General features: G+C 39.9%; 1 long non-coding RNA gene across 1 annotated transcript; it reads right to left on the bottom strand.

The window, feature by feature from the left end:
- Nucleotides 1-80,260: 80,260 nt before the first annotated feature.
- LOC137146235 (uncharacterized) lies at nucleotides 80,261-142,850 on the bottom strand. Its single transcript, XR_010917855.1, has 3 exons — nucleotides 142,727-142,850; nucleotides 102,699-102,787; nucleotides 80,261-80,805 (listed from the first exon to the last, which is right to left on the bottom strand). It is a non-coding gene; the product is annotated as an uncharacterized lncRNA (long non-coding RNA).
- Nucleotides 142,851-144,179: the final 1,329 nt, after the last annotated feature.

The raw sequence follows: 144,179 nt of genomic DNA, 5'->3' as shown, positions 1-144,179 counted from the left end.
AGCAAAGCTTCTGATACAGTTCTCCCACAGTATTATCAGCAACTTAAAGACATGTGGGTTGGATGAATGGACTATAAAATGGATAGAAAGCTGGCTAGATAATCATGCTCAATGGGTAATGATTAAAACCGCAATGTCTAGTTGGCAGCTGGTAACAAGCGGAATGCCCCAGGGATCGGTGCTGGGATGGGTTTTATTCAATATCTTCATTAATGCTCTGGAGGATGGGGTAGATTGCACCCGCAGCAAGTTTGCCAATGGCACTAAGCTGGGGCAAGTGGTAAATATCCTGGAGGATAGGGATAGGATACAGAGTGACCTGGACAAATTGGAGGATTGGGCCAAAAAGATCTGATGAGATTCAACAAGGACAAGTGCAGCATCCTGCACTTAGGACAGAAGTATCCCATGCATAGCTACAGACTGGGGACCGACTGTCTAGGCAGCAGTTCAGCAGAAAAGGACCTGCAGGTTACAGTGGACAAGAAGCTGGATATGACTCAATAGTGTGCCCTTACTGCCAAGAAGGCTAACGGCATATTGGACTGCATTAGTAGGAGCATCGCCAGCAGATCAAGGGAAGTGATTGTTCCCCTCTATTCGGCATTGGTGAGGGCACATTTGGAGTACTGTGTCCAGTTTTGGCCCCCCCCCCCACTACAGAAAGGATGTGGACAAATTGGAGAGAGTCCAGAGGAGGACAACAAAAATGATTAGGGGGCTGGAGCACATGACTTATGAGGAGAGGCTGAGGGAGGATTTGATAGCAGCCTTTAACTACATGAAAGGGGGTTCCAGGGAGGATGGAGTTAGGCTTTTCTCAGTGATAGTAGATTACAGAACTAGGAGCAATGCTCTCAAATTGCAGTGGGAGAGGTCTAGGTTGGATATTAGGAAAAACGTTTTCACTGAGAGGATGCTGAAGCATTGGAATGGGTTACCTAGGGAGCTGGTGGAATCTCCATCCTTAGAGGTTTTTAAAGTGTGACTTGACAAAGACTTGGCTGGGATGATTTAGTTGGGATTGGTCCTGCTTTGAGCAGGGGGTTGGACTTGATGACTTCCTGAGGTCCCTTCCAATCCTAATATTCTATGATTCTATGATTATATACATTAAGGTGATATTCAAAAAATGACACACAAACTGACCATCTTTCAGGGAACAAAGAATATCTATAGCAATACTGGTGACAAATGGAGGGGAGTCAGAGACTAAGATATTAGCAGGTCAATGGTGTTGTCATGCAGTTTTTAATATGTCTTCTCTGTAATGCTTTTTACTTTAAAAATATAGTAGGCTTGCTCAGAAAGAAAAGTGTGGTAACATTTTTAGCAATCACTGTATCAGTCTCTGACAAGAAAGTAAGCAGGTCTGTTTAGACAGACTGTATTCATTGGGAGTAACATAGTGAAGGTAGGGAACTGTTCAGTCTGGACTCATCCTGATCAGAAGGGAGTGAGGTACAGGTCTCTGCCCAGGACAGGCAACATGTGGGGAGTGGGGAGATTTGGGTGCCCTTGTTGGACCACTGAGAGGAAATGTGGGTGCAATTTCCCAGCACTGTGACACATCCCTATTCAGAAAAGTACTTAAGCATGTGTTGCAAATCCACTGGTTTCTACTAATTTTGGATGCCCTTCAAGACAAGGTTCTCTTTTTGGAAAACATAAGTAGACTTTCATTTGTAGTCTGGGTACTGTACTTTTAATTCTCAAAGCCCCTGAAATACTGCTAAACGAAATGGACGGCAAGTTTCTCATCAGCACTTTGCTATGGACAGCAGAATTGGGTGACCAGATAGCAAGTGTGAAAAATTGGGATGGTGTGCTTGTGTGTCTGTGGGGTAACTACATAAGAAAAAGCCCCAAATATTGGGCCTGTCCCTAGAAAATATGGACATCTGGTCACCCTAACAATGTTGCAGTTGCCTATTAATTTTAATGAAACATTCTACACATGAAACATAACTCTTTCTCTCAGGATACTTAAAAATATTGATTGCTTTTATGAGTGTCAATAAGCCAGCACAAGATTTCTCTCTCTCTCTGGTTGGACAACAATAACTATCTCCATTAATATTACTTTGCCACAGAAGATGATGATACTGTTTCAGGGACTCTGCGACCCTGCTGTTTCCCTTTTGGTATGTAGCTTAATCCATGTCGTGCTTAACTTAGATAGCACAGAGGTGGTGGTCATTCAAAATTGTCTCAATTTTATCAACTCCCACAGGAGCTCAGTGTGAACTTTATTCACAATTAGCAAATATACCATTAGTTTCAAAGATCATCTTCTTTAACTCTGTCCTTGAATATGTATTACAAATGAGTAGTATAAATGCAATGTACATACAAATGAACGTAGTACCAATTATTTAGATTGTAAGCACCATAAGTTAAAAGTTGGCTTTTAATATGTATTTGAACAACCCCTAGTTCAATGATGCTCTGATCTCCACGGGAGTCTCTAGGCACTACAGATTACTATCTAAATAATAAAATAACAAATAAATAAAAAATAATTAATAATAAATGCCACTAGTGCCCAATTTCATTTCCAAATTTAAAAAATGTGTAACCTAATGGAAAAAAAATGTAGGGCAAGTTCATGTTTCCATACGATTCTCTTCTTTTTACCTCAACAGATACCCTTTACTTCTGGTTGTGCTAAGACTTTTTCCCCCTCCCCTGGTTTATACTGTCTTTTTTTCCCCAGTTAATTTACAGTTGAAACAGAGGGGCACAGACAAAGAAATGAAACAATCAGTCTGTCTCGCCTCGCTTGTTTTGTGCCTAATATATATATTTTTATCTGACACTTATATCTGCTAACCAAGCATACTAGTTGACATGAAATTTCAAGAGCAAGTGTAAATCTTGTGGGATATGACATTAAATGTATTACAGTATGTCAGTTATTATATTAAATATAAATAATCTTTATCTTATTAGTGAGTTTCTAACAGCATTTTGTCAGTCCTGCCAAATGACAAACCATAATCTTTGTTTTAGGAAAAAATAAATGAATTGCAGCATCATAAATAGGGCTGTGAGTTATTTATTACAAATATTGTTCTAGAATAAATATCCTTTAAACCTGGAAAAAGTGAAAGAAAAAGTAAATGATCATACTTAAAAATAATCATGCTAGTTTAGTAAATGTTACAAAAATAGGATAAAATAAGCCCTACAAGTGCTTTCTGAAATTCTGCACAGAGCAGTATTTTGACTGTATTTCATTTACAAGCACATACAGTCATGAAGTGTCCCATTTTGCATGTCAACTCTGCTGATTTTCTACCCACACTTCATTACTTTCACCATATAATGTCACTTTTATGATTTTTCTTAAAGTAATAGCTATGGTCTGATGATAACAGAAAATGGTGGTTTCTACCTCTGCTAATTATACTTTTGGCTTTGAAAACAGACAGTGATCTTTTACTCTAGTGTTTAGTTCAATATTTTTATATAAAATATCTAAGTCACACACATTTAGAGATATATATGCAGCATATGCACAATATTTATTTATATACCTAACTTCTTTTTAAACCAAGGAAGATGATCATTTTCAAACTACATTAGTCTCATTTATCTCCATGATATCTTTAATGTTATAAGATGTTGTAGCAACATTACTGTCTCCTGCAGGCCTGTATCAGCCTTTAGCTACTCAGGCGCATTATTAGATTGTCAACATAATTCAGACATCTCATATAAAGAGAACCAAACCACTGGCTCCAGACCTTTGTAAATGTATTTGCTTGTTGTAATAGCTTTAAATTTATTGAGTGTTCTGAGGTTTATTCTATATACATAAGCTGCTTGGAAAATCATGTTTGTGACTACTACAAATAATAATAAAAAAGCACTTAACCCTAATGCTTGTTATAGGTGCATGTTATATTCTTTTGTGTATAATGTAATAGTAAGTGAAGGAGGAAAAAGAGGATAAAATATTCTGCACAACTGTTTGATTAAGAAATGTTCCCACTGATCAAAAGATGATAGTGAACATAAGCCTAATCTTCAACTGGTATAGAGCAGAATAGCGTAATTTGATTTTAGTTGACCTACTCCTATTTGCCCTACCTGTAACTGTATATATTTTTTCAAATTTTAACTAAATGTATCTTACTATTGTACACAGCTAAGAAAAAGATGTATTTTAGATATTCCTGGTGAAAACCTGGCCCCACTGAATTCCATGGGCATTCTGACATTGGTTTCAGTGGGGTGAGGATTTCAATTCTCATTTTTTTCTGAGATGTGCAACCCGATTAAGTGTAAAAACAAAACATTAAAAAAAATCAAGCCGGATTTTGGCTTTGAATGAAGTTAAAGAAGGCAGTGTTTTAGCAAATTCAGAATTGGTAGATAAGATCCCATGGAAAGCAAGTCTAAGGGAAAAAAGTTCAGGAGAGTTGGCACTTTTTTTTAAAGACACACATTGTTAAAGGTACAAGAGCAAAGTATCCTAATATATAGAAAAGATAGGAAGTATAGTAAGAGACCACCCTGGTTTAACCAGGAGCTCTTCAATGATCTGAAACTCAAAAGAAAGCCATACAAAAAAGTGGAAACTAGGTCAAATATGAAAGATGAATATATAAAAAAACCCAAAACACATGCATGTAGTGACAAAACTGAAAGGCAAAGGAACAGAACAAGAATAAACTAGCTAGGGACATAAAAGGTCCCTAGAAAGAAAACATTTTAAAAATACATTAGAAGCAAGAAGATCAAGGAAAATTCAATGAGGAAGGAAAGACGATAATAGAAAACACAGCAGTGGCCGAAGCGTTAAATATCTCTTTTGTTTCAGTTTTCTCCTAAAAGATAGCGGTGGTCAGATGACTAACATAGGGAACATTATTGTAATTGGGATAGGACCTTAGGCTAAAATAGAAAAAGAGCACGATAAGAATTACTTAGACGAGTTAGATGTCTTCAAGTTGGCAGAGCCTGATGAAATACATCCTAGAATACCTAAGGATCTGGTTGAAGATATCTCTGAGCCATTAGCGATTATCTTTGAGAACTTATGGAAGATGAAAGAGATTTGAGAGGAATGGAAAGGGGCAAATATCCTGCCTGGCTATAAAAAAGGAAATAAGAACAATTCAGGGGATTATACACCAGTCACTTTAACTTTGGTACGCAGAAAGATAATGGAGCAAATAATCAAACAAGCAATTTGTAAGCACCTGGAAGATAATAAGATGATAAGTAGCAGTCAATATGGATTTGTCAAGAACAAGTCATGTCAAACCAGCCCAATAGCCTTCTTTGACAGGGTGACAAGCTTTGTGGATAGAGGTTGGGGGAGGCAGTAGATGTGATATCTCAACTTTAGTGAGGCTTTTATACTGTTTCACATACCCTTCCCATAAGCAAACTAGGAAAATATAGTCTATTAAAAGATGGTTGTGCACCTGGTTGGAAAACCATACTCAGAGTAGTTTTAAGTGGTTCACAGTCAAGTTGGAAGGACATAGTGAGTGGGATCTGCCCTGGGTCTGCTTCTATTCAATACCTTCATAAATGCTTTGAATAATGCCACAGAGAGTACACTTATAAACTGTGTGGGTCATACCAATCTGGGAGAGGTTGCAAGAGCTTTGGAGGACAGGATTAGAATTCAAGTGATCTTCAATAAATGGTCTGAAATTCGATGAAATTCAATGAGAACAAATGCAGAGTACTAAACTTAGGAAAGAATAATTAATTGCACAAATACAAAATGGGAACTGACTGCCTAGGAAGGAGTAGTGAAGAAGAGGATCTGGGAGTTATAGTGGATCACAAACAAAATATAAATTAATAATGTAATGCTGTTGCAAAAAAATAAAAACAAAACCAAAACATCATTCTGGAATGTATTAGCATGAGTGTTGTAAGCAAAGCAAGATATAAGATGTAATTCTTCCACTCTACTCAGCACTGATAAGGCCTCAAATGGAGTGCTGTATCCAGTTCTGGGCACTGCACTTCGGGAAATGTTTTGAGAAATTGGAAAAAACCCAGAGGAGAGCAACAAAAATGATGAAAGGTCTAGAAAACATGACCTATGATGAAAGAGTGAAAAAATGGGGTTGTTCAGTCCGGAGACAAGGAGGCTCTTGGGGGACAAAATAAATCTTCAGGGTCTTCAACGTTAAAAGTTGTTCTGAAGAACAGAGTGATAAGTTGTTCTCCTTAACTACAGAGGACAGGACAAGAAGTAATGGGCTTAAATTTCAGCAAGGGAGATTTAAGTTAGACATTAGGAAAAACTTCCTAACTGTATGGGTAGTTAAGCACTGGAATAAATTATGTAGAGAGGCTGTGGAATCTTTGTCAGTGGAGGTTTTTAAGAACAGGTTATACAATGTTAGGGATGAGCTGGATAACCCTTAGCCCTGTTTCAATGCAGGGGACTGGACTAGATGACCTACTGAGGTCCCTTCCAGTCCTACTTTTCTATGATTCTATGCAGGTGGCTCATCTTGAACTTTTTTTCTGGTAAACCTGCAAAGCTATGAAATAGGTTGATTTGGCCTATTGTACTCAGAAATAGGTATAACAATTCAGACTTATCTGCATTTGCAGAGGATGTCGGGTACATGTAGCTACATGCTGCAGTGAAAGGCAGGCTGTGACCACACTGCGGTGTGAACCTACATACAGTAGTAAAAGGGTCTGGCAGCTCTTCTTTGCCAGAACCTTTTCCTGCTGTCTACTTATTGCCAGACCTTTCACCACTGCAGCAGGGAAAAGTTCTGGTGGTGAGACACTACACTACAAAAAATAGCAGTATGGTTGTGGGTGGCACTGCCTGGGTGTGTAGAGAGCCATGTAGAGTATCTAATCCTAAGATTCTAGCATGTCTGTACTCTATTCATCTAAGCAGTGCTTTACTGTTTACACTGCTATTTATACCCATGCTAGCGGGGTGTACAGTGTATGTGCTTTACAGACTGTCATAAGTATAGACAGATCTCAAGTTGTACTCTCATCAATTCCCTCTATGTAACAAAGGTAAAGAAAGAATTCACCAAAAGCCAAAGGCAACAGATATATATAGGATATATATAAATGTAAGACTTAAAAATCAGACCTTCCTCAGGATTTACCAGACCACATTATAGGTCTCATCCAAGTTCTGATAAATAGGGCTACCTCCTACAATATGTTTGGAATATTATATTGTATTAAGTGTATGAATGGTTTACATATCATTGTGTACCAGGGATTGCATGCACTCCATGAGGGGAGGGTTACCACAGTTCCTTCAGGAAGTGAAAACAGTAGGAGATGATTAAGGCAAATCACTCAGGTTATAACACCTCCAGAGAGGATCTACCTCATAGGGAGGTTTTCATATCTGATTCAAACTGGATTCTACAGAGGCCAATAGAAAAAGAAAAACTTTGGGATAAATATCCTGAGCTTAAACTGACTCAGGACCTTCCTTCTGGTTCCTCATATAAAGACTGAAAAGAACTTGGAAAAATTCATTTGTGGCATCTGAGGGACTGACACCTACCAGAGCTCTGTCTTGGGTTAGTTTCAACAGAAGATGAATGTGCACAGAATATTAAAAATAGCAAGCAGGAGCTAAGTATAACTGGCTAGACCAAAGCAGAATCCCATTTCAAGAGCTGGAGTCTTTTTTTTCTGAACATTAATATGTTTCCCTGGATCTTCCAAACACTGTCTTGGAATCCAGAGCTTCTGACTCCTGCTACAACAGTGGAACTGTCAAGTTGCTTTAGCAATGGGTGGTGAATACATCAAGAGGTTTATCTGAATATTCCCCCTCCTCCAAAAAAAAAAAAAAAAGGGGAGAATTGAATTTTTTACCTGTGTTTGTGTCCCTTTGGTTCACTTTTGTATGTATTCTAGCAAACAGGTTCACTGGAAAGAAGAAACGTTCTTGGGAAAAGTTAATTTTAAATGAACATTAGATAATCATTCATCCGGCATGACCTAAGCCATTTGGTTGTGGCTTTATCCCTCATGAACGATGCTGCCATCCTAAAAGCATGATGAGGAAACTTTCACACATAATCATGCTCTTTCCCTCTCTCAGACAGTGACAAGTGTGTATGTTTACCTCAGCTGTCAGAGAAATAGAAACATCTGGTGTAATTATTAGTTAAATAAGGCCTTGATTCAGCAAAGTACTTAATCACATCAGTAGTCCGATTGACTTGATGGGACTACTCATATGCTTAAAGTTGGACAAAAGCTTAAGTATTTGGCTGAATCAGGGCCTATCTGAGAAGATTCTATTGACCTGCTCCTTAGTTCACCAAGTAGAAGTCTATATTCTCAGAGCTGAACAACATGAGTTTTCTTTCTGATGTAGCATATATACATTTAGCTGGCTTGTGTGATGTCTATGTAGCCTATTTATCATATGTACCCTAGCATAAGGCATTGTATGTGTGTGTGTGTGTGTGTGTGTGTGTGTGTGTGTTTTAAATGAATATATTAAGAAGTCCTCTGGATTTTTAAGCAATGAAGCCTTCTGGAGGGCCACATCCCCAGCTTTTGGAAATTGACATAGCTTCACTGAAGTCCATGTTGCTATGCTGATTTACAACAGCTGTTGTGAATTCCTTCAGTATATTAATTATTCAAGTTTTTCAGTTAGCATTGTTTTACTTACATAGTTGTCTTTCGCTGGACTAACAGCAAGAAAATAGATTGATCATTTCGACCATTTTAGGTACCAAACCTGCAATTAGATCTAAGCAGATGACGTTGCTTTACAGCATGCGACTTTTTGGGGGCAGAGACCATTTCTTTTAAATTTATGTAAAGTATCATGCATATTTATGATGCTATGATAAATAACTATGACTTATTGGAGAGGCAACATGGATAAGGTAATATCTTTTAATAGACCCACAGAGAAGTTGGTGCATTAAAAGATACTTGCTTTCCCAACTTGTCTTTCTCATATCCTGCAACCAACATGGCTACAACAACACTGCAAACAAATAGACATTTACTTTTCTCTGTAAAGCTTGTTCGTGCTGCTATAGTGGATTATCATCCTATCAAGTCTATGAGGAACAATGATTCTGCATATAGCAACTCACTTCGTTGCTTTTGGTTCTGTAAACTCTTGTCTGACATTTAACCTGAGCCACCAAATTCACTGCTAATGTAAGTAGGTAAAAGTTCCATTGAGATCAATGAAACTTTTGCATCTGCCTGAATCCATGGTGAATTTGGCTGAAAGTATTTTAGCAAAAAGCATGTGTTCTGAGGACAGTTATAATTCATATATTTTCCATTATCTCTAAAATAAGAAACACCATCACTTTTAAGAATAATAAGCTTCTTTCCAGGGCCAATAACATCAGAACAACTTGAACATCTCTTCCCCTCACTGGCTCGTGTCTCAGCCAGAAGTCTTATTTATTTGGGAATAGCATGAACCAAGAAAATAATTCTAGGGAAAAAAGACAAAAACTATTAGGGAACTGATTTTATTTTTTATTTCAGCTAAAACAAATAATATGTTCATAGGATGTTAATTTAAACTTGAATTTTACAACATTAAATACAATTGTCCAGATTCAATAGTGTGACTGAGAGAAAAAACTGTCCCAGTGTCATTTTTCCATAAGAGTGAGATGGGTCTGAATTTGACAAAATTTGGATCTGTGGTGCAACACAGTAAACTACTATGTATCCTCAAAAAAACCCTGGATTTTGTCTCATATGCCAGGGGGTACTACAAGGAATATCCACAAAGTAATATAAAGTAAGGGAAAGGCAAATTGCAGTGCTGCTCAGCATTGGCCATTTCTGACACCCTCAGAAGAACATGTCTGTCAAGTCTCTGTCTTTGGTTGCTTAGAGTTTAAGTGATGCAGTTTTACCAGAGGGGGCACATCCCTCAAACAAAAGTAGAAGGTCCCTACTCTTTACGAAATTGCATTGATGTAGTGCCAATAATTTCAAGCCATAATTATTTTCATGTCACTGCTGCAATTAAGATGAGTGTCCTGACTTCCAGCTAGAAAAATTGCTCCTTTAGCAGTAGCAAATAGGAGAGCTACTGGGAAAACAGTGGGTAAAAAAAAAATGAAAAGGATTAAAATACTCTATTCATTGCATAGAATCATGTTTTACCATTTAGGACATAAAGGCAGAGATGGAGTGCAGTCTTATGAGAGACTAGATGGGAGCAATACAGACAATAACCTCATATCAGAGATGGAAGTCTGTTTGATTAAAGATTTTTCCGTAGATAATGCAGACTTATTGCAAGAAGAGGTCCCATGTGACAGGGCATAAGATGTTGCTAGTTGCTGAGAGTTTTAAAATATCATCTATAAATAAAAGTTTGACCTTCACATTTCGGCTATATGAATCAAACTTCAAAGTGCATACCACTTCACAGAAAGACGACTCCTGCAGGAGATGTGAGAGCCTTCTCATGGAGTCTTTAAATCTTTCCATGAGAAAAAGGCACACATTCTTAACAGTGAGGATTACTGGACACTGAAACAAGCCACCCAGGGAGGTAGTGGATTCTCTGTTTCTGGGAGTCTTCACATCAAGACTAGATGGAAGGTATGCTTTAGTCAAACATGAGTTATAGGGGACAACGTAGGACTAAATGGGTGACATTCTTCTGGCTCTGCCTGTTTTATACAGGCAGTCAAACTAAGGCCTGGTCTACACTGGCAATGGAGGTTGATGTAACTCCACTGGCATGTAAATTCCGTGGATTTAAAGCACGGTAAAAGTCAACCTAATAAAACCACCTCTGCAAGTGGGGTAGTACTGAATTTGAATTTGTGTCAGTGTAGGCAGAGTGCAATGTAAATTGACACCATTGGCCTCAGGGAGGTAACCTAAATGCCCAATTGTGACCTCTCTGGACATTCACGCTCTGCTATAATGTGGCCACGTAAATAGGAAATGGCTCCTCCCTTCAAGCCCTGGGAAATTTTGAATTTCCATTTCTGGTTTAGACAGCGTGGAGAGAGCTTTGTAGCTGAACTGCTTCTGGCGACTCCATGGCCCAAATGCACTCCAGCTTAGAGTCAACCAGAGGTCTTGCATCTAATTGGTCTGTGGGGCAAAGAGTCTGTTCTGGCTCAGCTCCGAGCCAGCAAAAGAAATTTAGATGTATACGAGAAGATATCTCCCAGGATGTTGGAAAAGGGGCACAACAGGGACGTGCAACAGTGCCACATTAAGATCAAAGAGCTGAGACAGGCTTATCAGAAAACTAGGGAAGCTAACAGCTATTCTGGCTCCTCACCCAAAACATGCCACTTTTATAGAATCATAGAATATTAGAGTTGGAAGGGACCTCAAGAGGTCATCTAGTCCAACCCCCTGCTCAAAGCAGGACTAACCTCAGCTATATCATCCCAGCCAGGGCTTTGTCAACCCTCAGCTTAAAAACCTCTAAGGTTGGAGATTCCACCACCTCCCTAGGTAACCCATTCCAGTGCTTCACCACCCTCCTAGTGAAAAACGTTTTTCCTAATGTCCAACCTAGACCTCCCGCCCTGCAACTTGAGACCGTTGCTTCTTGTTCTGTCATCTGACACCACCGAGAACAGCCTAGCCCCATCCTCCCTGGAACCCCCTTTCAGGTAGTTAAAGGCTGCTGTCAAATCCCCCCTCATTCTTCTCTTTTGCAGACTAAACAAGCCCAGTTCCCTCAGCCTCTCCTCATAAGTCCTGTGCTCCAGCCCCCTAATCATTTTTGTTGCCCTCCGCTGGACTCTCTCCAACTTGTCCACATCCTTTTTGTAGTGGGGGGCCCAAAACTGGACACAATATTCTAAATGCGGCCTCACCAATGCTGAATAGAGGGGAATAATCACTTCCCGTGACCTGCTGGCAATGCCCCTCCTAATGCAGCCCAATATGCCATTAGCCTTCTTGACAACCAGGGCACACTGCTGACTCATATCCAGCTTTTTATCCACTGTAACCCCCAGGTCCTTTTCTGCAGAACTGCTGCCTAGCTCGTCGGTCCCCAGTCTATAGCTGTGCATGGGATTCTTCCTTCCTAAGTGGAGGACTCTACACTTTTCTTTATTGAACCTCATTAGATTTCTTTTGGCCCAATCCTCCAGTTTGTTTAGGTCCTTCTGTATCCTATCCCTACCTTCCAGGGTATCTACCACTCCCCCCAGCTTAGTGTCGTCCACAAACTTGTTGAGGGTGCAATCTATCCCATCCTCCAGATCATTAATAAAGATGTTGAACAAAACCGGCCCCAGGACCGACCCCTGGGGAACTCCTCTTGTGAGGAACTGCATGCAATTCTTGGCGGTGACCCCCCCACTGTGCCACCACGCAGCATCGATACCTTGAAAGAATCCCAGTCCAGAACGAATGAGGAGGACTCTGTGGATGAGGATGAGGAGAGCAGGGTGCAAGAGAGAGAGGGGTATCCATTCTCCCTGAGAGCCAGGACCTGTTCGTTACCCCAGAACAGTCCAGCCACACACAAGACAGCAGGACTGATCAAGATGCAGGGGAAGGCACATCTGGTGAGTGCGTGTGGCATATCTTTTTTTGCGGTTATGTCCCCAGTCCAGCTTCTTAAAAGGAGTTTGTGTTTTTGAGGGGAGGGTCTTACTGGGTGGTGGCAAACTTCAATGGAGGGTTACTCCCGGAACAGACTACTTATGTGCAGAGGTATACTCTGAGAATCCTCTGTGGATATCTCAGGAAACTTTCATGTAGGTAATCTGTTAACCTTTTGCAGAAGGTTTCTGGGGAGGGCAGCCTTATTTCTTCTGCCATGGTAGGATACTTTTCCCTGCCACTCTGCTATTAAATGAGCAGGCATCATCACGGAACATAGCATAGCAGCATAAGGGTCAGGTCTGTACACCGATGCTTGCAGCAAACCTTCCCTTTCCGCCTGTGTTACCCCCAGGAGACTGACATCACACATGGTCACCTAGGAAAGATGGCACATGTTTAAAGTATCCGACCAATACAGTCACTCCGTTTTATTCCTCTGCCATGGATAGGGTCCCTGGGTGCCTCACCAAGACTATTCCTAGTCCTAGTACTGTTACAATGGGCATTATGGCTCGGGACACTGGTTTCCCTATGTTTTCTGCCGCTACAATTCACCCGCAGTGTCCTCTAATCTGTTCTGCCCACCTGCTTCCAAACCGGTCCTCTGCATGTTACAGGGAAGCCCAGTGATCCCTTTCCTTGCTCAAGTGTGGATTGTGGATTTCAGTGCTAATGAAGTCTCTCTATAACAGATGCAAGGGCTCCTTGCTTACCATGTCTGTAACGCCAGTCCAACCCTTCTGAGATGTACAGAATGGAATGTGGGTATGGCTTAGCCTTGTGAACATGAAGGGGAGTACACTTTTTACATTGTAACATTTCCTTTACTACTTTGGGTCAGCTAACAATGGCAACTTTGTGCTTTGCTTATCTTATAGTAGACACCTTGGCCTTCAGCCCCCCCTTGTTGAACTTCAGCTGAAATACTTTCCCAGATTAGGAAACAGGAAAAAAAAATGTGGGATGACATATTCAGTGAACTAATAAACGCCTCGTGACTGCTGACACAGAGCTCAGAGCCTGGAGGATGCCCTTGTCTGAAAAACTAGACATGGACATGGAACACAAAAGATCTGCACAGGAGCAGGAGCGTGAGACGCAACAGGAGATGTTGCATATTCTGAGGGATCAGTCCGACATGTTGAGGCATCTGGTACAGCTCCAGGAACAGCAGTGGCAGGACAGACTCCCTCTGCAGCCCCACCAACACGCTCCACCACCTACTGCTCTGTTATTAGTCCCCACCACAAGCAGTCTAGGAGGAGACTGAGCAGGGTGCAGTACGTGCTGCACTCCACACTGGTGGAGGCGAGCAAAAGGACGCGATGGCTCCTTTAAGAACTGAACGCAACCACTGTTGCTTGCACAATGATACTTTACAATGTTAAGTTATTCATTCATAACTGGGGTGGGGAGAGACGGGGAGGGGGCCACTGAAGCGAGGGTGGGGGATGGGAAATTAAGGCACAGCATAGCCCTATTTTACTGTAGTTCATTGCAAAACCGGTTTTTCAATGCTTCCTGAAGTCGAAGTGCTCCGCAGTTGGCTCTGAGCATAGTGCTGGAATATGGCTGCTCAAAATTTGCAGCCAGCCTATCAGCATCCTCGGACCAATCCTGAAGGAACTGTTCTCCCTTCGTTTCACAAATTATGGAGTACACAGCACGCAGATATAATTGATGGGATGTTCTTTTCACTGATGTCAAGCCTTGTAAGCAGACATCTCCAGCTGGCTTTTACAGAGCCAAATGCACGTTGCACCATCATTCTGCACTTGCTGAGCCTGTTATTGAAATAGTCCTTCTTGCTATCCAGGTGCCCGGGGTAGGGCTTTATTAGCCAAGGGAGCAAGGGGTAGGCAGGATCCACCAGGATCACTATTGGCAATTCCACATCCCCAATGTTAATTTTTTGGTCAGGGAAGAAAGTGCCTGCCTGCATCTTATTGAACAGACCCAAGTTCCTAAAAATGCGCGTCATTCACCATTCCAGACCACCCCACATTGATGTCGATGAAATGTCCCCTGTGATCCACAAGGGCCTGCAACACCATTGAGAAGTATCCCTTCCGGTTTATGTACTCTGTGGAAAGGCGGTCAGGTGCTAGGATAGGGATATGCATGCCATCTACTGTGCTACCACAGTTTGAGAACCCCATTGCAGCAAACCCATGTCCTGCATGTTTCCCAAAGTCACTATCCTTTTCAGCAGAAGCTTATTGATAGCCCTGCACACTTGCATCACAGCAACTCCAACGGTGGATTTACCGACTCCAAATTGATTACCAACTGACCGGTAGCAGTCTGGGGTTGCCAGCTTCCACAGAGTGAAGGCCACTCGCTACTCCACTGTCAGAGCTGGTCTCAAGCAAGTATTCACACAATTCAGAGCTGGGGACAGCTCTGCGCAAAGTTCAGAGAAAGTCGCCTTTCACATACGAAAGCTCTGCAGCCACTGCTAGTCATCCCACATCTTCATAACGATGAGATCCCACCAATCTGTGCTTGTTTTCCGGGACCAGAACCTGCACTCCATGGACCGAAGATGATGCGTGACAGCCTGCAGCAAACGGGAATTGTTCCACTCTATGGCTTGTAGCAGGGCGGCTTCAGTAACATCGCTATTTCCCATGCTTCGGCTCCACTCTTGCCTTTGAAAATACTGCAGGATAAGCCGTGTGGTATTTCTGATGCTCACAATGATAGCACAGAACTGAACGGGCTCCATGCCTCTCCAGCAATGGTGTGCATGCGGCATAGAAAAACTGCATGAAAAAGCATTTGAAGTTTGTTTGGGACAAGAAGAGAGAGAGAGGAAGCACATTTCATCATGGGAGGACATCAAGTTTCCCCAAAGCCTCTGTGGCTAGTTGCACTGTGGGATAGCTACCCAGGTGCACTGCTTTGAATGTCGAACCAAGCCTGGTAAGTGAGGGTGCAAGAGCCCGGCACAAAGAGCATGGTGTGATCACACTCTAGTGACTTCTAAAAATGGGTGGGTGAAAGTCAATTTAAAGTAAATTGACTTCAGTTTGCAGTGTAGACATAACTCTAAATGGTCTAATGGTCCCTATTGAACTTAAACTCTGAATTTATGAAAGAGAAAATTAACAATGGTTTTTAAAAATTCAGATTGGATCTTAAATAACAAAATGGATGACTACACACAGATGAACAAGTATGTTACTGTGCTGTCCTAAAGAACCAGCTGTGATTATATGATCGCTCCCTAAAATAGGTAGGATAGAGAGGTGGTAATAGCTGCAATACTGAAACTTTTCATTATTAGTTAGCCTACAAAGCAACCAGGAATATTCTTTCTTACATAAAAATAATTTGATTGTATACCATATGATTCATAAATGACTATCCTATTTTAACTTGGAAAATAAAGTGGGCATGATAAAATTGCTTGATTAGTTTCCCTTCTCCATATAAATTCTGCATGGCTGTTATGATGCTGTATGATTGAATTATGACCAGGTACATCATTGTTGCTGCCACTGTTATATATAGCAACAAATCTTATACAAAATTTGTCATGTAAGATACCAATGGAAAAGTCACAATCTATCAGCTATGATTATCCTGTTCATATGCATGTGTGCATCTGAAGTTATAAATATTGACTATGTACTGGCATCCTACGTACGTGCTGTATTCCTGGATAACACCCGCCAGTTAAAATCCACATTGAAGCCAAACAGCTTTGTGTTGATGGTCCATCAAAGACAGTTGACTCTTACAATGGGCCATAGAAGAAACTCATTCTACCCAGATGGCTTTTCCTGCAGACGCTTTAGCCTCCAAGTGGCCCAATGGCTTGCTCCTGTTAATCAGCAAGTCATGTAAGGACGTATGACTTGATCATGTGACCCTGGACTCCATCTTGTACCTGTAATTTTCCACAAACTGAGACTGAGAGCTTTGTTTGGGACATTAAAATGCCCTCCACATGGGAGAGGATATAAAAGATGATGGAAACATCCCCATTTTGTCCTCTTTCCTGCTCTGATTTCTGAGCTATGGACATATACTAAAAGGAGCATTCTAATCACTAGAGTCAATAATCAATTCTAACCTTCCAATCTTTACCAGATATTTTACAAGCCAGCAGTTTATTCCATTACCACTACAAACCTGATATAAGAACTTTGCAATGATTGTATGTATGTGATTTATTAACCATTATTAACCATTTTAACCTTTAACCAAATAAACCTTTAGATTTTACTAAAGGATTGGCAACAGTGTGATTATTGGGTAAAATCTGAATTATATATTGACCTGGCTGTGTGGCTGATCTTTTGAGATGAGAAGAACCCTTTATTTGATCAAATTGGTTTTCAAAAACCACTCATCATAAAGTCTAGTTTCTGGGTGATGAAGTAAGTGCTGGAATACCTAAGAAGATTGTATTTTTATCTTCTTGTTAACCAGTGTGGTGAGACAGAAGTTTACTTTTATTACTGGCTGGGTATATTTATTGGTAGAATAACCACCCATTTGGGGCAAGTCTGCCCTGTTTCTCAGCAGTTTGTCCTGAATCCAACATCCTCAGTTGTGACCTACCGAGGGACGCTGACAGCTGTATATAGATAATTATTAATAACTCAGCACATTGTAAAGTGCCCAGCATTTCAGTTAACATACAAATTCCAGCAAGGTTACTTCATCAGCTTCATCTATTGTAATAATAGCACAGTTTATAGTGATGCAGTGCTTTTTGAAAAGGTTTTTTATCTCAAGTCCTTCCACAGATTTAAAGGTCATATTTACAGTAGGATTTACTGAGCATCTTCAACATGTACATTATTAGAAATTAAAATTTGTACAGAAATATATTTTTTATTTTTTTACAAAAAGCTGTATTCCAGGATAATTCTAAAGGATACTTTTCATAGTTCAGGAAAACTGCACAGGTTGGGCAGTTGAGGTGCTTTCCGAGGGTACCCACAGTTGTAAAGCCCTTAGCATGAGGAATCCTTGTCTGTGACAGCTGGCATCAGACCCGGGCAACACTCTCCTTTCAGCCTGTGCGTACTTTGCTGTCCCTCTGCAGGTAAATACTAGGCACACTCCAACTTCAAGAGTCCTCCCTTTGAGCATCCACTGGACAGTTACAGAATTCACAGATCTATTATTCCGAAAGACAAAGTACACCGCAGCTTACCAGTTACACTTCAGGATCACCGCTCTGCTCAATTCACAGCACTTAAATAGCTTTATAATAAAACCAAGAAAATTTATTTAACAAAGAAGAGAGCTGCAAGAAGAAATAAGTAGAATTAACAGAGGCAAATGTCTACATATAAAATAAAATCATAATACACTTTCTAGAGCCTAAATTTAACTAACAAGACATCTGCCTCAAAGATTAGTTCACCCAAAAATCTTTCTCCAAGCATTAAACACCCAGATGGTCCGCAATCCTGCATTCATAAAATAAGCCTGTTTGCAGTGTGTCACCTAGGTGAAGGTTGCCTAAGTGCAACTCAGTATCCCCAAAAGTAGTTCCAATAATCCATTGTCTTCACTAGTAAACAGGATAACCCTCTGCTGCTTGTTTTTTCCTGCAGAGAATTTCCCCTGGAGACTTTGCAATCACTTGATTAGCATTTTGCTCAGACTGTAAATAGGCATGGACTGTGAAATTTATAATACTCAATTTACAAATAGCCAGACAGGTAGGTAAGAATCTCTCATCTGAAAGAAATTTATCATCTCTTGGTGACCAACCCCAACTCACAGACTGAAGACCAGTGTATATATAAATAACTCCTTATCTATCCATATATTTCATAATGATGATGATGATCAGCATGAGATAGGCTTCCAGTAGATATCTTACCTGAATTATTATGAAGAGACCAGACCCAGGCGATCCTGGTAACCTTATGCAACCCTGTGTCCACTGCCAACTGGCACCAAGAGTTCTCTGGGTCACACCTTCCCCCTTACATTAATGAAGTAGGGTCAGACACTGGTTGATCTGTAGGTGTTGTCTCAGGGCCCCCTTGTCTGGACGGGGCATCTGCCACTACTTTTTATTTGCCTTTATTATGTACCATTTCCATATCATAGTCTTGGAACACTATATTGAAGCATAGCAGTCTGGAGTTGGTACCTTTGGGTCTGTGTAGGAATACCAATGGAGATTAGTGTGTCTGGACTTTGAACCTCCTGTTAACCTCTATGAGCCAGTGGTCTTCAGCTATGCCTGAGTCTTTTACTGCAGTGTAGACATTACCTTACTGTTGACTGTTACTGCTTGTGGAGCTTAAACCTATTGCTAGCAGCCATTTTCAGTCTGCTGGGATGTGTGTGCAAAAGAAGCACTATGTGTACAGCGTAGAAAACCTGGCTATTTTTTTTAAACCAGTTAGCAGTCTGGGATTTCCTTCCTGAGAAAATGCAGCTATAAAAAGAGGTTTTTAGCTTAAAACAAAAATGGAACCACAAGATCATGTCTACGCTGTAGTATATTTTTAAGGCTGGACTGTATTGTGTGGTATCCATTCACTGATTCCCACATAACTGGATTAATATCTCAGTGTTGATAAGCCAAACCACTTTGTTCAGTCCTCTTATGTTGTTGCTCAGTTCTGCAATTTGAAATCATGCTATTTCCTAATAGACTCAGCCTATATGGTTGAATCCCTATATGAGAATTGTGAAAGTGTGACTGTAAGTGTCCTGACCTAGTCAGAGCCTTAGCTGCTAAAGGAACAGATTTTGTTTAAATAAATATAGGGTTACTGTTCAGTTTAATTTTACAGGGCATCATCACAACTACACATGGGTGCTTAGGTATTTCAGTGATACACACTTAACAAATACCACACTTAGATTCGATATCTGGAGTACTTAGGCAAATCTACTTATTTTAATTGTAGAAACATTACGTGTGAGGGGAAGAGAGAGAGGCTCTTAGGAAATCAAAATGAGCGCCACTGCTAGGCAAGTTTTCACATCACAGAAACACCAGAACAATTTGACTCTTTTATTGGCAGCTCCTGTAGAGAAGCCCGAGAAAGAACAGCCAAAGATCAAGTTACTCTCTCATCCTGTCCAAAAACGTGTTCCTCTAGATCAGGGTGAGACAGGTTGTAAGTCAGCATGGGGATAGTCTTATGTTCTGGAATATGCTGTGAGAACCACTTTCAAGTCCCTTTCAATGTGTCACCAACACTGTGAGATAGCTAGATTTAGACTTCAGCTGGAGCTTTAAGGACAGGGTACAACTGCATTTTCACCAAGAGAAGGTTAAAGAGTTACAGTTCTTTCCCTGCCTCCATCCCCTACCACATTTGCTCCAAGGGAAAGCCATCTGCTATAGCTTTTTACTAGATGCAGATTGTTTCCCACCTCATGCTGGCTCTCCTCTTTTGGGTGGGTGGAGCCATGGCCCTGCCTATTCCTCATTGTCCTCTGACCCTGTCCACCCACCTGCTTACCCTGGGAGTGAGGGGAAAGAAGTAACAGATAAGTAATTCCTGCTCTTCTTCAATACCTGAACCCAAGGTCCAAAAGGCCACCGAGGGGAGATGTTGGGGGGTTTCCTTCTCCTTATGCCCTTCATGGCTACATTAGGTCAATCCTGAGTTAGCCAGAAATTCACTAAAAATATTAACAAAAATTAAATGAAAATATCCATTTAAAGCATATTGACATTTCACGTGAAGGAAAGAACAATTATTTTGGACCATTTGTCCCCTATTAATCCAGCGAAAATTCTTTTGGTGAGATGATCGAGTGTTTAAGAAAGATATCAGATGGTGTCAATAGTGAGAGTGTTAATCCTATTCCAATTCTAATAGTAAAAGAATTCAAGCTAAAGCAAAAGTTGCTTCTCATTTATGTGAGTGTATAAGCACTTTGAAATACACACAATTTCATCTGGATGGACAGGATTTGGTATACTTTGAAGATATTTTTCAGCATTCTTTCCAAATTCTATGTCAGGTGGAGCTACAGTAAAATGTAAGTTGTGCTATTCTAAGATGTAGAAATTGCCTTGGTTGGCTGAGCTGGGTAAAGAAAGAACTAGGCCAAAACTCAAAAACAAGTTAATGGCCAGATGCCATTTGGCCAATTTAAATGAGATTTGGCCAATTTAAATGAGCTATGGATCTGGGCCTGTAGCTGGGAAACCACCTCCCAAGCACCCTCATGACCTAAGATGGCTCTGCAAAAGCCCTACCTCAGTTTCCCCTCTTCAGAGCTCCTCAAATAAACTCCAGACAGTCCAAAGATATAAGACAAAGTGCCACTTCTGGGGCTCTATTTTATTTGGGGGTTTTCTTCCAAAATAAACTCAAAATAAAGTTCACTCAGTCCCCAGCTGGATCCAGTTCCTCCTACCTTTCTAGTTCTCTGTCACCTTCTCTTCCTCAGAGAGGAGTCCCTCAGTTCTTCTTTTCAGATCTGTTTTAATCCTAATCAGTTGCAGCCTTCCATTAGCTTCCCTCAACTAACCACCTTCACCTTTGTCTTATTCCTCCCCAGATTAGGAAGGCAGCCATCATTACCCTCTTGGTGTCTCTTTCACTCCTGATTTAGTGTTCCCTTCAGGAGCATTATCACTCCAGGTCTTTTTCTTACCTACCTTATGCCTGACCGGGTAACCTGATCCTCCTCTTTTTCCCCAAGTGGGGAGGAGAGCTGGCCATATCACAGGTGGGTTAAGAGTCAGAGACCCATCTCCCTTTAAAGGGCCATCCACCTAGTGACAGGGCCCAAATTTCTTTTGAAGTTTAAACAAGCATTTGGTTAACTTAGCTTTTCATATATCTGAAACTGGGAACTAGTAATGAAAATATTGTGGACCCATTTAAATGTTGTAAATGGCATGGATTCTTTTTAAAATATCCCCACTGTACTGAAATAATGTGAGAAAACCCATTGTATTTCACTTCTGACCTACAGTCAAGGTGCTCTGGACATCTTTTCTGAAAATAGTGACAAAATAGGTACTTTTCCAAAGCATATCCAGACATTTCTGAATCAAAGTATTTGTTTGAACCAAACGAATCTTTCAACGATTTTATTATGAATTGTTGTTATTAATTATAACCAAAAGACCCACACCAGCACTGCAATCCCATTGTGTTAGACACTGAACAAATTGCCCCGAAGATCTCAATAGTTAAGACAGATTTGGGATGGAACATACAAACAGAGCAATCAGGAGGATGGATGGCAAATGTTATAGTAAATGTTCCTTTTAAAATACACATATATACACATATATATGTCTCTCTCTCACACACAGGAAAGCAGGGAGGAGTGGGAACAGGAAGAGAAATACTAAAGGTTGAAGCAGGGCACAGAGAGTGAGGTTGCTGCAGGAGCAATGGGGAGAGCAAAAGGGAATTGAAGAGAACCACAATACAAGCCAGGAGAGAAAAAATGTCCAAAAATTAAACATGAAAAAATGGACTGTAGCACGACGTTCCAAAAATTGTTTCTTTGGTTCCTAGTTCCTTCTCTTTTAAGCTTTGTCCATTACTAGGTTGTTCCAATAAAAGGTTGTAGAAATGAACACAAAATGTAGATACCAAACATCTATAATAAAATGTGTGATAAAACTAAATAGCTACATGGGCAGAGTTTATCTCTGAGATTATATTGGCAAATCCTGGGCCATTGACATCAGTGAGAGTTTTGCTGTGGATCAAGGGAAGTAATACATCCCATTGTATCAGACTGATAGAAGAAGCAGCCAAAATGCTATTTAACCACAGGAGGTTATGCTTGTTATCTGAGAAGAAGCAACAATGCAGGAAATGAGAGATACACAGGCACTGTATTTGTAAAATAAAAATGTTTACATTTAACACTTTATCAGTCATTTTAAAAATGCAATGAAAACTAGTTTCTACTGAGTTTATTTGGAAAAATGTGATTATGTAAATATTTATTTAAAGCACCCTGGAGGAGGCATGGGGGAAGGAATACCTCACTATGTTTTCTATCCCAGATAGCCAAAGCAGTTAAAGGGAGGCATAATTTAATCTAATGGAAATAGAAGAAATTCTTTGGCACTACTTTGATATGAACAATGAGATAACACATTACAAATATGGAACCAAGTGTTTTAATATCATAACTGGCTAGAAATCGCAAATGATATAATATGCAAAAAAATTAGAAGTTGATCTGAGATCTATCTTGTTTGAATTAAGGAATGAATAAATTAAATGTTGTGCTTACACAGATATACAGTAGAACCTCAAAAATACCAACACCAGAGTTACAACCAAACACCGTGTGGAACCGGAAGTAAGCAATCAGGTAGCAGAGGGGGGGGGGGGAAAGAGAAAGCAAATACTGTGTCTGTATTGCAAGGTTGGCAGTCCAGGGTCTGCGCTGTTCCTATAAGCCAAAAGCGCTGTTTCACCCCCTTCCACCCCACCCCACTCCACTAGGAGAAGGAAACTGTTTTCACCACCACCACCACCCACGTACCCCTCTCCCTTCTGGAGCCCGGGAAAGAATGCTCCTTGCTGTTACAAGGAACTGAAGGTTGCAGCCAAAGCCTGGCCTGGAGCTGGTGTGGGAGTCAGCTGCTCTCTGGAGGAGTTTTAAAGGGTCACAGCCTGTGCACCGATGAGGCCCAAGCTTTGCCCATGGCTGCACTCCTGGATCCTGACAGCACCTCTGGGAGTGCAAGGGTCAGAGGAGGTTAACCAACCCCCTGCCACGTGGTGCCTCTGGAAGCATGGCAAGCAGGGCACTGAGCAGGGCGAGTCATGGGGAGAAGTGGCTGAGGGCTGAGACATATTATTATCAAGCGTGCGCGGCAGGCCCCCCCAGTTCAGCCCAAAGGCAAGAAACAGGAATAGCGCAGTGCTTCCAGGTGCCACCTTTGCAGAGATCTCTCCCAGCCTCAGCTGGAAGACACTGACTACAGGGTACTGTACCATAATGTTTTGTTCAGAGTTACCTCCATTCCCGAGGTGTTCATATCTTTGAGGTTCTACTGTATTCCCCTATGTAAAAACTGCTTGGTAATGTTACAATCTACCTTGAGTAAGGAGCAGCACATAGCTGCACTGTCCCAGCACAGACTCAGGAATGAATTGTGTCTCTCTGTGGCCTTGTGTACACTAGGATTTATGCCAGCAAAACTTTTGTCACTCAGGGGTGTGAAAAAAACACACGCCTGTGCGACATAAGATTTGCCACCATAAGCGCTTGTGTGGACAGCGCTATGTCTGCAGGACATGTTCTCCTGCCAACATAGCTACCGCTGCTCATTTTGGTGGGTTTAGTTCTTTCCCACCGACATAACGTGGCTACACACGTGCTCTTATAGCGGCACAGCTGTACCGATCCAGCTCACTACTCTGCAAAGGGAAGTGGGAAAGAAGTTACATTATTATTATTCCCAAAACAATTTATCCCCCTATAGCCAGGAATTTTCTTTCCTACCCCTTTGCTATACATTTCCTCACAGGGCTGATTATCAGGTGAGCAGCTGTCCGCCTTGTGGCTGGAGTTGCAATCTCAACAAGGCCAAGATCTCGGTGGTGATGACAGGGCAGGAGGCATGCCCAGGGAAGCTGTAGAATGTATGACTTCACAATTAAAAGCCAGTGACTCACAGATGAAGTGTCAGAGTATCTCACACAGACCACTGGTGGAAAATGGTAGAATAGCCTTTGTGTTGAATAAATCATTTTGCTCTGGAAATAAAGCAATTGTTAATAGCTTTCCCCCCTTTCTATCCTGCTCACCTCCTTCCTATTGCCCTTTTCTCTTTCCAGTTTATTTCTCTACATAACAGACTCTGTCAAGAGAGGCAATCCTCTCAATGAAACACCAGTGTAGCTTCTCTGAGTGTGTAATGTTTATGATGATTAATGTCTATATTTGTGAGAAGGAACCAGCTGAATTTGTTGTCTACACTGTATACTGTGCCATCATAAACCCAGCCCAAGCTGCCAAATGATTGAAAATCTATCTTCTTAAGTGAGTAATGTGAGTATTGATGGACTCATAAGAGCCTGGGAGAGACCAAATAACTCTTAACCAAAGTACATCAAAAAACAAGCACATCCTGTCCGTTTCCATTGGTTTCCTTACTATACTTTCCTAGGCCTACATTAACCAATTATGGCTAGAAAACAACTTTTTTTATCAGCAAAACCCAGCTGAATCTGCAAACAACCAACAACCTCCCATGCTGAGAACCTCCTCAGCTTCAGTTGCAGGGGAAAATGAAAAGCGACAGGGAACTATAACTGAAAAGCAATTCGGAAGCCTGGCCTAACTGAAAAACTGGGAGGAAAATACTATAAGTGTAAAATGATAAAGACTGGAAATCCTGTATCACCTGGCAATGTATGACAGCGGGGTGTTTTCAATAGGAGTTCTGATTAATGAAAAACAACTCCACTTATATATAAAATTGTAAGCATACAAGGGCATACACAAGCACACTGTACTTTGCCTCTGGATTCTTAGATTCAAATTCTGCTTAAGCCACAAATAGAATTTAGTATTCTTAGACTAAGAGACATGTGTAAACAGTTTAAAAATGCTGTTCTCTGGCAGAGTTACTTTTCAGACTCCTTTTGCCCTTCAGATTCTCCTCCCCTCTCCCCAACACCTCAACCACAGAGTCTGGCCACAAACCCATATGGTATGATGATGTCTTCCCAGTATTATCCATTCTACATAGTTCTTCCTGGAGGACACTTTGCTATAAATCTATAGGTTCAAGAAAAGAGATATATGGAACACATTTTGAAGTTATCATCACCAGAATTTCCTCTTTGTCAAGCTGAAGTCAATATATAACAATGACAAATTCACCCTTCATATAGGGTTCAGCACATCTCTTTCTTGCACTCTTAACAAGGGCTGGTCCAGGGACTGAAAATAAAAGCTAAAAACCACAGAAACCAACTTAGATCTTCTTCACGGACGTTAACAGCACTACCTCTAGATGGGTTCCCAATCCTAATTCAAAGCTATTCTGGGGGGGGGACACGACACATAGAAATTCCCTTGGTACCTCTAGTTATTCGCTCCAGGAATCTTTTCTTGCCAGTTCAGTTATTCAGCAAGAATCTAAAATAAGCCAGATACAAGCTTTGACATTTCTATTCAGTTGAAACAACTGTGAACAGCCCAATAACATAAAAACATGCTCAGTCCTACACTTATTGCTTTTACCATGCCTGGAAGTGCAAGCTGGTGGGCGCTTGGCCACTGTTTTACCAGCTGCAGAAACAGCAGTCTCAGTGGCAATAGCAGTAATCAGATAAGGAACAGAAGGCAAAGAGTTTACACTTTCACCTGTTTTTGGCCGTCAACTTGAAATATCAGTGTTTTCTGGTGACTGTGTTGTCAACATAGCACTAAGCATGCAATTTTAGGGACACAATGTACTGTATTTTGAAACAAATGTTAAATACCTGAAATTCAACCATCAATATTTTTTCCTATAGCAATTTCACCAAAAACGTCCCTTCACATGCATTGGCTTTCAGATGATGTCATATGTGACCTGAGCAGAGCCTCATCCCCGCCACCAGTTACAGAGTAACCAAAAAAATTAATATCAGCAGGGACAATTATTTTTTGGAAACCAAATCTTTTGCTGCTTTCACAAAAAGCAAGATACATTAACATCCCCATTCTCTTTATTTTCCTTGAGTGAGTACAGATAAGGTGCTTCCACAGGGCATTTTTTTTTCTTATTTCCCTTTTGACAGTTGTTTGGTGGCAACAATGTGTAGATTATATCCTGTGTTTATATCAGTGTAGATTATATCAATGTGTTATTTTATTTTGTAAAAAGTACAGCTTCCACACTTGCAACTTCACTAAGTGAAAACTGGGAACTTTGTGCAACACATGGCCAGTCTCTCAATAAAACCCTGCTTTGGTACAGCACATCCATAATAACTTAGGGAAGCTGAACACGGAACCTCAGTGACTATAGAAATATAATAGCCATTTAAAATATTCTCTGGCTAAACAACTTGTCAGCACAGAAAACTATAAAGTATTCATATGTTTTATCATGTAATTATTTATTTATTTATTGTGGTAGCTCAAAGCAAGGCATGCTAGGCATGATACAGACATATAACAAAAAGACGGTTCCTGCTCCAAAGGGCTAACTGTGGGCTGGTCTACACTTACCGCACAATTCGGCGGCAGTCGATGGGAGTTACGCAAACTACGCAGAGTAGTTTGCGTAACTCACGTCGACTGCTCTGCTTCCCTTCTGCACGCTGTCTACACTGTGCTGCACTTCTTGACGGGGTGGATTTACTCAGTTGATTGCCTGATCGATTGAGCGGGTCTATACTGACTGCTCAATTGATCCAGAAAGATCGATCTGGCGGTGGCGAATTTGCCGCCGTCAGTATAGACATGGCCTGTAAGGGTATGTCTATATTACAGTGCCTATACCAGCATAGCTATGTCAGCATAGCCTCATAGTGTATAGACACAGCCTATAAAAGGAGAAGGGTTTTTTCTTTCAGTGTAGGATCACCATTCCCTGAACACAGCTATGTCGACATAGTTGTGCCAATATAACTTTTCAGAATAGACCAGCCCTAAATTATATCTAAATCCATGCATTTCATTGAGATTAAAATCCGGCCTCCTTCACAGATCTCCTACATTTCTCCCTTTGTGTCCCCCCCCCCTCCCCCCCCCCCACTGCTCATCTATAGTTATTATTTTAGTGTCCAGAGGCCCCAGTCAGAACTAACTTCTATTCTCTTTTGTTGTATAATATATCTCCTTGTGGTGTGAGAGACTTCTCCTTTTTTCAGGTCTAACATTGTACAACCAACTTTTTGCTTTTTTTTTTAAACTTCCTTATCTCTTCGTCTCATTTCACCTGCATGCCCAATGCTTAGATATTGTCTTCTCCGAACCCACACGTGCATTATTATTTTAGCCCCTGCAACTCACAGCCTGACAAGACTGTGGTAGGCCTGAAAGCTCCATGCCATAATAGGACATATGTAGCATTTAGCCTTGAATGGCTCCCCTACAGTCCCTTAATGCTAACAAGTATCATTTCCCAAAAGTCCCTATATGTTTTGTAGTCTAAAGTTTAGAAGTGACATCCTAGCCCCATTGAAGTCAATGGCAAAAATCTCATTCATTTCAGTGACATGAGAATTTCACCATAGTTGTATTACAATTTCTTATTCCAGGTGTACTTAACAGTATTATAGTTAACCCTCTTCTTACTGAATCCTCCTATAAATCATGATACATCGTGAACCATGAAATGTTCATGAAAGGCCTCTGAGACAGCTATTATAAGTAATCCTTTCTCAGGCAACCCAGTTTTACAGATTGCCAACTCTTCCTTGGTTCACAAAAGAAACACATTTACATAACTCTTGTTTTAACAGAAGTAAAATAATAGATACACAGAATAGGATTTTAAAAGCACCATCATTTACCTTATTCTTGTCTTGTTGAAGTCAGTGAGAGTTTTATCATTGACTTTAATGAAGGCAGAGCTATGCCAAGGTCAAGTGCTTTAGAAAAATGCCACCCATGCTGTTTAGTATGCAGAGAGATATGATAGCAGTGGAACTACAGTGCATTCAATATTGAGTGTAATAAGTATTTAATACAATTCAAATGCAAGTCTTCAAAAGCAGTTCGCATTTGTGCCCGTAGGGACCAATTGTGCATCTCCTCTGAATGAGGGCAATGGGAATTCTACATACAAAGCACCTATAAAAGTGGGTCCTTGATCCAGAGTATGGTCAGAACACTTCTCATCCATGTGGCCCTGAAAGATGGAACATACACTTAGTGTTAAAAAGCCTTGTTCAAATGGGCTAATGTCTATGACTCATGAGGGATAATTGAGCCATTTTCTTTATGAAAAGAATTCTAATTTCTTGTAGTCACAGAGAAGCAGATACAGTGTTTTGAGATCACATGCGTAGCTGGTCACTTATATCAGACTGATCTGAAACATACAGAATCCAGTGGCAATGTTGGCATTCAGTTCAGTCAGTTATCAAGGTCACTAGTTCCTTTTATAGTTCCGCACTGAACATGATCTATGCAGATGGCGAAGAAAGGGCAAACATTTAAATACTCAGATCCATTCAAATCTGTCCAATAAATAACCATAATTATAAAAATCAAAGGACAAAGGGGCCTAGATCAAAAGACCATTGAAGTCAATAGATGTCCTTCCATTAACTTCAGTTGGCTTTGGACCAGCCCCAAAGAGAGTAGTGGTTGTGCTTGTTCTTAGAACTGGGGCAGGGAGAGCATTTGGAGTGCAACATATAGAAAAATGGGATAAAAGATTTTGATGGATGTAAAAGTCTGTAAATTCGAGATCTAGCCCAGTCAAAAAGATTAGGCCTAATCAGCAAAGCAAACTTGAACACAATTGCAACTGTGCCAAAGTTTTAACTGTTTTATAAGCAATTTTAATTTGTTCTGCAAAAGCTCCTTCATTCTTTCATCAGTAGGCCAGCCATGTGAAGAGCATGCAACATTAGTCATGTAAACTGGGATAAAGGAGCTGTAATGAAAGCATTCCTGGAAGAATTACTCCTGGCTCAATTTTAATTTAAGCAAATATTACTGGAGCACTATTTCAAACTACCCACAGTTAAAGCTCAGTAGGAAGCAGAGCACAGGCAGATTAACATCATATCTTTGTATATTGTGCTATACACAATAATCCAGTGAAAATGGACCCTGAAAATACCCCTACATATTATTCTCCCTTCATTGCCTGCTCACTAACATCCAGAGTTGATACTAAATCCTCCTCAGGATTTGTGAGAATGAGGATTGTTGCAGGCAGTAGTTTTCTGTAAACAGATTTTTCTGAAGATGTAAAGGTACCATAATGCCTTATGCTTGTATCTCAAGGCATTTCCAGTGCATTATGGGCTTTCTTTGTCAGCCATCTAAACCTGTGAGCACAGTTCAAGAGCAGGGAGCTGACTGTTTCGCAGACTTCAGGAAAAGTCTCTACTTTCCCCTGTGGTAGGATAAACAGATGGCAGGAGTGGGATCTCTTGGCTAGGTATGTTGCTCTGTTTCCTTCTTTGGGCGGAGGGGAATCCAATTCCCTTCCAGTGATATCATCAGGTTCAAAAGAAAAACTGCTTTTCCTGTTGTCCAGGGGAAGGAGACTACCATATCACAGTAGAAGTGATTTTTTTATTTGTGGTTTTACACCCAGCCACAAAGGGTGAGAATGTGGTGATGTATTCTGAATTAGAAACAAATTCAGTGGGTAGTGTGTAGGCAGGGCCAGCCTTAGGGAAAATGGTGCCTTGAGTGAACTTGTATTTTGGTGTCCCTGCCCCCATGGGCACGGCGCCCCCCAGTGCTCCTGGCCCCTGTGGGTGCCCCTTCCATTGGCCCTGCCCCTCACGGGCTCCTCCTCTCCCATCACCCCTGGTCCCCATAGGCTCCACACTTCACCTGGACCCCGCTGCCTGACCCCATTGCTTAATTTGTATTAAAAGAGGTGCCAGAGCTCAGCCCCAGCAAGCCTCGGTACAAATTGAGCACTAGCTGGGCAGCTGCAGAGTGGCTGCTGGCTGAGTGCCCAGCTCTGAAGGCAATGCTGTCCCAGGAGCAGCAGTGCAGTAATAAAGGAGGCTTGGTATATGGTGTATTGCCACCCTTGCTTTGGTTTCTGCATGCTCCCAAGAATAGAGTAAGGGAAGGAGAGAACCCAGGCAGACAGAGAGGCAGATGGATCCGTCCTGTGCTAGTGCAGAGAAGCTGAGAGATAGAATCATAGGGCTGGAAAGGACCTCGAGAGGTCATCTAGTCCAGTCCCCTGCACTCATGGCAGGACTAAGTAATATCTAGACCATCTCTGACAGATGTTTGTCTAACCTGCTCTTAAAAATCTCCAATGATGGAGATTCCACAACCTCCTTAGGCAATTTATTCCAGTGCTTTTCCTAACTCTCAGGGTAGTTGTTTTTCCTAATGTCCAGCCTAAACCTCCCTTGCTGCAGTTTAAGCCCATTGTTTTTTGTCCTGTCCTCAGAGGTTAAGAAGAACAATTTTTCTCCCTCTTCCTTTTAACAACCTTTTATGTACTTGAAAGCTGTTATCATATCCCCTCTTAGTCTTCTCTTCTCCAGGCTAAACATGTCCAGTTCTTTCAGTCTTGCCTCATAAGTCATGTTTTCTAGACCTTTAATCATTTTTGTTGCTCTTCTCTGTACTTTCTCCAATTTGTCCACATCTTTCCTGAAATGTGGCGCCCAGAACTGGACACAATACTCCAGCTGAGGCCTAATCAGCGCCAAGTAGAGTGGAAGAATTACGACTTGTATCTTACTTACAACACTCCAGCTAATACATCCCAGAATCATGTTAGCTTTTTTTACAACAGCATTACACAGTTGACTCATATTTAGCTTGTGGTCCACTATGACCCCCAGCTCCCTTTCTGCAGTACTCCTTCCTAGGCAGTCATTTCCCATTTTGTATGTGTGCAACTGATTGATCCTTCCTAAGTGAAGTACTTTGCATTTGTCCTTATTGAATTTCATCCTATTTACCTCAGACCAATTCTCCAGTTTGTACAGATCATTCTGAATTAGAATCCTATCCTCCAAAGCACTTGCAACATCTCCCAGCTTGGTATCATCCACAAACTTAATTTAAGTGTACTCTCTATGCCATTATCTAAAACATTGATGAAAATATTGAACAGAACTGGACCCAGAACTGATCCCTGCAGAATTCCACTTGTTTTGCCCTTCCAGCATGACTGTGAACCATTGATAACTACTTTCTGGGAATGGTTTTCCAACCAGTTTTGCACCCACTTTATAGTATCTCCATCTAGGTTGTATTTCCCTAGTTTGTTTAAAAGAAGGTCATGCGGGATAGTATCAAAAGCCTTACTAAAGTCAAGATATACCACATCTACTACCTCCCCCCTATCCACAAGACTTGTTACCATGTCAAAGAAAGCTATCAGGTTGGTTTGACATGATTTGTTCTTGACAAATCCATGCTAACTGTTACTCATTACCTTATTATCTTCTAGATGTTTGCAAATTGATTGCTTAATTATTTGCTCCATTATCTTTCTGAATACAGAAGTTAAGCTGATTGGTCTGTAATTCCCCGGGCTGTCCTTATTTCCCTTTTTGTAAATGGGCACTATATTTGCCCTTTTCCAGTCTTCTGGAATCTCTCCTATCTTCCAAGACTTTTCAAATATAATCGCTAATGGCTCAGATATCTCCTCAGTCAGCTCCTTGAGTATTCTAGGATGCATTTCATCAGGCCCTGGTGACTCGAAGACACCTAACTTGTCTAAGTCATTTCTAACTTTTTCTTTCCCTATTTTAGCTTCTGATCCTGCCTCATTTTCACTGTCATTCACTATGTCAGACGTCCAATTGCCCCCAACCTTATTGGTGAAAACCGAAACAAAGAAGGTATTTAGCACCCCTGCCATTTCCTCATTTTCTGTTATTGTTTTCCTTTCCTCGTTGAGTAATGGGCCTACCCTGTTCTTGGTCTTCCTCTTGCTTCTAATGTATTTGTAGAATGTTTTCTTGCTACCCTTTATGTCTCTAGGTAGCTAGATGGTCGTCACTGATAAAACCGAGCGGCATCTAATCTGAGCTGTAAATCTGAATTTTTTGTAAAATACACAATAACAATAATAATGAATAACCCCTTTTCCTCAAACTCTTTTTGCTGCCCCTTCTTCCCTAACCCATTTTAGTACTACAGATACTCAAGAGATACAGAGTTTCTTTGGGATATATGGAAAAATAGATATAGGGCCAGTAACTAATATTGCTAACAAGAATTAGATATTATCATTATATTGAGCTTTGTCCTTGTTATACTGACCTTGTACTGTTGGCATATATGGAAACTATTCCTTTCTGGCCAAGACCAAAGTTTGGAACTGTCTGTGAAATGACATGAGAAAAGTTGCTGAAGGGAACAGGATGGCGCAAGGGGAGGAAGCAGATTCTGCCTGTGGGTAGGCTCGCTTAAGGGAAGAATTATTTTTTTCACTCACCCCAGTGATCAGAGAATTCTCTACAGAGCAGAGTACTGCTCTTAATTTTACAGATCAGCCCAAACCAAAAATTCTAACTAGAGATGGACACCCCAAATCTTTGTGAGGGATTCAGAATCTGGATCTGAATTTTTCTTCTTAGATTTCTACTTATTTACTAGCAGCATAAGCACAAATATTCGATCTACGCTATGGTCAACAATTTACAATCTCCTGGTAATAATGCTTTACCTTCTACCTAGTATCACCACATACATGAATGGTGGAAGCAATTAAATTTAGTAAGGAAGATGAAGGAATTTGGTGGGAAAGCTATGGACACAAGGCACTGGGAAGTAAATGCACATCAACAAGAGTCTCTGAGATAGAGTTAGGCTTGATATACTGTCAGTCACCAGTGAATGTCCCTCCCAACCAGTCTTGCATTGTCCTCTACTATTGAACAGTGACAGAATTATTTAATGCATGCTTTTAAGGAATAAAGCTGAGCTTTTAAATATGTTGCACAGTGTCCAGAGCACCTTAGTAAGAAGAGAGAAGGCTTGTTTTTAAAAGTAAAACTAACTATTAATTATTACTAATTGTCATTGCTCTAATCCCAGGATATTATTAGACATTATAAGATGTCTCTGTCTTATTCTCAGTTTTGACAAAATACACAGTAGAGAATGACGGAAAACTATTAGTTTGATAAACTTATGAAAGATGATGGGTCCTTCTTCACGATGCACATAATCTGAAGCTTATTGAAGTCACTGGAAAGACTGTCAGTGACTATAGTGGGGTTTTGGCTCAAACTCCATGAAAAATACCAGGTCCTGTCTACTTCTTTCAGATAGTGGAGGAAATGATGAGGACCAAAGCCATCGCTCATGCTCCTGATCCTTCGAACTGAACAACTGAATATACATTTACTTTCATCCAACTATTTGAGGAAGGAATTTGAATATTTACTGCCGCCCTCAGCTATTCTTACAAGCTTATTGAGAACACCAGGGAAGCCATTCCAATATGTTCTCACATTTCATTGCCACTCTGAACTTTTATCATCTGGGTTCCTCATTACTGGTTCAATTGCCAAGTTTTGCATCTTACTTTTAAAAACCTCCCACTCATTGTCCTCATTCCACTGTAATGGGGTGTTAATTTTTCAAATGCAGCTTCCTGATGTCATACTCACTGGGTATAAGTTGCTCCAGGGATTCCTTGGATGTGTATTCCTTTATCCTGTTAATGTCACCATTAGTTCTGATTGCCTCCTTAAGTGCCTTCTTGTGTTCTGCTGTGGGTGTTACAGATTCTCATTGTTGTCTTCTTTTGGGCAATTTTACTTTAATGCTTTGTTTGTTTGCAATATTTCCCTGATTTGTACAGGAGGTTTTGCTCAATTTTCCTTCAAAGTGGATTCCAGTTGTGCTACCGAGTGGTGTTCAAAGTGGTTTCCATCATTTTGGACAGTTTTATACTTGCTTAATGAAGTCAGAATTTCTGTTTTGGGTATGTTGCTTGACTTACTTAGTCATACACACAATAAATGACTTTTGTCTGCTGAATCAATTTTCAATTTCCTTCTGTGTATTTTATGTTTCATGTAATATTATTCAGAATTCTGGCTGAGGACAGCAGATAATTCTCTTATCAATAATTTTTTGGAAATCCACTGAGCTTCTTTTACTTTTTTTTCTTATTAGTTAACAGGGTTCACTAAATCCCCAGTAATCAACTTCACTTTAATAGATCTTACCTGTGCCATTAAATGGTAACCGTATGTAGGATTAGGAATTCTGAATTTTTTCTATCCATTTAATTGCCTAGTTAGAAATTATTTTATACATTTTAGTAAACTTATAATAAACTATCATCCATTTTGTACTATCCAACATTTTAGATCACTGGATTTGCCCATCCTTGAAGAACAACATGAGTTGAAACATAACACTCTGTCCTCTGAAAAGGAAAATAAAACAATTTCAATATCCTGAAACAAGGGCCGTCTTGACCACCCAGGGAACCGGTCTGTTTTTGTTGTTAGAAAAAGGGAAAATAGAATGTTTGAAATAAAATGTTTCAGGTATTTTGTATGTGTATTCATTTTTCACTAACCTCAAAATATTCTGGACCTCCTAGAATATTGAATATTGTCAGCCATGCCCCTGCAGGTATAAAGGAACTAAAGGACTATAGTTAGCATTCTAAAACTGTCACCTGCTGTAACACTATTTGATACAGGTCCACCTACTGTTGGTCCACACTTCTATTTCTTGATGTTAGTACATTTAAGTTATTCTTAAAATTAAAAAGTTTCTATAAGCTTAGAGGAAATTGTTTTTAAAATTTGCTTACATATGGCATGAATATATACAGGTTTACAGATCTGTGCAAAATTATTATTTTATATGACAGGAATACATCATGCGTTCAAATTGTGCATCAAAGTCATGGAATGTGCTACGAATGCAATAAAAAATAAGGTATTCAAAAGTTTAACAAAGCGGGGGGTAGAAGGGGAGGGCGCTGAAGACACTTTTCACCTGGGATGACATTTGGTCTAGGGCCAGCCCTGCCTGAGATGACTGAGTTTTCCTCTTGGACACACTATGAAAAATGTAGTATTAAACCTGGGATTATGACATTAAAAACATGGGACTAGATCTTAATATACATCAGACAGATGTAGCCCTATTATAGTCAATGAAGCCCCTTTTCCATTAACGTGCAAAGAGGTGCAAAGAGCCACTCACAGGGCTGTCCCAGAGATGCATGACTCTGCAGGACCGAGCCAGATATAGGAACTTTGCTACTCATTGCCTGGTCTGACTCCATCAACTCTGGCTAATGCAATAGTCCTCATTAGACTATGCGTGTTTGATGATGATGCATTGTAGTCAATGAAGCTATGCTGATTTGCACTAGCTAAGGACCCTGGCCCATTGTTTTCTTAAAGAGCCCCTGACTCTCCCAAACTGTCGCCCCAATACTATTACAGAATAATGGACCTGATTCACTCTTGGGTTCCAGCAGCAGAAAACTGGGCTTATATCTCCTAGGGAAAAAGTGTGCAAAGTGCTCAGAACTCCTATTCTGCCAGAAGGGTTGGAACTAGAGATTGGCCATTAAAAACATTAAAATTGGTGTTTTTTTATTTTCCTTCTGAAATTTGAACTTCTGGGTTGCACTTGAATCATGTTTTCAAGCTTTTCTCAGTAATCACGAGGGCTAGAAACATTTTTTTAATGAAAACTGAGAGCTTGCATAATCACATGACTCTAGCAGGGTGGGACTTCAAGAAAAGCATCAAAACCAGAAGAGCAGGCAACACCATTGTAATGGTGTTCCCCTTCCCTACAAGCAGGATTGCAGGTGGCTGTGGTTTCAGAAAGAGGCCTGGGAAATGGGAATTGAAAATATTCCTATGCGGATGGGGCTCCCTGTCATCCACTCTAGGGGAGATAAGCACTGGCGTATGTGAAGATCCTGGCTGCATTAAAGTTTATTGGAATTCTTGGACAATGTGCTCTCGCCTCATTCCATTGGATACTCCCGATGTTGCAATAGAATCATAGACTTTAAGGCACAGCAGGCAGTGAAAAGGAGGGACTGAGGTGCATCACTTTATAGACTTTATAGACTTTAATAGACTTCATAGACTTTAAGGCACTGAGGTGCATCACTGCCCAAGGCCCCTGCAATGGCAGGGAATTGATTAAGTGAGATATAGCCAGATAATCCCAGCAAGTGACCCTCACCTCATGCTTCAGAGAAAAATACTTCCCAACCACACATATGGTTATCAATTAGACCTTAAGCATGTGCTCAGGAACAAACCAGTTAAGCACCTGAGAGAGAGAGAATGCTCAATGCCACCTCAGAGCACCATCCCAGCTCATCCGATGTCTCATCACTAGCCATCACCATCTCTGATACTTCAAAGGAAATGGGCGGGGGGAACAAACAACAAGTATCAGAATACATTGGGTGTAAAAAAGTCTTTCCTGATGATCAGCATGGGTGACCAGTTGAAGCCCTGGTCCAGCGCCTCTGACCCCAGCAGTTTGTCAGCAACACACCAGCCACACACTGGCTTCCACCAGCCTTGGTTACTACTTACAGGTTGGCCCCCAAAACACGCCCAGTCCTGAATTTCCTCCAAAATGTGTGTTCTGCACTGTCCAGCCCTCTCCTGGGCAGTTTGGATTAAAAAATAAAAAAAAGTTTAACTACAAAGAGATATATTTGAACTCACTTAAAATCTCAGGTTTCATGTCAGAAATGGTCACAAGAGAAATAAAGATAAAACACTTTCTAGCAGCTAACACTTAATGAGGTAGACTTGGGTCAAGGTAAAAGCCTTATCACATGTTCCCAGCAACATTGTTGACCAAATTCTCAGGTCAGGATCCCCCCCAAAGTCCAAAGGGCTAGTTCCTTTGTCCTAAGTATCTGATAAGCTGATCCCATTTGACTCAAGTTTTGTGCAAGAAAAAGAAAGATCTGAAGAAAGCAAGATCTCTGTCCACAAGCTGCATTCTTATATTGCTATTATGCTTGTTTAAATTAGCCAGGGAGAAAGTGTGATACTTGAGCTATTGGGGATGTTACACCCACTTTTTAAGATTGTTCTCACCCGCTCTGGAAACAAAACCAAAGAACCTTGCTAACCATAATCTGAAAGCGCCTATGCAACTTCTTAGAAAACATGCTTCACATGATTTTAATGATAGAACTAAATTTTCACTTATCCAATTGCTGACTGTATTGAAGCAGTACTTAGAAATGTCAAATAATAAATTATAGATTCTGCGGGAGTAAGCATGAGCTTGGATAGGATTGTGCAATCTAACAGCCCCTCTGGAAACTTCACCCACTTCCCATTTTGCAAGGCCGCTACATTCTGAAAAGCAGGAGACATGTGTCTATTGGAACTTGTGGGGCTCTCCAGGAAGATAAGCTTGATATTTGATTTAAGACTGCATAGAATCTCTATGTAGGAAACAGTTTTTTTCACACCAACTTTGCTGAATTGTGTGGCAGTTATATTTGAATGAGATTGCTTCATTATTCAGGATTTAAATTTAAGTCTACAGAGCTGAAATAGTGTTGTTACATTGGACCATTTATGCTTACTTCAGTATAACTACTTTGCTCAGGGGTGTGAAAAATTCACACCCCTGAGCGATGTAGTTATACCAACCTTAACCCCTGTGTAGACAACACTATGTCAGTGGGAGAGCTTTAACAGCAGAAGGAACCAGTAGATCATGTAGTCTAGAGTTACCCCATGTGCTAAAATTTACTGTGATTTTTCCCTCTCTAAAGTTACAATTGATTATTCGGATTTCTCTGACAAACTGTGGAAGTGTTCCAGTATGCCAGGGATTACTGGGTACCTGCCTATCACATGTCTGATCTGAGTGGGGTTAAAACAAAGAAAAGGAGAAGCTGGTTCAAGGGAGGCCATCATATGGGAACGGGGTCTTCTCTCTTCTCCCAGCTGGTTAAAGAGGAAAGGCCTTGGCAAGGTAGGAGTTTGTTCTGGTTTTCAGCTTGTGATTTTGTAAATATAGCAAGGCCTAAAGAAGGTGCTATGAATGTAGTTGTGATTTATTTTTCTTTACCTAGCTGATGAACCTTGTGTATTGGCTTACAGTGCCCAACCCAGATCTGGGATCAGAAAAGCTAGTGAATCTTCTCTAAATAGATGCAAAAAGTTTTATCCAAGCCCATCTTTTCTTTAATGAACTAAAACTGTGCTGTTGCTATACAGGATCTTGGAATAGGTACCTTGCATCCCATTAAGATGGTTTGATATTCATTTTAAGAAATGTATAGGTACTTACTGCCTTATGCTATGACAGTGAAAGAGTAAGTTTTTTCCCCCATTTCACAATGAAATACATAAAATATGTGGCAGCACAGCTTTAAAAAAAAAGCTAGGTCATGCCCTTGCTCTCTATTTATCTCCTCACTGTTCTTGAATCCATTAATAAAGACAGCACTGACAGATTTCCTGCTGAGTAGGCAGCTGTAGGCAGATCTTGCCATAGTGAACTGAATTGGAGATTTAATATCGTGCTTAAAAGTTCTGTGTATGTTTTGGTCACATCAGTGATTACAGAGATTGCAAAAGTAACTTTTTGAAATGGGAAAGAATGACCCTTCAAGGAGTTGAGGAAATAGTTAGGGAGACTCGAGCCATGGTGAAAAATCTCAGTATCTCGACTGAAGATCAGCCAGTTACATTCCTTCCTCCCTTTAAATTGCAACACTGCAGTTTTTCAGGACTCAAAATTGATAGTCTCCTTAAAATAGGACAAACTGTACACATTGTATGACTACACATCTTTGATGGATGACTGTTTATTGATACTGCAGCTCACCTCAAGAGTCAGAAAAGTCAAACTTTACTGTTGTACAGGAATATCTACTGCCTATCAAACTAGTGTGAGCTGGCGCTTGCCTATTGCAAGTGTAGTTAGGGAGCACACTGAGGTTATATTGGTGTTTTGAACCATGTTAGTCTTGACCTGTTCTTTTCATGTTACCTGTCAAATGAACTAATCAAGCATGAGATTTCCCTATGGAGATTTAGTACTGATCATGGCAAAAAGCATGAATGGCAGTACAGTTAATGATGAATACTCCATATCAGGAACAGAATTTAGATCATTCTTTATTCATAAGAGGTATATCCTTAACTCATCTTTGCGGTTGTTAATTTGGAGCAAAGATATGTCTAGCTGCAGAGTCATTTTAAGTTCCAAACAAATCACTTACCCAAATAAGTTTTGAAACCTAGAGTAAGCTAAAAAATCCAGGGTCTGGATTTTAAGGCAAGATGAAAAGAAAGCAGGCAGTAGTGATCCAGGGCATAAAATACTAAAAAGAACTTAAATAATATTAATTGAACAGTGGTTATGTTATCTAAATGTTTATGTAAAAGCAATAAAATACATTGCATTAATATAGCACCTGTATTCCAAAAATTTCAAAGCACTTTACAAAATGTGGGCAAGTATAATTATTCACTATTTACAGGCAAGAGTACTGAAGTTTTAAGTGACTTGTCCGATCTAATCAGTGGCAGACTGTGGAATAAAACTAAGTACTAGTTCCCTGTTCCAGTCATTAGACAATTCTGCCAAATGTAGACTAGTCCTTGACCATGAAGAGAAGTGAGGAACTGGGTGTAGCCACAGTTGGAAGTTCTTATTGCTGTTATCAATTGATGCTTTATCTTTTGACAGAGCTTATGCAGTAATAATAAATTGAATTTACAGTTTACTAAAAACAAAATATTAGTAAAAACAACCTTTAAAAGGCTTAGCCTAATCACAGACCAAAACCTAAAATGTGAGTTGCTAGCTTTGTTAAGAGATTTATTAAAGGTAGTGTTTCTGGGACCAGCCTCTTTCCTCTGTTTTCACAGTTTTAAAAGTCATCCTTCTATTTGGAACACCATTAAGAGACATAGGGAAGAACAGGTGAAATGGAAAATATAAGAGAGGGAACCAACTCAGAAAAGAAAATTGTGTCTTGAAGACAATGGAGAGCAGAAGAAACAACAGTTGTAGATTTAAAAATGAGTTATAAAGTATTAAATCTAACAAACCCCGATTCAATCTTTAGTTAATTAAAAATCTTTCTGAAGCCAAACCAAAAGTTCTTTGAGAAAATGCTTCAGTGTTTCATGCAAACACAAATGCTATAACCTTATTGGGAAAGCTTGTGAACTCTGAATACAGTTTGAGTTTTGAATTTATAACAGACCTTTAAAGCAGGTGAGTTACATATGGTCTGAGCTTCTTACAAACAATTTGTACAATTCTATTGTGCTAATTCTAGCCCCAGTTCATCCTATCACTGGCTGTCTGAATTTTAAAGAAGGGAATTTACTTGTCCTTTCTGTCTTACAAACAAAAGTTTTTGAGTATTTGTTTTTTTCAGTTAAAGGTAACAAGTTCCACAGAAAGTAGACACTTTCAGGAAATATTTTGATTTCTTCAAAAGTGTCTTTTCCTTTAAAAACAAAAAACGGAAACGAATAGTTTTGACAAAATGTTTCTGATCAGCCCTAGTGCAAGTGTATTTGGGAGGGCTTGGGAGAAAGGGGCAGTTGTAACTCTTATTAAAGAAGAACTATAGATGCCTTCCTGGGAGCTGGTTTCTGTAACCAGACAAACTTGTCACACTTCTTTCAATGGAAAAGGTCTTTAAATCCAGTCTATATTTAAAGCACCAAAATCATTCCATGGGTCTGGAGAGAAAATATTGGTGGAGTTATTTGATTGCTATATATCATGTGAGATGGTATGGAATTATATAGCTACAGAGAGTAGCAGTCCCCCTTAAATTCATGGCCTTACCAGAAGAAAACATTACAGACTAATTTAAGGAAATGACTTAACATTTCTAGTCTATGTGACAACCTTTTCAACTTGACTTTTAACCCTGCAGTCTGCTGTTGAAACTGCAGCACAGGGAGAAAGTACAATTCTGGAAGCTCAACAGTTGCAGGTGCTAGTGGTATTGACCTTGCTATTATGATTGCTGATGTTCAGAAAGCAGTCACATACTGCTGGAATCAAAAGTCATCCCTGTCAGAACTGAGTTCACTAGCTGATAGTGTGCACAGGTGAAAAATTGGGAAGCCTGTCTACTCTTTAGAGCACTTTGGCAGTCTCTGCTTTGAACTCCTCATAGCAGCGGCAGTGTGCCTTTGTTCATTTGGATCAGTGTATCAGAGACAGGAGAAGATTGACCAGTCAAGAAGAAATTCACACTCTTGGACCCTGTCCCTGGAGCATGGGGAGGCGAAACAGTTTGTTCTGTGCAGAAAGTCTATCCCAAAACACATTCCCAAACTGTAGGCAGAATGTAAGGTTTGCTTAACTTTGTCTTCCCTGGAATTCTCCACTCCAGATCTATTGTCTTGTATCTTCTACTTTGGCTCAAATATGGTTCTGTATTTTTCCCTTGGTCTGACTTACTAGGGAATTACCATTTTCTGCAGACTCAGATTGGCCAAATCGATGAATATACTGGCCAAGTGAACTTTCCCAATTCTTTTTGTTTCTCCAGAGAAAATGACAAAATTGTGATAAACGTTTATACAGTGGAGTAAACTGGTATTTTAGTAGTCAACAAAACAATAAATCTGATTACACTTAAAGTACTAATCAAAATGTGACAGGCAGAATTTTCTTTACAAAAAGTGAAGTTAAGAAACTTTAAATAAATTGCTAAGGAGGACATAGTAGCAAGTGGAATAAACAAAGGAAAGCTTGATATTTTATTTATTTGCAAAGAATGAAATAAGAATGTGTGTGCATTCTCTCAATTATTTTATATATAGATAGATAATGTACAGTATAGCTTGATTCTAAGGTTAATCAGGGCAGTTAATGGACAAGTGACTTTCTAGTTCATATATCATAGAATCATAGGACTGGAAGGGACCTCACGTGGTCTTCTAGTCCAGTCCCCTGCACTCAAGGCAGGGACCAAGCATTATATATTTATGTGTTCCCAATTTATACAATTGAAATGGGTAGAAAGCAGTTAGCTAAGGTCAGTCTTCTACAGAGGGTCAATGGCATTAATGTAACACCATCAAAAGTAATGTTACTGAAAATTGCTCATATGTCCAGCCAAACCACAGATGACATTAAGATCTCTGAATCTTTGCCAAGGGGTGGGGGAGAAGATGATTCCAGATGTATGATATGCACTTGGCAATGTGACCAGCAATAAAAGTCCAGCTTTCCTATAAACCACAACTTATACATTTCAGTAGCAATTAATTGCACAGTAAAGAAACCTTTTTTTTTTAAATGTAGCTGGAAGTTATTAGATGTTTTTCACATAATCTTCGCCCTCAACCTCCTTTAACACATTGCCTTTTCTTCTCCAGAATGCTCCCAATTCCTCTGTGTTTCTTACACTCTCCTCTTCCTATTTGTCTTTCTTTCATGGCATACAAACTGACGTACAGCTCTCCCAAAGGTGCCTTACATCTCATCCCAAAGTATTAGGCAAGTGATCCTATCAGCTCTTTTGATTTAACCTCATTCTTGAGCTGCCAGTGAGACCCATTTCCAGCCCTCATACAATCCTTCAACACCCTATTCCCCTCCTTAGCATTTGGTAGTCCTAGCCCGCTTCATTTTCTCTTGGTGCTTTCTTTTCCATCTGCCACAGGAGGAACTGCTGCCAGAGACTGTTTACAACAGGGGCTAGACACACAGAATGATGTAGGCATCCTACTGCCACTCTGTCTGGTCCAATGTTGAAACTGTTCCATTGCGGATAAATGAAGGAATCACTGGGTCAGTGTAACAGTCTGTATTCCTATGTCCTTTCCTTTTTCAGGACTATGATAAATGTTGTATGTACTATGCATTGTAATGTATCATTTGAAAGCTCATGATTAGTTGATCATTATTGTCCTGGTAAAATGTGTGGCAACATTGTATGTAAAATTATAAGATCCTACCATAGAATGTTACTAAGACATATTCCAAATCTGGGGAAGCAGCCACAAACCAGTTCCTCAGAGACAAAATGCAAACTGATGCCTCAGCCAGTTGTCAGTGAAATCAAATGGACCATCACCTGATTAAGTAGCCATTTTTTGGCAGGAAAAAGAGTATGAGTGAGAAATTTACATCTTGGCAAAGAAACAACTGGTGGTTTCCATCTCCACAGATTTTGTCTCCTAAACCCCAGCTAGAGATGATTTTGAAAGAAGAGGAAAAGGTATAAGAATGGGGAACAAATGCCCCACAATATTGCCCCCTTTCTCTCTACCCATGGCAGCCACAGCTCCAGCGGAACAATGAAGCAGCTTTGTGCTGAGTGTGGGATCCTGTCTGGCAGGTATTCAGTCAGTAAGGGACTTTTGCTTTGAAATGCAACTAATACCTAAATTAACAAGCTAAGTGAATTCACTTTTATTTTCTTTTAACCAATTCTGACTGTTATACCTTATTTACTTGTATTCACTTAATCATCTTTCTGCAGTTAAGCAACAATAAAACAAGTTTAATCTAAACCAGTATGTTTGGATTGAAATGTTTGGGAAAATCCATTTGAGATAACAGGATATGTGCATATCATTTTCTATTAATAAAATTATGGACTTTATATGAGTTTGTGTTGTCCAGGAAGGGGCTGGGCAGTACAAGACACACATTTCTGGGGGAAAGGCTGGGACTGGGAATGTGCTGGTGCTGCTGTGCAGCATAATTCAAAAGTGGCTGTCCATAGCACCCATACAGTGTAGCTGAGAGTAATTTACATGCTGGAGGCCATGTGTGAGCAGACCAAGAGTGGTTGCTCTCACAGCAAAGCACTATAAAAGTCACCTCAGGTTGGAGAATTGAGGGGACACAGATGTTCAACAGTCCAGTCAACAGTTCCTGGGTAATATCACAGTGAGAAAGCGAGTAAACATGAGAATGACTATGTAGCCTGGTCCTTAGAGCACTCATCTGAGAGGTGGGTGACCGAAGATTCACTCCCCCAACCCTGCTTCACTGACTTTTTCAATTACTTATCCAGAGTGGAATAGGTTCAGTGGAAGAGACTGAGGGAGTCCTACATCAGAATATTCCATAATCTACTGGTTAGGGCACTCACCTTGGAGATGGTAAATCCCTGTTCAAATCCCTTCTCCCCTCAGGTGAAGAGGAGGGTCTTGAACTGGAGATCTCTCATGTCCCAGGTGAGTACCCTGGTACTGCTGAGCATCATCGGGCCTAAATGTCTTTGTGAATCTAGCCCTAAATTCCCAGAGGGCTGGGGCTATGAACACACCCCTCACACGGGTATCTCCCATTGACTAGCTTAGGTGAGAAGCTGCCTAGCAGGCTGGCTTTTGAGAATCCCTTTATATATCTCCCTATTCATTGTATGGCGAGCCTAGATGCCTAACCTAGGCTTTGTGAATCCCAGTGATTTCCTGGGAGCCTAAAGGTTAGGTGCGGTGGTGTGCTCCGCTGAAACGGAGGGCCTGTGCTTTGAGATCTCAGTGGTGAGAAAAAGGCAGACAGACAAGCCTCTGACTGCAAAAACTGTTTATTCAAGCCAGCAGCAATACAAGTGAGGAAGTCAGGCGCTTACCACAATAAGGGAGGGGAAGCCTCTCTCTCCCCGTAAGTGGACTGCACCAGGAACAGACCTGCCACGTAGCACTGCTGGTACCACCACCAGCCTATGGAGACTTCCGAGGCAGGGCGGCACCTGAGGGTCCCAATATACTCCTTCCCCCCACTTCTAGCAATAAGTTTATTGGTTATGTCTCAATCCACTTGGGGATTGGGTCTTAACACTTGTTATTTTCTTTGCTATTGGCACTTAGCTAAGGACCAATCCACTATAAGCTGCAGTTACTTGTTTACAACTTTTGCTGGCTTCTAGATGGCTTAAACTGGTTCTGTGGTTAGCCTAGTTCCCTACAGTTGACCTAGATTGCTGCAGTTAGTCTACCTCTGCATTTCATCCCGAGTTTGTGCCCAGGTCATGAGGCACCTAGCGTTGCTCGGGAGGCCTGCTTTTGCTCATGAGGCCTAGCTATTATTACTTATGCTAACTCAGGCCTAGTCTTGCCACTCACGCTACCCTTGCGTCACAAAATTCTTCCGCTCCTTACAGGTGGTGCTCAGCCTCATCACACCTAAATTCCTTTCTGAATCTAAGACATAAAAAAACAAAGGGTAGGAATAAATGGTCAGTTTTCACAATGGGGAGAGGTAAATTGCAGGGTCCCCCAAGTATCTGTACTGAAACCTGTGCTGACTAACCTGTTCATAAATGCTCTGGAAAAAGGGATGAACAGTAATGTGGCAAAATTGCAGATGATACAAAATTACTGAAGCTAGTTAAGTCCAAAGAATGTGTAGAGTTACAAAGGGATCTCACAAAACTACAAGCCCCAGGACTCACCCTGCTCAGTGCACTGCTTGCCACGCTCCAGAGGCAGCCCATAGAAGGAGATTGCTGCCAGTTCCCCTCCTTCCCCTTCCCCTTGCATTCCCAGAGGTGCTGGCAGAACCCAGGAGTGCAGCCACAGACAAATCTTGGGCCACATCAGTGCATGGGCTGTGGCCCTTTAAAACTCCTCCAGAGTGCAGTGTGCAGGCAGCAGCTTGGACTCTGGTTCGCTCCAGGCCAGGCTTTGCCTGCAACAGCAGCAGCTCCCATCCTAGCACCAGCAGCTTCCTTCCTTCAGTTCCTTTCAGCATCAGTAGCTCAGGCTGCGGCAGCTTCTTTCCCAGGCTTAGACTGGGCTTGCAAGCTTGTCCCCCTCCTGACCTGGGGGTGGTGGAGGAAACAGCTTCCCCCTCCCAGTATGGTGAGGGGGTGGGGAGAACAGTGCCCACGGCTTACAGGAAACAGCACAGACCCCAGGCTGCTTCTGCTCTGCAGAAGCATCTCAGGATGTCTTGGGCTGGCAGCAGGGGCTCAAAGCAGTACCTGTGAACCTCAGCGTCTTCACCTCCTACCTGTAAGTGCCCCTCACATGGCGAGTGGGGGTGGAGAGAGGAAACCCAGATGTGCTGACCTTTAAGATGCAATATAGGCACAGTACAGTATTTGCTTTCTTTTTTTTTTTCCCACCCTTTGCTGCTGCCTAACTGCTTACTTCCAGTTCCACATGGTGTTTGGTTCACAACTCTGGTGTTCGTAGCCTTGATGTTCTACTATACTTCACACAATGCACGTTCAACCTGTGGAACTTGTTGCCAGGCAATGTTGTGAAAACCAAACATATAACTGCAGTTCAAAAAAGAATTAGATACGTTCATGGAGGATAGGTCTATCAATGGCTACTTGCCAAGATGATCAGAGACATAAGCTCTGGGTGTCCCTAAACCTCTGACTGCCAGAAGCCGGGACTAGACAACAGGGGAAAGATCACCTGATAATTGTCCTGTTTTGTGCATTCCCTTTGAAGCACCTGGCACTGGCTGTTGTTGGAAAACAGGATACTGGGCTAGATGGACCATTGTTCTGACCGAGTATTGCCATTCTTATGTTCATCTATCCCACTGCCAAGAGTCCACACTGCTTAACCACACTTGTGTCATATGCAGCATATCCAGATCCACGCTGGTACTGTAGCTACATGTATTTTGTGCTTGGATTGTTGGTTGCATATCCCAGGGTCTTTAGTGTTTGCCATCTGAAGATACTCTAAAAATTGGCTTCTGATATATTATAGGAGAAGAAAGTGAGGAAACACTAAATGACAGTAGAAAATTAAGCTTCTATTTAAAAAAAAAAAAAACCCTCAGGTTTCTCTAATCTTAGTTTCCTGTTCAAAATTTCTACCTAAAATGTTCGTTAATAATCACTATGGGGCATATTCATACACTGTATAAGCACCCTGAAGTCAATGAGGTTATACCAGGGACAAATCTGGCCTTGAGTCTTCCCAATTTATCAGTGCTAAGGTAAATTCTAGGTTTAGTGCATTTATATTAAACTAAAATGTACAGTGTCACTCACAAGCCAGTCTTGAGACTATATCCAATTTGTCAGAGTTAGGGTAAATGCTGGGCTTATAGGATTTATATTAAACCTAATATATGCCACCACTCACAAACCAGAAACAGTCTCAAGGCGAAATTCATCCTCAATCTGACTCAATTGACTTCACTGTGTTTATAGACCAGGAATGAATTTGGCCCAGAGCCCTTATTAGTGTAAAGTTTAATAATCAAGTACAGCTGAGAGATATAGCCATGATAGAACTGCTATCCAGGTCAGACGTGGGTTCATATTGTCACATGATCAACTATAATTAGCTACTGTGCACATCCATGGTACTCAGAGATAAGGATCAAGATGCTGGACTAATATTCGTTTTTAAAAAATTATTTCCCAGTATTACTTGTTAAAATGATCTATTCAGCCTACAGTCTGAAAGATAAGATTTAATTGCAGGTTTGGTTTTTTAAAACATTCTCTTGTTACAGTACTTGAAGAAAACACCATCTAGGTCATGCTTTCATGAGCTCAGCTTTTTTCTTGGCAAACAGCATGACAAGCAGGTTAATGGATGAATTACCCCCTTAATAATTGGGTATTCTCAGCTTCAACAATACATTAGCATTCTAAATTTAGAAACACTTAGCAGAAGTCACCTTCTTGATGTTACTTTTGTGGCAGACACAACCTACTAACCATCTAGTACGTTACAGAACATTTTTTTAAAAAGGCTGTAATAAACTGGTTCCTCTCTCAGAATGCTATATGATAATGAAATCTGAAGCCATATCAATGCCAATTCTAGTCAGGCCTTTCATGGACACTCACTTGGGTGGTGCAGCGGGGAGGGGTTGGGGAGAGGGAAAGTGAAGCAGTACAGAGCCTATTCCCTTTTCACAGCCAGGAACAGAATTGTAGCCCTTCACTTAGGGCTGATCAAGGTTGCTTCTGAGATACTCCAAGGACACACAATACCCCAAATGGGCAGGGATGTGTGTAAAGTAGATGGAGCCATGGTTTTGTCCTCTCTGTGTGCGTGTGTGTGTGTGTTGGGGGGTGGATTACAAGGAGGAAGTTAGAATCATAGAAGGAGGTCATTGGAAGGAGAATCATTGGAAGGAGGTCATCTAGTCCAACCCCTCCACTCCCCTGCTCAAAGCAGGACCAACCCCAACTAAATCATCCCAGCCAGGACTTTGTCAAGCCAGGCCTTAACAAAGTTGTGACAGTCTGTATTCCTATATTCACCCATTTTATAGGACTATGATAAATTTTGTACAAAGTATGCCTTGTAAGGTATCATTTGAAAACTCAGAATTTGTTGATCATTATTGTACTGGTAAAATGTGTGTGGCAACATTGTATGTAAAATTAAAAGATTCTACTGAATGATATTACTGAGACATGTTCCAACTGGGGAGCCGTCACAAATCAGTTCCCCAGAGACAAAAGGCTAGCCAACGCCTCAGCCAGGTGTCAATGAACTCAGATGGACCAAGCCTGGTCAAGTGGCCTTTCTTTGGCAGGGAAGAGAGTGTGGGCAAAAAAAAATCTATATCTTGACAAAGAAACAGCTTGGGGTTTGTAGCCTGATTTTGTAGTTATTAATTTATTGAATAGGGTAATAGGTTTGCCAATTGCTCTAATTAAAGGATTATGAGGTTCGTGTCCTAAATCAGGCTTCAGGTGAATTTTATAAGGACACCGGGTACAACACAGGAAGAATTCCAGTGATAACCAATATTTATATAATTTTATAAATTTATTAAAATAACACAAAATAATAAACAAATGATTGATATAGAGACAATAAAATGAATAATCAAATGGATAATGGATTAATGCAATCTTAAATGTAAAGACTTATTTGATATATATATCTATGATATGCTTTAAACTAGAAAACTCATACCCTTCCTGGACTTGGAGTTGAGTGGAATAAGAGCTGCTTCAAAGCTAAGAGCTATAAGCTAAGACTAACATTACAACTTTAAGAATATAAAATAAAGAATGAATCTTAACGCTAAATAAAACTTTAAGCAGGGATAGCTGACAGTCGACTGCCCCGATGAACTGGATTTGATCTTACTTATACCCCCAAGAATATGGGTCCTTCATCCGGGCCCATACTTGGCCTTTCCACCTTCAAACTTTTGGGGTACATATAATCTATTGGCTATTAGGTTCATACGTATTATTGACGTATCCACATCCTTTTCCAGGTGGTCTTTTATCTCACCTTTGTTATTTCTAGCTTATTGTGGGTTCTGTGGTGTTCTTGTAAAGTTTCTTAGTAACCGGGGACAGCCCCTTCCCCTTTTAATGTCTCTTGACTTGTCTAGGGTAAAGGTTATGACCATATATGTCTTATCCTGTTCTACATTTATCTAAGCCAAAGGTTGAATATATATATATATATACTAACGGTATCTGTCATCCAGGATGAGGCCTGTGATAGCTATCATCCAGGATGTGGCCTATAAGGTACTTTGCATTACAGCTGAATAAAATATATCATTTTATTATTTAATCACACAATCATATCAAAATATATATGAAAAATATCTCTAATAATAATGCAAGCAAGCAGGCTAGTTCTATAGGCTACAGGTTCCTGTCCACATAGACTTTGTCTTCTGAGCCTCAGATGGAGATGATTCTCAAAGAAGAGAAAAACTATAAGAAGTAAGAGCAGACACCCCAAATTATTCCTCCCTTTCTGTCTAACCACAGCATCGACAACACCTGAAGAACAAGGGAAGCAGGACTGGACTGGGAGACTCTGTAAATCTGACTGAAAGAGTTCAGCCAGTAAAACCTCTAGAACATGTGGTCAGAGAGATCTTTGTTTTGAAAGCACTTAGCTTGTTAAATTAGGCATTAGTTGCTTTTTTACTTTTATTTTCTTGTAACCAATTCTGACTTTTATGCCTCATTACTTTTAGTCACTTAAAAATCTTTCTGTAGTTAATAAATTTGTTTTATTATTTTTTCTAACCAGTTTATTCAGATTGAAGTATTTGGGAAACTCCATTTGGGATAACAGGATTTGTGCATATCATTTTCTATTAATAAAATGATGGACATTATTCGAGCTTGAATTGTCCAGGAAAGAGTCTGAGACTAGGAATTTGCTGGTGTTGCTCTGCACTCTATTCATGGCTGGCTGGCTATAGCATTCATACAATATAATTGGGAGTAAATTATATGCTGGATGCTGGAGACCAGGAGTGGTAGCTCTCACAGCAAAGCAGTGTAAAAGGCACCCCAAGTTGGAGATTTGAGGGGACACGACTGTTCATCAGTTCAGATTGTACCCTGGGTAGTGTCACAGAAGTATACTATATATGTAATAGGGGGTAGAAGTTTGTGCTCTTCCCAACACTCTGGGGGAGGGAAGGACTTTCTGGAGTCAGTGGTGCATCCTCAAATCAGTGATGTGTCTTACATCTAGCCTTTAATATAATAAATATTTTAAGCAGTTTTCCTGTCACTGGGAAAATGGACACAAGTACAGTAGAACCTGAGAGTTATGAACACGAGTTATGAACTGATCAGTGAACAACACATCTCATTTAGAACCGGAAGTATATAATCAGGCAGCAGAAGAGACAAAAAAAAAAAAAGAGCAAATACAGTACAGTACCGTGTTAAATGTAAACTACTAAACAAATAAGGAAAAGTTTTAAAAAATGATTTGGCACGTGTTTGATTCATTTAAATTAAGATTGTTAAAAGAGGCATTTTTCTTCTGCATAATAAAGTTTCAAATCTGTATTAAGTCAATGTTCAGTAAACTTTTGAAAGAATAACCATAAAATTTGGTTCAGAGTTATGAACATTTCAGAACAACCTTCATTCCCAAGGTGTTCATAACTCTGAGTTTCTACTGTAATATCACTCTCTTTCCTTATAAAACATAGTAGAACAGTTCCTATTCTCAGTTGAACTCAGTGGGATCATATGGGCATAGGCAGAGCAGAATTCCATCCATCATGTTTTATTCACTTCCACTTTTGCTAAAAACGTTAGTAAAAGAGAGTGAAATTATTTGAATTAGAATTATTTGAAATAAAGAAGGAACAGTGGACATCTTCTAGACAACACCAGGACTAGAGAAGGAAAGCGTGAATGAAACCTCCCTGGCCTACTCGTAGAGTACTCAAAACTACATGATACCAGGAAACCATTAAGTATTCAGATCTCTGATAGGCAACAAATTGCCAAATATAAATCAAAAGGTTTCCTAAATTATATCAAAAGCAAATTCATGATTTAAAACTCATAGCTTCAATTACAGGAGAAGCCAACTAGGAGAATCCACTTAACAATGAAGGGCTCATTTTTTTATATATATATATCTTCAAATCAAGACACTATGCTTTTCTGGAAGTTATGATTTAGTCTAATACAAATTATTGGGCTCCACACAGGAGTAATTGGGTGAATTTTAGTGCCAGTGATATACATGAAGTCAGACTAGATTATTTAATGGTCTCTTCTGGCTTTATACTCTATGAAACTCTGATTGAGAATGTGAGAATAAGGGAAGTTTGACTCTCAAGCTGAGCAAACAGTTTCCTCAGAAAATGCCAATTCATCAAACCCAAAACAAATTGTGAAAATATCTTGGGTTCTGTGAATTTTGAGAAAAATCACAACAAAAGCATGTCTGGTTACTTGGTGGATTGCTAGGGAGCCCAGGATTCCAGGGTCCACGATTCCAGGCAAGTCTGCCAAGTGAACTGTCAGGAAGAGGGACTGACCAGGGACACGAATTGTGGGCTCTCTGCCACAGAGCTGGGATCCTGGAAGACCAAGTATAGATTTACAGAGTCTGCAGTTCCAAGGAAACCCTGCTGTGCACCTGCAGGCAAGAGTCAGGCAGCCTGTGAAGCCAGCTGGTCCAGGAACCTGCAAGCCATGAGATCCCTGGACCTTGTTAGCTGCTGAGTAAAACTGACATGATTCTTGTCAGTTTCACTGATATCCAGGCAATCTGACAGTTTCACCACTGCTATTCAGTGGTGGGCAGCCACAAAACTGACAAGAATCATATCAGTTTCACAGAGCTGAAAGAAGAAAATGGAGAAAACACCTTGGCTTCTGTGAATTTATGTAGAGCAGGTAAAGGGATTCTTGCAAGATCTGAACATATACAAATCAGTGAATGCACATGGCAATCTTCCTAGGATACAGAAGGAATTAGCAAGTGTACTCACTGTATAGTTAATTATTTTTCATAGCTATCATAAATGGAGTAGCAACTAGATGGAGAGAAAGAAGTGTGGTACCAGTCTTCAGCAAGGAAAGAAGAGTGATCCTGGCAAATGCCATCCCTAGTGAGAAAGTTAAACAAGGAAGTTGGGCAAGGCCTGCAAGATCTCTAGTAAGGGATTGAGATCAACTATAGTTGTGTTATTTATATGTTATGTAGAAGTAATAATACAATGAAATAAAAAGTAATAATAAACATATTTTTCTCTGTTTCTAGAACACCTTTTATCCAAGGATTTCATTATTGTGGGTTGAATTATTAAAAAAGCCATCAGGTTAATCTCCAAGAACTGGTAGCTACAATTAGGATGTCATAGGAATAGAAATTGCTACAAAGATAGTATTTCTGGGCATAATTTCACAATGTGGTTAATCATGATGAAAACATTTATTAGATAGTAGGTAGTTTAAGATGCAAGGATATAACTATACATCTCTACTCTATTTACAAAAAATCATGCAATTCTGGCTTACTTACTCTCCATTGGAATGAGCACTTGCAGTTCATTTTCTATCACTTTTGGAAAGCGGCTATAGGTGGTGCCACTTAAGATATGTACAATGAAATGTGAATCACCTGTGAAAAGAAAAGTCACCCCATACAAAGAATACCAACTACAGCATTATGCACACCTACACTAAGGATGCCACAAGGCAAAAATTATTCTATACTGCACACAGCGCTGAACTTGAGCGGCAGAAATAATATCGTCAGCATTCTGTATTTAAACTTAAATATGTAACCATGGGGTAACAAGCAAGGATTACTACTTGCCTGAGGAAAAATATATTAAATGCTATCCTACTGATTACAAAGCAGTATTAAAAATAGCACTGAGAACTGGAAGGGGAACTTTAGTATCAGCTGTTGAATTTTAAGGGGAAGGACAAGCTGAAGCTGAGAAGCAAGTTTTCGTCTTGCGCTATAAGTAGAATGTAGGAATATGGTCCCAGAATCCAGAGAAGGAACACAGTCACAGAAGTATGTCAGCAATTGCAAGACATACAATTTCCACAAAAGATTTGAAAAGTTACCTCTGGAGAGAAGCTAACTGATATTGAAAGAAAGTGTGCAAAAACCAGAACATACATACAAATTATGAAGGATGTAGGAACAGATGGATTTTCTTTATTTCCCCTCACAAGTTTCTCAACAATCCACCAATTAATAATGGCACGTGAATGGGAATTAATGTTAAGGAAAGAAAAAGAAAACACCACCAGACATATTAGAAAAGCTCAGTCACACAAAATTAGTCAGCATTTAATGAAAATATTTTTTTTAAATTGTCAAAGACGACCAGTAAGTACACTCAGGCTATTTTTCAATGTTTTGAATGTAGGTAGATATTGGTATGAACCAAGATGAAATGGAATGAGTCTGAACCAGGTCCAAGTAAAGTGGAAGTGGATGCTGGTGGGCAGTGGGAAGTATTTTGAATAAATGGCAGAACTACGATTTCTCACTCATCTTTCCGTCATTTATTAAGGCAGTATACAGCCTGGGGGTGGGGGGGGGGAGGGAGGGTCCTACCACATTCACTTATGTTCCTGGACACACAAATATGAGCAGTGGACAGGAATACTGCCCCCCTCCACCGTCCCACCAACTTTGGCTGCCCAAGCGACTTTCTTCTCTAATATCGATTTATTTATGTGAGCTATGTGCCTCCAGGCTAAACTTTCATAGCGTATTCTACATAACGTCGGCCTTTGGAGGCCATCTGGAAACTCCAGTTGGTTCATAATTCTCTCCATCTTACCTCGGTCCCTGGTCCCTGGTGAGATTCCGTCACTGACTGTTCTCTTGGGTGTCTGATAGCGCATTATCAGCAGTACCCTAATCACTGACATTGCTTCCAGATGGGCCTACAGCCTTCTTCAGATCCACTTTCTATTTGGGGATTGTGAGCATGTGGGTGGCAACGACATGCTATCAACAAGGTAATTGGGAGGATATAAATAGGAAGAACAGGAAGCAAGGAACAGCTCAGAAGGGAAGCTCAGAGGGTGAGCCTGGGCTGAGGAGTGAAGGAGGCATGGAAGGCTGCACTTGCTAGAAGCCTGCATTACACCATTACTTTGTAAGAAAAGAATAAATACACACTTGGTGATAGGTTCACAATCTGTGGGTGGGTAAAGTTCTGGGGCCTGCGTTGCGCAGGAGGTCAGACTAGATGATCATAATGGTCCCTTCTGACCTTATAGTCTATGAATCTATAACCTGGTGTCTGTTTGCCAGAATGAGACCATGCGAACTGGCCAGGCATTGGAGTACACTGAGTAGTGACAGAGATGCCCTGTAACAGTATTAACTACAGCTGGTCAAAATTTTACCATCTAAACAAAATGTTTAACAGAGTGTCTGTTCTCCACAGAAAATTTGTTTTTTCTTAGAAAAAAAATCAAACTAAAATCCAATTTTTCTTTAATTTGGATATGCTACCACAATGCCTCGGGTCTCTATTCTCTCCTATTGGCCAGGCTTTCTTTTTAGACTGCATAACCATGCCACTCCATGGAGAGAGCCTCCCATGAGTCCCAACTGTATTATTTTTAAGGTGCACTGCAAGACCTTAGGCGCTCTCTCGATGTATTTTCAAAATCACGGCAGCAATTTCTCCATTTAATTCTAATTATATTGTCTTGGATTTAGTGTTGGCACCACCTTTAATTCAGGATGAATGTTAAGATGTGAATAAAACAACAGCAGTCTCCAGGCTTATCACAGGCAAACACGTCTGCCAAAACCAAAAGCAAATGCAAGGTTGCCCAGAAATGTGTATGACGTGGGTGGAGGAGTTTATTTGGATGGCTGACCAGATATAGCTCGATCAGATCTAGCATGGGTATGTATACCCAAGATGGAAATTACACTTTCCAACTCCAATGTAGTCAAATCCAGAGATAGCGCACAGGGATAACAGAGGGATACAGCCCGAACAAGCACAGTGTCTGACCCTGAGAGTAGCATAAAGAGAGGGCTTTTAGGTCTGGTGCTGGCTAAAGAGGTTTGAGGCTGTAAGCAAAGAAATTATCTCCTGTTTTGTTCCTCCTATCTTCAGGGAAACAGGACTTTGCACACTCATTGTAAATAAACACAACTGCATCAACCAGACTATCATTCATTTAAGTGGGAAACTTCAAAGGAGCCCAAGGAAGTCTGATCAGTGTCCAGAGCCTATTGAAATTCAATGGGAGTGAGGCACTGAACTCCATAAGACTCCTTCGAAAATCTCAGCCTTAGGTTGAATGAAAACTGAAAAATTGGCTGAAAATGGTTAAGCTGAACAAGATATTATTAGGATAAATTTTGTTTTAAAGAACCAGTATATTAACAAGCATGCACTGTAAAGTGTTTATATAGAAAGATTCACCACTTGAAGGACCTTTATTTTATAATCAATTACAATACAAGATATTTATTAAAAGTTCTAGAGTTAGAAATATTCAGCTACTTGAAGAATATAATGGCTTGTCTACACTACAAAATGAAGTAGTTAAGTCCACGTACAGTCCCTGAAGTAATTAAAGTGGTGGTTCATGTCCACACTTGCTCCTTCTGTTGATAGTTTGTGTCCTCACTAGGAGTGTTTCCACTGACTGAAGTGGAACGTTGTGGGACACTGAAATCTGGAGCCCAGCAGCCCTGGGGGCTGACAGCCTCAGCTGTAGGCATGGGCCTCACAGCTCTCCCCAGCTATCAGTGGGCACTAACTCACTGCTGGGGTGCCCCCCACACCCCAACTGTCAGCCAGGCCCGTGCTCACAGCTGTGAAGCCCCCACCCCCACACTGTCAGCCCAACCTGTGAGCTGCATGCCAGGCTCAATTCCATAGCAGGGAGCCTGCCAGCAGCGAAACTGACATTCTTGCCAGTTTCACAGCTCCTCTTATTTCACATTTTGGCTGGGGTCTGGGCTGTCAGCCCTCACAGGGATCACAGCTGAAGCCCGCTCCCTCCCCCCGCCCCAGGACTGACTGCCAAGAGCTAGACATCAAATGTGAAATAACGACTGACGAGAACGATAAGTTAACTGCTGGTAGGCTCACTGCTGTGAAATTGAGGCCTGTGCAGGCTCACAGCTGAGGCTGTCAGCACCCGGGCTGTGGCAGCGGGAAGAGCTCCTGCTGAAAGCCCCGCTGCTGGGGCTGACAGCTGGGAACGGCTCCCGGTGAGGGATTGGGGGGCAGGGGAGAGAAGGGAACCCACCTGGAGGCAGGGCTTAGGTGCTTCTCCCCCCCAGTCCCCTTATAGGGAAGCAGCAGCAGGGCTCCAGGCTGTCAGCACTGGCAAGGGAGGGGCTCACATTTGTGAGTTCATGCCCCCAGGCTGTCAGTGCGGTGGGTGGGCGGGGGGAGCTCCAGCTGTCAGGCCCCCTGGGACTAACAGCCAATAGAAGTAACTCAGTGTCCACAGAGACATTGGGTCTGAATAGGGACTTGGAATGGTTCTCTCATTACAAGAAGTAATTGTCACTGTTCACACATTCTCACCTTCTAATCAATGGTTGTGAACAGGCCTCACCTACTCTAACTGAATTGACTTCGTTAGCACTTGCCCTCCCCATTGTTATGTTTCTTACTCTTGGATATATATATATATATATATATATATATATACCTCCTATCTGTGGTTTCCATTCCATGCATCTGACGAAGTGGGTTGCAGCCCACGAAAGTTTATGCCCACAGAAATTTGTTAGTCTTTAAGGTGCTACAGGACTCTCATTCTTTTTGCTGTATACAGACTAACACGGCTACCCCTCTGTAAATAGACACTGTTGTCCTAACTACATTGCCATAGGCACTATGCCTTTCGTGGAGAGGGAATTATTATGGCAGGGTAGCAGGCCACTTATTTCAGCAGAAGCAGCATTGAATATAGTGTAGACATTGACATAATTAGGTCAACGTAAGCTGCCTTACATCAACCTAACTCTGTATTGTAGACCAAGCCTAACTGGTTAGGTCTCTTAAGTTCGCTATAGTACAGTATATTATTTGGTATTTCATTAATTTGTCAATAATGCTAACATTTGAATATCTTACTAAATCAATTCCAAAGCCATTATCTTTATTTTATTCTGTCTATAGTTTTAGCTTGACTGGTTGATTGCTTGCAGTTTTGTTACAGTGAATTTGTATGGCAAAAGAATAATTGGATCATTATGACAACTAACTGTCATGGAAAGCAACTCTTTAACTGTTGGTAATGTGTTACTCCTGTACGGTCAGATTATAATAGTGGCTCTGTTCTGTTTGTTGTAGTGTGGCCAAAAGAAACATGCACACAGTACAGGTTAAAATCAACATCCTTTTCTGTAGAAAAGTACTTCAGACTGACTTACAATAATGCTCATGCACCTGTTCTATTCCATACACAGTGCTTCTTTTATCCGATTGCTTAAATGGAAGACAATATATTTCCCAATACAAGCTGCTGGCATTCAGTGGGTATTTGTGAATAGTTAATGGTGTTACTAGATCAACCATTTCCTATATAAATTAATGGAATTTGTTATTTTCCTCATCCTCATGGAAATAAGTAGAATTCCATGATTATCACACAACCACACAGAAATCAGTGTGCATAAGTGGTTAGCTACTCTTAAGACTGGTTAGTTAGTGAATTAGTAGTCGTCAAGGGTGATATGTTAGGTTTTGGGTCCTATTAACTTTTATAGAGCTGTGTTAACTGTTGATTTCTTTTTATTCCTATAGGGATGTGCTTGCGAAAAAGTGAAGTAATCAGGATTTACTGTATAATTAGAGTTAGGATTGCATTAAAAATGGACCCTGCTATTAAAAGGTGATTCAGTAGCAGGGATAATCTAAACAAAAAGATATTTCTAGAAGATGCTTTCCAAAAAAAGTTGGTAAATGTAAACAAAAACACAAGGATACTGATTCAGATATCTCCCTCATATATACATTTAAATAATGTAATGTTTGACATAACCACAAAAGCATTGGAATTCACAGAACTTAGAAATACTGAGTGTGACAAACTGTACCTCATGTACACCCTTATAGTGTGATTTGTGTAGCATTCACCCCATGTAGCACCTTTATAGTGTAATTGTGTATTGTCTAACGCAAAGTATGTCATGTAAGATGTTTTTGGAATGCACATGACATACTGAACATTATCATTATGGTAGCATTTCTCCTGCAATGTCATACATAAGTACAGATATGAAATTCTGCGATGTCATATCCCCAAATGTGTGTCTCACATGGCTTGAATGGATGCAGACAAACACAAAGCAGAGGTTGTATGCCCCACAGAGACATGCATACAGGAACAATGGTCTGGCCTGAGTCCAAGTGCTCAAAAGTGCTTAAGTGGAAGAAATTATACCCATTGCTGGACATGGCCTATCACCTGACTCCAGGGGGGTTGAGAAAACTTGTTAAAAGAAAGAGGCATCTTTGTCTCAGGGCTTTCCCCTGGAATCCATCTTCTAAGCAACACCAAGGACTGGAAACTACCCAGGGGAAGGGGAGACAGGGGGAAGGCTGATTGCTAGAGCCAGCTGTGGATAAGCTAACATCACAGAATGAAAAGCTACTAAAATATGAATCTTAGTTTAAATGCGAGTTACCTTTTAGTTGATTGTGACCAACTCCTTGACTCATTATCAATCTCTTGATTTATATTAATCTGATTTATGCTCACTTAGAATCCTGCTGTAGTCAATAAACTTATTTGTTTGATCTAAAACAATGCATGTGGATTGTGGGTGTGTGTATAAAGACTTCCCTTGGAGTGACAGAGCTGGCACATATCAATTTATTTGATAAATTGACATATGTAAATGAGCATGCAGGATGCAGTGTACAGCATTGAACCCTGCAGGATGGCAATTCCTGGTGTTGCATCTGGGGCTGGGGGTGTTTGCTGGGAGTCTATCCCATGAGTGGCTGGCCAGAAGCGCTTCCTCACTGGGCCAGGGACTGATTACTCACAGGAGGTTGGGCGTGCGTTGACCCTGGAGTGGGTGGTTCACACAGCAAAGTAGAGTGAGTCGTGGCTGAGGAGTGAGGAATTGGGGTGACACAGCTTCACACCAGTCCAGGTTGCGGGGGTTGGGGGGGGGGGAATATCACACCGAGTCACAATTGAAGTTATGCTAATATGCTACATGGATGTAAGGAAAGAACTTAAACATTATTGAAATTGCACTGTATATAAGAGAGCACTATGACTGCTCTGAGCTCCAGTATGAAACTGGAGATAAGTCAGTTGAGTGTCTCTGGGTTAAGCTTAGAAGCAAGAACAATAAGCGTGATGTCGTGGTGGGTGTCTATTACAGACCACCAGACCAGGAGGATGAGGTGGATGAGGCTTTCTTTACTCAACTAGGGAAAGTTTCCAGTTCACAGGGCCTGATTCTCATGGGAGACTTCAATCACCCTGACATCTGCTGGAAGAGCAATACAGCAGAGCACAAACAATCCAGGAAGTTTTTGGAGAGTGTCGCTGACAATTTCCTGGTGCAAGTGCTGGAGCAACCAACTAGGGGGCCATGCTTCTCTTGACCTGCTGCTCACAAACAGGGAAGATTTGGTAGGGGAAGTAGAAGTGGGTGGCAACCTAGGCAGCAGTGACCTAGGCAGCAGAAAGCTGAGGTACTCAGTGCCTTTTTGGCCTCTGTCTTCACAGACAAGATCAGCTCCCAGACTGCTGTACTGGGTGGCACAGAATGGGAAGGAGGCGAACATCCCGCAGTGCTGAAGGAACGGGTTCAAGACTATTTAGAAGGATTGGACATTCACAAGTCCATGGGGCCGGATGCAATGCACCCGAGGGTGCTGAGGGAGTTGGCTGAGGTGATTTCAGAGCCATTGGCTATTATCTTTGAAAGCTCGTGGCAACGGGGGAGGTCCCTGAGGACTGGAAAAAAGCAAATATAGTGCCCATCTTCAAAAAAGGGACGAAAGAGGTTCCAGGGAACTACAGACCGGTCAGCCTCACCTCAATCCCTGGAAAAATCATGGAGCAGGTCCTTAAGGAATCCATTTTAAGGCACTTGGAAGAGAGGAAGGTGATCAGGAACAGTCAACACGGATTCACCAAGGGAAAGTCATGCCTGACCAACCTGATTGCTTTCTATGATGAGGTGACTGGCTCTGTGGATGTAGGGAAGGCGGTGGATGTGATATACCTTGATGGTCGAGTTCAGGATCCTGACGAAAGGAAGAAAGGAGAACAGCAGGATACGGACCATGGACTTCAGAAAAGCGGACTTTGACTCCCTCAGGGAACTGATGGGCAGGATTCCCTGGGAGGCTAATATGAGGGGGAAAGGAACCCAAGAGAGCTGGCTGTATTTTAAAGAGACCTTATTGAGGGCACAAGAGCAAACCATCCCGATGTGCAGAAAGAATAGCAAATATGGTAGGTGTGCAGCTTGGCTTAACAAAGATGTCCTTGGCGAACTTAAACACAAAAAAGAAGCTTACAAGAAGTGGAAGCTTGGTCAGATGACTAGGGAGGATTATAAAAACACTGCTCGAACGTGCAGGAATGAAATCAGGAAGGCCAAAGCACAATTGGAGTTGCAGCTAGCAAGGAACGTGAAGGGGAACAAGAAGGGTTTCTACAGGCATGTTGCCAACAAGAGGAAGATTAGGGAAAGTGTGGGCCCCTTAGAGAATGAGGGAGGCGACCTAGTGACGGAGGATGTGGAGAAAGCTGAGGTACTCAGTGCCTTTTTGGCCTCTGTCTTCACAGACAAGATCAGCTCCCAGACTGCTGTACTGGGTGGCACAGAATGGGAAGGAGGCGAACATCCCGCAGTGCTGAAGGAACGGGTTCAAGACTATTTAGAAGGATTGGACATTCACAAGTCCATGGGGCCGGATGCAATGCACCCGAGGGTGCTGAGGGAGTTGGCTGAGGTGATTTCAGAGCCATTGGCTATTATCTTTGAAAGCTCGTGGCAACAGGGGGAGGTCCCTGAGGACTGGAAAAAAGCAAATATAGTGCCCATCTTCAAAAAAGGGACGAAAGAGGTTCCAGGGAACTACAGACCGGTCAGCCTCACCTCAATCCCTGGAAAAATCATGGAGCAGGTCCTTAAGGAATCCATTTTAAGGCACTTGGAAGAGAGGAAGGTGATCAGGAACAGTCAACACGGATTCACCAAGGGAAAGTCATGCCTGACCAACCTGATTGCTTTCTATGATGAGGTGACTGGCTCTGTGGATGTAGGGAAGGCGGTGGATGTGATATACCTTGACTTTAGTGAAGCTTTTGATACTGTCTCTCACAGTATTCTTATCAGCAAGTTAAAGAAGTATGGGTTGGATGAATGGACTATAAAATGGATAGAGAACTGGCTAGAGCATAGGGCTCAACGAGTAGTGATCAATGGCTCCATGTCTAGCTGGCAACCGGTCACAAGCGGAGTGCCCCAGGGGTCGGTCCTGTGGCCGGTTTTGTTCAACATCTTTATTAATGATCTGGAGGATGGGGTAGATTGCACCCTCAGCAAGTTTGCGGACGACACTAAGCTGGGGGGAGTGGTAGATACCCCCAGGTCCTTTTCTGCAGAGCTGCTGCCCAGCTCGTTGGTCCCCAGTCTATAGCTGTGCATGGGATTCTTCCTTCCTAAGTGGAGGACTCTGCACTTATCTTTGTTGAACCTCATTAGATTTCTTTTGGCCCAATCCTCCAGTTTGTTTAGGTCACTCTGTATCCTATCCCTACCTTGCAGGGTAACAGTGGATAAAAAGCTGGATATGAGTCAGCAGTGTGCCCTGGTTGTCAAGAAGGCTAATAGCATATTGGGCTGCATTAGGAGGGGCATTGCCAGCAGGTCACGGAAGTGATTATTCCCCTCTATTCGGCATTGGTGAGGCCGCATTTAGAATATTGTGTCCAGTTTTGGGCCCCCCACTACAAAAAGGATGTGGACAAGTTGGAGAGAGTCCAGCAGAGGGCAACAAAAATTATTAGGGAGCTTGAGCACAGGACTTATGAGGAGAGGCTGAGGGAACTGGGCTTGTTTAGTCTGCAAAAGAGAAGAGTGAGGGGGGATTTGATAGCGGCCTTTAACTACCTGAAAGGGGGTTCCAGGGAGGATGGGGCTAGGCTGTTCTCGGTGGTGGCAGATGACAGAACAAGGAGCAACGGTCTCAAGTAGCATTTGGGGAGATCTAGGTTGGACATTAGGAAAAGGTTTTTTACTAGGAGGGTGGTGAAGCACTGGAATGAGTTACCTAGGGAGGTGGTGGAATCTCCATCCTTAGAGGTTTTTAAGCTGAGGCTTGACAAAGCCCTGGTTGGGATGATATAGCTGAGGTTAGTCCTGCTTTGAGCAGGGGGTTGGACTAGATGACCTCCTGAGGTCCCTTCCAACTCTAATATTCTATGATTCTATGATTCTATGAAATATAGGAGGACTTTTAAAAATTGATATTAATGTGCATGAAATCTGAATGTTGTAAAAATAGTTCTTCTTAAGAGTTAGATTCTGACACCTTTATCCAGACTGAGTAACACTATGTACGTGGTCCCATAGCAGTAAGCGTATTTCTAGAGCAGTTTGTAAAAAAAACAACAATTTAAAATGTGTGGAAACAAATTGAAGCCTGTTTCAGATTCACAGAATTCAAAATAAACACACCTCCCATTTCATTTTTTTTGTTATGCTTTCAAAACTTTTGAGAATTTTTTTTTTTAAATCAAAATATTTTATTTATCAAAAGTATTTTGGAAAGTGAAAGAAATGCAATGAAAATATTTGTTAAGTAGGGGGGAAAAGGGCAAGGGAAAATAAATATGAAAATTATTGGTAGGACCACTGATTTTTCCACACAAAAATTGGTTTAGGAAAAAAAGGCAATTTTTCTTATGTATATTGGTATGTATATGTTTCCAGGAAATTGCAACCAGCTCTAATCTGGATCTAAAGGTTGTTTAACTAAAGCCAGGATAAGACATATGGGACTAGATTCTCAGCTAGTGTAAATTGGTATAGTTCTACTGAAATCAATGAAGCTATGCCATTTTAAATTAGCTGAGGAGCTGTCCCTTAATCATCTTAGAAGGAGATAGTTTGAACACAAAAATGAATGCAAGGAATTCCTGAGTTCACATGGTTGTTCTGAGGGACTATGGCTTGGCCCAGATATTTAACTTCTTTGGGCCAACTTCCCCATCTGAAAAATGGGGCTAATACCTCCCGCCTATGTATCAACTGAGTTGATAAGTATTAAGGGCATTGAAATCAAAAGGATTTGCAATTGTTGCATCATCAGCTAAGTGTTTGTACAATCAGAGCCTAATTAGTTAATGTTTGTTGAGTACTTTGAAGATTAGACGTATTACACAAGTGCTATCAATATAGAATCTATAGTCTTAAATGAAAGTTGGATCAAGCACTATGATTTGCTGAGTTCAGTCTACATCAGAATATGATTACAAGGGAGGTCTAAGTAATAACAAAAGTCTGATTGCAAAGTATAAGTGGCATATTAACATTTAGGGCAAGATCATGGCAAGCCCAGCATTGGTGAACGGAGGATGAGGAGATACAAGAAACCCTTACTTTCTAGGTTCCATAGATAGGGACCAGATTCAAAGTAGACTTTGCTCTACCTTGAACCACTACTGTGGTGCTTGCTTTTCAAAAATTAGCAGAAAAGGGGATCAACAGAGCTCACCCAGTGAAGAAGGAAGTGGATGTTATACTTTCTGTCACAGGGTCCACTCTCCACTGGTAGTACCTCCTCCTGGCCACTCTGAGGATTACTCTTTCCAGGTCCAGGTTCAGGTCCCTCTACTGCTGCTCACTGCTCACCCTGCTGCCGTTCCCTCCCTCACTCTGTGACTCTTTGTATTCCCTCTTCAAGACTTGGCCCTGAGCCAGATCATTATGCATGTTTCCCCTTTCCATGTCGTCAAAATATTTCTTTACCATCAGTCTTCTCATTCACTGTCCCTATGTGCCACTTCCCCACTGGTTGGTAGTGGAATCCAGGCCCACCCTCTAATCTGGGTTCCAGCTCAGAGACCCTCTACTCAGGTGCCAGGGTTTGCGCCCTCCTGAACATTGCTGTCTTTTCCCTGAGTTTTTCCTACTCCTTCTGGATCCCTGGGTTTGCGAGCCCAAACTCTCTCCTTCCAGGGAATAACTGTAGACTAATTTGTATAGCCTCATACATAGCTCCATTCCCTCAGGGAGTGACTGCAGACTACTATCCCTTTTTGCTATCAGCTCCCTGGCTTTGTAGAAGCCCCATCTGTTTCTGCACAGTTGAGCTTCCCTTAATTAGGGTTTTCCTCTCAACCTTAATTCCCTTAGGTTGCAGCCTAAAGGGTTAATTGGCCTCTCTGGCCTACATTAACCCCTTCAGGATGAGCATGGGGATCACAGTCTATCACACCATCTCAAAGGCCAAAGTACATCCCAAAGATCCATATGGGGAAGAAGTGTATTGCCAGACTACCCTTAACAAAGGCTGTGCCCTAAATAAAATAAAAATTGATATATTCAAATGTGACCTACAATAAGATACTACATATTGCCACATCCACAATCTATCCCCATAGTTCATTTACCCTCATGTTGGCTCTCCTGCATTGCAGTGTACTGTGAAACCTGCTAAATAAACTTTTCCACTCAAATGCTGGACATTTTTAGTAGTTTGTCAGTGTTTCCATTGCTGAAACAACTTATAAGGTATCAAGTGGCCACAGTTGGGTGACTAATTTGCAATGGATAATTCATCCAACAAAGGTAAGTTTTTTATCTGTTCATGAAAACATTGAAAATTTTTCAAACGTGTTTGTTAATCAAAAATCATTTGTGCATTTCCTCCTCAGATAGTTTTTGGTCTTCGTGTTGTTCATGAACTTGCAAATTATCCGTATTTCCAATTCAAAATTTGTGCGGTATTAGTTGGTTACTTTTATAAGACGTATGGTATTGTTGCTATTGCCTAATTGGATGATTTATGTAACTAACCTACACAGTGAAAATTGCAATTACTACTACTGAATATGCAATTCAAAATTAACTCTGAATCAGTGAGCTACATTAATCACTGAGTCATGTCCCCCGGGCCGTAGTTTACCTTCCATCCTTCCTTGACCTACTTCCTCCGCAACTGCATATCTATGGTCCAATGAAAGCATTCCAGAATCCTGGATGAGGGGGTACAGTTTGTTTAGATGCAGATCCCCATCTACTCTGTTCCAGCCTCAGCATGAAGAGGGGGGAACCCCCAGATTGTTCATCCTCCTGAGATGATGATGATTGATTATAACAACTTTTATTTTATAATAGGCAATTCCTACAGGAAAAACTATGTGTGAAAGCCAACAAGAACAAATTAATGGAGCAAAATCTTCAATAAGTCCTGTAATGGTAAGTTCAATAGGATGTCTCTGATCTGTTTCCTTGATTTATAATGGTATAGTTATAGAGAGAGGATAAACACGACATAGATTTTATCATTACCAGTGAATTACCACCTATCACTGATTTATTTTGCTTTTTATTTTTTACTTATCACAATCTTAATATTCTTTGATAAAACACAGAACTAAATGTTTGTGTTAGAGCATTCTGCCACTCTCTTCCAACTTTAGCTGGCAGATGACACATGACACTATTAGACAGATTTTTTTAATGATTTAGATCCAACTATTATATTTTTGAAAAGTGGTGCAATTACCATCTCCTTAGCAACATATATCTAAAGTTGGAAAGTGCATATTTCATCAACTTTTACACTGAAGATAGTCTATTTCAATAGAGGCTCCACCAGCGTCTTTATTTATTACAAGATTTATTAACCAAAATACCTAAACATATTAATTTTCAACAATACATTTTTTTTTTTTTTTTTACTCCAAGAGCAAATTGTTTGACACAAAGGATTTCTGCAAGGCTGCAGAAAGAAAAGTCTGCTTTTTCTAACCTTCACATACATAAAGAGAAAAATCTAAGAAATTCCCTAAAGGAAATAATTAATTTGATAAACAACCTATTGAAAATAGTTGGAGGACTTTTTCTTCAGGGTGCATTGCATTTGAGGAATAATTCAATGAAATTAATTAAAGCCCTGTTCAAACCACCTTTCTTTATACACTAACTGAGTCATTTTCTGGCCAAGACAAAATCAAATTGAGTATAAAACAGAATCAATTTGTCTGTCAGTGAAATCTTTGAAAACCATAATTAATTGAGAAACTTTGATTTAATTTATCTTAGATAAAAGACACTGTGGGCATGATGCACTAAATTGACTAAGCAACAAATCTCTGGTAACTTTGGTTCAGATTTGAGCTAAATCACAATGAAATAGGTTGTTTTTCCATTTTCTTGAACATAGGTTAGATTTTATGTCCTTTTTATGCACTCTGTGCTCACATTAATTGCAACAGAAAGAATTGGTTGACCACAAACACTTGAATACTATTGGAGCACAATATCAAGCAACAAAACTTCAACAGCTTGTGATTTAAAATTCAGTTTAGTAGAGTTTTATATTAATAAAGCTCTTTTCCAATGCTACAATTGAAAACAAAAGTAGATAGTATATCATGTCATATTTGGATGCACTGTGTTTAATTAAACAGGTATCACGGGTAATATGAACCTGGAAGAAAATATACTGGTTAACCTAATATTTAGCATAGTACATAGTATCCTATTAGCACATTTGAGGACAAGCAAATCCCTAAAATGGATGAAAAAGTATGGATATCAGAGGTATGCTCCAGTCACATTGGCCCAGAAGATCCTCAAAGGTATGTAGATGCCTAACTCCCAAAAGGGATCTCAGCCAATGTCTTCCCCAGCCCTGCCCTCTGTGCTGGGAGTAATGATAACATAGAGCCATCTGGTGGCACTATGCAGCCTGGGGATTTCTCTTACACAAGAAAAATCTTGAGGAGGACAATTAAACTGGTTTTTTTGGGCTGTTTGGTGCCCCAAACTACTGCCATATGGAATAAAACCAAATTTTGAAAGAGTGGAATTTCCTGCAAACCAGAAATCCTACATTTTGGCCAGCTCTACTAGCCATTGACATTTTTGGGACTACTTATGGACTGAAGTGCTACTCCAGGTGAGTAAGGTAGAAAAACCTGGCCCTAAGTTTCTATTTTAACAAGCTTGTCAGAGATTCTTTTTCTCTCCCCAGGCCAGCTTCTGTAAACTGCTCCAGCAAAGCAAAGGGACTGGAAAACTCCATACCCAGGAAAGAGAATATTCCTCCCTCTCAGGAATGGCATAAAGCCACCTTAGTTGGCTGTAAGGACGACTCTCCACAAGCCCTGGCATAGGGGATGCTGACTGGGGCAGGAGGATAGGAGGTGCATACCTGTAACATATAAAACTACATGCATTTCCAACAGCACCACTATGTACAGGGCAACTTGGGGAGCCCTCCACCCCACTCATTGTCTGTGTTATTCCAGGGGCCACTTCAAGAGCAGCCTAGAAACCTGAACACACAAAGGTGGCTTAAAGCCCGCCCCCCTCTCCCCCCTTAGCTGCAAGAGGCACATCGCAGAAATGGTCACCTTATAATTTTCTGAAAAAGTTTACCTTTCAGGCTGCATTTTCTCATGCTTGTGTTCAGCCCACAGCTGAATTCTAGAGTGCAAAGTTTGGTAAAATTCCATTTGGATTGTCTTGAGGTATCCAAAAGTGACCAAGGAATGTTTTCCATCCTCCGAGACATTTTTTTCACTTATCTACCTGGAGAGCTACATCTCTATATGGTATTGTAATATATATGCATATATATATTTTTTTTTAAATGCAGTGACCATAGAAGGGCCATACTCCAAGTATTCTCAGACACCAGCGTGCACAAATCTAGAGCATCTCTGGATGAAAAAAAAAATTGTAAGATGACAGACATTTATATAGCTGTTGCCAGCTGAGAATGTCAAAGCAATTTAGAATAGTTAATTCAGCCTCATAGTCCTGACAAAAGATAGGTAAGCATGTACTCATTTACAGATGCATAAACTGAGGCTTAAATGGCTTGCCTAAAGTTACATAGTGAGCCATTGGAAGATCTAAGATTAGAAGCCAGACCTTTCACTTACAATTCCCTGCCAGACGATGCTTCCATTATGAGCTGAGTCCAGACTTTGTTTGCATTCTAGCAAAAAACCACCCCACCCTTACACACATCTGAATTCCCTTTACCACATTAGCAGAATTTGTGACCACTAGATTGTATAGGTTCCAGGGTTTTTTTTTTACCCCGGAGATCATTATTATAGGTACAGCTGGTAGCACCACTGATTATTAAGGTTGCCTAACACTTCTCATTATAACATTCTATTTTCAGTTGCTTATAACTTTGCCAAAATTTAATCATTTGCACTGAAATTTTCCATGCCACATGCCTGCTTCAGTCTGACTTTTTTTTCCCCCTGAAAAATTCAGCCAAAATGGTTGAGCAGTTTCCAAGAACAAGGCTCGAGAAAATACATTGTTTTGCCAATGTTAAAAATTAAATTCTGGCAACCTTTTCTTTGAACAGTTCTAGGGCTCCCTTGCTTTGGAGCAAGGACTTGACAATTTGGCAGCAGGCCGGGCCTTTGTGTTAGGGATGGGCTTTTTGCAGTGCCCACGACAATCAACCCAAATTTAGCCAAGTGACAAGCCTTTGAAAAAAATTGCAGTTTGTACATGCTCATTAGGGAGGTCTTAAATTTTTCATCAGTTAAGTTCCTGGAAGATTTCATCCACATTGGGTATGCTCTAGCCCAAGAATGGGATGACCTTCAACTGCAGCTCTAGGTTGCTGTGGGTTGTGCTGGCTCCAGCCACTTGTACTGAGAACAGGAAGCCTGTCTCTCCTGTAATTCGAGGGGTTCCATTGCTGAACACAGGCACCATGGAAGATGAAGCTTCCTGATTCAAATGCAGAGATGACAGGAGCAAGACCAAGTCAGGGAGGGAGTACTTTGGGACAAAGAGTCGGGTGGAAGGCTAGGCAAAAACTTGGACTGAAGAATTGTTGGAGAGAAGGAAATTAGGATCAGGAGTCTGAGGGGAGACTGGGACTGGCTGGGCAAGGAGAATGGGAACCAGTGAGGCACGGAAAGGAAGTGGGGGGAGGGAAGACAGATCTGACAAGGAGCCAGGATCCCTGGGGGACCTGAAGTTCTAGATGAGCAAAGGGACTGGGAAAAGGACATGAGGGAGGGACAGGGCACTGAGACTGAACAAGAAGCCATAGAAGGGTGATGAGGACTGGCATTTTTTATGTTTTTTTGTGTCCTGCCTAGCTTGCCATAGCTAACAGAGCTAGAATATTACGAGATAGCTCAGCCAGTTCAGTCTGGTCTTGAGTTGAAGAATAAACTCAGTGTGTGTGTGTTTACGTCTGTGTCCCTGTCTGCTGGTTTCTTTCTGAGTGCAAGTAACTTCCAAATATCCAAACATAACAATATCCAGTCACGATGGGGTGTTGTGTGTGTGACAGGATGCCAGGGTTGGGGAAAGACAAATTTGGTGAGGAGCTAGAGATTGGGGAACAGGGACTGGCTGTTCAAGACTGGGGACAAGTTTCTCGGGATTGGAGGAAACTGATAGTGGGGGATGTGAAGACTTGAACTGGGAGCCCATAGGGGTGAGAGAATGAGGAGACAAGATCAGGGAAGTCACAGGATTGAACAGAGACATGATGGATGAGACATGGCAGAAGGGGGTCAAGCATGGGGGAGTAGAAATGGGCAAAAAAGGTGTGCCTACTAGAATACACTCCTCTCCAGAGAGTGGAATACAACCCAAGATTTCTGTGTCTCACCGTTTCTCTGCTGTCAGCAACTATCTGGGGAAATTCACTGAAAAAACTGCTCCATCCTCTTCTAGTGCTTGTCCATACAGAAGTAGCAAGTTGTCATCTTCTGTCAGTTACCGTATTAGCACATGTAGCAGAGATTTGTATGGTTGAGCTAAAGGTTCCAGACCTGCTGGTGACCTATGTGGGTATTAATATGATGTGACTTGATTCAATTTCTGTGCAGTTTTTTTTCAGTTTGCTTTAAAAAAAAAAAAAATCTAAGAAATTACAGCCAAAAATTATGTTCAAAGAACATTTAGGTATCAAAGTCAAGCACTCATAAGTTAGGAAACAGCAGAATTGAGGTTGCCTGTGCAATTCATGGCCTGATTTCCCTTCCATCTTTTTGGCATCTTGGAGCCCCATAAATCACAGGGATGGTCCAAGCTCCTGTGTTCTCAAAGAAAACTTGGGAGATATAAAAATGAAAGCAACCAGGCTTCACCTACATGACACCTGTGCTGTATAGTAAGACATTAAAGTTAGTACTGTGCAGAGCAATTTAAAATACTACAAATAGCACAAGAGAGCAGAATTACAGCTGCCGTGGAAAATATAACTTTGAATTTCTTGACATTAGTGCATGCAGAACATTCAGTAACCTTTCTCCTTCCCCTCATGCACCACTCCTCCCTTTGCATACCTGACTACAGCATATGGACAATCACCACAACATGGAGAAGAATGAGACTGGCGGGATAGCAAAAATGGAAATTGTATTCAGTACCTAGCAGTAATAGAAAGTGTGTGCAATAAAAAGCAGTAATGGATATTGGGTATTTCCATATCCATAACTTTCATATTGTCTGAGTTAAGAGAACCAAGGGATACACTTAGAGAAATCTGATGAGTGTGAAATACTGGGCTCCAGTTCAAGGAAGTGCTTACCTATGTACTTAACTTTAAATATGCGCTTATGGGCTTGTCTACATTGGGTTGCACTCCAGACTGTGGGGTGTGAATTGTAGAGCACTGTAACATGTTACTCTCAAACCGCCCCAAATAGCCCCTGCTGGCACAAACTAAAAGTCACCTAATTTGCATTGATGTAGTCTTGTTTGAAGCAGGACTATGTTAATGTGAACAGGGTACCTTTTAGTTCTTACTCTCAAGGTCTACATGGGGCAATTACAGTGCAACACATTATAGCACTCTATAAATCATACCTCCTTGGACTGTGGTGCCATGTAGACACCCCAAAGTGCCATTGACTTTAATGGGATTTAAGCACATGCTTAAGCGCTCTGGCTAATTGTGCTGTTGATAATATGATAGCTATATATGGAAATTATGCTTACTTATTTTTCCCCACACAGTTTAAGGATAGAAATACAACCCACACAAGCAGAGTGGGAGGTAAGCTCACTTAGATGAACCTCTGAGTCATCATTGACCAAGGACAACTGTGAGTGGGGGTGTGGAGATGCAACAAGGGAGAGGCAAAGGACACTGCCCAACTTACTCTGTGAGTTATACAAAATTCAAAGTATTCTTTTCATTTGCAGGTTCAAATCCACACAAAATCAGGAATCCCCAAATGACTACCATCTGTTGGCCAACATTAAATTAATTTGTGGTCTCTGCCCATCATCCAGTGAGTAGGTATTTATGTCACAAAACCATCACCACAAGTGGCACATATATGGGAAGAGAGGCCATGTACCTAACGGGATTAACTAGTTCTAGCCTCCTAGAAATGACACTTCTGTGTCTGAGTTAAGGCAATTTGGAAGAGAAATGGTTAGCAGGCTCCTCCTTCTTATAATCCAGACATGGTTTTACAGAACACAGGTCTCCTCTTGGTCAGCCACTTTCCTATGTGTCCAGTCCTTTCATGCTTACCAAGGGCATTGGAACCTTTGTAGAAGTATGGGGGTGGGGGCAGAGCCAAACTACCCCACCCCTCCATGGCTGGCTGCTCCAGAGGTGAGCCAGTTGCCCTCTCTGCTGGCATTACAGCAGTCTCTGGTGGGCAAAAGGTTTATTGTAGCACCTTCCTGGCAAGATCTATTATTCTGCCGAGGGGAAAAAAAAATTCTGTGGAGGGACATGAATTCTGTGCTTATGTTTCTTTTGTTAAAAAAATGGGGGGCATGGCCTTCCCACTTTTAAAAGTGGAGGGTCATGGCCCTCTGCCCCCAGTTCCTGCACCAATGCTGCCAACTATATTCAAGAAAGGAAGGGGATGCAGATTTGTCACTGGGATGTGCTGTTGTAACACTGAGTCTATTACAACTGAATGGGAAACAGTTCAGGGTTGCTGATGACACCTGAAAGCAGTTGGTGTGGACAGGATCCATTTCTGCTAGACCTGTGTCTATGGCAAAGAAATAATCTTCTTCAGTAGCTCTGTCCTCTCCCCACTCATGAATGAGTTTATCTGTTCTAAAGTGTACAAATCCAATTAATGAGACTGCAGATGTTGTTTGCAAACCAACCACCCACCTTAATCTTTGTGCTGTCATCCAAAGAATAAGTAATTATATTGCTGTCATCCTGGGATGAACACTTCTGACAGCTGACTCAACTTCATTTTAATTTTTTTATGGTTGCATTTTAAAACTTGCATTCAATTCATTATGATACTTCAGAATTATTCCAGTTTAGAATGCATTATAAAACAACAATTATGGTAAAATATTATATGTTATATGTAACTCAGTTCTTTCCTATTACTAGTATATATCAAATTCTACAGAATTCACCATAAGAGTTATGTTTTGCTGAAGGATCAATTCATTACATATGGACAGGATGTAGGACAAATTTACTAAAAATGTTAACTGCAAAGAATAATTTATTCTGAATTTAAAATTAATAGACAGAGGAAAAAGATTATACAAAATATATCAATTAGAAAGACCTCCATTATCACTCAGAGCCCATGTTTATCCAATTGCTTATTAGTGCACCTTAAAGATTAAACTACCGATAGAGTCTATTTATTGCAGGAAGTTCTTTCTTTTTTTAAAACCTGATTCAACAGAATGGAAGTGGTCTTCTGAAGTACACCACTCTTTTGGCAGGTATAGGTGCTGCTGGGCAAGAGGTAGACGAGTTCTGATAAGGCACTGAGGTGGACAACTCATTACAGCTCCTGGATTTAAAGGAAGAAGTGACTTTCTAGAGAAGTTCTAAGATGTGGACTGAACAGTCCTTAGGGAGGAACTGTAAGATCAGAGCTTTGTTAATGAATCCAAACCCCAGGAAAGTTTTGGCTTTCTTAAAAAAAGAACATGTAACTAAAGAACAAAACGTGTGTGTGTTGTTTTAGTAGGGTAGATTGGGAAAGGTGTCTGTTTTACTTGTATTAACTTTCAGTTTCTTGGAATAATTTCTACGGCCAAAGGAAAAATGCATTCATACTAAGGGCCAGAAAAGGAGGTAGCTCTTATCTTTGTATTTCCAGTAAAAACTAATTAGAAGTAGCCAAAAAAATATTTGTGCTTTCTCATTTAAGACCATTCCTGTTACTAGTATAATTGAATATTATGGCCTCTGTCAGAATTATGCCTTAATAGCTGCACACAAAAAAAAAATTAATTGTGACTAACTTCACATACAGTTATTACATTTATTTTAAAGATATGCATCACTTTAGCATCTGGGCATCATTAGTACAATTAAGAAGTTACAATATTTCCCCACTTTTGAAACAATACTCTGCCCGTCTTTCCCTTCAACCCACAATGACCAATATAGCTTTCTTAAAGACTTTTTGGTGGTGTTCACAACGCATATAACAGAGAGAAACAGATGAGAAAGGCTCACATGCAATAATTTCTGTGTAAAACTTTTAACAAAGTTTCCATGTTGTGGAATAGCATTCTCCTCTTACTACATTGTGTCCATGAGTCTGAAAGTGACTGTACGCCACTGAGTTGCTTGTATCCCAGCTAGTGAAAATGCAGGTTTTAAACCAGTATTTTCCCAAAGTGTGGGGCACACTTTTCTGGGGAGGCACATTGGATTAGCTAGAGCTTTATCCGCACCCCACCACTCCCCCCCCCCAAAAAAAAATTGTTCTCCAGAGTCTCCACTTTCATTTACCAAAAAATAATCATGTTATAAGCCTCATAAACTTTAAGGATAGAAGGGACCATTGTGATCACATTGTGATCACCTCCGGCACATTGCAGCCCACAGAACCTCAGCCACCCACTCCTGTAATAGACCCATAACCTCTGGCTCAGTTACTGAAGACTTCAAATCATGATTTAAAGACTTCAGGTTACAGAGAATCCACAACTGACTCTACCTTAAACCTGCAAGTGACCTTTGCCCTATGTTGCAGAGTAAAGCAAAAACAAAACAAAACAAAAAAACCCAAAAAAACTAACACCAGGGTCTCTGCCAATCTGACCTGGTAGAAAAATCCCTCCTGACCCCAAATATAGCAATCAGTTGAACCGTGAGCATGTCAACATGTCCCACTAATCAGACACCTGGGAAAGAATTATCTGTAGTAACTCACAGCCCTCCCCATCTAGTGTCCCATTTCCAGCTGTTAGGGATATTTGCTACTAGCAATCGCAGGTGGCCCATGTACGACTGTAGGCAGTCTCATCATATCATTCTCTCCATAAGCTAATCGAGCTCAATTTTGAAGCCAGTTAGGTTTTTTGCCCCAAAGCTCACCTGGCATTTTGGACTATGAAATTTCATCCAATTTATTTTACTCCAGTTTCCATGGGCACCCAGATTTTCTTGTATGGTATCCCAGTCTTCTTCCATATGGCAATACCTTCCAACTTTGTGTCACCCACAAATTTGATTAGCACATTCCCTCATCTTGTGCCAAGTTCATTTATAAAAATATTAAATAAGATTTGTCCCAAGATGGCTTCCTGAGGAACTTCACTAGTAACCTCCTAACTGTTCACCTTTTGGTATGACCCATTTTAGTCTCGCCTTTAACCAGTTCCTTATCCAACTTTTAAGTCTCATATTAATTCCCATTTTCTCCAGTTTAACTAATAATTTCCCATGTGGAATTGTATGAAATGCCATACTGAAATCCAGGTTGATTAGATCTACTGTATTTCCTTTGTCTAAAAAATCAGGTCTGGAATGATCTACCTTTTGTAAAACCATATCATATTTTATCACACTTACCATTTACCTCTGTATCCTTAACTATTTTCTCTCAAAAATTTTTAAAAGACCTTGCATACAATTGAGGTCAAACTAATAGGCCTGTAGTTTCCCAGATTATCTTTTTTCCCCTTTCTTGAAAATAGGCACTACATTAGTAATTCTCTAGTCATGGGATATTACCCCTGAGTTTATGGATTCATTAAAAATCCTTGCTATTGGGCTTGTAATTTCATGTGCCACTTCCTTTAATGTTCTTGGATGGAAATTATCCAGGTCCCCCGATTTGGTCCCTTTAAGCTGTTTGAGTTTGACTTCCACCTTGGATGGCTGTGAAAAAAAATTTAAAACATGAAGCAAGTATGACCATTGTGTTGACACCTGCCCGAGTTTGCAGAATGTTTAAAACAATAGCTCTGAGGTACAACGTGTCCGATTTGTTTCAGTGAGTGTTAACTCAGATGTCCTAAAGTGTCAATATTGTTAATTACTTCACCAAAGCACTAGATCAAAGCATCAGAGGAAGGTTAGGAGTTATCATATTATGAAGCTCCACAAAAGTTTCTCAGAGTACAGGGGTGTGTGATTGGATAACTGGGGGTAGGGTATGGTATGGAGATGTCAGATATATATATATATATACACATTAAAACATGCAGGCCTTTAACATAGTGTAGAATTATAGAGATGGAGAGGGTCCTGGGTTTCATTTTCCTGTAGTGCTCAGCTTTCGAAAGCTTGGGAAGTCCTTATTGAAATGAATACAGATGAGAATACTCACGGGAGGAAATGCAAGCTCCTTGAATGTACTTTACAAACATCTGGTATCAAGTCCTGTGTATATACATACAGATTCCTCACTGTGCAGGCCCTACTTCTTTCTTGGGGTTCCTACTGGTATTTCCCTCACCAGGTTGCCAGGGGAGTCTGCATGCATACAACAAGCTACACTGACTCCAACCTGCACATTGGTTCAACATCTGTTTCACCATATTTGCTTTATTAGGGCTGGCCTCTTTCCACGAGGTGGCGTAACAGAGCTTAGCTTCATTAAAGTCACAATGCCCTTCCTAAGGGAAAAAAAGACTTGTCACAGCATGTGAATAACTTCCAGTAACATTAATCTGAGTAACCCAGGCACACCAAAAGGACAATATCCCCCTATGCTCACATTAGCATCATCACTGTTCTGTTCAGATTGAGACAATCCACCAGAATGGCTTTGAAGGAGATGTTAAGATGAATCACATCAACTGTTTTGTATTATTAATGCTTTCACATTTTAAACCACTGACCAGTGATGCAAGGACATACTGAGGTGCCCTTTGCCATACCTTGAAGCATCCTTGAAACCCGCCCCCCCCTTTCATGAACTGACAAGTTCTATAGATGCCTGGAAGTTAAAAAGAGTACAGAACAGCCATAAGTGGTCAGACTAAGTTTCCTTCTATATTAGATTTATGCATAAACGGGAATTGCATACAAAATAGTGAGTGTGATTTAATAATAACAATGTTTCTGCCTGACACTAGAAACATGATAGAGTTAAGTAGGATAAATAACATTCCTAACATTTTTATTAGTATTTCTGGCAATTCCTTCCAATTTGCATCATTTATAGACAACTAAACAGTAACTATAAAGAATGGAGATAAAGAAATGTAATATGGCCAAGCTACTGTTTTGTAAATAACATATACTTGTATTTGAATACTTTATATTAGAAGATGTAACTGTGCCTATATTTTCAGTTTGTTCATCTCTACAGTTGATCTAATCAGTTACACCATGGAACTTGAAGGAAAACTGCAATCTTCTGTGTGCTCATAATCTTGTACCCAGGTAATAATCTATACCTTTCTTGGAGAACTTGGTCTTCTTTTCAGGGGCACCAGCCAGAATCCAAGTACTTGTCCAAAACCATTTGTTTCCATTTGGATAAAATAGAAGAGTATTTTATACAGAGGCAGAATATTATACATAAAGTGACAAAAATCATAAACGCTACCAAAAGCATTGGTAAATTGGCACTACACAGTAAGCCAACTGAAAAACAGCAACCATTTTTAATGAAAAATGTTATTGAAAAAATTGTTTTTTGACTAGGTCTAATTCTGAATAACCAAAGTTGGCAGAAATAGCCCTCTCTCCAAGGGCACAGCTATCTATTTCTTGCAATGGACTATCTCAGCTCTCAGAGAATCTTTCAGCATAATAGGATATCCATCTACCTCAATGTCCAATTTGGCTTTTGATGACCAAAAATCAAGACTTCATTAGGATTTGAGGATTGTTTCATCCTTAGGTTCACACATTTCTTAAATATTGGACAACTCATTTAAAACACCCAAGAGCTCCTTCCAAATGCTGTATAGATGTCCTCTAATAGCCCTAAATCAGTTTGTTTAAGACATGCTTGGAATTACTTGTGTATTCTTCTTATGCAGTGCTAGAAGCTAACATATTAGCAGCAAGTTTAATTTAGCTATCAGTTAGATAAGACATATCAGATAGCATTTAAAAGAGTGAAAGAGGTGTAGCTTCTTGAGACAAACATAAATAAAGAGAGGTTCAGAATGAGATACACCTACACACACTGAAAGTACCTCTTACTCCGTATGTGGTCCCATAGACTTCATTGGGGTTACTTATGGAATGAGATACTAATCAGTGCGAGTAAGGGTGTCACAGCATGGTCCTAATGATTAGAAGTGTCAAGTATCAGGAAGTTGTTCGTTGAATTAAGCCTATGCGTTGAATACCAGAAATGAGTCATGGTCCTTTAGGATGTGAGTTTTCTTCTAATTGATGGTGTTCTAGTAATCTAGTCAGAATTTTTAATAAAATGATATAATTAAAATTTAAACAACTTAAGATCGCAAAATACCTTGCTAAGACTAAAGATCAATAACTCAGTGCTGATAACCAGTCATAGCCTAAGATACTGTATATATAACAGTAACTAATACCCTTAGAAAAGAAAAATGGGACAGTGGTTTTTCAGGGTCAGCTTCAGTATTCACTACTCCTCAGTCGTAAGCCTATCAGTCAGTACAGAGTAATCCTGTCTTGTATTACTATGTTCTGCTAATAAATCAATTATTTTATTTTAGATAATATAGTTGTGGGGATTAAATAAAATAATTGTAATGAACAGTTAAAATGTTAAAATCCATTAAACATATACATTATTCATCCTCTAGCTTGTGTGTATTTAACTTTATTTACTCCCTCACCCCTTTTATTTTTTTTAAAAAGAAGCTTCCCGATGGGATAACACATCCCTGTAAGTAATTTCTTTAAAATTATGGGCTAAAGAGTGATAAGGTTATTAGGCAGGGTACTGCAGGAGATGCAGTAAGAACTGCAACTCTGGGCAGCAAAATTTTGTAGGGTGACCAGATAGCAAGTGTGAAAAATTGGGACAGGAGGTGGCGGAGGGGGTGGGAGTGTAATAGGAGCCTATATAAGACAAAACCCCGAATATCGGAACTGTTTCTATAAAATCGGTAATCTGATCACCCTAAAATGCTGCCTAGAGCTCCTGAGAGCACATTTGTTGTGACACACTTGCACAGGATGCATTTTGCTCTTCCGCCATGTCTTCCCAGTTCTGCTAGATAGTACCAGGTGGTGGATGGGATCATAGCCTTGCTTGTGCCTTGCTCTACACCTTTTGCAGATACTTAGCACTACCAGTGGCATTAGCTCTATACAGCCTCTATGCTTCTCTGCCAAAGGGACGTAAAAGGAAGCAGGACTAGTTGAAGCAAAGTCAAGGCCTCTGCAAAGCCATTAGCTTGTATTGTCAGCTGCAAAGCCCAAGATCTGGTATCAATCTTCTCCTTCAACCTGCTATGCATTACTATTTTACAGGGGACAATCTAGTCCAATGGGAAATGGGAATAATGAATACTGTACCCAGAACAAATGAAAACAAATTTTGAAATGTTGGATTTCCTGCACAACAGAAATTATGTTTCAAAACAGCCCTAATGAGCACCTATTTTCCATTTCATTTTTCATGGAAACCAGGCATACTAGAGCTGGCTAATTTTTTTTAAACAAAAACAATTTTTTTTTTTAAAGAAAGCAAAAGCAATTGATAAAAGCTTTCTGTTTTTCAACATCTTTTTCCAATTAAAATTGGAAATATCCAATTTCTGGGCCGCCACTCTTCCCCTCTCCCTAACCCCCCCACAAAATACAATAGAATGAATGATCTCTGGGTCTCCATCCTACACTTCTTTCTCACTTTCTTTTCCCTCTTAACTTTTCCAAATCCTCAACTTTGCAAACATTACAGAGCGGCAAAAGAAAAGAAAAAAGGATTTAGGATATCATTAAGTGAACTCATTGGGAAGAAGGGTGGGGTGGGGGAGGTTTAAGAGTTGGAAAACCTCTGATTCAAAATTTAAAAAATGTGAAATTTACAAATTTAATAAAAAGATGATTCCCCCCCCCCCCCCCCATTTGGAACTTTATAAAAAAGAAACAACTCCAACATTTCTCAATAAATTGTTTTCCCATTTTTTGATCAACTCTAATGTCCATTGCCAATAAAATAAATAAATAAAAATCAGTGATGCTGTATCTGTATAAGGATCTCTAACAAAATGGAACATTTCTTCCTCCCTCATTTGGGGTTGGCCAATGCAGTAATTTTATGGTTAGCATTCTTCCCCACTGAAGACCTGGTTTTTGTAGCATGCTCATGAAATATTAGTAAGCTAGTTACTCCACTGTCTCTTTGCTTTAAAATGTGTGCTATTTTATTCAGAATCTCAATTAGCATTGAGATAATTTTAAGCAAAGGAAAATTAAGATTTACCATGTAAACGCTGACATATTCTTAGCTGTATTTATGTTAGTAGGGGTCACTAGTTTTTTGGATAGCTGAAGTCAGAAAAATAAAGTGTTGGCAAAATAGCAGCAGTGTTGAATTTATTTATGTGAAATTACTGTCAAGCATCATAACAGCAATTGAACAATGTACTGTACTTCATGTCTTGTGCATATCACCACAATGCTACAGGAGCATAATTTACCAATTTCCCCAGAGTAGTCTCCTTAAAGGCTCGCTCTACAATCCTTGGCTTAACAGCATTTTAATTCAAAGTGGTAGGACAAGAGGTGCCAGATGTTAGTCAAACATTATGGGTAAAATAAAAAGCTACATAGATGCAAAAGGAAGAGAGACGGTACACGACTCCCCTCATCTCTTTATTCCCTCAAATACACAGGAGTTCAGCTCAGTAGGAGTCCTTGCACTCAAGGAGTAATGTTCCAAAGGGCTAACTGCTGCTGGTGATAGCTTCTATGAAAGGGATGAGAAAAGCATCCCTCTTGCCCTGGGTCTTTTCACAGAGCTGCCATCTGGAGAGAGTATAGTACGTGCTGCACATGCTTATGGGACATGCAATAGCTGCAAATCCAGGGTGTTCCAGAAGACGTGTTTCAGTGAGGTACAATGTTTCCTAGAGCTCCTGCTAGAGCAATCTACCAGGGCAAAACAAAGATTAAATATCACAATTAGTCCTCTCCCTGTTCTGTGGGCATTTGCAACCAACTAGACGTTATTCTCACTCTAGACATATACAGAGTAGGCGGATTACACTTAAATATGGCACTTTAAAGTTGTTTAGTTTAAATTTGAGACATTAGATGCAGCCTTTTTAGTTTGCCAAGGGAGTAAGGTTACCCATTAATATACAAATAATAATTAATAATAATAAATAATACCATAAGCAAGTATTTATCCCAATCACAATTCTAAAAGTCTGCCAAATCTCTTAGGTTTCAGGGCATGTCATTTTTAGAGCAGTGGGACATCACAGAATGAGGCTTCCTGCTACTATGCTGAATAAATAGGATGGATTCTAAGACTAAGCTTCCATACCCTTTACTTACTGGAGTACATTTTTGGCTTTGGAGAAAGTGATGCGTTTATTGTTCCCACATCTGTCATAGCACATATGCCTCTCCTGTCTGCAGCTACACTAAAGAATTACTAATTTTAGTAATACATTGCAATGTGTTTTTACTTTGGCCTCACATATTAATAATATACAGTATAAAGATAAATCATAAGAGTATCATTATGCATGTAATAAATTTGAAGAGACTAACCAGAAAAGTAAACATCTGCCTCACTGGAACTTGCATGTAGGTTATGGTAAACTGGAAGTTCAGGCAAAACAGATGTACTTTAACCTCTTGTCCTTGACTCATGTCTCTGACCTGGAGTCACATCTGCATGGTGAGTTCCAGTGTCTTCTCACTAGTCTTTCTTCACGCTGTGCCAAAACAGCTTATGCTGCCATTGCCTGTCATATTTGCCATTGATATGATACGATGGAGTGCAGTTAATTCCAAAGCTGGTCAAGCTTGGAATTGACTAGACACATCACAAAGAAGAAGTGGGACAAAGAAATAAACAAGGACAAATAACCCTGACATTTGCACATACCAGGACCCTCAGGATGTATCTCTCTGAAATGTTCAGAAAGGACACAGCCAAACACCGTTGTCACTATCTATTTAACCAATCAACACCATTTCCAAGGTTCTAAAGAAAGGTATTTATTTCCATTTCAGGGAATTTATGGGCCATCATTATGTCTATTTGTAATCTAATAAGAGCCCCGGGAAGTTACTTCAGCATCACATTTTAGACAAAATACATTCAATTAACTCAATTAATTTGACTCCATTTTGGGCTTGTGCTTATCAACAACTCTAAGTTCCTTGTTTATAGGTTAAGAGGAAACCCTGTAACTTTTCAGGTCTTTTACAAGTTGTGTCTACAAAATTTTGAAAACACAAACAAACAAACCTGATTTTTAAAACATGGGTCTTTATTGAATTGCATTCTTAATTGAAATAAATTTGTGCTGACTTTACCAGCTCATTCATCACATTAGATATGTTTCTCTATATAAAATAAACTTTTAGCCCAAATTCTTTATGTATAGTCCTTTCTTAAAAACCCATTTTCATAACAGTTATATTGTCTAGAGATGTTCAAAAATATATCAGTATCTTTTTGCAGGAGATATTTTTTAAAAGATTTTAGGTTTCTTCAAAAAAGTCCTATAAAAATTTTGCTGGTTAAACCCAACCAATGATACTGGTTTTCAAAAACTAGTTTTGGTAAAACTATTAAAAAACCAGACATTACTGAAAACCAAACCAAATCCCAACAGTTTTTACCATTTTTTTTTTTTTGGGGGGAGGGAGGGCTTTCATTTTCCAGGTTTTTTTCCAAGAAACAAATTTTCAACCAGTAGCAACATTTTCTACAAAAACCCATTTAAAAAAAATGTGATGAAGAGATTCCAACCAGCTTGGATGCTTTCCTTTTATACATTCACTGTTTAAGCATTTGACATACTCTGCCTTTCAGCAATTTCAGCCCCCCTCGCTAAAATGAGCAGTTTGTTCACAGAAGTATTAGCTCTATCGCTTGTGGAAGGTGTGCTAGTCTATTGCACTATATTCTGTTTAGTTTCTTTTACTGTGCTCATCACTGAATATATCTAAGCACCCGCACTAACTCTCAATTGCATATATTTGCAGAATTAGAAAGCCTTGACTCTACTGGATTTAGTTTTAAAATAAGAAAATTGGAAATGTACAAATAGAAATACAAATTTTGTCCTTTTTTGTTGCCTGTGTAGCACAAAGAAAATTTGAAAATAATGCCAATCAAAGTAAAAAAGAAAAAGAAAGAGAAGAAACATGCATTCTATTTTAGTCCATTCCATTTTCTTCCACTTTCCAGAACTTTCAGTTTGCTATGGCACCAAAGACATTGTTCCCAAATACATGGAACTGTCTCTCTAAACAAGTAGATCTTTGACCCTGATAAAGCCGCTTTGGTGCGGTAAAGCAGCCTTGACACTAGGCAAAGTGGCAGCTGTGGGATTCTTATGGTATAGGAGAATGCCCAAGGGCCCATCACTATGCTACTTCCCAAATTGGGGAGGTGCACCAGAAATGGGTGCAGGGTCGGACCAGAGCACAATGCACTCCAGCAAACTCTGGCTGCCACAGTGGCTCCTACATCTTTTCATAGAATCATAGAAGACAGGGTTGGAAGGGACCCTCAGGAGGTCATCTAGTCCAAACCCCTGCTCAAAGCAGGACCAACCCCAACTAAACCATCCCAGCCAGGGCTTTGTCAAGCCAACCTTAAAAAAGTGTAAGGATGGAGATTCCACCACTTCTTTAGGTAACCCATTCCAGTGCTTCAACATCCTCCTAGTGAACATTTTTTCCTAATATCCAACATAGACGTCCCCCACTGCAACTTGAGACTTTTGCTCCTTGTTCTGTCACCTACTACGTCTGAGAACAGCCTAGCTCCATCCTCCCTGGAACTCCCTTTCAGGTAGTTAAAGGCTGCTATCAAATCCTCCCACATTCTTCTCTTCTGCAGACTAAATAAGCCCAGTACTCTCATTTTTGTTGCCCTCTGCTGTACTCTCTACAATTTGTCCACATCCTTTCTGTAGTGGGAGGTCCAAAACTGGACACAACCCTCCAAATGTGGCCTCACCAGTGCCAAATAGAAGGGAATAATCACTTCCCTTGATCTACTGGCAATGCTCGTACTAATGTGGTCCAATATGCTGTTAGCCTTCTTGGCAATAAGGGTACATTGTTGAGTCATATCCAGCTGTAACTCCAGGTCCTTTTCTGCAGAACTGCTGCCTAGCCAGTCAGTCCCCACTCTGTAGCAGTGCATGGGATTCTTCTGTCCTAAGTGCAGGACTCTGCACTTGTCCTTATTGAATCTCATTGGAGATTTTTTTGGCCCAATCCTCCAATATGTCTAGATCACTCTATCCCTACCCTCCAGCATATCTACCATTTCCCCCAGCATAGAGTCATCTGCAAACTTGCTGAGGGTGCAATTTACCCCATCCTCCAGATCATTAATGAAGATGTTGAACAAAACTGGCCCCAGGACCGATCCCTGGGGCACTCCGCTTGTGACCGGCTGCCAGCTAGACATGGAGTCATTGATCACTACTCATTGAGCCCTATGCTCTAGCCAGTTCTCTATCCATTTTATGGTCCATTCATCCAACCCATACTTCTTTAAATTGATGATAAGAATACTGTGGGAGACAATATAAAAAGCTTTGCTAAAGTCAAGGTATATCACGTCCTCTGCTTTCCCTACATCCACAGATCCAGTCATCTCATCATAGACGGCAATCAGTTCTGCAGTTAGCCCCAATATAGGTGCTGTGCTAACTTTTGATAGGAGCTATATTAGCCTCGGGGAATCAGATAAACCCAAATGTAGCATAAATCTATATTCTCTCACTCTCCACTCATGTGCAAAGGGCAACTTAGCTGGACTCAAGGTTCAGGGCTCTGTACTATAAAATGAAGCAAGGGAATAGACAAATGTATAGTAGTGGTTTTTTTTTTTCCTTTGTAAAATATTATTTTTGTTACTAAAGAAGTAAATAAGTATGACTTCAGGGCTAGAGCTGGGTGAAATTCTTTGGACAAATAATTTGTTTGTTGCAAAAATGCAATTTCATGTCTACCAAAAATTATTAGGGAATTTGACATAAATTTGCTGAATACTTCGGGTGGAAGAAAAAATGTGCTAAGTTCAGAAGCAGATTTAGGTGTCATTTACAAAACCAAAGGATGAGGATGCAATGGTGGCAGTTTTGCCTACCTTCCTCCCCCCTCTGTTTATATCCTATAGGACAGTGATTTCAGGATTTCTCAACTTCAAGTCCCCAACTTCAAGTCACCCCTCAGCCTGATTTGGAGGAGGGATTTGAACTGGGATTTTCCATAGTGTTGGTGAGTCCCTTAATCACTCTGCTGATCTGTTCTCTCACATGGAAATCTCTCTTGTTGAAGCTGTTCCTCTTTATACAAGTAAATAATTGGAGCAGAGAGTAGAATGTGGGGTTCAATACTCCCAAGTGAGTGCCCCAAATGCCAGCATTTAGGGTACATCTTTACGCAGCATGCAGTGTAATTTTTGGCTGAGGTTGATGTACCTGCATTAGCTTTGATTGAGCTACTGGGCTAAAAATAGCAGTGTAACCACAGATCCACAGGTGGTGACACAGGTTAGCCACCTGAGTGCCTAGCCGGGGGGCTTGGGCTTGATTGTACTTGTGCAGCTAGCCTGTGTGTCTGTGGCTATGCTGTTATTTTTAGCACACTAGCTCGATTAAAACTAGCATGGATACACCTACCTGAGCTGGAAATTAGATCCCAGGCTGCAGTCTAGACATACCCATAGTCATTCTCTAGCTCTGGTCTAATAAATATTTAAGTATATTGTACAAAGTGGAACAGCTGCAACAGAGGCGCTTGAGAGAAACCTAATGTGTTCTCTGAAAAATATAGGATGAAATGCACGTAAGTCCACACATTGCCCAACACTTCCTAGGAACCTGTTTGGGCAAACTGGATATTTTCTACTTCACAAACAGAGTGAGACTTTCCATCAAAATATTTGCAAGATCTCACCTCTTGAATTTGGATATTTTGTGAAGTATTTGGAGATTGCAGAGGTTTTACAATGAAATGTGTGACAATTTGAAAATCCTCTCTCATATCAAATTATGAGATGGAGAATTAGTAAGGGAGATAACAATGCACCAAATCAAAGCCTGGTAGGTTGGCAAAGAGTGTCAGCCACACTCATTTAATAGTAAAGTTAAAAAAATAATAATAATAATTGTGGCCTGCCATATGAAATCCATTCATGTGTTTCCTGGTAAATGCCAGCTCTTTGCTATTGTCCCTTTCTTTATTAAAGCAGTCTCTAAATGAATCAGAGTGGACTCACCCCAGATGAACACCTTTATCAAAAAGAAACCTACGTTTTGATACTTCAGATTAACTAAAATATTCTAACCACAGCAGTTTTTGATAAGGGAAACAATGACAGGATGGTATTGTGCCCTGCACTGTTCAGAAAATGTCACCTGACAGGAGAAAGTAGAGAGATTTGTTTTGCACTTTCTAAAGAACAGGTCCACCACATGACCTTCTGATACCAGGAGTTCATTACTTCTTCTTCCTTTGAGGCTTCGTTCCCCGCTACAGTTTTCACATAACAATACAAATTAGGGAAACACGAGGTGCAATAGGACATGCAGTCCTTGCTGTCTGTGGTAGCCATTTCTCTATAGCAAGTGGAAGAGTGTCCGTTTGAAAATGCTTTGTGAAGCATAGAAGATATCCTGCAGTTAAGTCATTTGGCTGAACTGACAGCTACTTGAGATCCTATTTGCTCTAATGTGTGTTTTATTCTTCCAAACACAGGGCTCCCATTAAGATTTGGGGGAGTTTTATTTTTTCATCCAAGATTTTGTTAAATACACATGGCTATGTTTGGTGATGATTCACTCATGTCTTTTTGAGTTATCAGTTCAATCTGTGCTGTAAGAGAATCCAGCTCTTCTGGGAAACTCAGAAAAAAGTCACTTTGTGATTAAATGCTTTTTAATATACTTGGTATTTTTGGACTTTCCAAGACTGGTGTGTGAATATAAGAAAAAGGTACATCGTTACAAGGACTGATAGGGGAAAGTAACTTGTATTTTCATTCTATATAAACACTGAAAGATTTATTTACTGGTTTTATAGAAGAGGTGGCCCAGAGAGTTAGATGTGGATCACTGACTTGTAAATTGCAGCTTACAGCCACCATCTGGTTCACTGTGTCTCTGTGATATGGCCCTTAAAGACAAAATCCGAGTCTGCTCTCTCTCAAATGGCTCTGTGAATGATTTGTTTGTTTTCATGCAGGACCTGCAGGAGACCTTCTGCTTTGCAAGGTGTAGATCACTCAATACATGGATTTCCTGGGGGGGAGGAGGGAAGGAAAACCAAAAGCCATCTCTCTCTCTCTCTCTCCTTCCCCCTCCTGCCTGACCAAAACAAACAAACCAAAGCTCCGTATAGCAGAAGTGTAATTTTAAAGCTCCAAGATGGTGGCTGGTAAACCTGGCCAAGAGTAGTATCTTATTCACCTATTCAGGAAGATAAACTATTGACCTGTACATAGAGTACAAGTGTGTATGTTTATGAAAGTTTGGGGTGGCCTAGAGACACGTCAGTGATTAAAACATATTGTTGCAAAGTTTGGATAGACCAATTCAAATCAAAACCAATATTGAAGGTAGATATGAGAAACAAGACAGGGCAGTATTGCCAACCCCAAGCATTAAGAAATTATGAGTCAGTACTTCCCCCCAAAAAAATCATTGGACTTTATAAAATAATAAATGGAGGGTTCTTTTTATTTACCTCCAGCTTTTTTGAGCTATTTACCAGTCATATTGCTATGCTTTTCTCTGCAACTAGGAAAGCTTGTATTTTTGAATGAAATCTGAGATTCATGACCACAGGAGCTGAGACTTTGAGGCATTTTAAAACTTAAGACTTGTGATAAAATTCCTTTGAGGGGAAACCTTCTGACACAAAACAGACAATGTATGTACTGCAATGAATATACACATTGGATCATCTCAACAAGCAAGACGATAACACCTATAAGACAGCATGGATCAGAAAATAAGGGCATATATGGGATAGATCAGTCAGCATTTAAGTTACCCTGGTCAATATGTATGTACATACACGTGTATGCGTGCACGTGTCTTAGTGTCATGCCACCCAGTATACAGGGCCTCCAGGGCAAAAGTATGCATGGCATTCAGCAGGATAATTGAGTCACAGGACTACCAGTTTGTCAGATGGGTTGATCTCTAGTAGCATGATACATATTTGACAGGAGGGGGAAATAAACTCTCCAGTCCCTTGCCACACATTGTCTGTTCATTTGTTACCTAATAACTTCATTCTCCTTGCTGAATCTCTCAGGGGTATTCTGAGCTGGGTAAAAATAATGTGTTTTAATCATTTCTGAATCATGGTTATCTTACAATGATTTTCTATCCTTCCTTACAAGTGGAAAGGATGCAGGTGCTTCTGTGGATTAGAATATAATTTGAGCTGGTTTCCAAGCGTTGTGTCAGGTGATTAGATGAGCGGACTTGGAGATAAGAGTCCCGGCTCTACTACTGTTTCCTTTGTGACCTTGAACAAGTTACTTAGGACAATGTTTTCAGAAGCAAAGCCTTATAACTCCCACTAGTCCACTGGAAGCTGCAGCTACTCAGCACCTCTGAATGTGAAGCCCTTAGCCCATCTGTGCCATTGCAGGGGCAATGTTTAATGTATGTAAAATTCTTTGAGACTTTAATTTGAAGGCACTATTATAAGGACTAAATCCAGTAAACTTAAGTTATCCTGTACATAACTTTACTAGTGAGTATTCCTATGGGCTTCATTTGGCTACTGAAGTAAAGATTGGGGTGACAAAATGTACCCATTTTATAGGGACAGTTCTGATATTCTGGGCTTTTTCTTATATAGGTGCCTATTACCCTCTACCCCCTGCCCTGATTTTGCACACTTGCTATCCAGTCACCCTAGTGAAGATAGGCATGTATGCACATGCTTATAGGATGACATCCTGAACAACAAGTATTTATATCACTACTGTAATTTGTAATATTGTTAAATCACCAGAATTACTATTACATTTTAGCTATGTGATTCCCATTGGGCTTAATGTGAGTTATGCAAAGAACACCTCATTCAAGACTTTGAAAATGTAGTCATGCATTCTAAAAGGAGAACACACATTTATCAAGGTCACTGAAAGTAGTATTTGGTAAGTAAACAGTGAGTCTATCCTTACTTTACTTTTTTATGTTAATTATCATGAATCATAAGTTTGTTCAGCAAAACAGTACAAGTTAATGGATTGCCAGTCAATGCCTTTGTCTATTAATCTGTTCTCAATTATCTATAATGACAAATTATGTTGTTTTCCTTTGGTATGTCCCTTTTTCTGCCAAATCTGCATAAACTATCTGACCTTTATTACTTTCATTTAGCAAGATGGTAAACTTGATAGTAAACTAGATGCATCAGAGACAGATGCTATAAATGTTCCACCACTATAATGAGTAAGACTACAAAAATAAATAGATAAGGGTGAAAGAATAAGCATGCAGTGTTCTCTGAGAGATAAGTTTCATTTAGTTGCTGCAACAGAAGCTTATGTGGTCCTGTATTAGGGTGCAAATAATACTTCAATTCCTCTTGGGAGATGGTCTTCAAAGCCTGGTAGAGTGATTTGGTCCACTCGCCAAAGTCTCTGCTTCCAGGACAAAACAAGAATCCATGCAAAGGAAAGTTTTCCAGCCCTTCCACATGCTTCATCCACACACACACAGCCACACACATATAGCCCAACACAATTGTCCTTTCCCCAGGGTCTACCCTGGTCTCCCACCATGATGCAGGGGTGAAAGGAGAGGCTTCTTCCCACTGCCTCAAGAAGTCTCAACCTAGGTCCCTAAAGAAAGAGGTTTCACAGACCAGGTCTCAGGCCCACACTACTCCTGCGTCAGTCTCAGACTAAACACTTTCTCCCACTTCCCAAAGATTTAAATGTCTGCTCCCCCAATATCTGCCTCTTCAGCCTCAAACACCTCTCCTTCTTTCAAGTACTCTTTTCAAAGTCGTCAGTGGCTCCCGAATCCTATTCTCCGTACATCTCCCATTGTTCTGAGCTGCAGGCAGCTCTGTTATAGTTCAGTCATCACATGACACCTCTCAGTCAGGTCTTAGAGGGGGCTGAGATTTGGTGCATGCCTGTATGAGCCTAGACCAGCCCCTCAAAAGAACAGTATGCCCTATGAAAGTTGCAAATTGTCTCCCTCTTCCTTTCAGCTCTGTGTATTTGTTACCTGATACAAAATATTTCACCAGTTTATGAAATTTAAGAGTGTGTATTCAGGGAAACGCCATGTTTCCCTCTACGGCTACATGTGCTTTCTCTCACCAATCAATCTTTGTGGAGAGGAACATGATTAGCAGTGGGATTCCAATAATTGATTTTCTTAGTTTTCCTCCTCCTCTTTATTTCCTGCCTTGTTAATACTAGTGCTGTCATGATGTTTGTTTTCTTGAAGAGCATAAGATAGCTTCCCTTCTCAGTTTAAAAAAAAAAAGTATTCTTCACCATCCTCCCTTGGCAACCAAATATGTTTTGAAAGTATATATTCTTTTATAAGTGTAATTTAACTAGTAATAGGCCTCAGATGTAAAGTTCAGAACAAGGTCTGAATTTACTCAAAGATCATAAGACATAGGTTTCTCATTTGGACCCAGCTCCAATTAAAATAAAATGTTGAATAGTGCTTGATGAAATGAAATGCACTGGAGTTATTTGATTAAAACCCTGAGGGTTAGAAAACAATTCACTGGAATAGAAATGATGTTCACGTTTACTCTTATGTTATATGCCCTTTAACTATCATCTGTCTTTATAAAGCTGGGCAAAATTTTTCATATGAATAGTTTTTTCACTAAAAATGCAGAAACAGGTCAATCAAAACTATTAATGAATTTGGATCAAATTTGGCAAATAATTTTGGCCCCCCAAAAAAAGAAAAACCCACCATTATTAAAAAAAATGTTGAAACTTATTTTGCATTTCCAAAAGGAAATATTTTGACTTTATTTCACAAAGACCTTTTATTGCAGAATTTGCCTAAATTTAATTTTAAAAAGCCATTAAACACTTTAAACTCTGAAAAAACAAAAGAGCACACAAAAAAAAGTCAGATTAAATCAAATATTTTGTTCAAGTTAAAAAAGGTTTTCCATTTTTTCTTTAGTAGAGAAAAAGCAGAAAACAAATCATTTTGTTTCAATCTGAAACAAATCTCTCCAAGCCCAATTTTTCAGCTCAACCACTGAACCGAAAAATTGGTTATTCATCCAGCCCTATATAGTCAGTCCCTTGATAAGATGCCAAAATTTTAACAAGTGATTTGCTCAAAACATTTCTGCTTCAGTCAGTTATTCATGCAACTTTCCATAGGTAAAATACCTTCTCCTCCACCCACCCTCAAAAACAGATCAATCAATTCCACGATTTCCCTCCCACTTGTCACTCCCCACTAAATCCATCAATCCTTTCATCCCCACCCCCCTGGCCCAGTACCTCTCAACCCACCAGGCTTCTCCACCCACGGAAATTCCTCTAGTAACCTCTCCTTCTTGGTAGCTGCTTCCAACAGCAGCACAGCAGCAGCAGCAGCAAAGGGAGGTAGGTTTCTTCCTAAGGCCTGTGTTGGCTGAATTAGTGGCAAGCTAGTCATTCTGTGGTCTTTGACCCTAGAACTAGTCATGTCTAATTCCTTTCTGGCAGTAGGGGAGGTGGTAAATTGAGGAAATGGTCCCTTTTGGTTCTTGAGGTGGCAGGCCTTTCCTTATAGTTGGAGCTCTCCCTTAGCTGGCAAGAGACTAGAACTCCTCAAGCAGATTGGAATTGGGAATGGAGAGGTAGAAATTAGCTGGCTGAACACATTTGTCCTGGCTGACTGGTGGGGGAACAGGACCCCAGGCTCCCTCCCAGTACCTGCTATTCAGACTCTTGGAAGGCAGGCACTAGAGAAGAACAAGAGATGGGCTGCAGCGGCCACACAACTCCCATGCATTATAGAAGCAGCTTGGTTCTGCACGCTCTGCTCTTCCTCATATTCAGCTGTAGTCATGGCAAGCAGAGATCTTTGGGGATAACACAGTTAATCGATGTACACTTAGCAGCACTGTTGGAGGCATAAGGAGGGAACTGTCCTTGTTCTAACTGTGATACTTTTGTCAGTAGTGGATAGATTGAGAGAGGGCTGACAATGTTAACAACCAGGGCTGGCCTTAGCATTGTTTGGTGGACTACAAACTAGTTTTGGGGTTTTTTTTTTGCCCACTTATGTCCCTCATTATCACTCCATGTGAATAAATTTTAACACGCTTTTAAAGGGTGTGGGGGGTATGTGGACAGAGGATAGCCTTGTTATTTTAATCATTATACCCTTGCTATTATTAGCAACATGAAAGGGAAGAACTTGGGGGTTTTGTCCCTTATACTTAGTCTCTCAGGCTTTATCTCGCCTCTAAAGCAGAATCTGTTCACAAAGGACAACAGTGTATTGATGAAAGCACCTCTATTTGGAGATATTTTTTTTTCCCCGTGGTGGAAAGCATTTTGTACATGTGCAGTCAAAGGCAGTAGTTTCTCCTATCTAAAATGGTATATTACATAATGATAATAGTGATGCTTCTAGGACTCAACTACTGTAGTATTTCAACAGTGTGACTTATTGAGTTCCAGTTCAGTAAATTGCACTCCTTGTGTAGTTTTATGAGATACAGAAGATATTAAGCACTGGAGAAATGCCTACTGAGTTACCTGTAAAATGAATTAAGGAAAGAAAGAACAGGCTATAGTATATACATTTAAAGTAAAAAGGCCTCAATATTTTGTGTTGTTGAAAACACCTGGAATTTAGCCTTGTGTGTCTTCCTTTCCTACTGAGAAATTGTTTGCTGATGGGCATCTCTTCAAGAAGAAAGTAAACCCCTTTTATTGTCTAATAATTGATCCATTATTTCCACATGCTTTAGCGCCAAATGGTCCTGAACAAGGAATCTGAAAGCTCTTGTATTTATATTTGCTGGTCCAGTGCCAAGACATTAGCTCAAATCTTGAGCTATAACCAAAGAGCACTCAGGACTATGCAGGAGAGGTGGAGGACACCCATCTGGTCCGTAAAATACGTTAGAGAGGCCATGCACATCCCTTTTGCTGGCAAGATAGTCTTCAGCTAGCTGTGTGTCAGTGGATTAGCACACAATCACCTTAATGCATGGCAGGATCTGGGTCAGTGTATTCTCCACCTCAGCCATTTTTATAAGAAGGTTAAAATGCACAATTTTACACTTCCAGCATTGTTTAAGAAAAATTCAAAAGTCAGTTATAGTCTTTGTTTAACTCTTGTCCAAAGTCCATGTCGTGAAGTTTTATCATTACAGCATTATCTCAGTTAAAAGACAGCAAGACTATCTAAACGTAGTTTCTTACTGTGACAGTCGTTTTGACACCACACATTGATAAAGGAAAACAACATCCTGGCCTTAAGTACACAATTTCTTTTTTTATAAAATTATTTTGTGTGTTATCATAACTAGCTGCAAATCAAAATACCACCACTATTTTTTTTTCTATCCACTTATCACTTTTCTAAAATAAAACTCCTGGTTTCCTGTAACAAAAGTATTGGGCTCTTGGTATTTGTATTCATAGCAGACATGGCTCAGAGTCACTATAAACCTATTGTTAGCTGTGTGATTTAAAATGTAATAACAAGAAAACACTGGGACTCTGAGTGTGTTGTGCATGTGTTACAGGAAAGCAAATGACATTGGTATAGCCCTCACAGTCTCACCCACACAGTAATGGAATTGACTGATTGCTTATTGTTATGCCCACAACTGCACATGGAATCCAATTATCTGTACAAAGCTTTTGGGATTTGAAGGCACAAGCAGAATAGCTAATATTTGCCAATGAGTTCAATGATTTCTTCCTATCAAAAAGTTTTAGCACCCACTTTTCAAGAGAGTTGGAATTCACTTTCTAAAAGAAATCAGATCGGGTTGCATTATTTTGCTCTGTTACAATCACAAGCCTCAGTAACAGAGAAAATAGGAAAGGAAATCGAAGGCTCTTCAACAAACGGTCAGCATTTATTCAGTCATAGCACATTAGTGAAGCACATCAAACCATTGACAAAATAAGAATGAGAGATTCCCCTTTCTAGGCTTTTAGTTTATTCATCAATACGTTGATCCAAAGTCCATTAAAGTTAAAGGGAATATTTCCATTGATTTCTGTAGGTTGGGATCAGGCCCTAATAGTGTGCAGCTTGACACACAACTACTGATGTTTACCCACCAGTGTGGACACTAGAAATGTGTATGTCTTAAAACCCCACTTGCCCTACAAGGGATTTCACTCAACATGTAACTAGACTGCAGAACTTGCTGCCACAGAATAATGTTGAGGTCAAAAACTCAGTAATATTCAAAGAGGATTTAGGTGTTTTGCTTTCTTGTTTTGTTCTTTTTAAACGCTAGCAGAAATATCTAGAGTTAATACCTAATTTTGATGTCTGAGTATATCAGAACTGCCTGTTGTGGGGTTCTAGCACTTTCCTCTCAAGGTTCTGGTACTGCATTTGTCAGACAGGACCCTTGACTACATGAACCACAGGTAACATCTGGTGTGGCAATTCCTATGTTCTTGTGATTTCATTCTGTGCAGGGTTCTGTTTAAAAAGAAATAGAAAGAGAGAATCTGCAGGACAAGAAGAAATGCACAGCTCCAGAACTGGACTTTAAGTACTTCACTTTCCATTCTCTCCTTGTCCCCCATTTTAATCTACAACTCACCATCTTCCTACCAAAAAAAAAGGACCCCTGACACCTCCCTAGCACTGATGTAAGAACTAAAAGCAACTCAGCTCTGGCCAACTAAGCAGGCAATCTCACAATTCATGATTACATATTACCCTTTCTCTCTACACAGAGTTTCTCTAGAATTGGCTCTAATTATCCCCTCACCTCAGCGGACCCACCCAGTGCATTTTACTGACTCATTAATGGTGCCCTGCCTGAAGAAGTGGCCAATGTTAGAAGGAAGTGTGTTTCTTAGATGTAGGGAAGAGCCTGACAAAACTTGATTTTGGACTGAAATCCTGACCTGGCCCCATATCACACAGAGCTTCCTAGATCTTCCCTCCTTAAAGCCACAGTGCACTCCCTTGTCCAGTAGCCTCCTTCCTGACCATTAACCATTACTGAAGTGTTAAATGTATACCAAAGATCAGTGTTTCTCAATTTTATTTCCCCCCGGAACCCTTGCACGCCCATGCCATACCCTCCGCTGAAAAGTCGAGGAAATCTTCCTCTTTTCGGCGGCACGGTGTAGGGTTGTTTCGGCGGCGCGCTCTCTGAGCCGTTTTCGGCGGCCCATGAGCTGTTCGGCAGCGCGCGAACAGCTTTTCGGCAGCCCCATCAGCTGTTCGGCGGCGCGCCAACAGCTGTACGGCAGCACCCGATTTTTGGTACTTTCGGCGGCGCGGTTCCGCTTCTTCGCGGAACCCTTCAACTCAGTCCACAGAACCCTGGGGTTCCGCGAAACACCATTTGAGAAACACTGACAAAGATATAAGAGCTATTCTGATTACTATATCTAATGACAAGAGCAAATAATGTAAAATTTAAAAAAATTCTTACATATAAGAAAAACGGCAAAGAATACTAAAACAGAGCTATAGGAAATATAGCATAACGTTTGGATGCATGAAAAAAGTTGAAGACTTTCAAAGCTGTGGCAAAGTTTTATCATTTCAAACTTTTTTTTTTTTTAAGAACCTAATTCCCATTTACACTAAGATACCTTTACACAGTTCTTAAAATGGACATTGTTTACATTTACACCACATCAAAGACCCTTTTCACTGCTAGAATGGTGTAAAATGGTCTTTGTGTAAATGAAAATCAGGCCCCTGATTATTATTAAAATATAACTTTTTCTTACAACTTTCTGTCTACATGAGTTTCATAATGGTACCAACCATATATCCTTTGAAGTTATTTTAAATGCATTCAAATATTGATCTACATTTTATGTTGTATTTTAGTGGATCAGACTGGACTTCCTACTTCAGAGTATCAGTAAACTGACATTTCTCATTGAATGAGACAAGCAGAGTTCACACTCATGGAGATAAACAGTGACAGCCATTTCTAAAAATGCTTTCAAAATTCCAGATCTGAATGCTGCTTCTTCAGCCTATAACTATACACAGTGCAATACAGAAAGGTCCATTGAGATTGGTTTGTGGCAGGTGGAGACATCAGTTCAAAAATAGTGCTGTTCATCCAAGCCTTTGGTGCTATATTACATTTTATCACTTACAGTATTGCATCGTTAAAACAAGTAACCTGACAGGCCCTGGTGTAACATGATGAGAAGAGCTGTGATAGATGCAGGGTGACACAACATAATTACAATGAAAGCCATCAAAAGAACATTTCCTGAAAACACCAGCCTCTCACACATACTGTCCCTAATCAGCTAAAAGCAGATATTTCAAACTCTCCAGATATTCTCAGTACAGATAAATGAAAGTCTGCTGAATATTGCTCCAAGAGTCCTAGCAACTGAAAAGGGAAGAGACCAGCCAAATAGCTCGGACCTTTTCAGTTTTGCTAGTGGAGTTGCTCATGACAGGTGAATCTCAAATTTCAGAGATGTTTTTTAAAATAATTTGAACACTTTGGCTAGCTAATCTTAGGTATCTAGTTTGAAAAATCTGACGGGAAAAGAAGTCCCCTAATATTTTGTAATTTTTGTTCCTACTCCAAAGCAGTTCAAGAATCTGTAAAAATACATAAAAGTGTGGGTTTTTTTTAAAGCTATCACATTTGAGCATAAAAAAATCTTCAGTTTGGGATTTCATTTGGGGTGGAAGTTTACTTCGTTTTGTATCAGCATCAGTTTAAAAAGCCATAACACACTTGGTACTATATAAAATTCCCACACGAATAGCTGTGTGTACTGAGAATAGCTATTAGAACGGTTTACTTGGCCATCCACAATATTTTAAATGCTTCATTTCACTGACAATAAAGCCACCAATATTTCCATTTCAGGTCAGATTAACAAGACTCTTTTCCTAACAGACAGATATTCTTCACTGTGACCCTCAGCAAAAACACCCATAACAATTGGATGTTTTTCAGTGCTGCCTTTTCATGAAGAAAATACACTACATAGTAAGCATTGTTATGAATCCCACTGAAGTAGTGCCTCACTAATGTGAACATCGTTAACAAGGAGCCCTTCTTCAGTGACATTTTCATTGAAAAAGCCAGCAAGAATGAGATTCTCTGAAGTTAGGAGTTAGATAAGCTGTAGGCTAGTCACTCAGATCAAGTCAAACAAGTGCTCTTCTGCCTATAGTATATGGGATACAACTTGATGGAGAATACCAAGAACAGAAATGTTATTCATTTTACACTCCTTCAGACAGGACTCAATGAGAAATTCTGATCAAGTACAGTCAGACCATCCACCAGGTATGAACTGATAATTTGAGTCCTTTGGGGGATAAGGACCAAAACCTGAAATTTGATCCAGGGAACCAGTGGAAAGAGTGGAGCACGGAGGTGATGTGCTTTTCATGGTCTGTGTTGCTGAGCAGATGAGCTGCTATATTGTGAGCTAATCATAGCTTTTTCTGAAGTTGGTAGCTTTGTTTTGAGAACCATATGATTATAATAATCAAGTCTGCAGGCCATAAGTGGGTGGATCACCAGGGCAACTGACTCCAACAGGAAGGATGCTTTTCAGAGCTAGTCAGACATTTTCCATCAGAATGTTTTTCCACTAGAGAATGCCAATTTGTTGAAAGCTAAACATTTTGCAGAAGACAGAGTCACTTGAGAAAAAAATTAAGAAAAATAAAAAAGTGTTTCAGCATTTTAGAATAGAATGTTTTGATTTTCCATTATGAAATGACTTTTTTCAATTGTTTTAATTATGATACAATATATTATATATATATTTTTAAAAAGCAGAAATTGTAGTGAAACATTTTGATTTTGTTCAACAAAAATGTTTCAATCAATTAACTTGAAACTTATTTTCAGAATTTTGTTTCTCAGGGAATTCTCAAAGATTTTGATTTTGTTTCATCTGGAAGTGAAAGAAAGTTAAGATTGCACAATTCACAATGAAACAGAAAATCCAGTTCTTGGCCAACTCTAGTACTTTGCATGCTTATGGCTATTTTGGGTATCCAGAAACAGTGAAAAGTCTAGAAGAGTACTGAGGTTGTGGATAATTTTAACAATCTGAGAACATATACCCCCAATGTAGGGCAATAAAGATGGTGATTAAAATAACATAACCCCCATAATCAGTTTCAGCCCTTTGGGCTTCAACCAACTGATCTCTCAGCCAAGTCCCTAGACAACTGGGAAATGCTGCAGTTTGCATCTGATGTGACAGTCACATAAGACTGGGTGTTAACTGATTATTGTTGGTATTTGTGTTCCTATTGTTTAGAAATCTACCCTGATGGCTTCATGTAAAAATGTGGACCAGGATGGAAACATGAAGAATCTCTGGGAGACTTTAGGGAAGAGGGCTTGAGTGACAGGATTCCCAACTGTCTGAGTGTAATCAGAAAGGGCTGACTGGAATCCCCAGAACCATCCTACTAATCCTCGGATGTCTCTGAAGCGGGACAGCTGCATTCTATGACCATCTGTATCAAATGCAGATGCTGTGAAATGGCCCTTGTCTATGTTCAGGAAGAAATCACTCAATCAGTGCCGCCAAGGATTGTATGCCCCATGTGCTGAGGTAGTCATAGGTGGTAACAGAGTTTTCCTATAGAGATGCTGCAGTCAAATTTCTAAGCTAAGTTGCCTTAACCTGCCTAGTTCAAGGAGAAAAACTATTTCTATGGTATAGTACTATCATATGAACGAGGCTTTATGCCACATCTGAAGCAGTAATATTCCATGGAACATCAACAGTTAATAATAGTACACAGGAGCTGCAGTCGTATGCAGCAAAAGAGTTAGAAAATAATCATTGCTAAATATATTGTTGACTCATTTTGACTCCATTTACATGCTGCAAATTGAAATGTTTACCTTAAAATAGAATATTATTGAGTTACCTAGAAGTAATTGAGAAGAAGAGGGGGAGAAAAAAAAAGACAGGGAAATAGAGAAAAATTTAAATGCAAGAAAAAAAATAATACAGTACATAAAGTGTATAAAAGGAGCTTACCTACTGAGGAAGTTAATGTATTTTTAATAGATAGTACAGGCTTCCCTTTATCCTTATTCTACTAAGGCCAGGTAACAATCTGATTGTTTTTGAGTGGCTGTTTATGTCTGCATGAGATACACACAACTGAAGTTGAAATGCCCTGACTGCAAAATGAGAAGGCACAGTAAGTATCCATAATACCAATGCTGCTCTACTTGAACTACAGCTTCTGTAATGGCTTGTAACTATTGTTTTTGTAATAACTTGACCTACTATTTTTGTAAGGCATATTTTTCTAGAAATGCAAGATTTATTATGTCATTGTACATTGGAAATCTCAATAAACCCTGGTTTTGGGATTTTGGTTAACTTACTAAAGAATCTCTCTTTCCTGGAATATCACTTAAATGTCCTCTGGATGAACAGGACGATAATCCTTGCATAGCAGTGATTCTATTTTTGGCTCTTTTACAGACTACCCTGAAATTGCCTCTACCACAATCAAATTAGTCTCAGATTTGGTCCAACTTCACATTCTGTATTTCATAATATTGCTAAATGATTGGTAGGTTATCAATTTAACAAAGAAGATTGAGAAGAATCATAGATAAGGCCGAGTACAAGTAGGCAACACTATTAAAGTTCAGTCATATACCAGACATGAATGGGACTTCTTAAATATTTTGGTTTAAAGACTGAGGGTTCATTAATACAACAAAATGCTGGCCCTCTCTCTGTCTGTTACAATGACTCTTAAGGTACATTTTCTTTGTGTTTTAGTAGATGGGTATTCATTTTCAACTTTATATCCAGACAGCCTACAATTCAAGTCATTTGTTAAAACATCAATTTTTAATAGGTTTTTATAAGACACTACAAGTTATGAGTGCCACAGAAATGCTTGTATGTATTTATTTCTATGTACACAATGTCCAAATCTAGGCCCCTTTGACAAATATTTTTAAAACTAGTTTTTATTTATAAGTTATAAATGCAGCAATTCAACCTAACACAATTTACCCCTGAGCTATCATAACCAAGTGATGAACAATCAATTTCCTTCCCTCCTCATCACCCCCCAAAATATATGGGTTTTGGAAAATGACCTTAGAGTCAACACTGTTTCAGATCAAAAGGGCAAATGACAAGGGTCCCCCACAAAGAATGCCCTGTTATTAGCTCCCTGTCTGTTAATCCAAAGGAGCTCCAGCTCAGGCATCTGTGCTGGTCACAATTTTGATATTACTGCATGAGGAGATAGGTAGATTCACAAGCAGGTGTGTACAAAGTCATTTAGGGAGAGATTTTTAAAAGGCACAAATGGCAGTTATATACTCACTTCCCACTGAAAAGTCAATGGGAACCCGAACTCACATTTGTGGATTTGAAAATCTCCCCCATTTGGGGCATAGTAGGTCAAACACAATGATTTTAACTCTATGTGGAAATGAATGTCTGTGCAGATCATGGAGTGCAAGTGTCATATGCCAACTGTCAGATGCAGCACTTAAGGCAGCTGCAGAATTCTGCACGTTGCATTTTCTGGATAGATTTCAGATGCAACCCCATGTAGACTGCATCACAGCAATGTAATCTAGAGGTGACAAAGGCCTGGATGACAGTAGAAAGGTCCAAAAGAAACGTTCACAATTTGCTAGAGCAATATAGGTGGACAAAAGCTCTCCTGACGTGCTGCTACATGATCACCTAAATATGAACTGGGAATTTAGCCAGACCTTCAGATTGAAAATTTAAGGAATTAAAGTTGAACACATACCATCAATCATGGGAGCAGATATATTCATTCCTTTTCTTCTGATTGCTTCTACTAACTGTGCTTCAGTCATACCTAAACTGACCTTCTGTCAGCTCTAGCAGGTATTTCAAGCATGTAAAACCAAGGAGGGTGTTGTTCCATTACAGTGGAACAGAACTAGGAGCAATAGGATGTTTTTAAGAAAAGGAGAATTTAGATGAAACATTAGGAAAATCTTCTTGACAGTATTTTCAACTATATGGAAGTGTGGTTGTAGAGATATGCTTGTAGAAGATTGTGATTTAGAGACACTCGCTAACATGGGACAGTGTTGTGTGAATTGGGAGATATGCCCAACATCAGATCTAACATGGCTGCTCCCAGCTGCACATCATGGGAGTTACTCCTGTCTGTATTATTAAAGTTCTATTCCTTCTTCATTCAAGTGTTTTTAATGAACCCTCAAGATCTTTATATGGTGTCATCCATGCCTCTATCTCTACCGGATGGTAGGTAAAAGTGGTCTACAGCACTGGCTTGGTCAGATGAAATGGAAATATATAAACCATACCAGAATGCACATCTCTTCAATAATTCCTCCAACAGCCAAGACACAATGGAAAACATGATGGACTCTGTGGAAACCCACATGAAAGAACTCTCAGAGGGGAAAAGCATTTGCCAGTGTGTATGCCAATGAAGAATTACCACTTTTAAAGTAAGTAAATGTAGTGCACAACAAAGCTTCTGAATCTTGATTATGCAGAAGTGAGGTGAATAGATAAATGCTATTTCCCCTGTAAAGGGCATTGTTGAATCATTCTCATTGCCTAATATTATTTACATATAAAATATCAGGGTTTCCCCATTGGCCAAAATTCTGACATCCAATGAGTCATCTGCCATGAATTTTAACTATTATCAATGTCAAAGGACCAAAATTCAAATGATCATTTAATGTTGTCTGACATGAGAGAAAACATAATTGAATTCCACACAAGTAATGTCATTCTGCCAAATGATGATGTGTGCTTGTGTGGCTGGTTGGCAGCAATAACCCCCCAAAGAGCTGCTGAATTTCATACAGAGAAAGGATTTGAAGAATAAATCAGCAGCAGTTTTGCTTTAATATTACATAAAACTTCCCTCCCCCTACTGCCCCCCTCAAAGGCAAAACATAGATTGCAAACAAGGGGGGAAAAAAACAAACAAACAAAACAGAAAGACTTCTGAAATACACAAAGCAAAGAACATGCTACCAGGAGGATGACAACTTTAATTTACACTACAGCTTCAGCTAACAGTAATATCTTTTCTCATGCTGCATTGTAGCATTACATAAAGTGACTGAAAATGTGCAAGCCTGAATGAATATGAAAAGTAACATCAACTGAGAGCTTGATGGCTTGAAGGTAAACAGAATATTGGGGCCTTTTGCTCTATTCAATCACTACTAAAATACAGTAATTTATACTGAACTCCTGTGGCTTATGGTCTGATTGTTTAGATCTAAATACGACGGTCAGTTTTTCCAAGTGGCTGCTAATTTTGGAATCCTTCGTTTTTGGGTGCCCAACTTGTGCCTAATTTTTAGATTCACTGAACACCCACAGCTCCAACTGAAGGAAATGGGAGATTCAAAGAACCTCTAGGAAAAAAAATAATCAAGCCCTAAGTGTCTCAGATGGGGTATTTAAAAATAGAGTTACTCACATTAGACTACAGTAGGGGTCACTTTGGGATATGTAAGCCTTAATTGCTGAGACCCTCAATTTTTCCTGTGGTAAAATGGGTCACCTTTCCTCAGAAGGGTGTTTATTAAACAATGTATAGAAACAATATACACAAAGTTTTAAAACTCACCAGAAATGGGAACAGAATGCAGGAATTCCTGGCTCCCATCTTTGTGTTCAGTACATTATTCTGTTCTGTGCGTGCTCTCACTTATATAGCTTAGGAAGAAGAGACAAACAATGACATTACATTATAATACATGCACGTGCACACACGAATAAAATAAATTAATTAAAACATTTTGCATATGTCAGATTCTCCCTATATCTGATAGCTTTGTAATAGCCAATCAGGCCAGATTCTCAGAATAGGTCTGTTAAAGTCAGTGAAGCTGTGCTGATTTAAACCCTGGAATGATCTGGCCTAGAACGCTTTCTGACCTTTGCCTAATACCCTACCATGATTTAGACTGTATTTCTATATGCTTATTTATGCATGGCTAGTGAGATGATCTAAAATACTATCTAAATGACTCAAAATATTGCCAGTGGATTATTGTTCAATCAAATCTAAATTGGGTATTTGTCCCATCCCTATATCAATCACATGGGTTGGATCTGATCAAATATCATTTCAATCGCTACTAAGGCTGTTTATTAACCCAGCCTTTTAGGAATTTGATGCTACAACGCAGTAACATGACATGGGGTGTTCTGTTCTTTATAACAGCTTAAAAAGGATATTTGAGGGTGAATGTGATGGAATTATTTAGAGCATTATACTCTTTATTTTAGATGGACATAGACATGCTTACTTGCATGGTAGCAAATCTTTACAACTGAGATTTTTTTCTGTCAGGGTCATGACTCTTTGACCCTTGAATGTGACTATCAGCATTCGGGGTCAATACATCTTAGTATTGACCTCAATTAAAGTTAATATGTCCTCATTATGCTTAGAGCAAAGGTGTCGCAAACAGTTGGTTGAATACAAAGATGGAATAAATTTAAGCATTTTGCCTGATGCAGAAGTTAGTTGCCATATATGTTAAATTGTAAATTTGCTGCTTATTTCGACAGTATTGTCTCCAGTCAAATTAGAGAGCCAAATTACAGGTTCCTTTCATCTGTGGATTTGAAAGCACTGTGGTTCCAAGTCAGGAAAGCACTCATTTAATGTATAAATCCCATCCCTCCTCAAGACAGAACTTAAGCTCATGCTGAACTTTAAGCATGGGCATAAGTCCTCATGGAACTTATGCTGAAATTTATGCCTGTATGTTGTCCTGAATAAGTGTTAAGGACCAGATCATGGGCAGTCTTGGTCAGGGTAGGAGGCTGGCCTAATGATTGGAACAGCAGTAACAGGCCTAGTGGCCAGAGCCCAAATCAGGAGCCAAGTTACCAAGTCAGGAAAGTGAGCCAGAGCAAAGATCCAGAAGCCAAAGGTCAGAGCCAGAAACAAGGAAGTTGCTGAAAGCAGGTACAGAACTAAAAATATGGAACACTATTGACAAGGCAGAGACTTAACCCTGCTGCAGGGTTTAAGGATGAGCTTGCTAAAATCTTCAGCCAATCAGGAGGCCAGGTGAATTAGCTGCTGAGGGCAATGAGCTGGGTCTGGGTTTAGCTGTGGGTTCCTGATAATAAGGATGCTTTTCTGAACCAGGATCTATATAAATATTAATTTAGTTAAATCTCATTAGAACGGCTTTGAAGTAAGCCAGGAGATTAATAAGAACCTTGCTACATCTACAGGCTCACACTAAAGCCTCAGTCCTTGACTTCAATGGAATTACTCACTTGCATAAAACTAAAGTAAACACATTACTAAATGTTTGCTTGATTGGGGCCCTGGTGGGTGATTTGTTGTGTGCCCTGACAATATTAAGCATTAGAAATATTATTGTGTGTGTGTTTTTGCACACACATAATTACTCTGTCATATCCTTGCTCCAAATTAGAGCAAATGGCTGCCTTATTACTGATTACTAATATATTGCTCAGTGTAAAGCGGGTCTTTTCTTTTTATTTCACTTTTTCCTAACTTTCTAACAAAGATGCCAAACCAATAGAAAATTTCCTGCTTTTCATAAAATGTTGGATGCATGTAGACTTTCTTGTAAAACAGAAAATGGGATTTGTTTGAACTCTGTAGCCCTTATATTTGATCATCTTCACCTTTGGAATACTCAATATACTCCTGTTGTATTTAAGAAGCTAATTTTCCACGTGTAAATTCCAACAGATTTTAAACAAAACCTTTCAGTTTACTGGATAAATCATGTGCCTCATATTTTAAAAAGATAGTGCCTTTAAGTCATGATAGGATATATATTTATTAACATTCCCATTTGTATTTTGCATAGCAAAATTGACTGATTCTTACTACTTTCCTAAAGCAAAGCAAATATATGATTCAAAATGTCATTTCATTTGAGAGAAACACCACAGAAAAAGTATGAAAGCTCTCAGGTGGTAGGACCACAAACATCATCAGTATAATCTTTTATTCTCTCAAACATAAAAAAAATAAGTTACTAATACTATATCTAACATCGGAAGTTATTTTTTATAATAAAAATAAGCTCCCCTGTTCCACCTACAGCCACAACCTGCTGCTTTCTCAGAGGTTCACAAATACAGTGAATGAAACTCTTAAAAGCCAGAAGAGTGTGAGGCCCCAGCTGTACATCGTTTATTTCAAACGTTCAATTACTGACCCAGTCAGCTTTATTTAAAGCAAAACACAAACTGTTCCATACCCAATTAATAGTTGCCATGGCAAATGTAAGTTCACACAGTACCATCTTATTGCAACAGATATGGAACTTTGCTCATAGTATTTCTCTAATGATATTATCCAGTCTGTCCAGTGCCAGAGATCTAATTTTCTGAAACACCAAATGCTAAATATTTATCCTCATAAAAGAATAATAAAAGAACAAATATTCACGTCACACTGAAATACCTCCCTTTACATCTCAGCATCATAGGTTATTCAGGTTGTACACAGTAATTTTTTTTCCTTTTCGGAACGGAAGTGGACCCTGGATCATGAGACGGTTTCTGATAAGATGTTTGTTTTTAATGGCTATGTATAATTTCATTTTAAGAAAAAAGTTGATGGTTTCATACCATATTTTGAGAAAGATTGCCCCTTGTACTTCTATCTCTCCCTACTGTTGGATAGTTTCTCTGCTCCAGTGGAATGCAGTTGTACATGGGTGATCATGATGGAAGACATGATCCCTCAGGTCTCTTGGGCCCAGTGCTTAATTTGTAATGAAAGAGATGGTCGGGCTTAAGCAATTGTTTTTCACATTCATAACTGATACAGCAAGCCTAGAGGTACAGGGCTATGAACTGTCAAGCCTAGAAGTGCTAGGGCTGAGCATAAGCTCTGCCTCAAATGAAGCACTGCTTGGACCAAACCATGGTGGTTATGGAGTATCAGTACAACCATTAAATTTTCAATAGCGACAAAATAATATATATGGAAATATAACTGTAAAACAAGGAACTAATGGGAGAATCCTAATCTGATTAGGACAAATACAAAGGAATATTGTTTGATTTCAAGACCCTTTATAATATATAGTACAAGCTGTCTGTCTGCAAATGAATTTTAAACCAGCTGAAAAAAAAATCATTTCAGAACATCTACAGTAAAAATACAAAAGCTCAGAGCAGAAACAGACATAGCTAGCACAGAGAAGCTGAGAAATAAATTTTCATTATTGAAATTTTCAGCATATAGACATATTTTCAACATAACATTCTGTAAGGCTTTTGTTCTGGGGTTTTTTGACATGTGTGCATCCACTAACTGATGGCTTCCCGTTTAGTGATATCCTTTAGTATAATTAATCAGATTATTTTTTAAATAAATGAAACTAATTTAACTGGCAGTAATTATACAACACCAGCTGTTATAGTTATTATTACTACCATCATCATCATCAACATAAATATAATTACATTTACAAAGACAAATCAGGGGAAATGTGGCAGAAGTAGGCTGCAGTCCTAGAGCTTGGTGTTGTCCACTGCTTAATTTGTGCCAGTGCTTTCCAGAGCTGAACCTCGGCACCTCTGGACTTGGCAGTTCATAGTCCTGGCACCTAATTTCTTGAGCCTGGACATATTAAGCACTGGTTGTCCTTTGTCTCCAACACTTGATACCACTGCTCTAATGTAATCTGCATTGTGCAAACTTGTGTAGTTGTTTAATTTTCTTTTTTGATGGTTACTAGAAAAGGATAGTGACAAATCATAATCCTCCTATAAAGGTATAAACAGACTAACAATATTATATTAGTTGGTGATATTTTTTACATTAAATATAGACTATTTACATTATATGATAAATGCTTTATTGAACCATCTTCTGTAATTAAAAATAGACCACATGTACTTAATAGCTACTTGTATTGCCATTTGCACACAACTTGTCTGAATAAGAAATAAAATAAGAAATGGGGAAAACGTAAGCACCCTATTTATCCCTGGATATCCCTGAAATGCTCTATTCACCAATTATTTGTGTGAGTAATTGCTCACCAATATTCACAAAGTGGTATTATTTTCATGGTTATAATTGACTTTGGAGGAAACATGAACTTAACTATTAGCAATACAGTAAAATAAAATTAATTAAGAACACTATAAAATTCACAAAATTCAGTATTACTGCTAGGTTTTTGCTTACTGTGAAACATCCATTAGGATTTGGTTCTAACAGAGTTATTAAATATCAGGAGACACATTAGCTTTGCAAAGTCAAAAAAACTGTTCAAGCAATTTGCAAAAATCTCATATTCTACAAAATCCCACCATCCCTAATGAAAACATTTCTAATAAGATTAGTTTGTTACAAATCTCATCCCCCATTACCACATACTTTTAACAGAATCAAGAGAGGAGCCTAAAATATTTGACAGTGATCCTTTAGTATAGGCTAATTTGTACCTTGGATTATGTTCCCACGAAGGGAGCAAGAGCTGCCTTTACATAGGCTACCCAGATCTTGGATTGGTCCATACAGCAGTCAGTAGAACTACTTACATGGTTACCCCATCTTTGGGGAAGTGAGTGAGGAGTGGGTAGGAAAGAACAGGTTAAGGCTGGAGAATGGTCAACCCTTCGGCTCTGTAGCCATCTACTACTTTCGACTAGAACACATGAGTCAGTCAGGAGAATGGGGAATAATTTGCTACTGGTATAGGTCAGCAACAAGTTGCTACCTGTTTCTTATGACCCTTCCCTCCCAAGAACAAGAAGGAACCACTCGTATGTCTATGAGTCACAATGTCCCTCAGAGATACTCCTAGGAGATTTTGTGACTCAGTCATAACACTGAATCCAAATTCTTCTCTTATTCAAGGCTGACAATGTGGGCCCTAAGGGATTTTTTAAAAACAAAACTACAGGGCTAAATATTTAGCTCCTCCCCTATAAAATAATCAATTTTAAGTGATAAATATATTCTATGTAGCATGAATAATGTTTCACTTAAATTACTTACATGAAGAAATATTGTACTGAGTCTTAGACATATTTGGATCATTTAATTGTAAAATAATGGTTGCTCATCCATAACATTATTGTGAAAATTGAACCTGCAGTTTTCTGATCCAGTTACCTACTGAGGTGTTACAAATATGCAACCGAGTTGCCATAAGTACAACATGAGCATAGTTTCTCTATAATAGACTAGCTTTTTAACCAGTGAAGTGTAGTGCTATAACAATGACTGTTTATTTTATGTTTTCACTGTCTAACACTGCAGCGGTTGCATGGCTGCCAGAATCTGAATTGGGACAAAGACCATAGAATTAGGTTAACGAAACTGCACAGATGCTATTTTTATAAAGCCATGTGCATCTGCTTGTGACTTAATGATGGCAAACATTTTGCATAGTTAGGCTTCAATTCAACAAAGCACATAAGCATGTACTTAACTTTATCCATGTGCTTAAAAGCCAGTGGGAAGTCAGTACATTGTTAAGGTGGGAACCATGAAGATACGTAGGTACCTAAGTCCTGCTTTTAGACACCACGACAATCCACAAAAGTCCCATTTGGCTGCTGCCTCACCATGTAGGCACTTAAACTTACTCAGCACCTAAGTTTTATCCTCTGGGCATGCACACCACAGCCTTACCCTTGGTGCTTGGTTGCCTACTTCTCACCTGAGCATGCACATTGCTGCCTCATGATAGGCATCGAATTGCTTATCTCCTGCCATAGCCCTTAAGCAAGTCACAAACTGGAAAAGATAGGCATTCAGCTACCCAAGTCACATGCTGGGGCCTGATCTGGTAGGCGGTCTTTGAGCACACCTACCAGATTGGGAGTCTCAGGCAAGTTCACACAAAACAGCTGAGAAGGCAGCAGCCTGCCTTTATCATCTTTAGGTCAGTGCCTAGGGTACTCACCCAGCATGTGGGAGACTTCCAGTTCAACTCCTCAGGAGAAGGGGAACATATCTGAACAGGCTCACTCACATCTCACATGAGTACCCTAACCACTAGGCAATGGAATAGTCTGATGTAGGGCTCCTTTAATCTCACCTGTTGAATTTGTTCCATTTTAATTTAAACAATAGAATATTTAAATAATACATGGGCCAAAGAAAAATTGACTCTTTAGTACAGCGGTTAGGGCACTCACCCAAGAGATCATTGACTCCTGTTCCAATCACTTTTCCCACCTCAGCAGAAGGGGGACTTAAACCTCCCACATTCTGGGTGGGTCCCCTAGCCATTAGACTAAACATTACAAAGCTGTTCCTGGACTCATTTTTTTCCACGTTTCTCTCACGACTTAGGCACCTGAGCACATACCTTGCCCCAATTCATGGATCATTAGCAGAGCTAGGTACCTCCCTGCAACCTAGATTTAGGTGCCCATCTCTGAGAGAGGAATGAGGCTTAAACACTGAAACACCTCTGGTTGGCAGCTCCCATAATCTAGTTGAGGTAGCTTCCCACCTAGCATGCTGATTTATGGTGCCTCTCTCCCCCTATTCATTGTATTGGGAATCTAAGTACCTCACTCAGGCTTCATGGAGAACCATGATGCTCAGAGTTACAACACTTAAGTCCCTACATGGATACATGCTTTGCTGAAAAGGGATGGATTTAAGCATTTGCTTAAGTAATTTATGTTTTCAGGGCCTCAACTGGGGCTTGTAAGATTGGTATTACTTCCCAAAGAAAAATATAAAATGGCCTAGCTGGTGAAACAGTCCCCCGCTTTTAGCATTCCATGAAGAACTATCATGAGAAACTACCTTACTCTGTTTACAGAAGAGTGATATTACAACAGTGCAGACAATATTTGGTCATGAGACGTTGTGTGAAACCTAAAGCTATCTATTACTATCTGAAGAGTAATAAATAAAAAATGCTCAAGGTTCTTCTCATTGACTAGCAGGAAAGTCCTCCTCCTGTTCTTTTTAATTTCTTCCTTGCCCTTTTTCATTATCTCATCACAGCCATTAGGGCCTTTCCTGCTGTCAAAAATTAAAATATACCATTATTTATAGCACTGAAAAAAATGACAGAGGACTGCTGAGTATACTAATGCATTTTCTCTTTTTTGTTTAAGCCCTTTAAACCATTCTCTGAAATCAAATTTAGCTACATGAGTTGATACCTCAGTTATATGAGGAATGTCTTCTATACCACTATGAACTCATCCCATTGCAATATGTGCCATCTTTAGGGGAACTTTGTTGAGGACCCCTTTTCATTCGGTGCTTAGGTAATGAGTTATTTGAGATAGGCACTTAAAATCACTTAAATAAGAATTACAAGTAATGCTGGTGGAATCTACTTTAAAGGAACTAAAATTAAAGGGTTTAAAAAAAAAAATAGAAATCAATAGGAAGGTGGCCGGCTCAAGAGGATCATCCATCCATTAACATCTGGGTAAGTCAAAAATGGGTCCACAAATTGATTTGCCAGCAATGACTTCCCAAAGTACTCTGATTGAATTGAAAGTGGGAAAAATTAAAATGAAGGAAGGAAGAAGTGAACTATCTGTGTTTAATCTCCAATTTCATCAGAAATCGATTAGCTAGCTGACTTTGGGTTCAAAAGAATTAATTATACTCAGTCTCTGGTATAATTAACAACACTATGGCCATCTCCCAAAATATTCATTAAACAGCCAGGAACTATACGAAATTCAAATTCAAATTGGAAAAGAGATTAAATAGAAGTAGTCATCTCTAAAAAGAATCACACTACATCTGAGATGAAATCATTTGAGCAATACAAAATATGGAAATACATTTTGTGTTACATTTAATTATCATTAATTCCAGCACCGCAAGCTGGCAGCTATTTTAGGCTTATTACAAAGACTAAAATGGGCTGGAATTTTAATATGAACCAATCCTCATTGGAATAATGGGAATATGATTCAAACTTTCAGGAAGTTTAGTCTTAAAAATCCAAGTTCTATTTTCAGTTCCTAAATTCAGCTGAGGAGATCTGCACTCTGGAGCATGCCTGTCGGTGCATTTTTCATTACTGAAGGAAAACACTGAAAATATAGGGTTGGGGGGGAAGATAGATGAATCCTGTATGCACTTTATGGAATCCTCAATTTCAGGTTTCCCAATGTAATGTGTTTCTTTGGAGCAGAAGAAAGAAAGAAAAAAATTCCTCTACATCGTTTACTGAACGGGACAAACATGCATATCTCTTATAAGCTTATATTGTATTTTTATCCATCATTTTCACAGAGCTACATTTGAGGATTAGACTGTGGGTCTAGCTTTCCATGTCATTCACTAAGTAAAATGCAAAGTTTGCTGTTTAAATACAAGTATCCTAAACCGCTTTATACAAACTGGGTCTTTTTTAATCCCTTTCTTCAGCAATTATTTGCTGCACAACAAGGGTAAACATAAATTCAAAATAAATCACCTCAGGGCTTCTTTTAATGGCTTACAACATTGATTGCATAAAATGCACAACATCAAATCAATTAGGAAGCAAAATATCCAACTATGCAGCTCATTAATTATCAAAATTGAATCATTTATTCACTCATCATTTTTATTTCTAAATGATAAGAATGAGGGGTTTTGTTTTTGTGGAGTTTTCAAAAACAAGATTCCAAAACTTTGCATTTTTTGATTGATCACAATAAACTTACTTAAGTTTCCTAAACTGTATTCAATTTTCTTGATTTCTTCCCAATTGTAATTATATCCTGACTCAATTATATCCTTCAGGAAGGATTGGTGAGAGAGAAGATTTTTTTTTTTGTATTATGTGGTTAGACTCCAGCCTGGTCTGCACTGCAAAATTATATCAGCAGAGCTATATCAGACAGGAATGAAAAAACACCTTTGACTGGCATAGCTGTGCCAACATAACCAGCAGTTAGACACAGCTGTGCTGATGGAAGAGGGCTTCCATTGACAGTTAACGTCATTTGGAAAGAGGTGTTCTTACACTGACAGAAAACCCCCATCTGTTGGCGTAGGCTTTATCTATGCAATCGGACTATGTCAGCATAACTATTGGTGGTTGGTATAGTCCCCTTAGTTTAGACACAGCCTGAAAAACCCAAGGCCTTAAATGTAGAGGAAGCTTAGAATATCTTCAAAACAACTATACAAAAAGCATCTGAAATTTGCATCCCAAGAAAGGGCGGAAAAAGCTAGGAGAGAAAGGCTCTAGACCCTGCTGGATGAATTGCCATCTCAAAAATGTTATTAGGAGAAATTAGAGATCCTTTAAGGAATGGGAGAGAGGAATCAGCAAGGAAAGCTAGATCTTAGAAGTTAGGAAAGGTAGGGTAAATTAAGAATTGTTAAATCAAAATGAATTTGCTCTTGCTAAGGAAATTAAAATAGTAAGAACTTTTTTTAATTATATAAACAAAGAAGAGAATAAGGAACGATGAGGTTGGGCCACTATACACTGTGGATGGGAAGGAGATTTAAAATAATCTGGGTATGACCCAAAATGAATACTTTGCCTCAGTTTGCTATATGGATTATACTATGCAGCATTCGCTTGAAGGTAGAATGGATGTTGAAAATGAATGTATAGAAATGGATATTATCATGACTGAGGTGGAAAAAAACCTTAAAGATCTTAATGTACCCAAATCAGGGTTGGAAGACAGGGGGGTGTATAATTTCCATCCCAAAATGCTGAAAGAACAGGCACATGAGATTGCAAGACCAGGAGTAAGAATCTTTAATGAATCTATCAGTTTAGGGGTAGTGTTATATGACTAGGGAATAGCTAACATCACACCTATATTTAAGAAAGGTGAAAAAAAAGTAATCTGGTCAACTAAAGACCTGTTAGTCAGACATCAGTAGTATGCAAGGCTTTAGAACAAACTGTGATGGGAAAAAATAATTCAATTAATGGAAGTGAACAGTTACGGGGATGTAATACAACCTGGGTTTAGCAAAGGTTGATCATGCCAGACTTATCTGATTTCCTTCTTTGAATATGCATTTAGGAGTCTAACTTTAAAAGCTTAGTTTTGCAAATGTTGCCTTCTGACAATTCCTTATCCCCATCCTCCACTTACACTATTACCAGTGAGCTGCACAGAAAAAAGGGCACGTGGAAGAAAGGGAGTATAGCCAGGACACCCTTGCACCATGCTGATGTGTGACTTGGGGTGAGCAGCCCTTAGGTTCATCTACCATAGTTCATGGGGACCTGCCTTGAACAGTTGCAGAATTAGGGGAGGGCCTCGGTGAGTTATAGCCCACCTATACACACCAGCCTCAGGCTTGCTGTGATGGAGCTAGAGCTACTCTGCAGTAATTTATGAATGCTTTACAGTGGCCTGGTTATGGAGGTGCTTTCTGTATGAGTATATTGATTTCACTCAAGAAAAAAAACAGGCAGGAAGGAAAATAATGGCTCAAGATAAGTCGCTCCTCAGCAAATACTTGTATTTAAGGGACAATGACAGAATCACTGACTGAAGATTCTGGCTCTATCCCTTGCTGAGCCTCCAGGACTGGTTTTGACCAAACCCCAGGAATACAGAAGAACAAAAAAATTATAGGAGGATATAAAAAAGATCCTCTCAAGTCAGAGGTGGCAGTTCTTTGGCGGAACCAAGATGAGACACTGGACTCCACTTGTGTAGTATCTGGAGGTAGGCCTGCCTTAGTTGCCTTCAGGAAATGGCAAGATATTAGGCAAAATAGACATGCAGATAGATAGCTTGTTGTTTTAAAATCCTTTTTCTCTAAATACTTCAATCCTATTGCAAAAATAAACACTGCTTTTGTTTCAAGAAAGCTATTTTGGACCACTATATTCACCATTGGTCACAGGCTTCTGAAGGGAAGAACACCAGCTATTTGACCTCAGTTGGACCTGTGGGGTAAGAATGGCTGATACGCAGGGTACTATTGCCCAGCACTTGGTTTAGGAGTAGAAACACCAAGGAATTCCACACTGGCATAGGTAAAGACATGATATCAAGTCCCTAAAGGGTGCGCTCAGAGATCAGAAAGTGGACAGAGGAGCGGCAAGCCCTGTAGAGTACCCCTGCTCTGTGATCTCAGCCTCAGCCTAGAATCTGGCCCTAAAACAAAAATTAAGTTCAGTTAGTCTTCCCAATGTAGCACTGCTGTGTTCTTCAAGTCTTGTAATTCATTTTTCCTTGTGCCATCATGAGTCTTATCCATCATCCTCACCCTGCAAGTTTTAGAATGTGTGTGATATGTTCATGGTGAAGGGAGAGAGAGAGAAGCACTTTTTCTGGAAGGCTGTAACTTGCTGTATTGCTTCGAATTCAGAAAGATAATACAGAGAGACATAAGGCAGGCTACTCCATAAGGCAGACAGGCACAATTCATCCCACCTTTTTCTAAGAGGAACCAAGGAACTCCCCCTTCCTCCCCCCGCACACACACACTTAAAGCAATAACTTGCAATTCCAACATAGGATTTGTCTACACTGCTCCCCAATTTGGATTATAGGGTGTGAACAGCAGTACACACCAAAGTGCTGCACTGTAACTCCCCCATGTCGACTCTGTGGATGCAATCTAAAGGTTCCTAGTTCATATCCTACTTCAGACAGGATTACATTCATTGCAACTAGGAACCTTTTCATTCACACCTGCTGCATCCACATGGGGGAGTTAGAGAGCAGAACTTCTGTGCATGTTGCTATTCATCCCTGTAATCCAGACAGCAAGGCAGTGTAGACATGGCCACAGTCCTTAATGCACCACATTAGAAAGGTCTCTTTCAACTCTCCTTTAGACTACTAAGCCTACAGTACAAATGTTCATGGGGAGATGGGGATAATGCCCAAAGTCTCCTAAAACTTAAGGTGGCTGATAGGTTGAAACAAGTCTAATGCTTGGGGGAACAGGGTTCTCAACAAGACTTCTGCAGGTTTCCTCTGTCTTGGAGCAATTCCCAGATGGCCACATCTGTTAACTTTTACAGCCTTTTTGTGCAGATGGAAAGGGTACAAAAAGGGTGGCATGGGAGGAAGAATACCTTGGGAAGATAGAGCTCTACACTCAAATATAGACTCAGACCATAAGGTCAGAAGGGACAATTATGATCATCTAGTCTGACATCCTGCACAACGCAGGCCACAGAACTTCACCCACCCACTCCTGTAATAGACCCCTAACCTAAGACTGAATTATTGAAATCCTCAAAGAATGATTTAAAGACTTCAAGATAGCAAGTGATCTGTGCCCCATGTTACAAAGGAAGGCAAAACCCCCCAGGGCCTATGCCAATCTGCGCTAGGGGAAAATTCCTTCCCAACCCCAAATATGGTGATCAGTTAAACCCTGAGCATGTGGGTAAGACTCACCAGCCAGACACCCAGAAAGAATTCTCTGTAGTAACTCCGAATCCACCCCATCTAACATCCCTTCACAGACCATTGGGCATATTTACCACTAGTAATCTAAGATTGGTCAATTGCCAAAGTAGGCTGTCCCTCATACCATCCCTTAAACATATCAAGCTCAGTCTTGAAGCTAGCTAGGTTTCTTGTTTCCACTGCTCCCCTTGGAAGGCTGTTCCAGAACTTCACTGCCCTGATGGTTAGAAACCTTCATCTAATTTCAAGTCTAAAACTTCCCGATGGCCAGTTTATATCCATTTGTTCTTGTGTCCACATTGGTGCAGATGTTAAATAACTCATCTCCCTCCCTGGTATTTATCCCTCTGATGTATTTATAGAGAACAATCATATCTCCTCTCAGCCTTCTTTTGGTTAGGCTAAACAAGCCAAGATCTTTGAGTCTCCTCTCATAAGGCAGGTTTTCCATTCTTCAGATAATCCCAGTAACCCTTCTCTGTACCCGTTCCAGTTTTAATTAATCTCTTTCTTAAACATGGGAGACCTGAACTACAGACAGTATTCCAGATGAGGTCTGACCAACACCTTGCAGAATGATTCTAACACCTCCCTATCTCTTTTGGAAATACCTCGCCTGATGCATCCTAGGACCTCCTTAGCTTTTTTCACGGCCACATCACATTGGCGGCTTAGTCATCCTGTGATCAACCGATATGCCAAGGTCCTTCTCTTCCTCTGTCACTTCCAACTGATGGGTCCTCAGCTTATAGCAAAAGTTCTTGTTATTAGTCCCTAACTGCATGACCTTGCATTTTCCACTATTACATTTCATCCTATTTCTATTACTCCAATTTACAAGGTCATCCAGATCTTGCTGCATTATAACCCGGTCTTTCTCTGTATTAGCAATACCTCCCAACGTTGTATCATCCACAAATTTTATTAGCACACTCCCAATTTTTTGTGCCAAGGTCAGTAATAAAAAGGTTAAATAAGATTGGTCCCAAGACTGATCCCTGAGGAACTCCACTAGTAACTTCCCTCCAGCCTGACAACTCACCTTTCAGTATGACTCGTTGTGGTCTCCCATTTAACCAGTTCTTTTTCCACCGTCCAATTTTCATATTAATCCCCATCTTTTACAATTTAACTAATAATTCCCCATGTGGAACCATATCAAATGCCTTACTGAAATCTAGGTAAATTAGATCCACTGCATTCCCTTTGTCTAAATAAATCTGTTATCTTCTCAAAAAAGGAGATCAGGTTGGTCTGGAATGATCTACCTTTTGTAAAGCCATGTTGTATTTTGTCCCAATTACTGTTAACCTCGATGTCCTTTACTTTCTCTTTCAAAATTTTTTCCAACACTTTGCATACTACTGAGGTCAAATTAACAGGCCTGTAATTACCTGGATCACTTTCAAACAGAAATTTTGAGGAAATTGTACGGCTTGTGTCATACATGAGGTCAGAATAAAGGATCACAGTGGTTCCTGAAGGCCTAGAATCCCTGAATAAGACTGAGTGGAACCTCACGCTGGGGGGTTTCTGGTTTTGTGTTCTGAAGAAGGGAAGGAGAGCTAACAACTGATGGCACTGAGAAGACTGAGGTGTTTCATGCCTATTTTGCTTGTCTTCAGTAAAAATGTTGATGTCAACCAGATACACAACACAATTAATATTAACAACTATGGGGAAAAGAACGCAAGCCAAAATATGGAAAGAACAGGCTAAAGAATATTTAGATATGTTAGTTTTATTCAAGTTGGCAGGTTCTGCAAACATTCATCTTAGGGTACTTGGGGGCTAGCTAGAGCAATATTTTAACTGTTAGCAATTATTTCTGAGAACCTATGGAGGATGGGTGAGGTCCCAGAGAACTGAAGAAAGATAAACATAGCACCTATCTTTAAAATGGGGAACAAAGAGGACAAAGGGAATTGTAGGCCAGCCAGCCTAACTTCAATACTGGAAAGATACTGGAACAAATTATTAAATAATTAATTTGTAAGCACCTAGAAGATAATTGGTTACAAGGAATAGCCAGCATGGACTTGTCAAGATCAAATCATGCCAAACCAACTTAGTATGTTTCTTTGGCAGCATTACCGGCTTAGAGGCTGAGGGGGCAGTGGTCGACATGATATATCTTGATTTTGTTAAGGCTTTTGACACAGTCCCATATGGCATTCTCATAAGCAAAGTAGAGAAATATGGTCTAAATGAAATGACTATAAAGTGGCTGCACGATTAGTTGAAAGACCATAATCAAAGAGTAGTTATTAGTGGTTCATGGTAAAAGTAGGAGGGCTTATCTAGTAGGGTTCCTCATGGTTAGTCCAAAGTCTGGTACTATTTAACATTTTCATTAATGACTTGGATAATGAAGTATGCTTATAACATTTACAGATGACACCAAGCTGGGAGGAATTGCAAGCACTTTGGAGGACACAATTTGAATTCAAAACAACCATAACAAATTAGAGAATTGGTCTAAAGTCAACAAGATGAAATTTAATAAAGACAAGTGCAAAGGAAGGAAAAATCAAATGCACAAAAACAAAATGCAGAATAACTGGATAGGTGATAGGTGAGATAGCAGGTGGGAAGCAGTATTTTCTGTGCTACTTCAGGATGCAGTTGCCCTGGCCAACATAAGCTTCAGTTCAAACTGGCTTTGGATGGTAGCATCCAATAAGGGTCCTGCTTAGGGTTACAAGTGAAGGCCAATAGAGGACCCAGCAGAGAAGGGAAAACATTTTCCAAATGGTGGTGAAGGTGAATGAACTATGATCTCAGAACTATCTGTTTCATGCAGAAAGGGAAGGGGAAAATAACCACTCTACATTTCTCTTGTCCCAAGGAGGTACAGTGAATCAACTGGCATCTGATAAAATATGGTCTGCACTTTAGGCCAAACTTCATAATGCCTTGCGGCATCCATGATTGATTTGACAAAATCCATTGCCATGTGGTCATACAGCAGCTCTTTAATAACCCTGTGGATCCTTTAGGCTCCTGGAATAACCCCATATAACATAGCCATTGATATTTGGTGCCACAAACTCTTCCTGTCTAAGTGTGGTAGTGTTGTTCTGTTAGTAATGCTGAAAAGAATCTGGGGATTATAATGGATCACAAACTGAATTTGCATCAACAATGTGATGCAGTTGCAAAAACCCCATCATTCTGGGCTTTATTAATAGGAGTGCTGTATTTAAGACGTGGGAGGTAATTGCCCTACTCTACTGAGCACTGGCAAGGCCCCACCTGAAGTACTGGGTCCAATTCTGGCAATCACAGTCTCGAAAATATGTGGAGAAATTGGAGAGAGTTCAAAGGAGAACAAGAAAAAATGATAAAAGGTTTAGAAAACCTGGCCTATGAGGAAATGTTAAAAACAATGTGCATGTTTAGTCCTGAGAAAATTAGGCTCAGGGAAACCTGATAACAGTCTTCAAATATAAAGAGGACTGTGATCAGTTCTTCTTCCTATCCACTGAAGGTAGGACAAGAAATAATGGGCTTAATCTGCAGCAGGGGAATTAGCTTTAGGTTAGATATTGGGGGAAAGCTTTCTAACTATAAGAGTAGTTGAGCTCTGGAATAGTCTTCCAAAGGAGGTTGTGGAATCCCCGCCCTTGGAGGTTTTTAACAACAAGTTGGACAAACATTTGTTTGGGGTAGTCTAGGTTTACTTGATCCTGCCTCAGTGCAGGGGGCTTGAGTAATGACTTCTCAAAGACTCTACATTTCTATGATTTCTATAAACTATTATTTTCTTGTTATAAATTCTCCCTAATTCTCAGGAATAAATCTAGAGGCAGAGACCAGCTGACAAATGCATCATATGCTGTTAATTGATCACCAAAGTAGGGTGTGGTTTAGTGCACCCTCATTACAATACCACTATTTTAAAATTATTATTACCTTAGAGAATTAATTGAAGAGTTTGTTATTTAGGCCTGCATCAGTTTTATAAACTGCATCAAATGATTGAGTCTTGTTAATACCACAATTTTTCTGCCTTGTATGAATCCAGGAGAAAATGCAGTTCTGGGTTAGCATTCATACAATATGAGAATCAAAAAAGACTAAAGAAAAAAAAAAAGCAGACATTATCATCTCTCTATCCAACTGAATTAACCTTTTGGAGTGGGCCAAAGCAAGAGATCTCCCACTTGCTGTTTCTGTCTTAGCCATCATTTTAGAATGTGAATGAGTTAGGAGATAATACAGTATCAGACAAAAGTTCTGTGGAATGCCCCTATTGTCAAGCAACCTCAAGAGCAAAAGAAAATTAAGATCCCTACTGTGTTTGTACATGGAGACATTAGGCTTCAATTCTTTCATGTTCTTTTCTTTCAGAGATGCTTTGAAAAGGTTTTAGAAATCACTGTGGTCTTTTAACCACTAAAATGGTGATCAAATGATAATTATAATATTTGCTATGGTATTGCAATGTGTGGACAGAAGATCTCAGCTGGAACTGTATAGAGAAGTCTAGATGAAAGTATTTATTTTTTTAAAGGAACACTGCCAAAATGAAGTCTACCCTGTCTATGTTTTGAATTATAAGTCCACGCGTTCACATTACACAAGGCCCTGTGCAAATAACAATTTTCCCCAGTCTGCTCTCACTCAACATTTTGGTTTCTTCTACCTGTGAAAACAGCCCTGTAGCAAGGCTCTGTGGCCTTCCACGGTACCTGGGCCCGAGGAAGGGCTGTAATGCCCCTGCTGGACATAACCAAGCCCCAAAAAGAAAATTATGCTATGCATTGCATAACTATATTGCATAACTATATTGCAAAACATTGTACAAGACTTCCCTAGTCAAAAAGGAGCATAATTCATAACAATATTCATAGATTTATAGATTTAAGAACATGTTCCAGAAAATTAAAGCGGACATCAATGGCATATTGCACCCCCCAAAAGCTTTATTACATTTTACCACACTGATGTATGGTAGAATTCCAATAACAGCAGGGGTACCCTAATATATCCTGTGTGGGATTACCTTAACATAATTTCTAGAAGGGCTGCTCTTTAACACTCTAACAGGATAATCAACTAGACCTTTTAACTGTCACACTCACAAGCCAAATAGTGGGAACAGAAAAGTTACAAGACTTGTTTTTTGAGATCCACAAGAGCACCAAAAACACATAAAATACGTTCTTTGGAAAAGTGAGGGGACCCCAAAGGCAGATAAATGGACAAATGCATTTTGGAAGATTGCAAAGCCTGAGAAAAATCTCCATCAGATACAGCATGCTCTATGTATAGGAATGACTATAAAAGAACTCTCCTCCTCTGGTGAGACTTCAATGGATGCAGTGATGAAAGAAGGGAGAGGAAACTGACACCTTCCCCACCAAGTCAGACAAAGCTAACTAAAAGAAGTATTTTAGGCATGATTCTAGGGGCCACAAAGTCAGCTTACCTGGTCCCAGGGAATATCTCCAGCCTTGGGATGGTATAAGGCAACTTAGGCAGCTTTACAACTCTCCCCCACATCACTGCCTCTTTCTAATCTGGCCATTCTGGGCTGAGGAGCATCCCACTGGTGGCTCCGGACAGCTGCTGTAATGCTGAGCAGCTGGGTGTGTGTGTAGCTTGTTAAGACAAAGCCAAAACAAAAGAACTGAGTTTTTCATTTAGTTTTGGAAATGATGAGGTCCATAATCATTCTTATCTCTTTGATGGTGAGTTCCATTGTCTAGGTCCAGTTCCAGTGAAAGTTCTGTCTCTTGTGCTCAAGAGTCTCCGTGTATTAGGTGACAATGTTCTAGTTCTTATAGAATGTAGCTGTCATGAGAGGTCACTGAGGGAGAAGGTCTTGTCTTGAGTAGGAGAAAAACTCCCCCCTACCCATCACATTATAGCCAGTCTCATTGAGAGCTTTGAATATCAGTACAAATACTTGTATTTGGATTTGATGTTTGATGGGAGCAGAACAGCAGGGTAATGTGCCTCCGTCATTAAGCAGATAGCCTGCTTTACAGTAACTGGAGCTTTTTCAGGATATGGGTCATGAGTGATGGTCATGAATGCCATGGATCTGTGTGGGTTGGTCTGAATCCCATATGAAATGGGACAATATTCCAGCTAACTGTAGAAAGAAGTGGGAGGTTTTGCAACCGTGAATCTCTGTGTAGACAGTAGCATTGGTGAGTTCAAAAGGACCCCAAAACTGTGAACTCCTTTAACAAATGGGGGAACATTAGAGATGAAACAAGTTCTTCTAAACATTCCTTTTCTCAGAGCATCACTTCAGTCTTCCCTGGGTTCAGCTTTGCCCAACTGCCCTTGGTCCAGATGTTGGTTTCCTCTCAACCTTGAAAAAGCTGAAGATGTCATTGCTTATATTGGAGCTAAAGGAGAGGTAGATTTCAGTCTGTTTGCCCTACTATAAACATGTCATCCTGTGTTGTCTTCCCAGTTCTTCCAACAGCTCCTAGAGATAAACTAATTCAGGGAAGAGGAATGAATCTCATGGGATTCTGCAGATGAGGGCTCCGAAGGAGGGGTTTGATCTGAGAGGAATGATTTTTGCCATTTTACAATGTCGTGGTTTTCTCCTACAACCTCTTGGAGGCACTGTAGGAATATTTGATGATAAAAAAATCTTAATTTAAGAAAAGTCAACCTAACATCTTTCCTGCTTTCTATGCAGAGTCCTGGAAGTGTGCATGTCACATTCTGGGGTGCAATCAGACCACTGAAGGGTTGTGTCCCACCTGCCCCACAACCTTGGCACTCTTCACTAAGGGATTGATCTTGTGAGTTCTCCACACATAGAAGGACTGGGCCCTATGCCTATACCTCATAATGCCTTTCAGCCTTGGAGATCCTGACCAATAAAAGGGTCAGTCACCATCTTGGTGGAAGACTGTGGGCGAGAAAGGCCATCTTAAACAAAGCCTTGAACCACAACTTGATAGATTATGTTTCAGAATCTTAGGGGTGCATTTTCACTTGTATTTGCTTATAACCATTTCTAAGGGCTGGTTCACACTGACTGTGAGATTCGGCGGCAGTCGACAGGAGTAGTTTGCGTAACTGACATCGACTGCTCAGCTTCCCTTCTGCGCGCTGTTCACACTGCGTTGAGTTCCCGTCGACTCAGTGCTACGCTACTTGAGGGGATGGACTTACTCAGTCAACTTCCTGATTGATTGAGCGGGTCTCACTGACCGCTCAATCGATCCTGAAAGATCGATCTGGCAGCGGCGATTTTGCTGCCGTCAGTGTAAACATCATCTCTTATACTTGAATTCACTTAAAATCATATTGTCTTATGTTCTATTTTATTTTTTAATCTAAACCAATCCATTGCTATGTTTAAACTGAACAATTTGGTAACTCCAGTTAGTATAGCAACCTGTTGAATATTGACTCTGTACAGGAGCAAGCCAAACTTCTGAACTGTCCAGAACATACATTTATGGGGAAATTTCGGGGCTGGGAGTATGTTGGGGTCACCCTGCAAGTAATGACCCAGATGGGTGGAAGCCAGAGTGTAGCTGGTGTGTTGCCTGCAGACTGCTGGAGCAGGGCTTAGCTATACACAGATATTCAGGGTATAACCTGCATGCTGTTCACCTGTTTCTGAGCTGCTGAGGTTGGGAGCTAGTGTAATGATACTTAGAAGGACTGGGCCCTATGATTCCACGTGCCAGCCACTGATCTATGTGTGGAGAACTCACAGGATCAAGCCCTTAGTGAAGAGTGGGAAATTAGCCTTCTCTATGCTAATTGTCTACTCAAAAATGTGTAAAATTCATATATATATATATGCATGCAATCTATGACTGTAAAGAAGCTCATAAAGTGACACACCTACTATGTAATTAAAGCATTCTAGTATTTCTAGTCACTGATTTTCTAAAGCCTGCCCCTATAGAAATGCCCCGAGGGGTAAAAATCCTGTTTCCCCTGAAGTCTGTGGCAAAATATTCATTGGCCTTAATGAGGCTAGGATTTCACCTAAGGTATTTTGATTGTCTGGACTACGAATTCCCGTCTTTTCAAAGGTTTGAATTTCTTGAAAAGTTTAACATTAACTCAGATCGTCTAATGTTTTTGCATTTATTTTTAAACTTTAGTGTTCTTGAAAGTTATATTACACCACTGATGACTGTAACCTTAGCTTCACTTGAACAAAGTCTTTATGTGATTGTACGTGACTTAAAATTGACCACCTAGTAAAAGTAATATTGGATAACTTTAATGTATGCCTGTTATCCTACATTTACTTTGGTATAAGGAAGGATGATGATCATTACACTAAGGATGGAAAGGAATAGAGTGACTGGGAAAAATAATCTTGGTAATTCTGATAGCAGCATAAAGCAATAAGTATAGTTTAGGGACACATAGCGTATGCTAATTCAAAGCTCTGATGCAGCCTACTTAAAGATACATTTTAAAATCGGTGTGCCTCACTTTTCATGCATCACTTTGAAAATGTGTCCCTTAATCCTTTTCATTTGAGACATCTTCCAACGCCAGATAAAATCTGTCACATCTTCATAGACTTCATTTTGAGCTATGGAAAAAAATCAGAACATCACAGCTTTGCACTAATCTATCTGCACCACACAGGACCCATTGCATGTGGGTTCATTTGTGTTTTTTTTAAACATAGTCCAGAAGCATTAAGATTGTTTCCTGCCTTTACCATCCTCTATTTATATTCTATCGTCAGCTAATTCACCAAAAATTTAATCACCAAAATGAAAGATGCACAGTATTGTATGTCCCTCAGTAACACTTGATAAAATATTTCCTAAATCCTATCTAGTCACAGAATGACTGCATTTAAGTGTTTGTGTGGCAGCATAAGGGATTTTGTTTTTCAGTGGACTGTGATTTTGCTTCAGCAGAGAAAGAAAACACTTACAAATATATTGGCTGATGCTTTGGGGTTTGAAGTAATCATAGCAAAAATGCTTTGTTGGCTTATTTTCTGTCATGGATTGTACTCTTTTCTGAAAGCACAGTCATAAAATTGCTTTGTATTTTTTTCCAATTACCAATAAAACTTGTCAAGGAACCTTGTTCAAAAGTGAATCATTAGGATGACTACATTTAAATAAAAAGAGCCAGCAACCTAAGTGTATGTCAGAGGGAATGTGCCAGTCTAGCTTCAAGCTTGCAAGGACATTATCTGCTCCTCTTCTTGTGACTATTAACAGTTAAAGTTGGGTACAAATGTTATCTATTTTTCTAGGTCTTTAAAGTGGATCAATTTTTTAAACTGAAAATAGAAAATGTGAAGATTACCCAGGGTTCAGTTTAGGAAGGCACGAAACCGACCACATTCTAATCTATCCACTATGGATAGTTTTGGACTAATAAATATTGCCTTCTTAAATATGATCTCCAGAGGAAGTATCACAGAAATATTTGAATATGTGCTTATTGCATGTTGGGTTCTCTCTTTTTTCTGACTTCAATATTCAGTACTCTTTGGAAAGAATAGTATTTTAAGTCTCTCTCTTTAAAATTATTGTAAAAAATGTATCCGAAGGATATCTTTCAAGGATTGGGTATAATCTGTCACAATATTATTGTCACAGACAAACTAAACCATGGGGATGTTTATTTGGATGGAATCAAGACAGCGTGACTAGAGTAAGTTGGAAAATGGATTTCCATCCTATGGGAAACCCCAACATTTCAACATAGGTTTTCATCTTGAATTGGGACAAAAAAATCGAAACTTTTTGAAGAGCTCCCATAATGCACCAGAGCAATTTAGTCAAATGAAGAAACTGCTGTGCATCATGACAGATATAGTCCAGCTGTGGTCTGGGCTCAGAGAGGAGAATGAGGACCCAGAATTACAAATACAGCAGGGTAATGCAACAACTCAGGTGGACAGAGATTAATGTGATCTAGCCCAAAACAAAATATTTCAGAACAACAACAAAAAAAAAAAAAAAAAAAAAAAAAAGAAACATTTTCTAACTCCCAATTGAAAATTGAGCTTCTCCCAGGGAAGATTACAATTCAAATAAAGTCTTGTTTTCTGATAGGAACAATATATTGTTCATTGTTTTTTAAACAGCACTAATACTCACTCAACTTCAAGACCAAAAGGTTACAGATTCTGACAAAAAAGGTTGTTTCACACAGGCAGAGTTTGCCCTTGTCGGCAAACATTTCTTCATGGGTTTAACCAGTCTCAATCAATTCAGTGGGACCACTGAAATGTTTTAAGGATTAGGATTCCTTTTGAGTATTTTTATTGCAATTGATATACATTGCAGGTTTGTTGTTGTTGTTTTTTTTTTTAAAGAAAAGAATATTTATATGTGTTTGCAACTAAATATTTTAAGTGTTTGACTTCCAGAGTCTGCAAACTGTGACTGTAAGAAAGTGAGGTTCCTGGAACCTGTGTGTTTAAATTTGAGAATCTGCAATAGGAGTCAAAATGCAGTTCAAAATACATAGACTACCAGAGCTGTAGCAGGGTGGGAGGGGTTAATGTCATATCCTGCTGATGGTCCTGGAGATTGTAAGAAATGTTTTAGTTACAAAAATGAAGCATGGTGCTGAATGAATAAGCTGAACCAAATCTTTGTGAAATCTCTCAAGCTTTATAGGGGGTGTTATGTTTGAAGGGCCCTATTTACCAGTGTTTTAGCTGCCTTGTGCTGCTCTGGCAGTACCAAGCAACCATAAATCCAGTTTACCAGCTCCCAGGAGGATTCTCTCTATATAGAAAAGAGAAGGCTGTGTTGTAGGGCTGCTGTTGTGTCTCCTACATTACCCACTGGCCCCTAGCATAGTGGGGACAAACTGGACAAAAAGGGGCAATAGTCAGGGCACTGACCTGCTGTCAGCTGATCCCTGGATGCCAGAATAGCTCCTTGGAGCTGTGGGTGCTGCATGTATGCTAGAGCAGTTTGGCTTGAACCAAGACAGGGTTAGGATACAAGTGACTCAAAGTTATCTTTTCCTCCCCTCTTCTGTTTTTGAGCTGGTGCAATTTGGCCAGATTCAATGGATAAGAACCCTCAGATTAGAGAATGAACGTTTAGGGTTGGCTAGAGGGTACATTTTAGAGGCTAAAGTTAGGCATGGGAACATTTAGGCTAATAAGCCACAAATTCCAGACATTGAGATCCATAAGGCTATGAAATCATATCCAATAGAAGTGTTGGAAGCCCTGTTGCTTGAGTCATTATACATTTTTCTTGGTAAGGCAAGTGGGAGTATATTTTAAAGAACCAATCTGTGTTGCAAAATGATGAAATGCATTATTTAAGTGCCTTTAAAATTGCTTTGGATTTAGTTTCCTGTAATTTTCATTTTTTTAACTGTAAAAAAAAATCCCACAAAAAATATAATTAACCTCCTTAATGTGTTAATTAACACACATACCTTCTACTAGTAGTCTGCCAGCATTCACGTTTATCATTGTACTAACATCCAGATATTAGTAGGAGATATCACAAAGTTGGCCTCAGGGATTTTTTTCTAGGCTATTTCTAAGATTAATTATATATCTTGGTGCTTGCTTATTTTCACAAGCTATATACAACTTTTTGAACCAGGGCACAAACAGATACAGTGCTAGAAACAATGGGATCAAATTTTCAAAAGCGCTCAGGGCCAGATTTGCATGCGCTCAGCACTCAGTAGCTCCCATTGGGATACTCAAAAAAGCGCAGTAGCTAATGTGCTGATCTCTTTTAAAAATCTGGCTACTTATTTTAGTGTGTGAATGAGCACTGACTGAGCTCTTTCAAAAAAAGCTAGCTAACAGCAGCTTCCGAAGCTAATTAAAAAATTATATAGTCTGCTACAGTGTGGTTATTTTGTTTTATATTTTATTTTTTGTGGATGAGAAAGAATGAAGTTTCTTTCCCTACTGTAACCATTTCATCCTTTCCCATTCTTCTTAGCGTATGCGCAGTGTGCCTTAAGTGTTATATGACCAGGATTCACCACCCAGTTTGGCCTGCTGGTTGGATCATTAGCTTCCCTGGCTTCTGCCACATACTGATGAGGAGTGCAATATGAATGCTGATCCATGCCGCCCATCCTTTCCCATTTGTTAGCATCAATTCTTTTCCCCATTTCTTTTAGAGGGATATAATCAACATGATGTTTTTTTAAAAAAAAAAACAGAATTAAGATTACCACACACATTCTGTAAACCCACAAGGTCTATGTAACATATATGAGGGTGTAGACACACACACACACACACAGAGCTATACATACATACATATATATATGTAAGTGTCTTATCACTGGTGTGGCCAGGTTCTAGGATCCTTGAGGTAGGAGGGTCCCAAAGCTTGGGCTGCAGCCCGAACCAGAATTAACACTGCAATTAAACAGCCCCACAGCCTGAGCCCTGTGAGCCTAAGTCAGCTGGCATGGGCCAGCCACAAGTGTCTAATTGCAGTGCAGACATATCCTGAAAGGCTCAGATTTCACAGAATGATTCCTGCAAAGCAGGCACTGCAGAGACAATTGCATTCCCAGGACCCCATAGCAAGCTCTGGTGAAGGTGGTATGTTAGGGGTGGGTTTAGATACAGAAGGGCCTTGTTAGGCATTTGGCTGCATCACGAAGTGCGGCGTAGATTTTTGGGAATGTCTGCAGTCCATAGAGAAGCCTGGGGAGATGCCATAACATAGATCCTCCCCCAGATATGCAGGTTATGCCAGGGGCACCAGAACAGACCAAGACTGGGAAGTCACAATTAGCCTCTCATTCCCGGGACTGAAGCAATTAGCCTCTCATTGCCCTAAACACCCATAGTATTCAAATACTGGCAGTAACCTGGAGCTTTGTCTACACATGTGTTCTCGTTATTACTATCACTGATGGAGCTGATCCTATGGTAGAAACGGTAGGAAATTTTTAGAAAAAATCCTTGTTCAGACACTTCCTTAGTGTGTTCAAATAAATGTTTAATAGACACCTACTTTCTAATTGTAATTTCTTAATTAAGTTAATAGAGAGGAGTACTGTGAAACTGCATATCATGGTGTGAAGAAAATCTCACCCACCAAGCAGCACCTCTCTCACTGAGGTGATAAAACCCACAGAACTGTAATTAAATAAACAGTAACTGTTTGCATCACAGGCTTACTGTTCCATGCTTCTTCACAGGGTGATTAAAAGAGCTCTCTAAAAGATATATATAGATATATATATATAGCCTTCACAGGCACAAAAAACCTGCTTTGCCACTTAGTTCCCTTCTAGGTAAGGAGTTTATTTAAAAGGGAAACCCGAGAACATTTATTTTACAATGACTTAAATTGGTTTGGGATCACTAAAATATCTTGATTAAAAATGATAAAATACATGTATTTTAAAAACCCACAATAATCAGTTTTCCCATTCCCTTTTCCAATGCAGCTGTTTATTGTCAAGTGCTGTATACACTTGCTCCTGAAGCCAAATAGCTCCAGATTTCTTTCAGTTTATATGTATATAATCCTTCATCTGTTTGTTGTATCCACCTATTGTACTTTGTCATATGCTTAGATCCCAATTCTATAAAGACGTATGTATGCTACACATAGGTGACTTCAATGAGACTACTCACAGTGTTGAAATTTCATCATTAGAGCTGGTAAAAGTTTGGTGAGAAAGTTTTTTGTCAGAAAATGCAATTTTGTCAAAATTTAAACATTCCACAGGGAAGTGTTGATGTCAAGGAAAATTTTGATGGAATAAAGTCAAAATGAATTGCTTCAACTTTCTCATTTTCATTCATGTCAAAACATTTTATATTGATAAGATTAGAAAAGGCTGTTGACTATTTCATTTTGAATTAATTTCTTTCCCGAATTTCTATATTAATTTCAATAATATTCAATATACTACTCTTTTGACAATATCAAAATTAAGCGAGTCAGTGGTTCCAAATCAATTTTTTTCCCAGAATTTTCATTCAGTGGGAAATTTTAAAATTGTGACATATTCAAAACAAAAAACAAATGTCAAAATATCAAAAATTTCTGCAGAAAGGAAAATCCATTTTCTGACAAGCTCTATGAAAAACATACATAAGTCTTTGCAGGACCAGGATCTTTGGGCTTGTCTATACAGTGAGACAGTTTCCATTTGGGGTGTAAATCTCCAGTGCTCCACACACTGTCCATGTGGACCCTGTTGCTACACACTAAAAGTTCCCTAGTTCTCGGTCTACTGCCTACTGCGGTTTCAAACCACACTAGGGAAGTTTTTGTGCATACAATCATAGTTTTTGTGCATACAATCTCCGAAATGTAGGACTGGGAGAGACCTCCGTAGATCATCTGGTTCAGTCTCCTGCACTGAAGCTGGCCTAAATATTATCTATTCCATCCCTGACAAGTGTTAGTGTCTGTTAGAAGGACTAAAAGGGTTAATATTTACTATCTGATTAATTTATATATAACTATTCTTTAGAATCTTTAAGATATTAAAGAAGAATATGCTGAATTCTAAGGCCCAGAACACAGGTTCTGGACTGATAAGTAACCCTATTCAGGATTTGCGTGTGTTAGACTGTATCTAATAATCCATGGCAATTTAATGTGTATAAAACTCCAGATATTCTTGGAAATCATGTTTACATAAACATATATAAACCTGGAACACTGATAAGGGATGATTGTTACAGCAGACAGAGAAGAATGATTATGGAGGAATAAAGACCCACTGAAAGATTATCTTGAAAAAAAAGCCCTCTCGGGTGTAACAAATTATGCTTTCACACATAAATCAGGTAAACTGGGAATATGTAGAAATGATATCAGAACATATGTTTCCTTTGGCAAAAAGGGTCTCTTTGTTTGAAGACCCTATATAATGACACTGCTGTCGGAAGCATTGGGGAATGAAACTGTACGTCCCTGCAGATACAGTGAAGACACTGAGCCAGCTCTTCATCACATCAAAGGGTGGTAATGTATCTATTCTTTCTGTATTCAGTATAATGCTGCACTAATCTCTGATTGATAATCTTTGATTAAATAATACCAACTGAGTCTGTTATTTGGTAATCTTGAGTTGTCATTAACTCAGACACCCAACACAGGTGTTTACCAAATCTGTTCTTAAAAACCTCCAAATGACAGAGATTCCACAACCTCCATAAGTAATTTGTTCCAGTGCTTAACTTCTCTTACAGTTAGAAAGTTTTACTCAATATCTAACCTAAATCTCCCTTACTGCAATTTAAGCCCATTACTTTTTGTCTCGTCCTCAGTGGTTAAAGAGAACAATTTATCACTCTCCTCTTTAAAGCAACCTTTTACATACTTGAAGACTTTTCCTGTCCCGCTACCTCCAGTCCTCTCTAGACAAAATATATTTCCCTTTCCCCCCCCCGATCTTTCCTTGTAGGTCATGTTTTCTTGACCTTTTGTAATTTTTATTGCTCTTCTCTGGACTTTCTCTAATTTGTCCACGTCTTTCTCAAAGTGTGGTGATCAGAACTGAACATAGTACTCCACATGAGGCCTTATCAGTGCTGAGCAGAGTCTTGCTTACAACACTCTTACTAATACATCCCAGAATGTCGTTTGCTTATTTTTGGCAACAATATGACATTGCTAACTCTTATTTAGTTTGTAATCCAGTATAACACCCCGATCCGTTTCTGCGGTACTCTTTCCTAGGCAGTAATTTCTCATTTTGTGTTTGCACAATTGATTATTCCTTCCCAATTGTAATACTTTGCATAGTAGTAGGGTCCACATAGACAGTTAGCGTGCACCACTGTGAAGCGCCGTATATTTATACCCCAGCTTGCCACCTAACTTGCCGTAGAGACACACCCTTAGATTGTAAACACATTTGGCACATTTTTTTAACAGCTTTAAAGAATATGCTATTTTTTTAAGATGAAAAATATTTTCTCCCTTTGTATACCTCACTTCAGAACATTGAAAGCCAGTGGTTCTCAACCTTTTTGGCTCGAGGGCCACAGTTATCATTTTTACAACCATGAAGGCCCACTAGTCTCTGCCACAGCCCGCTGCCCCCAGCTGCAGCCAGAAGGAATCCTCACTGATATCCCATCCCCCTGGCTGCAGCAGGGAAACCATGTGCTCCACCTGGGTCCCTAGGCAGTGGCTCCTTTCTGCAGCCAGGGGACAGGAGATCAGTGCTGTCCTCTTTCTGGCTCCAGCAGGGCCCCCAGTGCCTAGGGACCTAGGTGAAGTGCTTTGGTGTGCTCCCTGCTACAGCCAGCAGGAGGGGAGCGCTGTCTCCCGTCCCTTTGGATGCAGCAAGGAGTCTGCACCGGTCTTTTAGCCCTGCGGAAACGTGCTCTGCCTAGGTCCTTAGGCAGCGGCTCCCTTGTGCAATCAGTGGGCCACTTTGAAAGACCCTGCGGGCCACTTTTGGCCCCTGGACCATGAGTTGGGAACCACTGTTTCAAGCTATGTAAGGGTTGGTCCTTCCAGTCTTTGTAATTTTCAGTTTGAAGTATTGCACTGAGAAGTATTTCTCTTTCTAGTCATTTTCTCTTCCAGCTCCAAGAGCCTACCTAGCTTATCCTTAGTGTGGCAGTCTTGTGTCACAGTACATGTCCTGTAGGCCTCCAAGACTGATCTCTCTACTATTTCTATTTCATATCAAGCAGCTCATCGCTATTTCATCATCCTCTGCAAAAAAAATCTTCTTTTGTTTCCAATAACCTTCTTGGTCTGAGTTTTATTTTTCCTTCAGAGATACCCTGCCTCAGTCTCTTTCTCTACAGTGCCCCAGACTTTCAACTTTTCCCTTGTACCTATGATCCTAACTTGCTCCTCACATCTCCCTTTATCTTTCCCACTACATGAGATTTTAATTCTCTCTAATCACCCATCTCAGCCACTATAGCTCCCTTCACACAGTAGCTCTTAGGCCAGCCACTTTCTTCAGCTCTATCTACTGCAAATCCCCACCATACTACAACGCAATTAGTCCCAGTCCTCCCTTAGTAGCAAACTGGTCATCTCTCACAGATTCATGAATTCCAAGGCCAGAAGGACCACTGCGATCATCAAATCTGACCTCCTGTATAACAGGCCATAGAACTTCCCCCAAATACCTACTAGAGCATACCTTTTAGGGAAAAAAAATTCCTTGATTTAAAAATTGCCAGTGATGGAGAATCCTCCATGACCTTTGGTAATTTGTTCCATTGATTAATTGCTCTGACTGTTTAAAATTTACAGCTTATTTCCAGCCTGAATTTGTCTAACTTCAGCTTCCAGCCATTGGATTATGCATTATCTTTGTCTGCTAGACTGCAGAACCCATCATCAAATATTTGTTCCCCATGTAGGTATTTATAGACTGATGCAGTTGCCCCTTGCAACTCTCCTCCACAGACCACTCCCAGCTCACCAGAATTGCTATTGTTTAGCTCTTTTTCACTTTTCTAGAATGTCTCTTTCTTATCATTCCAATGCCACTCATGACCTTTGTTCCATTCAGGTCATTGGGAGGCACTCACTCACTCTCTTTTCTCTTATCCTATCTATCAACATACAAAATCTAATTCATTTCTACAGAACACTAATAGTAAGTGAAAATGAAAAATAATTGCAAAGATTCATGTTGTGTGAGTGGTTATTTTTCTAACATGAAAATGGTGATAGAAATTAGTACATATTTTAGATTATATGCTAACAATATATACATTTAATATTAATTTTTTTTTTAGCTCCAAGTGGAAAAAATTTCTTAAAGAGCAGCCTCGGCTAGTTGTATTTTACAAGTTATTTATTTATTGCTTCTAAATGGAAAAGTATGCCTGAATAGATTTTGATTTTGATGAACAAAATGTGTGTCTGTGCTGACAGCCATTACCATATTCTGTGCTTAAGCCCAGTGGAATTTACCATATGTAGGCTGAGACATTAAATAAAAATATAAATAAATAGAGGATTCATAATGGGCAGCTCGACAGATTGTTATATGTAGCGAGATTATCAGGCATCACCATGAAGAGATGGTTCCTCTCTGAAGTCTTAAGATGTTTTTTTCTAATATTAATAGATTTGTGCACTGTCAGTTTGGGGAACCTTGGAAGGTATGATTCCATCAACATGATTTTCATGCAGTTTTGATCAGAAAACTATATCAAACCATGAAATTGCTGCTGACAAAAAACTCCATCATTTCACGCTGCGTTCTAATACAAACTCAATATCTGAAGGATAAAAGAAGCAGATTGAAGGAACAGCAGTGCATGGGTGATACAGACTTTAATTTTACCCCTGTACACAGATAGTAAGAATCTACACATTTAAAATAAAATTTCTAAATAACAGGAAGTTTCTCTCTCTTCATTAGTTCTACTAATCACATATGAATGAATAACACGTACAAATATACGGAGACCAGTTCTAATTAAAGTTCCCAACAGCATGGCAAGGTATCTTTCTAGGTAAAAAACTGCTTTGATATGCTAATCATATAATGAATTATTCACAAGATCTCTGTAACCCAGGACATTAACATTAACAGTTGCTGAGAAAACGGTTTCATTGAATTTTCTGTATTCTTTCATTTACATTCCTCACTAGAACAGTAACATCAATGTAAAGGACACTACTATGTTAATATCTGGTAACAGAAGACAAGATCAGTGCTATACTAGTTGGGCTACCCATGTGTTTAAATTCATGGTGTGAAAATGAAATCTACTGCAGCTAGAATTTAGGGTGACCAGATGTCCTGATTTTATAGGAACAGTCTCAATATGCGGGCCTTTTTCTTATATAGGTGCTTATTACCTCCCACCCCCGTCTTGATTTTTCACATTTGCTATCTGGTCACCCTACTAGAACTGGGCAAAATTTTCATCTGATGCCCTCCACCCAAAATGTGCAGATTCAGGTGGATCAAAACATTTAGTGATTTCATATAAAATTTGCCAAATTGTTTCAGTAACAAAAATCAAAATGTTTCATTTGACATTTTTTATAGGAAATTTCATTTTTTTTAAAAATTCAAGATAACTTTACTTAGAAAGTTACTTCACCTTCATTAACAACAAAATAAACCTCAAACAAAATGTTACATTTTGTTACACGAGAAATTCCTTTCAGGTTAACCAAGTTCCCCCCTTCCTCTCTTCCAATTTTCAGTATGGCTAGAATTGAAAAATCAGTTATTCACACAGCTCTAACTGTAACAACAGTGAAAAGAAGGATATGTAATTCTGCCCTTGGCATTATTTTTTCTGTCACAAATTAGCCAATTACATTAAGGAACAAATTTTAACATCTGTACTGGCAATTACCTTCATTACCCAAAAACACTTCCAGTAAACTCTCCTCTGCCACTTGGAATAGGCCTAATTGTATTCCACTACTATTGGCTTAGAAAAATCAGTAGAAAACCATTTTTTTCTCCTGCATTCTTCCCTTTTTTGGTGACACTCTCCCTAACACTGGGCTCCATTGAGACCCTGTATGCTGGTTCTGCAACTACTTAGAAGTCTTTCTGGGGTAACAGGGATTTCCCAGTGGTGAAAGGCCATCCTCTCAGTCTAATGATGCTGTCTTCACAGCTTCATCATAGGACAATTAAAACATGTTGAGGGATGGGAAGAGTAATATCAGGGGAAAGTTGGGACATAATTGGGTACCTGGTTATAGTGGACTACTACAGTAGTTCTTAGGAGGACATTGTAGCAGAGCATAATTTTGAGCAACATCTGGGGTTGATCTACCTTACATGTGGGATTTCTCTGGTCCTCAGTGGCCCCAGAATCCAGAAGTTTTAACTTTCCTCCTATGCTCCTGTGCTGAGCTCAGCTCATCTGGAATTGAGAACTGTGGTCACTACTCCTAACAATGATCAGAATCCATTTTAAGGCACTTGGAAGGGAGGAAGGTGATCAGGAACAGTGAAGATGGATTCATCAAGGGCATGCCTGACCAACCTGATTGCCTTCTATGAAGAGGTGACTGGCTCCGTAGATGTGGGGAAAGCAGTGGACATGATATAGCTTGACTTTAGCAAAGCTTTTGATCCTGTCTCCCACAGTATTCTTATCAGCAAGTTAAAGAAGCATGGGTTGGATGAATGGACTATAAAATGGATAGAGAGCTGGCTAGGTCATCGGGCTCAACTGGTATTGATCAATGGCTCGATGTCTAGTTGGCAGCCGGTAACAAGTGGAGTGCCTCAGGTGTTGGTCCTGGGGCTGGTTTTGTTTAACATCTTCATTAATGATCTGGAGGATGAGGTAGATTGCACCCTCAGCAAATTTGCAGATGACACTAAGCTAGGGGGAGTAGTAGATACCCTGGAAGGTAGGGATAGGATACAGAGTGACCTAGACAAATTGGAGGATTGGGCCAAAAGAAATCAGATGAGGTTCAACAAGGACAAGTGCAGAGTCCTGCACTTAGGATGGAAGAATCCCATGCACAGCTACAGACTGAGGACTGACTGATAGGCAGCAGTTCTGCAGAAAAGGACCTGGGGGTTACAGTGGATAAGAAGTTGGATATGAGTCATCAGTGTGCCCTGGTTGCCAAGACGGCTAATAGCATATTGGGCTGCATTAGTAGGAGCATTGCTAGCAGATCGAGGTAAGTGATTATTCCCCTCTATTCGGCATTGGTTGGGCCGCATTTGGAGTATTGTGTCCAGTTTTGGGCCCCCCCCCCCACTACAAAAAGGATGTGGACAAGTTGGAGAGAGTCCAGCAGAGGACAACAAAAATGATTAGGGGGCTGGAGCACAAGACGTATGAGGAGAGACTGAGGGAACTAGGCTTGTTTAGTCTGCAAAAGAGAAGAATAAGGAGGGATTTGATAGCAGCCTTTAACTATTTGAAAGGGGGTTCCAGGGAGGATGGAGGCTGTTCTCAATGGTTGTAGATGACAGAACCAGGATCAACGGTCTCAAGTTGCAGTGGGGGAGGTGTAGATTGGCTATTAGGAAAACGTTTTTCACTAGGAGGGTGGTGAAGCACTGGAATGGGTTACATAGGGAGGTGGTGGAATCTCCATCTTTACAGGTTTTTAAACTGCAGCTTGACAAAGCCCTGGCTGGGATGATTTAGCTGAGGTTAGTCCTGCTTTGATCAGGGGGTTGGACTAGATGACCTCTAGAGGTCTCTTCCAACTCTCACCTTCTATGATTCAAAATACTTCACTGGATTAAGAGACCAGTGTGAAACAGACATTTTCCCTCTCCAAAAGCAAATTTGGAAAGTGTTTTCATTCACAGAGGTGTGTCTGTGTGTGTGTGTGTGGGGGGGGGGGGGGGGGGTGTTAGATTTAAAAGAGAAGAAAAACAAACTTTATGGGACCATCAAGATGTGCACGTCACATCAGAGATTGATCAAGATGTGCACATGTCACATCATAGTCACCATCAGAAACTGAACTGGGGACCTTCAAAGCTGTAAGCACAAGTCTATATAGCCAAACTGTCAAGTAAGGAGCTATACTAGACCCATGTCCTCTGTGATCAGGCAGAGAGGGAGGTGCATACATACATTAAGAGTTACATATATATCAGCAATGAATAACCACAGGATTCTATTGATATATCCTTAGCCTCTTTATTGTTCGTTACTCTCATTCAGTGTGTCATGCTCATTGTTTAACTATAAGCTCTTCAGTGCAGTGAGTTGTCTTTGTTTTGTAAAGTGCCTAAACATGCTTTTTGGCTCTGTATATATCATAAATCAAATAAACACTGCTAACAAGAGATCTTACCCAGCAGTGGAGAATTTTCAAACGTTGCCCTTTTCCTCACTTCATTTCTTAAATAGTAGTTCTAAATAGACCGTAACCTCCATTAGGAGATGAGAGCTGGACAACCACCATCTTTATTGACATTTTAAGTTAGTTATTTTCAGAGTTCCTGTTCCACATGAATAGAAATGTTCTCTCACATAGGTAAAGGAACGATGGTTGTAATATGAAAGATTAGCCTACTGTTGACTTTAAATCGGTAATTTTGTTTCTCCTCATAACTCTGTGTGAGATATTTTACTTCTTATTGAACATTAAATTGCATGGGAATAATTCTCAGAATGCCATTTCTATTTCTAATTACCCAGAGAAAAAATTGAATTTACCAATGGCTCCATAATGAATGATGCCTCTCACAGGTAAAATCAGCATGCTACAGCTTTAATCTCCTAATAAGTCAGGCATGACTGTAAATAATTAATGCCGGAAAGAGATGGTGTGGACACTTACTACATCTGGAAAAATAATTCCTTGTAGCAAGAATTAGTAAAAGAAAAAAAGAAAAGAAAAAAATGGCAGCCGAAAGCCATGTCAGCTGTTAGCTAGAAATGTGGTTAAAAGGCAGTTTAGATTGATCAGACTATCTGATGTAAGGAAAATACCTTGGGTTTCTGAATGCTCAGTTATTTTTGAAGATTGGGAGGAAGGAATCCCACCAGTGAAGTAAGTATTTTAGACTGGAACAGCATTTAGGATAACAAAATGTGTGCATATTATTTCCATTGATGGACCTATATAAATTTATATTGTTCAGGAGAGGGCTGGGCAGTACAGGAGATTGTTTCTGATGGCGGGAAACGAAGTGGGATTGTGTTGGGGTCATCCTGCAGTATAATTCATGCTGGTGGGAGCCTAGGTATGGCTGGCAGGCTGCAGTACACACACACACAGACATAACTGGGACTGATGTGCATGCTGAAGTCTGTTTCTGAGCAATCCAGCTGGAAGCTACAGCAGCAAAACATTGAAAAGGGCACCCCAGGTTACAGGGCAGGGGTGACACAGCTACTCATTAATCTGGACTATACCCTGGATATGACCCCCCCTCCTCCACACACACACATACACACACACACCCCTGACATAAATCCTTGTTCAGCAAGGACATGATCAAATTTAAGCCCACGTGTTTAGGCCATTTTAACCCTTTGTTAGTAGTCTAATTGACTTCAAAGTAAACTGGTATTTTTCTTTGAGTTGAATTCTTCTCCAACTGAGCTCAAACTACTTCTGTATATATAACCCACTGTATCTCTGAGCTCACAATCATTCATCAGTTGTATCTTCACAATACCCTGTGAGCTTAGGACATATTGGTATTAACCCCATTTTACAGATAGGGAATTGAGGAACAGAGAGTAAGTGACCTGTTCAAATTCACACAAGAGGCGTCTGCTGTCTTGCAGTCACTAGACAAGCTTTCCTATCTAAGTTAGGCATGTGCTAATGCACATCGTTGAATCAGGGCCATACCTGGTCTTTTCCTACTTCAATGTTTACAGCCTGCCACCTTCCTCTTGCACTGAGAGGCTACCTGGCTGGGTGTTGGGTACACATGCTCTGAGAATTTGTGCTCTCTGACAGCAGGAGTACTTCATTTGTCTCAAATTCCTGGGAATACCCATTACATCACAGGTAGCAAAATAACTCTCCCTGGAGTCTTGTTCCTTTATCTTACCATGTTTTTCCCCAAGGTTTGCAGTGTTACATAGAGTAACAACTCAAGTATTTTCCAAACCCCACATTTTCCAAACCCCTTTCCTTTCTTCTTGCAGACAGTCATAAGCCTCATTTCTCCTGTGCAGGAGTATTAAATGGAAACAAAAAAGGTGTCCTTTGACATATGGCCTTTCTTTTTCATTGAAAATTGGTGCTTCAGTGTAAAAACAATTATGTGCATGACTGAATTGGCTCAAAGTGTAATTTTAGCAGCTAAAAGAAGAGTCACTTAACTAGGATTGCAATGCCTGTGGATTTTCTCTAATACAACAGTTCTTTATTTTAATCTTGGAGTGCCTTAATTATCTGAGCTGAATAAATAGGGATGAGAAAACCAGTTGGGTTAAAACAAAAATTGGTCCCCTCCTTCCACAAGCATCTTTAAGAATCTAAAATGATCTCCCAGCCCATGCACTTCAAGGGGGTGATTAGCACACTGTTTGTTGCCCTCAGGGCTACCCTAGTAGTTAGGCCCTAGAGTACACAGTGCTCCTGCGAATCCCCAAATTTCTCACAATGGGAATACTTCCAGTTGCACTGCCAACAAAATGGGAAAAAACAAAAACAAAAAACAGTTATTGGCCCTGCTTTACATCAGAGCTCTAGTGGTTATTGTGCCTGCCTGGGGAATAATGTATCTTGGAGTTCTTGTCTGGGTAATGCCTTAGAGACATAGTGCCACCCTCTCTGTATTTCTATCATGAATGACTCTCACTGCCCCTACACTTTTGAAATCTGTTGCAAACTTCAGTCTGGTAGATCTAGGCATCCCAAGTTACCCTGCTATATACAACATACGCATTAGAGGGATTATTCAGTCCCAGTCAAAGCTGGTGAAACTTATAAAGGTGCAAAAGCCTACACCAAAGTGAATTTGGCACACAGAGAAAGGAAAAAAGGAAGTATAATTTACAGTAAGAACAAGCAGCCTGGTTTGGCTAAATTAAGAAACCACTCAATTCTTTATCCAATATTTGTCTCAAACTTGAACTGGTTTACTTTAGGTTAAAAAAAAAACAAAAAACATTTGGTAGGCACTTATCCACTATCTTTACCATGAATTTCTACACATCTGGATTCAGGGTGGGTGGGAAGCAGAACTACTATTCTCCTGGGGCCATATTCTAACACCCTGACTCACAATGAATAATACCTTACTCCACCACTGACCCACTTCTTCAATGAGACAAGAATTAGGTACTACTCAGTGTGAGTAAGAGGATCAAAATCTTGCTGCATAGTATTTCCAGATGAGCTTGAAGCAAAAAGTATAAATGAGAAATCTAAAGCCTGTTGTATTTTTTTAAATGAGAAACTAATCTCATGTCATAGACCTAATAATTTTGGATAATTCAGATAAATATAGCCTAATACTGCGCCAGTGAAGTCAATGATGCTTTTGCCAATTTACCATTGATTTCAATAGGAACATTATCAAATGCTATGGAAGTAAACTGTGCGCGCTTGTTCCAACCCAGCTTCCAAAGATCCTGAATATTTTGCAGTTGAGGTAGAAGAAAATAAGGTTTGATAGAAATTTATAAATGAAGGGTCTATATTCATTAGTCAGCAGAATTAGTGCACAACAATTTATGGAAATATAGCACACCGCATTTCATTCAAACATTACTGGGTAGATGGACCATTTTTATTGGGCAGCTCAATTACAGCTAACGCAAATGCCTGCGAGGATAATTCCAAGTGTGACTTTCAAAACACAATACTACTTTAATTCTGAAGTACTATATAGCTACTTTCAGACAGGCAGGAATTTTCTAATATGCACATTTAAGTGAAACAAGAATTGTATAGTTCCCCTCAATCTTGCTCTGTTGATCTTAGTGGACTTGATTCTGCAATAAATATTTCCCAGTTCCCAGAGCAGAACTGCATAAAAAGCAAGGGGAAATGAAGGAAACTGGCTCTATTCACATCCAACTGATTTCCTGAGAAATTCATTCACCTGAGAAATCTCTTATTTACACTTTCAAAATTAGGGCCTGATCATGCAATGAGTGCAATATGGGATTGCAAGATTGGAACTTTAAATCACAGTCTTCATGGGGACCGTTACTTATATCTACAAAATGTCATGTGCCTATAGCACTGTGTAAATAATTTTAAATTAAGATTTTAAGTTGTAAAGAAGAATATAGAAAAGTAAATGGGAAGGGAATAGGGCAGTCTACTGGCTGGACAAAGATCCAGGACTTCGGAGACTGTTTCTCTTCCCAGTTCTCCCACACAATCCTGCTGTGTGACTTTGGGCAAGGGTGATCTAATCTCTCTTGGCTTCTGTTTCTTGTCACAAGATATCTTCTCTATTTAGACCATTTCTTTGGGGGTAGAGATGACCTCTTACTTTTTGTACCATTGCTAACCCAATGGATCCCTGATTTCAGTCCCAGCAGGTCAATGTGAGAGCTAGCAAAAGGACTGTATTAAAGCTTTCTTGATTATATTTAAATGTGTTTGCTGTTTTAAATCCTTTTTCTTGCATACAATCTAATTAAAGAGTTTTTTCTGACCTATCCATAGATTGTTTGTGCATTTAGTGTAATACGTTTAATAAAGAGTCTTCCCTGCCAAATCCACTGTTATCTTCTCCTCCTTTTGGATGATGCTAACTTGTGTTACAAAGCTGTGCTATTCCTGTTTTTGAACACAATGGGTACTACAAAAATAGTTTCATTTCATGGGGCACAACATTATGGATCTCTAAATTTGCCATTGGACAAAATACCATTTACAATAATCACTATTTAAAAATTACTACCTAAAACAAGTCACCACAATCTGTTCAACACTAGGCTATTTCCTTATGCATAGTTCAGAAAATAAATGCAACATCACACATACCCTTGATTATTTTAATATGAGCCACACTAGTGCTATTTTTGGAAAGTAAATGTTTCTTCTGGAGATGAGAAAAGTTCCTTTTTTTTCCTCTGTTCAGTTTCTGGCATCCCTAGCAAGTCTGCAGATAAGGGTACCATAGCCTTCTGATATGTTTTTTGTGATAGTCATCTGACAGAATACAGCTGGTTGACAAATTTTAACAGAACTATATTCTGCTGAAATATGCAGTTCCGTCAAAATCAAAACCTTCTGTAAAACTGGGTGCATTTCACCGGAATTTTGTTTTGCAAGAAAATCAGGGAGAAAATAAGTTCCAACATATCAAAATACCCTTCTTTGACATTTTCAGAATTAAGTATTTTGATGTTTCATGTTAGGTGACTTTGTATTTTATTATAATAAATACAAAATTGCTTATTTTAAAAAGAAACAAACAGTAAAAGAATCAGTATCACATAATTTCCAATCTCTCATATTTAGATGGCCCTCGTTACCATAGTATCAAAGTGCGTCACAATCTTTAATGTAATGTATTTATCCTCAACACTGCTGTGAGGTGGGGCAGTGCTATTATCCCTATTTTTAGACAGGGAACTGAAGTACAGAGGCACTATGTGACTTACACAAGGCATCAGTGAAGACAAAGGTAGAGCAGGGATTTAATCCTGGGTTTCTAGAATACCAGGCGATGGCCAAACTACAAGACCTGCCTTCATCTCAGCTCACATAAGCCACTGAATAGACATAGAATTATACCCTAGTTCTACCTGTCCTTCCACCCCACCTCCAAATCACCCACTATATGCTCCTCTGTAGAAAAATAAAAGAAAACCAAATACTCCCTCCCTTTTTTTGAGTGAGTTCATTTACTGATTTGGATAGCAACAAAGGAATTGTGAAACAGGGACTTTCTCCTACCCCATTCCCCTGGTCTGTCTACTCAAAAAGCAACAAAATAAACATATATGCAAATAAATAAAATACATACAGTTCTGGGCTTGCTACCCAAGCCTCCAGGGGGAAAATGGAGAATACTTCCCTTCACACTTTCCTTGTTCTTGGGAACTGCCTTCTGTTGTAGATTCCTTCAATGAAGAAGTGCAGCTGCCATTACTGAATCAGTCTCTGATGCAACCCAGCTGTGTTCTCTAAACTCCCTCCTCTGAGTTGAAAGAGAGAGAGAGAGAGAGAGAGAGAGAGAAGCATACCTGGCTGCTAGCATCCTTTTCTGCTTTTTTGTCGCATTTCCTATTCTGGGGAAAACCAGGGCCTTGAGCCTTTAGGATCTGTACTATTTATTATAAGCCATCAAGTGGACATGTGATGTTAGGTCAGGGTGCCCTGGCCAGAACAGGAAGGATGGTCTTATCATTAAGGGTTAGGATTCAAGAGATCTGTATTTAATTCCCAGTTTTGTGACAGACTCCATGTGTGGTAGTGAGCAACATCTGTGCCTATTAACATGGTTAATCCTACTTTGCCTCTGGTCCCAATCTGTAAAACATGGGGACAGTATTTCCTTACATTTGCAAGGGTATTGTGAGGGCAAATTCAAAAATGTAGATGAGGCTTATATACTCTGGTGATGAGGGCCCAGTAAGACAGAGCTGAATCATTGTCCTAAAGGTGAAACTTTCCATATCCCATTACCAATTTCCTGAGCAGAAAAGTCCCTCCACAATATGAACTTTCATCTGTTCTTAAATATTTTACGTGCCAAATTAAGCAGTCTGGAGTAACTGAAGAGCTGCAAACTCTTTCTAGCACCTGAATAAGACAGAGGTCTCATAAATGCCATGCCTGGAGCAAACATTTTGCTGAATCAAGCCCAAGTGTTTAGTATTCAGAAAAGAGTGGAATTCAATTAAGGCATAAATTAGACGCAAACTGTAAACCATCTCTATATATACATTATTCTGTTCTGTTTATGTTGTGATCACAGGAAACTGTGTGTTTATCTGTTTAATTGCTCTCCTTCATAACATCAAATTATGTTGGATTGCTTGTAATTTTATGAGGAAGAGGATTTGCTGCCTGTTTTGTATGTATGCAGCTAAGAGAGAGAGAGGTTGATTCTCCACACAGAAAGCTGCCAGAAACAGCTTCTAGGAAATACCACGGAATGCAGGAGACCTCCTTGGTCAATGTAGATATTGCAGGAAGGCACTTTGCTGGCCTCCTCTGAGTTCACATCAAGAAAGCTGTGTTGCCAAAAGTGGTGTCAGTGTAGCACGTTGTGGTCTGATTAATCTCGGATATGATGGCCCAAAGTGAGAAAAGCTTTTTGTGTGAATCTTCCTCACACGAGGGGCCAGGCAGCCCCTGGTTGCTTTGAGGCTATGGGAACTGCAAAGGCTTCCATTACAAATGAAGACTTGGGGCCAGATCTGAACTGGTTACAGCCAAGCATAGAGAGGCTAAATATTGTGCAAATTCTTACT

The sequence above is a fragment of the Emydura macquarii genome, unplaced genomic scaffold, assembly GCF_026122565.2.
Source record: "Emydura macquarii macquarii isolate MOO-44397 ecotype Brisbane River unplaced genomic scaffold, CSIRO-AGI_Emac_v2 contig_431, whole genome shotgun sequence".
NCBI classification, from domain to species: Eukaryota; Metazoa; Chordata; order Testudines; family Chelidae; genus Emydura; species Emydura macquarii.
Note: the sequence above shows the minus strand (reverse complement) of the source record. Positions and strands in the feature narration are given on the sequence as shown.